Source organism: Crocodylus siamensis, chromosome 1 (genome assembly GCF_052110815.1).
Source record: "Crocodylus siamensis isolate JL-2025a chromosome 1, ASM5211081v1, whole genome shotgun sequence".
Taxonomy (NCBI): Eukaryota; Metazoa; Chordata; order Crocodylia; family Crocodylidae; genus Crocodylus; species Crocodylus siamensis.
Window position 1 is genome coordinate 297,907,440 of NC_143395.1, and position 144,179 is coordinate 298,051,618.

The 144,179-nt window shown below is 44.7% G+C and overlaps 5 protein-coding genes across 6 annotated transcripts; 3 read left to right on the top strand and 2 right to left on the bottom strand.

Annotated features, from left to right (window-relative positions):
* Window positions 1-753: 753 nt before the first annotated feature.
* On the top strand, window positions 754-11,810 carry NMS (neuromedin S). The gene is made up of 10 exons (XM_090031674.1): window positions 754-833; window positions 906-961; window positions 2,586-2,633; window positions 5,312-5,371; window positions 5,477-5,503; window positions 5,593-5,646; window positions 8,195-8,227; window positions 8,624-8,665; window positions 9,827-9,877; window positions 11,441-11,810. Exons 1-9 carry the CDS (start codon window positions 755-757, stop codon window positions 9,863-9,865), a joined length of 438 nt encoding a protein of 145 aa, XP_089887800.1. The 5' UTR covers window position 754; the 3' UTR covers window positions 9,866-9,877; window positions 11,441-11,810.
* Window positions 11,811-26,456: 14,646 nt separating this feature from the next.
* Window positions 26,457-26,870, bottom strand: LOC149874666 (histone H2A-like). The gene has a single exon (XM_090031675.1). It carries the CDS (start codon window positions 26,868-26,870, stop codon window positions 26,457-26,459), a length of 414 nt encoding a protein of 137 aa, XP_089887801.1.
* Window positions 26,871-31,261: 4,391 nt separating this feature from the next.
* On the bottom strand, window positions 31,262-31,683 carry LOC149874667 (histone H2A-like). The gene has a single exon (XM_090031677.1). It carries the CDS (start codon window positions 31,681-31,683, stop codon window positions 31,276-31,278), a length of 408 nt encoding a protein of 135 aa, XP_089887803.1. The 3' UTR covers window positions 31,262-31,275.
* Window positions 31,684-37,817: 6,134 nt separating this feature from the next.
* On the top strand, window positions 37,818-38,243 carry LOC149874668 (histone H2A-like). The gene has a single exon (XM_090046520.1). The coding sequence runs from the start codon at window positions 37,818-37,820 to the stop codon at window positions 38,241-38,243; it is 426 nt and encodes a 141-aa protein (XP_089902646.1).
* A 5,424-nt stretch (window positions 38,244-43,667) lies between these two features.
* PDCL3 (phosducin like 3) lies at window positions 43,668-59,388 on the top strand. 2 transcript variants are annotated; one of them, XM_090020503.1, is made up of 6 exons: window positions 43,668-43,826; window positions 47,310-47,442; window positions 48,939-49,029; window positions 50,131-50,274; window positions 52,513-52,721; window positions 58,506-59,388. In XM_090020503.1, the coding sequence occupies exons 1-6, from the start codon at window positions 43,821-43,823 to the stop codon at window positions 58,646-58,648; spliced, it is 726 nt and encodes a 241-aa protein (XP_089876629.1). In that variant the 5' UTR covers window positions 43,668-43,820; the 3' UTR covers window positions 58,649-59,388. The 2 variants fall into 2 exon arrangements, with proteins under 2 accessions (XP_089876629.1, XP_089876635.1); XM_090020509.1 differs by lacking the exon at window positions 43,668-43,826 and adding an exon at window positions 47,018-47,167.
* The last annotated feature ends 84,791 nt before the right edge of the window (window positions 59,389-144,179 follow it).

Genomic DNA, 144,179 nt, shown 5'->3' on the forward strand with positions numbered 1-144,179 from the left:
ATAAATCCCCTCCATGGTGAGGTACTAGAAAAATGCAATTAGCCTGCCTTAATGCACAATCACTAAAGAGCATTGTTGGCCCTCGAGCAGCAGCGCATGGCAGAGGCAGTGAGGAAGCGCGTGACCAGGCAAATGAGGACCTGTTGCTCTCCTGCCCCTGCTGCAGCAGATTGTTCAGGGCAAAGACTGGGCTTATAAATCATCTATGTACCCAGTAACCTAGCCCTGCTCTTCACTTTTTCCTCTCTCTTCTTTCTCCTTTTCTCTTTTCTCCCTCCCCTTTTTCCTGCTTCCCTTCCCTCTTTCCCCCTTGCGAAGGATGAACAACATAGTATGCATTAACCTATTTTAATGCTCATTAACTAAATAGCATGCTTTTTCAGTGACACTTTAACATGCATTAAACTAGGCTAATGGATATTCAAGCAATATGCATCTTTAAATGTATATTAAAAGTGCATTTCAAGATGTAAACACACGTCTGCACCTGCCCAAGCACACCTGGGCATACTGGGCAGGGTTAGATGTGCCCAATAAGCCCAGTTCCCTCAGCTTCTCCACGTAGGTCATGTAAGAGACTCCGTCGGTCCAAGGGGCAGGGGCAGGGACTTGGAGCGGGCAGGGCCATGGTGTCCCTCCCGCCGGGCAGAGGGTGGGCTCGGCGCTGCCCCCGCCCCGCGGCACATAAAGATGCCTTGCCCGGCGCCGGCTCGGCACACACGCGTGCTGCCCTGCTGCCTGCGCCGGCCGGGACATGCCCCCGCCCCGCCGCTCACCCGCGCTGCGCTGGCTCCTCACCGCTTGCTGCCTGTGCGCCGCGCCGCGCGCCTCAGGTAAGCGCGCCCGCCCCGCCCCGCCCCGCCCCGCCCCGCGGCCGCCGCGCTCAGCGCTTCTCTCTCTCCTAGGCTTGCCGCAGCCCGGCGCCCGCCACCGCCACGCCTCGGACCCGCCCGGCAGCCAGGTAGGAAGGAGCCCGCCCGGCCCCCTTCCCACTGCATCTCCGCTCCCCTCTAGCCGTGTCTGTGTCTCTAGCCATGCAACAAAGGGGCTGGAGACAGGTGCATAGATAGGTCTATAGATCAGAAGTCTAGAAGGACAGTTAGGTCTGTATATTTTTATGTGGATATAAACGGTCTATAGATATTTTAATAAATAGGTAGGTCTGTATAGATCTATATGTATAAGTTCTATACATAAGGTCTAGATAGATTTCTATAGATCTATATGTATAACCTCTATGTAGATAGCTTTATATATAGTCTATATGGATTGATCTAGATCTGTCTCTCTATATAAGGTCTATATGGATGGCTAGATCTAGATCTATCTGTCTATCTATCTAAGGACTATATAGATATATCTGAAGATGGTTCAAGGCAAAGATTGGGTTTATAAGTCACCTGTGTACGCACACAACTTAGCCTCTACCCCGCTCTTCTCTCTTTCCTCTCTCATTTTTCTCCCTTTTCCTCTCTTTCTCTCTCTTTTCTCCCTCCCTTTTTCTTTCCCACTTCCTTTCTCTCTTCTCTCCCACTGGATGCAGTGATGTTCATTTGCAAAAGATGAACAACATATCTATCTATCTATCTATCCATCTATCTAAAGTCTATATGGATCTATCTAGATCTATCTGTCTATCTATAAATAAGGTCTGTGCATCTATAGACCTGCCTGCTTGGAGCCCTGTTTGGAAATGCCAGCTCTGGGCTTCCACTCCTTTTTTTGACTATAGACAAAACCACTAGAGCCCTCCTCCTGTTGCACTGAGCTCCAGGCAAAATCATTTCAGCGCTGTGGATTATCCTAGGGAAGACTCTTGAGTTTCCCTTGGGGACTTGTGCATTAGGGGCTGGCACCTCCAGCCATCCTACTGTTGCATTCCCCTTTCCCGTCTTGCCCCGCTCTCTGAAGGGTTCATCTGGTCCAGAGCCTGCAGGCAAGGTGAGAAGGGGAACAATTTGATTCAGAGCTGCAGCCCCCTTGACTTTAGTGTGAAAGTGAACTTGTGAGATTGACTGCTCTGGCCCTTCCCAGGAGAAGCAGTCTAATGGCATTAAGATTGCTAATTAGGATTTATTAGGAGAGCAGTAAAGCACTGAACAGGCTACCCAGAGAGGTTATGGAATCTCTGTCTTTAGAGGTTTTTAAGTCCTGGATAGCTAAAGTCTTGGTGGGGATGAGATTCTAGGCATGGTCCTGCTTTGAGCAGGAGGTTGGGCCAGATAACATGAATGACTGGTGCCTCCTGAATCTGGGGGGCACCCACAGCAGCTGCTGATGGCAGTGGCCCTGTTGGGGCAGGGGGAGGCACCAGCCCTACCAACAGCATCAGTGTTGGCCATCAGGGGGGCACTAGCCCCACTGGGGGGGCATGTGCACCCCCATGCACCCCCTACCAGTCACCTATGTCAGATGATCTCCTGAGGTCCCTTCCAACCCTCATATTCTGCAATTCTATTGTCTCGCGGCACCCCATGGGGCTGGGGCACTCTGCTTGAGAACCGCTGGGCTGGGAGTAACACCTCCACGTGAAACACAATGGCAAACGTGTAAGCACATGCTAACTTATTTGATTTATTTTTAAGCAACTGGCACTGTGTTTCAGTCAATGGACAGAGCTCAACCAACGCCAGGTAAATGGGCTTTCTAATACACTGGCCCACATTCTTCTATGTACTTTAGATATTATGCATTTTAACAGTCCCAGCAGTGGTGGGGTACAGATAGCTTCCCCTCCCCCCTCCCTTCTGCTTTACCTGTGGCAGGATAAAGTGCTTTGGGGTCTTTGGACAATGTGACTTAGAGTTGTCTGACAGGGTGGATTGTGTAGGTTTGAGGAGTAGATTAGTCAAGAACATGTATGGGATAGTGTGGGTAGGGATGATCCTGCCATGAGCAGGGGGTTACACAAGATGACCCCTAGATGCCCCTTCCAGTCCTAATTTTCTGTGATTCTATGAGAGTATAAATGCCTCTTTAAGTCTCCTCTGAGGTGTTGCTCAATGCTTCTGCTGCCTTATGGTCTATTTTCCTTGCCTATATAACTTCATCCTCTTATTCTCACTGTTGCTATACTGATAACAATAGATTTGTTAAGCAACCTACTGCCCGGTCCTTTTCCCTGGGCTGCCTGCATTGTTCAGTAAAACTGCTGTCTCCTCCTCTCTAAATGGTTCATCTGGTCCAGAGCATGCAGGCAACTAAGAAGGTGAACAACTTGATTCAGATGTATAGCCCCCCTGAAATTCAATGTGAAATCAAACTCATGAGATTTCTTCTCCTGACAAGGGCAGAAAAAATCTCTACTTATTATAGCAGCTGGTATAATGAAAGTCCAGCCATTTGTACTGAATTCTTCACCTTGGGGTCCTTACTGGAAAATGCATACTAAATCTGTTGTCCAGGTGCAATGTAGTAGAGGAAAGACCCTCCTCACCCCCCAACACTTCCACTGGAGATTGCCATGTTTCTTATTTAGTGGGAATAATACATACAAATCCAAGCCCTGTCAACATCAGAATTCCTGTTGACTTCACATGGTGTCAGGTTTTCACTCTCATCTTTGCTGTGTTGTTTTATTGAATCTTGACCATTGAAGTCATTGCAAATTTATCTACTGGCTTCAATAGACTTCATATTGGACTCCAAAATAGTTGTCGTCTCTGTACATGACCGAGCTAGAGTTTTCTAACTTGTTCTACAGGCAAATTGTTCCTGATCAGATATAGTATAAACAGGGCACAGGGGGGAGCCCAATTCAGAATAACCTGAGATTAATTAAATGACTCCCATCCACTTTAGTGGAGCTTAGGTCTGCACCACTGTGAACAACCTCTGACAACATGGAAGAGCAATGATAGGTGAAATGGAGTATAGATTGAAATCTTCTTGTCAATGGCTTTCTAAGCCTCTTTCCATTTTAAATACCTCCTATGTGATTCTGCTTGCTTTGTGGGCAATATGTGGCTTGGTTGATAATATTAACAACATTCTATCACTTTTTACCTGATAAAATACATTAGTTATATCTGATAACAGCTCCAGTATTCATAATCCCACTGTCTGACCTTAGTTGTAATGCTATGGGCTTCAACAGAATCATTTATTAAAATGAAAGACAAATCAGGTGTTACCTCTAGAGTCATATGCAAAAACATACCATAAATCAGGATGGATAAAAATCAACAATTTTTTTTAAATTAAAAAAAATCAGATTTTTTTTATTTAATTGTATTTTTTTATTTTTTGTTAATCTTTTAAAAAAAATAAACCTATATAAAATAGTTTTAATTTAAGATATATTAAAGCTCAAAGATATCATCATGGAATAGGGATTATACCTTCTAATTATATACTATTTGAGACAATATAGTCATGTAATTTTTTAGAAAAGTTCTATAAATGGGTCACAACAGGCCATGGAATATATTAGGGACCCAATTTTATGGGGTTCCTAGAGGCTTCTCTATAAATTAGTAAAGATTAAATAAAACCACTCTACCCAATGGGACTTAGTGCTTAGTCTAGAAGATCCCATTAAGCATCCCATTAAACTAAGCATCTCTGTGATGCTGTTTCAGTTCTCAAACTGTGGATTTGTGGCTCAAGATGACATCCTTGTTAACAGAAGTATATGGAGATAAGAGATAACAGACCTGAGATTACACACCCATCCCTCTATTGTCTCTCTGCAAGTTATGTGTATACAGAGTCAAGACCTTACCTGTCTCTAAAAGTGCAACATTTCAAGAATTTAAATGAATAAAGGATTGTTGGGGGTGGTGTAGATCTGGGCTAAAAGGAACAGTCTGGAGATAAATGCAAGGAGGGAGAGGCAGTAGAAACAAAAGAGAAACATTTTGAGCAGAATTTTGTTGAAATTGCAAAATACTTCCGTAATAACCACCTTGCAGCAGCTGCTCTGAAGAAAGTAGGAGGAACCAAATTAACTCTCCCACAAGGTGTGCAATGGAACTCAGTAGCTGACTGTTTTGAATGATATATTGAGAACTTAATCTAGTGACAATTTGTGAACAAAATCATGACAAAATAGATGGAATTGTCATAGCCAAAGTTCCCAACATTGAGCTAAAGAGAAATGTAGAACATATGCTGGCTATCCTGAAGCCTATTTCTGTAGCCTTGAACAAAAGTTACATCAAACAACAAGAATGCAATTTTTGTAGAAAATAATGATTAAATTGAGGCTTCCTGACTACTGATTTAAATCATGATTTAAATCTATTTGATTTAAGTCAAATCCACCCAGCCACAAATATAAATGTGTGTTAAAATATTATTTGTCTTTTAGATCTCCAGTTCTTTTATGGATCTTTGTAACTCCATATTTAATAGCATGCAGATAGCTGAGGTAAGATCTAATGACTTTTTTTTTTTTTACTTTAAAAAAATTTCTCAGCACTTCTCTCCAGCCAAATAGAGTTAAACACTCTATCATCATCATTATCTTTACTAGGAAAATAGCGAGGAAATATATAAAAGAGTAAGTATTGCTTCCTGGTAGTAATTTGTACATAACATTCACTCTTGGATTCCATAAAGCTATTTACTAAATTTGCTCTTTTTATGCAGTTTTTATTTCACTACTCAAGAGCTCAAGATTCAGCATATCCACTTAAAAATGGGGTCAGTATTTTAACATCATCATCACTTTTGTGTAGCACAGGCTTAAATGTGTTAACAACATACTCACTAGGCTGTGGGACAGCAAGATACATTATTTCCATGCCCAAGTTAAACATTTATGAACTGCTCCACTGATTTTTAGTGGGGCTGTTTCTGTGCTTAAGGTTCATGGCTATGACATAGTGACTTCCCTTAATTCATACCATCTGCTACCAATGTCAGTAGCAGGCTTAGAGCTACTTCTCACCTGATATAACTGTATAATTCTTGCTATTCAAGAAACATACCTACAGAAGTCCCAGAATCTTTTGGACCTTGTTTATATATGATTGACTTTGGCTAGAAAAGAGAAAGATGTTGCCATGAAGTCTGTTTTGGACAGTATGTCTCAGATCATGAGTAATGTCTTTAATTACAGGGAGTGCTCTGAGATCCTCTAGCCACCTTCTTGCTAATTCCTTGATTTTATTATAATTTTAATCCTATTATTTAATTACTAAAAAGCATAATACTTACATTGTTTTCTACTGAAAATAAGAAAGAAGGGAAAAAAACAACCCTTGGGTTCTGCTTATCTAGTAAATATATTTAAAGTAACATTAGCGTAACCTGCAGATCGCTCGTTAGAAGCCTTCCAAAATCATCTGGATAGCGCTGGTAAGACTATTGTCCTGCAATAGTCCTGAAGTGGTTCATGCTAGGTAATCATAATCATTGTTCCAGGCTGAAAGATAATTTCATATAGTATTTTTTCATGTAGCAGTTTGTGTCAGGGTCTCTAGTATTTCAGGCCTATATTGGATGCTTTAAGAATGGTTAGGATACAAGATTAGGTTCAAAGGTGGAAGAAGCCTTGTACACACCTATTTATGATATGAATATCCCTTTCTTCAGCTGTCCCGAAAGCTTAGGATTTTTTCTGAACACCATGGACACAATATGCTAAATTAGCTATAGTAGAAACTGGCACACATCCTTTTGATTTCAGGTGGAGCTGGATATCCTTACATAGTCCTAGGGCTTTATTTTTTGGGAAATTGAGGGGCTTAATCTAATTTAGATCAAAATTAGATTAAAACATTAAGAGTGTGTTTTAATGAAAGGGATAGAATCCAGACCCCACTAAAGGCAATGACGCACTCCCACTGAAGTCACAGGGCTAAAATTCCACCTGAATTGTGGAATATTTCTTAAAGAACTAAGTAGAACTGTTTTGCATATGTCTTACAGCTGGCATATTCAAAGGATCGTAATGGAGTTATACACCCAAACCTCACTGAGGATCAGCTGAACTTAGTTCCATAACCACAATAGACTTCTTTGAAAATTCCACCTAATAAAATGACAAAGTGCTGCTAAAATGCTCATATTTTGCCTTGGTTCCTCTCCAGAATAAATTCACATATATAAAAAAATATTAGTCGAGCTCTTGGGACCCCTAGGCTCTCTAGACCACTGAGCCAGAGTGTTTGAATGTTTCATGTTCAGTGATCATTTTATTACAAACCTAGTGTTCACAATATTTTTTTATTGTAGTCTTCCCTTCTGCATCCTTTAATGCGCCTTGCTCCAAAGCTCTCAGAGGGAAGAACGAAAAGATTCCTTGATCCAGTATGCACTTGTTCTTCCATAGTATTGTATGGTACCAACAGTGCATGTCAATTGTAAATCATTGTCTTAATGCTCGAATTGAGAACAGTTAACAAGGGGAAGTCCCTTTGCCTTATGCCCTGTGCTCCAATTTGCCTTTCCTTCTCCTCAGGTTTTACATAAATGTCAGTTCCTCTCCTTTACTCTTTCTCTTTCTGTCTTTTCCCTGTGCCATGTCCTCTCTTTTACTCTCATCTACATTTTACTTACCCATCTTTAAAACCTCCCCATGATAACTGCACCCATTCAGCAGTGTAGTTGCTGCTTCCATTCACCTCTGCTGATGAGAATGCACTGGCTCTTCCCATTCCAGCCCCAGTCTTACAATCTGATCAGCCCTCCCACCCCCAACAGATTACAGGTTCTAGCCCTGACTGACAGGGTTTTTTCTTGCTCCCCCTGAAGTCAGTGGTGCAACTTCCAGTGACTTCGGTGATGCAGAATTCAGCCCAAAATGAATAATCTCCTAAAGAACAAGTGCAGCATGAGCAGAGAGCAGGTGAAGCAGCTGTAATCAGATTAAAAACTGATGAAAATATGAAAGGTGGGGAGTACCCATATTTTAACAAATCATTGCTTTGCAACTGGGTGAATGGTGTTCCCACTGTTTTCCTCAATTCGAGTACTGCGTTGTCCTCAAGAGCATGATGGTGTAGTTTTGAACCAAAGTGAAAGCAGCATGCAGTTTGCATAACAGTTGGTTATAGCAATACTTAAATGCATCAGCTTTGATATGCTGTTACAATTCCTATCTGTGTTTGTATTTAATACTCTCTCTCCCAATAAACTGAATTGGAGCAGCCTGATTAATCCTCCAGTGCTGATGATTATGAGAAATCAAAATAAATCTCATGAATGGAAGGATTCATTAAAACTAATATGCACTATCACCTTGCAGGAACAAATTGCTACTGCAGAGTTTACAAAGAAGGTACACTAACATAAGAAACAAGTGGGGGATTTTTTTAAATGGTCAAGACTATAGTTGTACTAAAGTAGCTCACTTTGCTTCTAGAATATTATCTATCACTTCTAAAGCTACCTTCACTTTTTCTAAACCCTTGCAGGACCATATTAAAATACCAGAACTGAATATATTTACATCACAGAAAATGGATGGTTCTTGACAATGCCCTGTGGGTATTAATATTTAATCAGTACCTCAGCAGAATGGGCATCAAAGACTATTGGCATGCAGCTATTTGCATGCTGTTGAAAAGGTTCCTGAATTACTGATACATTGACAAAACGATGCTGAGACTTATTGGTATATCCATGAAATTATCATTTCCAATATTGTGTTAATGGTCTGTGTTTTAATTTACAGGATAGTCCTGGTACCATGGGACGACCCTTTTTTCTTTTTAGGGTAACTTATTTTTCACTTTCTTTTCCCATCTCTTATTCAGTTCTGTACTATCTGTATGAAAGAATATAGAGCTATTTTCATTAGAAATTCTTGTGGCCCTCATTCTATAGCCACATAGTCATCTCTTAGAAAGTGCAGGGTACGGACACACGTACATACGGAGCTGTTTCAAAAGGGCAGTAGCTGTTACATGTGAACAAGCCACGCATACAGATTTATCAAAGTTTTATGGAAGTTGAAATGGTTTTGCTATATTAGTATAATGCCTGGCTTGTCCACACATAATTAGAGGTGCCAGCTGCTGCCCTTTTGAAAGGTTCCCCTTTTAAAAATGATTCCAAATGGCATGCATGTCCATACTGTCATACATCCTTGTGATTAGACCAAAGAACCAGGAAGGACAGTGAGATTCTGGACAGTAATGGACATTCTGGTACATTGGCTGATTCTTCAAATGGTACCCCCAGAGCTGTTCTACCTAGAGGTTTCCACCCTCAACTCTGTTTAAAGTGCTAACACTAATTTATTAGACAAATATAAGAACACCATTCAAACAGTTCAGACAGCATGCCCAGTGGGTGATAGTATATAATGCACAAGAAAATGAAATACCAGAAGCAAAATTGGAAATGATGAAAATAATCTCTAGCTCATTTCTTTCTCATTGGACTGTTGCTTCTTCGTCCAAGGTGAATATATTGCTGATGCTGTTGTTACCTAGACTGAATTAATGCAACTGGTTTTCACAAGCCTCCATCAAGACAGCAAGAAAATTTAGTTAACAAGGGAACCTGATTCAGCAGGGTACTTAAACACATGCTTTAAAAATATACCAGCATCCCGAGTAATTTCAGTCGAACTACTCATATGTGTAGAGCTAGGCCTGTTTATCTGGTGAAACTAGGGCCAAGATGCTGAATGAGAATTCAGTCAGCCAGGCTTTTATCTCTAGGTGCAGAAGCTCAGCAAACATATCCAACACTGTGGCAAATCACCTCATTCACACTATTTAAAAACACCATCTTCATTCAACACATTATCCATTTGAGACAAAATTGTAAGATTTCTCAACCATCTTAAATGTACTAGGAGAGACACATTTCAATGTATTTTATATGACATCTGTGCTTCAATATGATTATTTAAATATTACATTTTCAGCCTCGAAATGGAAGGACTATTGAAGATGGTGGAATGTAGGCCATCCAGAAGGTGATGTTTACAATGTTTAATCAACAAATAGAAGAGTCTTTGAGACAGAAGGACTTATTTATATCTTGTTGCAAACCTAGGCCTGGGCATTACTAGTTGCTCTATACAGGTACTGGGCATCTTACAGGGACCCAGCTTGCAGTCCACATTGTGGATATAGACAACTAATGAGGTTTGATCTGTTTCTTTAAAGGGTTCATCATGAATGAGTTGTCGTGCTCTTTAAAGAGAGGTTAGCAATGTAAAACAAAAATCCTTTTGTTTTCCTATTCCACACTTGGAAATATTTGCACAGAACCCAAAAAGCATGTTAGGTGCTTCACCCTATGTAACTACATTTCTGTCTCATGTAATCTGGCACTCAATGGATTTATTCAAGGAAGAACAAAATTATGAATTAAACACTAATAAAACAAAATTTTGCCCTAATATATTTACAATCTAAAGCTGCTCAAACATATTAGAATGAGCTGGTGTGGATCTCTGCATTCCTTTGACATCAGGATTAGAACCTAATTTTAGATGAACTACAGTAACAAACAGTAGGTGTGGATGCGTGAACAACGACAAAGGTTTTAAAATAGCTTTGCATGACTGGCTCAGTGTTGGGGTATATACATCATGATAATGATAATTGCATGGTACTGGTGAAAAACATAGTAGATATTCATCTTGAAAGGAAGGCATGTATCTGCGATGTCTCCCCCATTTTTCTAAATGCAGACATTGTTACTTTTCTCCTTGCAATATCAGAATAATTTACTCTGCGTCTAGTGATGGTTGTGGATACAAAAATGAGTCTTCAGTGTTAATCTGTTTAAGGAGGAAAAGAGGCTTGTGCAAAAGAGAACCTGATTCATACAGTGTGGTGCATAATAAGGTGCTGAATAAAAGCAAGACCACTCCTGTTTGTATGTGAACCCCTGATCTGTGGATTCCTAATGTTTCCAAAATCTGTCCCAGGACTATTAATTTTTATAGAAGTTTGCAAGCTGATCTTCCAAAACAAAAACTAACCAGCTGAACAACAGAAACAAGGGGAATGGACTGCACCTAGACAAGGTTTAACTATAGTCAGCTTATGAGCATAATTTAAATATTTTGGGTGAATTTCACCCTGTGCATAGAGCCAACCAGGTCTTTTTTGTAATCCAAGCTAAGTGCTAGGACTGAACTATAATTTATAAAGTACGATGGCCTCCTGCCACTGAAGAGTGCATCCTGAAAGGCGTTAACTGAGTGGGGTATAAGGTAAACACTCTACACCTCAACACTTGAGAAGGAAGGCTATGAAATGGAGGTAGATCATGGTGATGAAAGAAAGAATTACGTAGGGAAGAAGGATTTGTATACGAGTGCTGACTTCGCCGGTTCGGATCAGCATACTACACTTAAGATATTTATCCTAAACTTTCTGGTTTCCATTATTATTTGAATGGCTAGAAGTTTGTGCCAGTTCATTTCTAGTTTGGTGATCCAAATAACATAACTGAATTTCTTTTAACATTACAGCTCAAGAGCACAACACAGACTATAATGCTAACATGAGCTAATTTCTTTCAGATTTCCATGGAGCATGAAGTTAACAGGGTGACTGCTCAGCCCATAATCAGACCTGATTTATACAAGGAAAAGAAACCTCCTCTTGGACTATTTGGGCTGAATCCTATTCCACTTATTAAGTGATAAATTCACTAAGACACCCAAATGTGATCCTATTCCACCCTGCTTGACCTTTTGAAAAACCGTTAATACATCTACTTTTAAAATATGGCATCATCTTAGCTATCACACTAATAAATAACAAAAAGCAGCAAGGAAGAAAAAGAAACCCTACCTTACGTTAATAGCTTTTCAAAGACAAAATAGGATGGAATAGGATTGTACTTAGGTGCCTAAAACCACTTAGGCACCTAATAGGTAGAATAGGATCTGGCCCCTTGTCTATTGTAAGCGACTCACTTGTCTAGAGTATACTGTTCCATCAAATAAATTTGCAATTGTTAATCACTTTTCTACTCCTGTGTATTTTTTCCTTGTGCTGTGGTAGACACCTGTATACACATCACTCAGTGGTACATGGGCTTAGCAATGATGTTGTTTCACTGTTTGTTTTCTTTGGCTCCAATCATCTGAAAAGAAAAAATCAGGACAATTATGACCATTTGGTGAAAAGCCACCTTCAGATATTTCTCATAGGGCACATCTACACATGACGCTATGGCACCGTAGCAATGCACTACAGCGATGTAGTGTCCATTGGCAAGAACTGTGATGCAGCAGCGACTTCACCATAGCAACACACTCCCCTGGTATAGCACACCGCTACAGCAAAGTAGCTTCTAAAAATAACCATGTGTTGCACGTACAGCACAGTACAGGCTCTTACTCCTCCATGATTTAGTATTTCCTTTTGGAAGTATTAAATCACAGTTCAGTAACAATATCACCATAGTGACATGTGTAGATGCACCCATAATCCATTTTCTGTTTACAATAGCTTCTTTAATAGATTAATGATAAACATTCCCTTTCTAGGAATAGAGTAACTTTTCCTTAGGATTTCTGGGAATACATGCTCTATCCCAAAAAGCAAAGGGGAATATATTAACATATATTGCATCATAAGCATATTCTTGAATAAATAATCTTCAAAAGAGAACAAAATGCTGACCACAGTAACTACTGGGTTCAAATAATCTATTCTTAGTATCAGTGACCAATAACAGTTGCTATTTACAGACCCCGTTTGCCTAAACAAATTACACAAATGTGAGATCTAATCTGTCTTGTCCACACTTTTTAAATTAAAGAACAAATAAAGAGCCAAATTCTGAGTACATGTACCATCCATTGACCTCACATGGTTAGGTTTGTCCAGCAGTCAGTCAAAGTTGAACACTAAGATATAGGGGAAATAAATTGCCAATGAATGTAGCAAATTCTCTATTCCTTGTAATGTTCACATGCCTTTCTGGAAGGTGTGCTTAAGCCAAACAAATAAGCTTTTAGAAGGTACTATGGAACCACAAATAATTACATAAAATATATAGGAGTGAATGAATAAAGTTTCTGGCCTTTGAGACATACAACATCAGATTAGACCAGGGGTTCTCAAACTTTTCTTTTTCAAGTGGTCTGCAAAATTGCTAGAGGTCTTGGCAGACTGCTTAAACTTTTTTTTTGTTCTACAAATCAAAGCACACAACTCATATTTTAATATCAGTAGTCTTACCTTACAAGTACAGATATTCTTGATTGTTCCACAACTTTTCTGGGAACCACCTGATTGGAGCTCACGGATCAGTGGTGGTTTGCAGACCACAGTTTGAGAACATCTGGACTAGACAATCTAGTGGCTCTTTCTGGCTTTAAAAATCTAAATGTATTAGATTAAACTGTTGACAAGTACCCAGCAATACATAGTTGAAATAATAATCTAAACTAATTTCTAAATTAACTATCCAGTTTGGAAAAAAATTGTGGGCAATGTTGACTGCTATATGTACAGGTTTCTAATGGACGCCATTGGAAATATTCTTTTTCCCCAACAGATAAGATATGGTCAGTGGGAAATAGGCAAACAAAGGTGGAGAAACAATCTCTGTTTATTTGGTTATGACTTAAGAAAATTGAGAGATCAAAATTAGGGTTAGGAGTTCCCAAATTTTGTTCATGGAAGGCTATATAGGTGTCATGACATCATGCTGGGGGTCATAAAACAAAATGAATCTATGATGCAATACGTCAATAGATTTAACAGAATATGCCTTACACATGCAAGGTTAAAATTAAGGTAAATACAAAGCTGTTACAAAGGTTTGTCGATCTTTTACTAATGAACAGCCAATTACTACAGCCTCAATCAGTTGAATCTGTCAAGGACCTATGCCATTGAAAAAGTTTCTTTCCAGGCTGCATGCAAATACTTCGCTGGCCATAAGTTACCCATGGACCTCACTTTGGGAGATCCTATAGCATTTATAATGGTATAAGAGGATCTATGGCCAAGTGGTAGCTCATCTTGACTGCCAGAACAATATGTTGGAAACAATTATACTATTCAAACATTTTACCAGGAACGAAGTGTTGCATCAGGATAAACATGCTTTCCAGCAGTAGCAATAAGGGAACACTCGGTGGAGGTGTACACTGCAATTTTTCATAGGTTTGCTTATGAGGAAGTCATATGCCAATAAGACCATAGGTGGCAAGAACCTCACTGATATCTTTAGCAGGGGGATAAGGGAGAGTTTATGCATATGGAAGCCTGTGAGCCAACTAATGGCAAAAAAATTCCTCCCCAAACTGTAGAGGAATAAGATAGCCTGTTAGTTAGTTCACAGCACTTCAGACCTCCTGTTGTCTATTTCTGTCCCTCTATCTGTGACCTTCAGTTCAGCAAAGAAATTAAGCATGTGCTTACAAAATACTCATGTGCTTAACTTCTGTTGATGGGAACAGGACTAATATTTGCTTACATGCTGAACTGAGGATCATTGTGCTTAGCGTTAAGCGGGTGTTTTACTGAAAGGGACCTGTGTGTATTAATTTCTACCTTTGTTTATCCATTTTTAAGAGGAGACTCCATACCTGTCTCCAGGAGTATTGTGAGGTTTAATTAATTAGTGTTCAAAAATTTCTTTGAGAAGCTCAGTAAAAGCAAAGAATAAATGCGAATGAAGTTGGTTAACGCCCAATGCTTGTGAGAAAACATTGACAGTTTGAGGATTTGTCTGAAATTGAACTAAATTCAGGGTCTGGGATAGAAGTAATTATAAAATGAGGGCCAGAGCAAGACACCCTGAGTACAATAAATAGTATCTTACTCCAGGAGAATGCCACTGAGGGCACATCTACACGAGACGCTTAACACAAAGTAGTCTAATAACACTGCACAGTAATGTGCCAGGCTAAAACTACGCTAATATGCTACTGCATAGTAAGTGTCATTAAAAAACCATGTGCTGGTGCTACTGCACAGTAACTGTATTTACTGCGCACTTAGCACTTCATTAAGCAAGTACTAAACTAAATGTGCAGTAATTACCCCACATTAATGAACATTACTGAATATCAATGACACTGAGATCATTAGGCCACTAGTGAAGTAGTGGTATTCAACATGAGTAATAGTATAAGAGTTTAGCTTTAAAAATAAGTCACTGGTGTTTTGTTTTTTGGGTTCTTTTATGATTGGCCCTGGTCCAGCATGTACATAAGCACTCTGCTGGATTACAGTCCATACTTCTCAGGTCTACATTATTCATGTTTATCTGCATGATACTTGTAAATGAAGCAGAGTTTTGCTTACTGTTTTTTCCACTGACTTCAGAGCTGCCGTCATTCCTCTGCTGCAAGAATCAGATTAATTCTGCAACAGTCAGGAGAAGCATCATTGCATTTAGTTCCTCTACAGTACCATGCAGGTACTGGTGGTCTCTGAAAGGGCTGGCACTAAAGCTAATGAGAAACAGATATGCTTGTAATGTAGAAATTTGTAAATAATAGACCTAGTGCTGTGCTTATGATGATAGCTGCTGGTGTGGAGGTACCTATGGTGGTCAGTTGATTTCCAGTATTATGGTGGTGATACAGCCATTGCCAACTGTCACAGTGATGTTCAAGAAATGACTTTTCAGAGCAGAGTATTCCAGAGTCAGTTAGATGAAGGAGTGGAAGTTGTTAAAGTCCTGGTAGAATTTCTCCAGAGAATCCTTCTAGGGATGTGCAAAGCAGGCCCTATTTGATTTGGATTCGGCCTGAATCAGGGACAGTGATTCGATTAGCTGATTCTGATCATTGTCCCTGATTCGATTTGGCCAAATCCGAATCTGAAGATTTGATGCCGATTCAGGGAATCGGCAATTCAGACAGACACAGCTTTAAAAGATTTTTCTACATACCTTGAGGTAGCAGGCATGGCTCGTGGTTGGATAGTCACTGATAAAAACAAACTGGGATTGTATTGCACCATGGGTAGAGCAGCATATTCCAGAGAGCTAAGGATCTCCCACTAAAAAAAATGGCCATCAACCCCCACCTCCTAATTCACAGGAGCTGATCCCAAGTGTCCCACTTTTGTCAAAAGTTGTGGTAAAACATGAAGACGGCATTATTATGATGACACACACACAGATACAACCAACGTTAAAAAAATTCAGAGTCATACATTCTAAAAGTATAAAAACAGAATTAAAATTGCCTGTCCAATTTTAATTTCCCTCCATTGAATGTATTCATTATGAAACCAACTTTAATTACATGATCATTCTACTTTTTTCCCCCGCAGAATCCCTGCTTCTGAAGTCCATAGGCCATATAGTACTAACTCAATGAGAAAGTGTCTAATATGTCATTATCACCTCACTACTTAATTTACTGCACACTTGTCAAGCCCTACTTTGATAGCAGATTTATTAATTTCCTCCTGAAGTTTTCTTGGGTGCACACTAGTATCCACATTTTTAAAAACATTAAGAAAGAGGGGCACCACTGCTTCTATTTTTATAGAAAGAGCATTGGTTCTATCCCCACATGATATTCTGTGTTTTGTGGCAAACAAGGCACAACAAACATGACAGTCAAAAAAATAAATACGTTAAATTTAATCATCAGAAAGGGAGGGAAGAAGAGAGAAAAGCCCCATGTTTCAGTTTATCTTCCAGCCTCAGCAGGGGTCACTAACCAGATCATTTTAAAAGTAGAAGTCATTCCTGCTGTGCAGTTTCACTCCAGAAGTAGCATTTCAATTGCTAAGATCATAGAATCATAGACAACTAGGCTGAAAGGGACCTCATGGTCATCTGGTCCAAGCCCCTGTTGTTCCAGTCTAAATCATCCTTGATAAATGTTTGACTAACCTGCCTTTAAAACTTTTCAATGATAGATTCGACAACCCTCCCAAGACAGTCTGTTCAAGTGTTTAAAAGGTGAGGACATGCAAGCTATTCATTTCTTTGCAAAGACCTTCTGTAAACACCATAAAGGAAGGAGAAATTCGTGAACATTCTTCTCGATGGAAATTTAGGCTTAGCAGGGGAAAGTCTTGCTTTGGATGTAACAGTAATGGACCTCATAGATATTCTCAGAAAGAAGCAGGCATAACATTCATCTTACATGGGTTTGCACTGGTATAACTCTATTGGTGCTGGGAGACTTGCTCCTGGTTTATAGCAGCTTTGCACGCCATTCCACATGGTTCTCTGAACTTAAGATTTCTAAGCGAGTGAAATAAAGATTTTACCACTTCAAGCCAGGAGACTAGGGGTCAATGAATTAGTAAATGAGTCATGCTTATGCAACTCAAGGAAATCTGCAGGGGAAAGCAAAATATGAAACAAGGAGATAACAAAATTTGGAGTTGGAGGGGTGGGGGCAGTAAAGAACAGCAGATGCTTAATTTTTCCCCAACAGATACATAAATGATCTGTGCTTGATTTCTCCAAGAGCAATATGTACCATCCTCAGTGCACTTGGCCAGCAAAGAATAAATTTAAGCCTCATCAAGTAACTGCATGATGTTTAAAGGAACAAACAGTGCAGCATATTAAAATCATTCTGCTAGTTCCTCCGAGCGATCTTGTCCCAGCCATGCCTGAAAGAATTTTCAATAACAGAGGCTCAATCCTGGGCAAAATTACTTTGTAACTTGATGTACTTCATCATGACCCTCATTCTTGCATGTCCAGGGATCCTGGATTTGGGGTTCTCTGAAATGGACTTGATGCAAAAAACTAGATGTTTCTTTTTTCTTAAGATTTGGAGAAAGGGAGCTGTTTTCAGTTTATTAGCTAGTATTTCTCATGTTAACATTCCACTTTGTGACAATCAGTCAAGCCTTTTGATTTACTAGGACTTTACCACCATGATTTGTAATGCCTAGAAGCCATAGCCATGAACTAGGATTTCATTGTATTGTACACTGGACAAACACAGAGCAAGAAGATGCCTGCCCAAAAAGCCTGCAAATACAGACAAAAGGAAGAGAACAAAGAAACAATGAAATACTTGGTCAATATGATCTCAGAACCCCATTTGTAACTGGCATCAAGGGAAAGGAGAGGTTTAAAGGGATTTTGAAAGAAGATAATAAAACCCCTTGTGGTTGCTTATGGGGAGCTCCTTTTTGTTGTTAGGAAAGCATGAATGAAAACACAAAGTGTCTGTATTAGAATATAACAAATGGGTGCTGGAGTTCAGAAGCTGATCAGAGCCAGGGGTTGACATATTTATGGTAAACGAGAATTGACAGGTAGGTCAGATAGGGCCATAGGAAAGTAGGGCTGGAAGGGCCTCACAAGACCATCAAATTTCATCCCTGCTCAAGGCAGGATCCTCCCTGAGTAAACAATCCCTGCCTAGTGTCCATGTAATCTACTCTTGAAAACTCCCAAGGACAGAGAGTCCACAATTTCTCTACATAACCTATCCTAATTCTTTACTACCCTTATAGTCAAAAAGTTCCTCATCTCCAACCTAAATTCCCCCTGCTGCAACTTAAAGCTATTGCTCCTAGTCCTATTCCCTACAACCATAAAAACAAGACCATCTCCATCTTCTCTATAATTGCCTTTCAGGTATTTGAAGACTGTTATTAAATCTCCCCCTCCCCTGTCAGTCTTCTCTTTTTCAGGTTAAATAACCCTCTTTCAGCCTTGCCTCTCAGACCCCTTATTTTTGCTTACCTGTGCTAGACTCTTTCCAAACTGTCCACGTCCTTGAAGTGTGAGGCTCAAAACACAGTACTCCAAGTTATGAAAGGCTGTGAAAATAAAAGATGCAATATCAGAAAAGGGAGCTAACAAACAGACACCTGTGGATGTCCCAGTGACAGGCTAGGAAAACAATCTTTGTAACAAGTCTGAATGGATAGCAGTGGACCAAGGTTGCGCTTTGTCAAGGCCAAAATGAAGGAAGCTGCAGTAACAGGGGTGAGAGATGATCAGAGCCTGGATGAGAGTTGCAGCTGTGCAGTTAACCAGGAAAGGCTTATGCTTACTCATGCAATGCATTTGAATCCATTCTTGTCTAGGGAAGCATGAAAACCCATTTCAGCAGGATATCTAAGTGCCTGGTTGAATCATGGCTTCAAACATACGCTTGATTCCCATTGAAGATGATGGGAGTTAGTATGTGCTTAAGTACCTGGCTGTACTAAGGTCTCAGCAAGAACAGCATTATAGTTTAGCTGCAGCTGAGACCTGAGAAAGTGATTTATTATGTTGGAGGTCCCTTGCCAGTATGGACCAAAGGAACAGATTTCATTGGTGAATATCAGATAGCAAGAATATGGAAGAGAAGAGGTTTACAACTTTGGTGTTGGGAATGGTAAAACATCCATGATGTCCATTTTGTGTACCTTCACATATTTTGAGGGTATCATGAAGAGAAGGCAGCACAGGGGACACTACCACAACACTGCTGGAAACCAACAACTCTCTAATATAAAAAACAAAAGCATTCCAGAAACCTGGGACTGAGTATCAACCATCCCAGGTGACAGCTGTAATCAGTAGAACATGGGATGATCTTGTACACCCTCTCTCTGGCCAACAGAAACTTGAATGTTAGCTGTACAGCAGCAGAGCTTCAGCAGGTGGTATAAAAAAGTGCCCCAACCTGAACTGTTCCATAGTCTGGTGGTTACCTCATTCTCTTGGCAGCTGCAATCCTGGATGCTGCCCCCAACCGCACTGCTGCAGGCAGAGGCAGGGGCAGGACAGCATGGTGCAGCTCTGGTATTACTCTTTAGGCAGCTGAGGGAGTTAATGACCCACTGTTTTTTACTTCACAAGTGTTAACAATCATTTCCCCTTTTTAATGGTCATTTCTACTAACCAAACTAGCCAATTTTAGGGTCATTTGCTACCTGCAGCTAGGGCTTCTTATTTCACAGCTCATGCCAGTCTGCCTCCCTGCCCCACGTCCTGCACCCAGAATACTCATTTTAATTTTCACCTGCTGGCTTGGACCAGCCTCTAAAATCCAGGATTGTCCCAGCCAAACTCAGGGTAAAGTGAGCCTGGAACTTAGTTCTCCCACTTCTTGGGTGACTGTTTCAACCATTACAGTGTTAAAGAGTAGGGACATTACTTCCTTTCTCCTTCCTCATGCTTAAAATAAAAAATAAATAAATCATGAATTAGTCTTTCACCACTAAAGCAACCATTTAGGACATGCCCACACTACAAACTTGCCACAGGAGGCAGTAGCATGCTCAAACATGCCACATTTCTCTAATTGTACTGTTGCCCACCTTGGCCATTTTCAGGGATTCTCAGCCAAGCTGCAGGAGTGGGCCTAAAGCAGAGGGTCCCAACATTATTTCAGAACATCCATTTTGCAATTATTTTATAGTGGCAGGTTTAGCAGAATATACAAAGTAGCAAATGTACCCAGCTAAGCAAGTCATGGAATCTGCAGTTTAGGGTCGGTGAAAAGACCTGGCAGGAAACTGCCTGAAAGAAGGCCCTAAGATAAATAATGCAAACCCAACATATAGGTATGATTTGATCAAAGAGAAGTTAGGAAGGAACCAGAAAACCACAGAAAGAGCCTGCTACTGGCACAGCCACCGCCTCAGTTCTCCTACAGTGGACTTGGGGACAGCATTCCTCTAAAAGAATCAGCCAGACACACGCTTATCCTGGTGCTTACCTTGTATTTTGGGGGGAAAACAATAAAAGACCAGGCTATAGACTGGTCTCCTGCCCATTTTTTCAGTGGCCAAGCTACCAATAAATTTGTAACCCACGTGACAGCAATACCACTTGTACCAGGAGTAGCGTATCAGTGTTTAGGTAGTGCTGCAGTGGTGGTGCACACAGCTACATGGCTTCTAGTTCAGGAACTAGCACTTGAAGCAGCATGTTTGAATTCACTGCTGCCTGGTGCTGTAAGCATATGTTTACATCAGATCTTTATGTGCCAACCTGTACAAGAGATTCCCAGGCTATGAACTGTGGTCTGACAGAGGCATTTTCTAATAGCCTCGAGAGGCATACCATTTCAGACACCATCTTTTCTTCAGCGTCCTCAATGCCTAGCAGAAGCAACCCCCTACTCAGTGTGCTACCTGCAGTGAATTCTGTTCTGAGGTGCTGGCTATAGGGTCCACTCAAGGGACCAGGCACCTAAAAATGAATGGTGAGGTTGCCATTTTTAAGTTCTTTGGCAGATGTGATGGTAAGCAAATAACTCACTTTTTAGTTGTTCAAAGGGCACAGCCTGGATTCTTGAGCATGATGCTCCAGTGTTATTCCAAAACAAAGGCATGTTGATTCAACATTTGTGGAGCAAACAATCAAATAGTTCTCTGACTTCAATGTAAATACCCAACCCTCCATGCTTAATATTAAGAGCAGTGTGGAAGGTGAAGAAAAAGGAAGATGGGAAAGTCTTTCTATTACTAGCTACACAGAGGTATAAGAACAGAATCAGGTCCCAATCCATTTCCAACTGATGTTGCTTGGAAAAGCTCCAGTTTATTTGTTGGGAGATAAATCAGGCTCCATAGTAAATCTCTACTTTGTGTCCCTGGCACTCTCAGAGACAGTTGTTCAGAGAGTTTAATGACCACAAGCAGGAGGAGGTGGGTGGTATGTGTTTGCAAGTACCCCTTCCCAAGAGGACCAGGGACATGCTGTTCACATACACAAAGGACCCAATCCTGTAGTCCTTGCCTCCTGCAGGAGTTCTGGCTATGTGTGCATGGAGATTTAATGCATATAAAACCTATGACTGATTCCCATTCTTGCATTTGACTTTGCAAATGGCTACCAGCATAATAAGTGTTCGTGGGGTTAATGGCTTACTTTGTTTACTTGTTTTTAATAGATGGACTGGATGTCAGTGATAAAGGAACCCCATCATGATACTGCTGGAGAAAATATTGCCACAGATGCTATTCACAGCATCACTAAGCCACTCACAGTACAGATACTGTGAACAACTGGAGAGAGCATCATTTCCTCTGTTCTTTTGAAGAAAACTGCTCCATTCCTTCCCTTTACTTGGGAATAGTTACTGTCATGAGGGGGGAAAAAATAACAATCCTTCTTATTCCTAGCACTTTATAACTGTAAAGCATTCAATAAACAGCAACTGTTTAAAAAGCAATCTTATGCCCCCTATGAATTTAGGAGGAAAATACAATTTGACAACTGGGGGAAGCCAAAGCAGGACAAAAAACCACACTGATTTGACAAAGGTCAAAACAGCAAGGAAGTACCACAACTAAGATAAAACCAGGAATTCTCATGTTTTGATCCAGATGGTCAAGCTGCCTCTTTAAACTACATATTCCCAAAGAAATGTCCACAAAGATATTTAATCTGCATGCAGGGCTGCACAGTTTTGGGACATGCAGTGTTAAGGACTTGCAAGAAGACCAAAAGCACATTCTGGTGTAAAAATTGATATGAGATTCTAATCTTTGATAAAAGCAGTCTTTAAAACAGAGAGAATGCCATATGTGTACAGCTGTCTGAGAGAAGAGAACAATATAGGTTTATTTTGGGGGAAGGAGGAGGAGGAGTACTGGGACAACTAGTAGGGACTCTCTGAAGTCAGTATCTCAATGTCTGCCTTTATCTTTTTGGTGTCTGCACATACAACAAAATGCAGGCTTGAGTCTCTTTGATCATGGGGATTTTTACTTGTTCAGATTTATTATACAAAAGCTATATTTCTAAATATAAATGGAGTTAAACCCATTATAAAAAGGGTACCAGAAGATGTCAGTGGGGGTAGAGAAGAGGGTATGGCTTAACTTCTAGTCTAAATGGAGCAGAATTATACCTTAAGCTATCTACAAATGATAGTCGGAGTCAAATGTTAAACCTGTCCTCACTCTTACATCTACATAAGCTCTATACATCAACCTCCCCATCCACAATCCAGTCCAACCCTAGAAGCTCTGCTGAACTACGGAAGTTGAGGTGAATCTACCCCCACCTACCTCCTACCTCTTCCCTTCCTGCAGCACATATAAAACCAACCCAGACACAGGTCTTGAGCTTAAGGGAGTCACCTGGGGTGCATCTACATGTGTTGGTATGTTGATGTTGTTACTGCACGTGATTAGTACTACCTTTTGGAACTACAAAATCATGGTGCAGTAACAGCCCATACTGTGCCATATGTGGAGCACAGTTATTTTTAGCAGCTATTTTGCCATATCAGCACGCAATACCAGGAGAGTGGATCACTACGGGGAAGTAGCTGCTGGTCATGTGTAGACACCCACAGATGCTATGTTGCCATAACACATTGCTACAGCAATTTAGCATCATGTGTAGATGCACCCCTGGTGACACCTGGTTGGACGGCAGCACTATAGAAAATGACTTGAGAATCTTGGTAGATCCCAGACTCAGTACGAGTCTGCAGTGTAATGCAGCTACACAAAAGGTGAATACAATTTTGGGATGCATCAACAGAAGCATTAGGTGCAAGATGTGGGAGGTGACAGCGCCTTTCTACTCAGCACTGGTTAGGCCTCATCTGAAGCAGTGTGTGCAGTTCTGGCCTCCACATTTCAAAAAAAATATGGAGAAGAGGGAGAAGGTCCAGAAACAGGCAATAAAGATGGCTTAGAGAGCAAGTCATATGATGAGAGACTGAAGGAGATAGGCATGTTCAACTTGCAGAAAAGGTGCTTAAGAAGGGAAATGATAGCAGTCTGCAAATACCTGAAGAGCTGCCATAAAGAAAGAAAGCACCTTTTCTCTTTAGCTGCAGAGGAAGATGCAGACCAGTGGCTCAAAGTTATAACAATGTAGGTTTAGATCGAATATCAGGAAAACCATCTTCACTGTTAGAACAATAAGGCAGTAGAACAGATTGCCTAGGGACACTGTGGATGCCTAATCATGAGGTGTTCAAAAAGGGGTTGGACAGCCACTGGTCATGGATGATTTAGCATGGGCATGCCTATGTCTTACTATGGGTATTTGCCATGCTTCTGGGCTTTGCTGTTGCTCCTTCCCAGCTCTTTCTGCTTTTTGGTTGAGGATGTTTTTAAGCCTTACTCAGAGGCATTGGCTATTAGCTATAGCCAATGCTCTGGCTGGAACCAAAGCCAGAGGTTCCTGGCTACTGAGTCTTTCCCCTCCACTCAGGGTCAGACTGAGCACCATAGTTGGTGTTGGGAAGGAATTTTACCCCATGGTCAGATTGGTATGGGCTGCGTGGGTTTTTCCTTCCTCTGTATTTGGAGGGTGTGGGGAGGAGGTCATGGCCCGTTACCTGGGATCTCTTGAATATATATTGACAACATTTAATAGAAGCCCTAACTGAAGCCACAATTGACTGCCATGGCTCCACTGCTTTATCTATGGCAGGTTAGGGTACTAGCTCGGTGTCATGTCGTGGCTGATGGTAGTCTGATGTAGAGATTATATTATGGAGTGTACAGGATGGTTTGGACAGGGATGAGCCTGCCTCAGGCAGGGGGGTGGATTAAATCAGTGGTTCTCAACCTTTCATTTTTCCAGGACTCATCTGTAAACATCAAGGGCCAGTCCTGAGGCAGTAAATAGCTTAAGTAGAAAACAGGCCCCTGCCCCTGCTGGTAAGGGCACCAGCACTCCCCACCCACAGCCCTCCACCCTCCTTCTGCCCTGCTTTTGCCCCTCTATCCAGACCTGCTGCTCCCTGCCCCCAGACCTCCAGTGTAGGGGCATATGCCCCCTAGGTTTGGGTGCCCACAACAGCAGGAGCCATAGCCTGACTGGACCAGCATGGGTAGGAGCCACCCCTGTGACCCAGCAGGCAGGAGACAGCGCAGGAAGGTGAAGTGAGGTTATGAGACTTGTTGCTGCCACCACTGTGACTAGCTATGCTGCCAGTAGGGCGAGGAGTAATAGACTGGGGGGGGGGGGCATGTCTTGTACTGCCCATACCTCTTCCCACTGCCAGGCACTCACGCACCAGGCCGTGACTGTAACCTGCTGCCATGGCTAGGCCACCGCTGACTCCTGCTGGCAGCGGAAGCCACAATAACAGGTCTTGCAACTCCACTCTGCCCGCCTGTGCTGTGTCCCACCTGCTGGGAAGCAGAGGCAGCTCCTGCCTGTGCCAGTCTGCAGGCCCGTGCCCACTGTAAGTACATAAATCTGAGGAGGGTAGGAGGAAGCAGCATGCATCCCTCCCATGCATCACCTGTGCTGCCTCTTCCCCTCCCAACACTGTGCCTACACCCGCTACCCCACAGACTTACTTACTGGGAGCTGTGGGTGCTGCTCTCCACACTGCCTGGCTGCCGTGTGTGTGCGTGCACGCACACACACACACACACGGTACCCCTGCCTGATCACCCTCCCCCTGCTCACCCCCAGCCCTAAGCAGCCCCTTGCAGGCTGGAACTCTGCCAACCTGTAAGAGTTTAAAAAGGAGAAAAACCCATTATTTTCTGCATGTTTCTTGTGATTGGGTTGCAAGAATGTATGAAAGGCTTGCGAACAGTTTTGGGTTGAGAAACACTGGACTAGAAGATCTCTGGAGGTCCTTTCCAGCCCTACTTCTCTGATACCAGCAGCCACCCCAAAGTGTTTTGCCCCCCGATTTGAGGGTCTTCTGTACTTCAGTTTCACTCTACTTCCTATAAAGGACAGAATCTGCAGATTCTACCCTCCACTCCTTCATACAAAGGCATACAACGTGCAAGGCTTTAGTAAGGGCAATAGCTCACATAATTTAGACAGTATTATATAAAAAAAAAAAAAACCCAACCTAATAGCGTACCCCCCATCTTGATTGCTGTATGCGTTTCTGATACTCACCTCTCAAAGTAGTGAAAGTAGGCCTAGAAAATATACAAAAAGGGGTAAGATGATCAAGGGTATATTTCCATGTGAAGAAAGACTAGGACTTATCTGCTTGGAAGAGGCTGCTGAAGGAAAAGATTGTAGAGGGCTAAAGACAGGAAAAAAAAAAGTGGTGTAGAAATAATGAAAAATAAATCCAGTTCACTGTATCTCCTACTACAAGAACTGGTGACCAGCTGATTAAGTTATCAGCCAGCATATTTCAAAAGCTCCCTTACAAACTGGAACACAGCACTGGAAGCTGTGGATTAGCACTGTGACCTTTGAAACAATCCAGTACTTCAGAGCAGTAGGGAGGCAAGTGGTTACTGAGAGGGTGTGCTGAGTAGTGAGATCCCCAGTTGGCCAAGCCCCCCACCATTTTCAAACATGCATCATGTACATGCACATGCTCACTGTCAGGCCTAAACACATTTCATTTTATGCATGCAGTAACTAGATTTATACATCTGGGCCCAGGTTACCTTAAATTAGGATACAGATGAATAGCAACTTCTCTCTGGAATAAGAAGTCATGTTTTTCCTTCTTAAAAGCTGCAGCAAATAAGACAAAGAATCCCCCTAACTTTCTGCACAAGTATTTATTTCATAGAGATCAATAAAAGAGGCACACTTAGAAGCAGTTAAAGAACATGAAATTAAAATTTAAAAAAAAAAAAAATCAAAAAAAAAAAAATCAAGCATTTGTAGGCATGATAAATTAACAGTCATGGAGAAAACCCAGAGCAGTAGCAAACTTTTAACAGCTACTAGAATTCCTGTGACTGGCCATCTTTCTGTCCTGGACCAGAAGATTTTGTTTTCTTGGGAAGAAGCTGGGAGAGGATATTGGGCATGACCCCTCCTTCAGCAATGGTCACACCTGCAAACAGACTATTCAGCTCTTCATCGTTCCTTACTGCCAGCTGGATGTGTCGTGGCCCTATCCTGCTTCTCTTGTTTTCACGTGCAGCATTTCCTGCCAGTTCCAATATCTCAGCACTCAGATATTCCAGCACCGCAGCCAGGTACACTGGAGCTCCAGCACCAATTCTCTCAGCATAGTGCCCTCTTCTGAGGAGCCTATGCACACGGCCAACTGGGAACTGCAGTCCAGCTTTTGCAGACTTGGTTTTCTTTGACACAGATGAGGGTTTCACATTTTTCTTTTCACGTCCAGACATTCTGGTATCAATCTAGTCCAGAAGAGGAGAACGAGAGCAGTAGAGACCATTAATAAGGGCACCATTACAATATCCCCATATTTAAGCTATAGAGAAGGAGAAGTAGGTGACAAGATTAAATATGCAGTTTTACTTTTCCCTCACATTCCAGTACAGTACCTTTAGTTCTTCTTTTTAAGATAAAAATTCTGATCTTTAAAAGGAGGTCGTCTCACCAGTAACGGTTTACTGGATTAATTGCTTAGATCCTTCTTCTGAAGAAAGATGTCCAGAGTCAGGTAGTTGCTTAGAAATCTTCTCAAGACCTAACCCCAACCTATCATATAAAACATACTAGAGACTCTTGATGACTTTGCTGTGCAGCAAAGAGAGAACGCAAGTCTGCTACCTAGTAAGCCTCTGAAACTTTTGGTTAAAGTAAAGCTTTGCCTGGGGATAACATTAGCAAGCAATAGATCTACTTCAGAATGAGCAAGACCGTAAAAGGAAAGGCTTGGTCAAGAAAGGCAAGACAAAGCCAGCACCATGGCCTCATGCACTTGGAATACCTGGACAGTTGAGGAGGCTTGGAAGAGTGTTGCCTTAAATATCATGAAGGAGAACAACAGGGACTATTCCAGGCAGGAAACTAAGCAGCTTCCCTCAGTACAAGGTATAAACCCAAAACCAACAAGCCAAGAGAAAACTGGTTAGCAATTCTTAGCTAAGAGCAACAGGAACACAGAATTAGCGCAGTGTGAAAGCCATTTGAGCAAGTTTAAATTTTATTGTAAAAGGACTGTTGTAGTAATGCAACAGACCCCAAAACAGGTCATGGAGAAATAGATGTAGCTAGGAGGAGGGGGCTGGGGGGAAAAGAGAAGTACCAGGGCTGCAAAAAGACACTCAAGAAGCTGGGAAAAGTACTGAAGAGAGCTCAGTACAGTTAGCTACCTGTGTGGCTACACAGCTAGCAAGACAGCCTTTTTATAGCAACCACCTATTTTTAAACAATCTGCAACAGCAGGAACCAACTGTTTCATTATGATGCAGCAAACTGATTAACCTTATTATGGAAGATACCCCCTTTATACATATTAAATTTTGCATGGTCCTTTCAGGGTTAAGTTATAATAAAGTTGTACTGTGTAACAAATAAGGCACATCTCCACAGGCTGTAGTTACTTCATTGCTGACGTTATGTATCTGCTGTCTATACAGGGCAGATTGGGTGATCTCCATATGTAGAAATGAATTAACATAAGTTCCAGAAAGACACACAAGCCTGCAGCAAAATATTGTAACCTTCCTGGATACTCCATCACTGACCTCAGAGTAGCTGTTTTTAGACAAGAAAAGCTTAAAGAAGAACTTAAACATGAAATTGTGGAACAAGAAATCCTCCACAGACCAGATTATGTTAAATACAGGCTAAACAGGGACTACAGACCCTTATCCCATTACCTGAATTGGCTTTTGTGACCCCTTTGTCTCTATGGGTTTATTACTCATATGACAACTCTATTCTTCCTCCATTGTCTTTTGTATTCAAAACACTCCCTGTATTTGATACACTGCTCTGTGCAAGTCTTTCACAATAACTGGTGAAGTGAGCTCGGTTTCATAAAAGCTTATGCTTAGCATACCAGTTGCAAGTCTACCCTGCTTTTTGACAAAGTATGCCATCATTGACTCTTGGAAAGTCAAGAATAACTGTTACAGTCCAATGTTATGTATTGGTGTTGGCTAACTGGGGACCAGGAAATGTTGTTGTTAACAGTTTCAGAGACAAAGGCTAGTTATTAGAAAAATAAAACAGAAAATGAAGTTTTGTTTAGAGTTGGCAATGAGGGAAGCAGGATACAGGTGCAGAACAAAGCAGTCTTAGAGAAGAGATTCAGAAGTAGAATGAAGACCTTCTTTATTTCTTATGGCTATGGAGACAACAAACTCTAGAAAAATGACTCACTTAAAACCAGCTTGGTACCATATATAACAAATGTAATGGCTTAGTTACTGCTTAAATTATGCCACATGAACTACTACAGAAAAGAGAATTAATTTTTTTGACAAAATATATTTTTTTCCCTACAGAGAAGCAAACTGTTACCTTACCCAAGCCTTTTTCTCAGTCCTCCTCCCAGGAACACTACTATCTAAAACTAACAGATTGCTCTTTCTGTAGGGGGCAGCTGTCTCCTTTTAACACTCAGACTAGTAGCTAGCTTATTAGCAACTCTTACTCCATGTCATTTAATATTGCTTGGATTATTGATGATTCAGTCACAGCTTCAAAAAATAAATGACAGAAACATGATATAACCACCTCAGAGATTAAGGATCTCTCTCTCATATTGTTGACAACTTATTTTACTGCTGAGACTCATTTTCCCCATCTGTAAAATGCACATAAAAATATGAAACCATCTCAAAGTTGTGTTATGAGCTCCAATTAGCTCATATTGTACAGAATGTGTTGAGCCCACCAGGTGGAAAGAGCTAAAATATTACAAATTATTTCAAAAGCATCTAAAATGTATACACTGGCTTCAAATTTAAACGCATATATCTAATTTATTTTACTTAACCCAGGGTTTACACAGCATTTCCACAAAGGCAGACTAAATACTTTTTAAAACATCTTAATGGCTGGTGGTAACTGCTGTGGCATCTTCTTCATCTAGTGGAAAGTCAAAGTAATGACCTCACCAATGTTCTTCTGTGTAGTCTGCTATACATTTCTGACAACACAGACCACCTGGACCATTTAGGTCTCTCTGAATTTAAGAGAACTCTTCCCTTAAATATCCTCAGAGCTGTCAGGTGTATAGAATCAGAGGACTGAGAGGGACTTTGAAAGTTGTATATCTACATCTGTGTGCAAATTAATTAGACTATATAAGGCATATATTTCATGATTTTTATTTTAGAACTAGATATTCTCATAGCACATGTCATATTGGATCTTGCCCAGGTGTGTAAGGGCAATAGCAACAGACCATTTTCACTGAATAATACTTGGGAACTCATGCAGGTGTGTAGGCAAAGCTAAATAGAAGAGTCATGTTCAGGCTTCCTGCATTGCTACTACCATGCAGCTGTAAAGGCAGCAACATTAAACAGGTAAACTATTAGTTAGCTAAATATAAAGAGTTTTTATTAAATAAATTGAATAGCCTTATTAAAATAAAGCAACCCTTAACTCTTCCTATGCCCAAAATAACTATGAAGAAAGAGGAAAACTATATTTTAAAATCACAGAGAGTGGCAACCAATAGCCCATGAAGATATTCCCCCCCACCAGGCTCACAAAGACTGGATAGTGATGGCAGCTGATTCACAAGTGGCAAACCACACTGAAGGCAAGGTGCACTAATTCAGTCAGTTATTCCTAGTGGATTGCCAACCCCTGCTCTGTTGATTGTTTTTAAGTGTGGAAGTTGTCAGAGATCAGCCTGTAGAGTAGGGTAACAACGACAGGGCAAAGGGGGCAACCATTACAGGAAACAACTTGGAGGGGAGAGAGAGGCAGCTGCATGATTAGTCTCAGTTGCAACAACTGGAAGTCAGTGCTGTCCCTGTACTGCAGGTGTCCAGTTGTGTCCCTATGCTACTGAGTCTGCATGTCTGTTAGAGTGAGGGTGATACTGATTCTCCACAAACTTAGCATCCTCTAGAGGCAGTAGTGGGGACATTTCTATTTTTCAGTCCCTTCAGCTTGAAGCTAATGCAAGTCAAGCACATGAGCAAGAAGCATTAAAGGATCCCATGTTGCCTGGCTTAGTTACATGAGCAAACTACTCCATAGCAAAGCAGCTTACGCCAGCACAGTTTATCTGCACAAAACAAAACAAAACAAGCACTCCTTTAGCCACTATGACAATATTATTGTTTTTAGTATAGCGAACATCTCTGCTACTGTCTAGCTAAGACTGGTCAAGCAATTTTATAATCTCTTCGTGGCCCCATAGGGGGATCAGCATTTTTAGCTGTGGTCAACTTTTTGTTGGCAGTGGTGATGGTAGTGGTGGTAGCAGCAGCCTTCAGTTATAGGAACTGAATTAGACCCAACAGTCCAGACTCCCAGGGTTTGGAAAGCAAGCATGCCACATTTATTTTGTTTTAAAAAAGTGGCAAGATAAACATTTTCCTGGAAAAATAAAGGAATGATGATTTGATTTACTTATCTTGAGGGGGGGAACAAAGACAAACAATATCCACAGAACATAGATTAGAGCAAGTTGTTGCATTTCAGGAAGTTTATTACAAGTATTACAAAAACACAACCATTAAAATAGTGGGCCTGGGTAATATTCATCATAATCAACATCTCATACATAAATAGTATCTAGAGAGACTCTCATTGTCCTTAAGTGCAAAATTCAAACTAGGAAGAGAGGTGAGGAAAAAAATAAATAAATAAAAATCAAGGGCTAGATTGTTCCCCTGTAGGAAGAACAGCTGTGTGTGTTTTCTTGGGGAGAAGCTGGGAAAGGATGTTGGGCTTGACTCCACCTTCAGCAATGGTCACACCTGCAAACAGCTTGTTCAGTTCTTCATCATTCCTTACTGCCAGCTGGATGTGTCGTGGCCCTATCCTGCTTCTCTTGTTTTCACGTGCAGCATTTCCTGCCAGTTCCAATATCTCAGCACTCAGATATTCCAGCACCGCAGCCAGGTACACTGGAGCTCCAGCACCAATTCTCTCAGCATAGTGCCCTCTTCTGAGGAGCCTCAGGACACGGCCAACTGGGAACTGCAGTCCAGCTTTTGCTGACTTGCTTTTCTTTGATACTGATGGAGGTTTGGCATTTTTCTTTCCACGTCCAGACATTCTAATAAGCAGCCAAGAAAGCAGAGAGATTACAAGTCACTGTAAAAAGCCAAGTGATTGAGCTACAACCAAGCCACAGTCAAAACCAACATGTTAGGAAGGTTAACAACATCCTTCCTCTACAATACCTTCTAATAACCAAGAATAATTTAATTTCAAGAGAAGCAAAGAATGGTTTAAAGCAAGCCAGCTAAGTAGGAAGTGCTTGGTAGGTTTAAAATACTCCTTTCTTTTTTTCGAAAGTTATTTGCCTTGTGAAGTTAGTACATTTGTTTGACTACTTGTTAGAAGGTAGCTCTGGTGTTACAGTAACAGATCTTCCTGTTGGTTCAGATATTGCCTCCTAGAGAGGCAAACTGGTTTTTTTTGTTCTAATGCCTGGGAAGTCTTTAAAGAGAGGTAGGGAATTCTGTCTGTACAGGACCATCATTTTCAGACTTAAGTTATTACCTCAGAAGACCAGATTAAACTATTATAGCCCCTTCTCTTGTGCTTCAGAGCAGCAACTCCCAACTTCAGGTTGTGACCCAAGTGTAATGCCAGCGGCACCACACATAGGAGGCAATCCATACCCCATACAGTGAGCGCCATTCCTGCCACACTGCTTTTAGCAGCAGGTCACAGCAGAAAAAAGGTTGAGAATTACTGGTCTAGAGAAAAATCAAGTAGGTTGGGCCTCATCATCCAGTTGCAAGTGCAAAGAATCTTCATCTTTTAGGAAGTCTTGTAAAGTAAACTGAAGGGGGAACTTGCAGCATAATACCCTGTATGTATATCTATTCATTAAGTATTCCAAAGAAGTTATAGTTTAACTAGAGAGACTAAAGGGAACTTAAGGTTTTATGTTATGAGATATGCTATTTTAGCCATATGGAGAAAGTTTTCATAGATACTACTTTTTGCAACCTACTGCAAGACGTGACAGTTTCTACATCCTTTTCCTCTCAGAAGTTTGCAGGATACAATCAAATCGCTAGTTTTCAGATTATTATAGAATTATGAAAGGCTTGCTGTAGGGCATTAGAATCAGAACACAACATGAAAAACAGAGTCAGCCCAGAATGGAATAAACAGCAACTTAGCAAGACTACATTTATTGAGAGAAGGCAGAAGGAAACAAGCAAAACAATCTGGTTTATTCAGTGTCAAGGAGCTTAGCATTAAAGTAGTATCAGCCAATGATGCAAGATCTATTAGAGACAAGTACCATAGCATTGCTTAAAAAATCATTAATGTCTTCTCTAAAAGCCAATACCCTCAACTTTATTTGTGAGATAACTAAAACTTTAAACTAGCCTCCTATTACCTTCAGTAAACCTGCTTTGTTCTGTCCCACACTTGTCAATGCCTGTGTCCAGGTAAATGCTTTTAGAAGACAGCTGACTCCTTTTTATCCTTCTTAGCTGCCTTTACTCCAGATCAGGTGATCACAGGATTACTTATGGACTCTTCACACCACAAAAGGTAATGTACTTGATTGGGAGGGAGAGGGAAACAGAAACAAATTATAAACACCTGAAAGATAAAGTGTCTTCACAAGGTAGAAAATTAGGACCAGGTATTCCAACCTCTGTACTGATAATTCACTGTGATTTAAAACAAGGCACTTAACCACTCTGACCAAAGTGTCACCAACCATAAAATGGATGGATGGATGGATGAATTAATTAATTAATTAATTAATTCCTGCTTGCTTCATTATGGTTTTGTGAGGGTTAACTAGCTAATAATTATAAAATATTTTAACTTCAAAGGTGAAAAATATTACATAGTTACTAAATGTTGTTTGATTGTGAAAAAACTTTAATTCTGTATATATTGGCTTCAAAATTAAGGGAAAAATGAACTTATATCAGTAAATCCAGGTCTACTGCAGCTGAGCAAATGCCTTCAACTTATTTATAAAGATTCACTGGTATTTTAAAGAAATGTATTTGTTTGTGAACATCCCTCCCCTTTTGTGTTTGCTTTCTGGGATTCAAAAAGATTTCTCATTCCATCAAAATCTGTGATCTATTGGTTTGAATGGCATTTCAGCCATAGATGATGAATCTGGTATTAAAACTGCAGTTCTGTCTGGGTACTTAAGATTTATTTGATGGTTCATGTACAACAAATTGGAACAAACACTTAAAGCAGCAATGCTTACAATCACTTACACACATTAATAGCTTTGGGCTATCCAAAAAAAGAATGTAGGTATATAAAATGGGACTAACATAGAATTTCTGCACATAAGCTCAATGGGTTCCTGGAGACCCTCACTCAGCTGTCACCAAACCCAAGAGGTGACTAACTGCTGAGGGGCCCCTCACTTTTTGATACAAAGGCTCTTAAGTACCTGGAGCTGTATCACTGTGCATACCCAAAACAACAACTGCTTCATTTTTGTCACGGCTGGACAACATGATGCCTGAAGTAAATCCAGGAATTACTTTTCCTCCACCTAACACTCCTGATGGGCTCAATCCAGTATTATTCACACACACCAGCAGGAGCAGGGCCCTTATGGATCAGTGTACTCATGGCCACTAATTTCTTCTAAAACATGGCCAGAGAAAGTGGTAGTGCCCATCTGTTAATTAATAACCTAGGGCAGTAGCCAGATCCAGCACAGACATTTTATCAGGCCCAGAGAATAGGGATCTTCTGAGGCATTTTGGCAGCAAGGGCCTTCAGTACTGTTCAATGGCAAAGGGCTTTGTACCAGCGCCAGGCAGCAAGGAAAAGTGGTGGTAAGAGTTGCAGTGGCAACAGTAGTCTGATTGGAAGTACCACCCTTCCCGGGACCTGAGCTGGACTGGTTTTGCCTGTCACTTGTTAAATGTTACCAATCACTGACCTAGTGATTAAAGTACTTGCTTGGGGAAGGAGACCCAGGTGCAGTTTCTCCTGTCCTTCAGGGAGCATGCACTAACTGTCAGTGCAGAGACTATTCTGGGAAAGCCATTCTGCATCCCTCCTGCTGAAGCTGTTCCACCATTTAGAACAGAATTAAAGAGTCATTAGGCTAGAGAAAGCAAGCAGTCAGAGGAAAGCAATACAATTTCAGACATACCACTGTCCTCAGCATTTCCTCATAAATTTTGTATTGTTTTGACATGTATTAAATAACTATTAGGTACTGTACACAAATTCCTAATTATATATAACCACGCTGTAACTATACTTCAGAATACCTATATTTCAATACTATATGAATGTGTGTGTGTGTGTATGTATGCACATACATATATACATGCACATATATGAATATATGTAGGTCTATTATTGGGATTAGATATTTTATAGAGCACTGACATTGTTTATATTGATTATTTGTTATGTACTGTGATATTGAAAGGACAAGTAACAGACTAGGGAAAGGTGCATGAGCAGACATGCTAGAGGAGAAGTAAAGGGTATGTTATTGTTGTTCTTATTTTTAAAAAGGAACAAAGGGGAAAGGGATGACCAAAGAGGGGAAAAATCAGAAGAATCCAAACATTAATAAATTTATATAGATAACTCCAGGAAAAAGGCTTGTGTCTCCAGAAACATATCTTGAGTATTTATATTGTGATGCACAATGGTGCCAGGATTACCTGGTCATCATCATTTTCAGCTGGCTAGTCCTGCTGATAAACTGAGTGTGCTGGCTTTGGGCAGTTCCCTATTGAACACACTGGCTGCTCTGGATACCACTCAAAAGTGCCTGTTTCTTCCCATGCTATGTATAGGGAGCAGATGCACCTAGCACAGGGTTCTGGAGCCCGTTTTAAAGAGCATAGGCCCCTTGGCAGATCTAGCCCTTTACACATATGAGCCTTGGTCATGCAAACACCTGTTGCTCTTAACTTTGTTGCTTCCAGTTGTCCTACTGAAATCAATGAAATTGTTCAGAGTAGTAAGATTAAGCAGGATCAAAGATGACTTGAAGAATCAAGAGCTGGGCATAGAACTTAGAACGAGGTAGGTAATATTTTCATAATCTTTGAAGTCTTTTCTCTCCTCTCCATAACCTTGTTGTTCTTTTTTGGAGCTGATTAAGGCCAGGTGATATCAGTTTCTCTGAATTAATGCTTTGAAACAACAGTTATTGAGCTAACTATTGCTGAAGAGTTAAAGACAAGGGGAAAGGGAGAGTGCTCTACTACTGTAGAGGTGTATTAGTCTGAAATGTAGATTATGATATGCTGAAAGGGGGAAGCTCTCTAAAAAGGTAAGTTATTACTGGGTTATAGAACTTCCAAGCATACTGCAATTGCTCGTATTCTAGTATGAGGTCTTTTGATATTTTTTGTAAGCTTCTATTTTCTTCTAAGACTAGAACTTCACTTCTATGTGTGTGACTCATGTATCACAAAACATTGCTTTTGTTCAGGTGTAAATGTTATTAAGTGTAACTAATGAATTATAAGAATATAATGAAAATAGAGGAAAATGCTTCTTTACTGCTTTGAAATGCTAAGTATAACTTCCTCTATAAAAAAGATGACTTAAAGGCATTGTGATATTGCTCCCAGATGGCTTTTCTTTTCCTGAGGACTTCTACAAGGTACTGTTGACTAGTAAGCAGAGGAGAAAAAAGGCATGGTAACTCTTGAGGATAATGGTAGTCAAGAAACAAGTGTTAGAACTACAAGGCAATCTGTTCTCAGACCAACTCTATTAGGAGACTTATGAGATGATTGATCAGAGCAGCCCTTCTAACAAGGAAGATAGGGATGATGGAGGAGGCAAATTCTCTTTGAGTAAATGCATGTCCTTCTAGTAACAAAACTACCAATGTGGTAGGATTCTGTCATGTAGGCTGCTCAAAGATTGCAAATAAAGAACCAGTCAATACTATTTTAAAAAGCAAACAAACAAAAAAACCCAGCAATAATGACAATGCCCCACATTCCTCAAAAGCTTACTAATTCACAGTATTACTAATACTGGCATATAACAATATCCAGGACAAAAGGACAGAGAAGGATAGTAGGTGGTTTGTGAATAGCTTCCAGGTTGTGGAATTTAAGGGGTGTGTCTTTTTCCCACTTCTTTCAAAATACAAAAATAGGGTCTTTCAAAAAATAACACCCCCCTTCCGTTCCCCCCCCCCAGTAGTTTGGGTTTACAAACATTGGCTGTACTGTGTAAGATCTAGCTTCAGAGTGTGAACTCCACTCAAATTCCCCTCTGTCCCAAGTTGGAACCATAATCATCAGACTAGTTAGTATAGGGCATCTCTGATTTTTTTTTTTTTTTTTTTTCACTTGAGGAAACTCCCCCTGACTAAAACAATGTCAAAACTGACATAGAGCTGACAGTCCTTTCAAGTACAGTTTTACTATCTGGTTTATCTAGGAGTAGAGGGATTGCTAACGTATCACTCAGCTAGTCTGACCACCTGCTTACCCAAGCAATGACTAGAACTTACCCATGCAAGTAGGAATAGGCTGAAAGTCAGACTGTCCATTTTGTGTGGCCGAGATATTTTTAAAACTCCTCTGGTTTCAAGTCGTAAAGCAAAATGCTATTCAATTCCCCACAACCCTTTTGCAATTTCTCACTTGATGTCAGTCCAGATGCTTTGCTTGAAAAGTAAAATGTGTTGTTCCAAATTCATCCATGTTTTTAGCATCTTATTAAAAAAAACTTTGCAAAAGAAGAATGAAAAAAAAGTCATCACCAAAACCAAGATCCCCACAAAGTGATAGTGTTGATGCCGTTGCCCCACATTAAGGCATGCTCTCAATGTTTCACTGGTGATTTGTAAAGTTTTTTTGTTGTGGGGGAGAGGTAAGTGGTATCAGTTCCTAAGGTTTCTTTTTCCCTGCCTAGCTATCATTAAGATCAAGTCTCACAAGCTCTCTATCCCCACCCAGCACGATGACCATTTATCATGGCTGAACTCTAACGGATGATTCACACAGGCAAAACGTGAAAAAAAACAGCTGTGCCCCAATTGTTCTTCTGGACATAACAGTATGTATTAAATGTTGCCTGGTACTATGTATAACTAGTTGATAAATGAATAGAATATTGTACAAAAGAATGGCTGGTATTTCTTCCCCACTTTTGATTTAGGAATTGGGGAGGGGGGGAGGTTCCTGGGGCTTGATGCTTTAAGTAATTATTTCCATATCCTCTCCCTCAGCTGAGTAAAAATGCCATCAACTGGCAAAAAAACAAAGAAAGCTATGGTTATAAGAACAAGCAAGGCTGCAAGAGCTGATCTGCAGTTTCCAGTGGGGCGTATTCATAGGCTCCTTAGAAGAGGGCACTATGCTCAGAGAATTGGTATTGGAGCTGCTGTGTACCTGGCTGCAGTGCTGGAGTATCTGAGTGCTGAAATACTGGAACTGGCGGGAAACGCTGCCCGTACAAATGGGAGAATCAGGGTTATGCCAAGGCACATTCAGCTGGCGGTAAGGAATGATGAAGAGCTGAACAAGCTGTTTGCGAGTGTGACCATTGCAGGAGGAGGTGTTTTACCAAACATTCTTGCCCAGCTTCTTCCCAAGAGATCTTCTGAAGTCCCTTCAGCAGGAAAGGAGGCTGCCCTGTCTCAGGAAAAATCCAGTAACAACTGACCTACGAAAAAATGTATACTTCCTCCCTGCCTGGAATTCTTTGTTTATGAACATGGTTCTCTTGTTAATTAACATGTACCATATGTAAATTGCAGTCACATATTCAAAAGAATTATTTTAAATCATATTTTGTTTAACTTTTGAAATTAAACTCAGATTAAAGGGTATGTACCATTATCTGTACTTCTGTCCATTAATTCAATAATTTATCTTCCCTCTCCCCTCCTCACCCCCCAGCATGTTTGTCTTGAATTTAAACAATGCAAATTTGAATCTTTTGAAGTAATATTGAAACAGTTATATGAGGAGAAAAGTCTGAATATGGCTTGCATTGCAAGATTTATTCAGTGTCCTACTGAGGTGAGGTGAGAGGTATTTTATAGAACAAAGCATGCAAATAGGAGCACCTTTAGTGGAGCAAATGGTATAAGAAAACCTGCTCAAGAAATGAATAGATATCCTGGCCAAGTCCCTAGGTAAACACGAGTACTTCAGATTACCTGTGAAGTGGATTTTTGGAGGATGGAGGTTCTCTCCATTTGCCATTCATTTGGTCAAGAAACATAATCCTATCAGAAATCTTGATAGTGGTGCTGGCCTACAAAGTTGCCCAGTAAAGTCAGAAAGTTTGTTGCAGTGGGGGATGTTGTGATGCTGAACTAAGTTGAAAACTGAAAAGGGGCCTGGGTTTGCTCTCTCTCTCTCACTGAAATAATTCAGTTGAACAACTCCCAATGTATACCTGTACTGAGCAGCCTTATGCCTTGCAGAGTACAATAGTGGTAGTGAAACAAAAGTGGGGACTTGAGTATAAAAAATGTGTCATGTGAGGAGCATCCTTGATGTGCCCTATCTTCAAATGAGGGATAAAATCAAAATAACATTGCCAACATTATTGAGGTATGTTGTCTTGTCACTTAGACCAGGCCTCCTACAGTTACAAAATATGAAGTTGTACTATTTTTATGTGTGCATTACAATGTGATCTGTGGCAAGCCCCTGTATAAGCATCCACTTTGAGATCACATCAGAATTACTTTAAATGTGTGCATGTAGACTGCGATGTAGGTTATAGCTGTGTTGATCTAAGGACAACATAGGCAGACAAGGTTCTTTGGGTAAATCTGGTATTTTTTATTAGACCAACTCATAGTTGGAAACATTCTTCTTAGTAAGTTTTTTTGGGTATTACCCTTCATCAGGCTGAGGAAGCATCTGCAGTTGGTGTGCGCTCTTCCTGGATAGAATGAATAGTAAAGACTTGCACTTTGTGTAGACTTATGCCAGTTTAGAAGAAACTAGTGTGGCTTCAGCATGTTGCCATGGCATAAGTTAACTTTGCCTAGCCCAGGTAAGCATGTGTGCTTTCTACCTGGTGTGAACTACAACTACTATCACTGACTGACTATTAAATCCAACCACATACTGCAAGAAGATTTTTCCCATGCATCTGCTGCAAGCCTTTAGCTTATCTGGAGGTGACCTGCTGTTGGGGGTAAGGTGTGCACATCACTCGATACGCAGCTCATTAACAGAACAAATGAGTGGGGAAATGAAACCAAGGTAAAGAGCTACATTTTGTTGTTGCTTCCGTTATTTATCTTCTCTCACTTCATAATCTATTTACTTTGTGATTTACCCCTTGACAAAGACTTCTGTTTCCATCTCTCTTTGACAACCCACTAAACTCCAAGTAGAGATAAGAGGATTATGTGGCCTAGCCTTTAGTTTTCTCTCGTCTGCCCCAGAAATTTTGTATGCGGTCTGTCTGCCAGGCTTCCAAGCAGCTTGTTGCACTAGATTGGCTTCAGTAAGATTATCTATTTTGTTTTGTTAATAAATTTCACATCATAGCTCCTATTACTAAGAACTCCTAGACCCAAGGCCAGAAAAGACAGTCAGGGTAGTGATGGCCAATTTATATTGGCCATATTAAAACAACCTTTTGGTCTATATAACTGAGGATTGGAGGAATTTGGCAGCTGCACAGTTCACATGTGGTTGTCACTAGGTGGGTAATTTTAGGTCCAAATGTAAGTGTCAGCTTTTTGAGAGATCCTTATCTCAAGAGCACTGTGCCCCAAACATCTATACAATTTCAAAATCAAATTTCTATCCTAACAGACCTCCTCTTAGCGGGTTGGTGAGAAACAAATCTGCTGTTACTACTTAATTGTCCATGGATCTTAAGTACCAAATTGATAGGAACTGTACAATATCCTGGATGTATATAAAAAGCATAGGCTTTTAATAAGAAGGAAGAATAGTGCTAGGGTGCTTCCTAACAGTTCTGGGAGAAGGCAAAAAAGCTTCAACATGCCCAGAACATAGTTAGTATGTGTTTTCATGAAACTTGATAAAAGAAAAATAATGTCATTTACTGAAATGCAAAATTTTAGTTAGGAACTATTTTTCCAAAAGTAAATGTTGTCAGGTGCTAGTCTTAATGAGTTTCAACACATCAAAGATCTGTTAGCAGTGAACAGATGCAGGATTGTTTGTTTATTCTACTGTGATAGTCTTGGGCTCTAGTCTGTAGTAATATCTCATTTTGTTAAGTACGTCAAATGTGTAACAAAAATAGTCCCTTCCCCTGAGATCTTACAATCTAAGCCTTCAATCTTGTAAACTTTTTACTCAATTTTACTCCTAATGAAGTCAACATAATCAGATGGCCCCATACTCCCTCAACCGGGTGTGTGGAGAATATCTGTACCTATGAATAGTTCTAGAATGGTGCCTATGCAACATTTCTAAAAGTGCTTGCAGAAATGGTACCTTAGCCTGAAACTATCTTAGAGACTCACTTATCTGAGTCTATCTTTGTCTGGCAACCCAAGAAAATAGCTGAGCCCCACCTATGTAAGTAAAGTGCCAGGACTTCTTTCATTCCTTTATATAGCAGTTAAGAGAAGAAACAACAGCAGGGGAAGAAAAAGAATAACTAAAATCTATGCAATTGCAGCCCTTGCTTAAATTAGAACATTCTTGTTTTTATTTTAGACTGGAAAATTTTAGTTAACCATGTATTCTTAGCCTTTCCATAAGATTTTGGTTTTTCCTCTTAAGATAAAAAACAAAACCCACATAAATTCAACATGTTATGAAACACTGAGAATCTTAGCCTTTTTATTTGTTGAGGTTGGATTATGTTGCACCACCTTTTTCATGTAGTAAATATACACAGGCCCCAAGCCTGCCAAGTTTTTATGCCCTACTGAAGCTTATGTATGAAAGAAGTCCTACTGTTGCTAATGGGTTAACCATGTGGCATAGAATTAAGAAGCTATGATATAGCTATGTCTATCTAAAAGTCTACATCTACAGGTACATAAGGTAGTAGTTGAACTTGAGAATCACTCTAGACCAGAGTTTCCCAAACTTTTTCTTATTATGTACCCCCTTCCAGATTTACCAGCTGCCCATGTTCCCCTTCCAGCATATATTTTAACCCCATAAATGCCAATTATAATGAAAATTAAATCTGCCATTACACAATTTCTCCCACGTACCTCCCAGAGATGTCTTACATACTGCCAGGGCTATGTATCCTACAGTTTTGGGAACCCCCTCTAGATGATGGTATTTAGACCTTGACTTCTGGGACATTAAGTGGTTCTTTACCTTTATTGCCGATAGCTCTTCTAAAAAGTCCACAGGGAGGTAGCAGGTGCCTAGAGAAGAGATACCCAGTCTTGGTGGATATTAACTAATGGAGTGTAGCTATTTCCCACCTCCTTCCCTGCCCTCGTTTTGAACAGCACACCCTTGAGGGAGTGTACATGTGACAGTTCCCTTGAGGGGGTGTAGGAGATTCATAGATCCATAGACTGGAAGGGACCTTGGAAGATCATCGGGTCCAGCCCCCTGCTCCAGGCAGGAAAGATAACTGGGGGTCAGGTGGCCCCAGCAAGGTGGCTGCCCAGTCTCCTCTTGAAGATTTCCAGGGTAGGCAATTGCATCACCTCTGGAGGGAGCTTATTCCACAGTCTGGGCACCCTGACTGTGAAGTTTTTCCTAATGTTGAGCCTGAAATGGTCTTCTGGGAATTTGGCCATTACTCTTGGTTGTCCCTAAGGGTGTCTTGGTGAACAGTTGTTCGCTGAGCCCCTGATGTAGCGTTAAACTGCTACCAAATCCTCTCTCAGCCATCTCTTTTTCAGGCTGAAGAGTCCCAGGTCCCTCAGCTTTTCCTGTATGGCTTGCCACGCATGTCTTTGATCATACAGGTGGCTCTTCTCTAGACTCTCTCAAGCTTGTCCATGTCCTTGTGATAGATAGGATGTTTGAGAGCAGGTCCAAAGGCCCACAAGATGGGCTGAGCTCACTGCCTGTGCTAGTAAACCACCATATAGATTTGAAATGGAAAAATACTGCTGAGAGGCCACAAACAAGATAATCATGAGCGGTATGACAATTGGAATGTGAGCTGATAAACAGGGATGGTACAAACTGAACCTACCTTGAACTCACTAGTGTAAGTAACAGTGCTGAAAAGAAAAGTTACGTGCTTGATGATAAGGAAGAGGCTTATGCGTAAGAACTGCTCAAAGCCTATTATTGTGTAGCTAGGCATGCGCACTAGAAGTTTCTAACTAACCATGGGGGTTGAGTCAATGAAGTGGAGAATCTGTGACGCGAAACTGTCTATATAAACTTACTTACTATTAAAGGGGGGGGGGCTGGTTCTTGGAGGAGACGGGCTGCTCTTTGTTGTTGTGTGCAGGCTCCAATAAAGAGCTTTGAGATAAGACCTTGCTGGTGTCACCTGTCTCTTGCTGTCAGACAACAGACCTGGGAAGTCTGGGTTAGAGTCCCCGACACTTGTTAAAGTGTGGTGCCCACAACTGGACACAGTACTCCAGCTGTGGTCTCACCAATGCCAAGTAGAGCAGAAGAATCGCCAACTTGGTTTTGCTGGATGCACGCCAGAGTATTGTTTGCCCTGCTTGCTACAGCATTGTACTGCCAGCTCATGTTCATACTATAGTCTGTTATGACCCCCCCCCCCGGTTTCCTTCATCCGTAGTGCTGGTCAGGGTGGCATTGAAAATTCCTTTGAGGGAGGGTGGTGTGTGTGGGTTTGAGAAACAGTTTCCGGGGGGGGGGAAGGGAGAGACATACACACACTTTCCTTGAGGGTGTATGTGTGTGACAGACATACAGTTCCCTTGAGGGGAGGGGGGTGTGAGTATCGCGCACACATTTCCCTGAGGGTGTGTTTGTGACAGAAGACACAGTTCCCGGGGGGGGAGGGGGGCGGAGGTGTGCCCGCGCGCGAGCCAGTTCCCTTGGGAGCCCAGTGCAACGCGCGGACAGCACCGTGAGCGCAGTGCAGCCGCGCAGTGACCCCGCGCCTGGCAGCCACTCGCAGCCCCCCCGCGCCTGCGCAGTTGCCTCCCTCCTTCCCGCTATGCAACCGGGCAGGGCAGCAGCCCCAGCCCTTATAAGGCGAGGGAGGAAGCCGGCGCGGCGCTGTGACAAGCTATCCGGCTCCGGGAGGCCGCCGCTGTTGCAGTTCTTCACGCGCGTGTCCCAGGCCGCAATCCCTGGCGGCCGGAGCCCGCTGCGGGCGCCATGCAGGTGAGCGCGGGCCCTGCATGCTGCACGTCCCCCAGGGGCCCCGGCTCCCCGCGCTCGGCCGCCTCCCTGACGCGTGCTGGGGCAAGGGGGAGCCAAGCCATGAAGGGAGGAAATCCACCCACCCACGGTCTCTTGATCCTTGTCACCAGGGCCCAGTCTCAGCCCCACCGCTGCAGCCAACCTGGGTTTGTTGCAGTGTCCGACCACTCTCGGATTTGTGCGATCATTTCAACTCTTGCCAGATGCGCGATTTATAAGAGAAGTGTTCAAAATGTAGGATAATATTGGAGGCAGCTCATTGATGCAACCCGGGTTGTTTCCCGGGAGTTTTAACTGACTGGGGCTTGCCGTTAGCACCATCTTGTGCCTGCTTGCCTCGAAATAAAGTAGTGCTTCAACTTTGACTCGCTTCTTCCTCACTCACTAGTGACTTATAATGAGCAATATAAAGTAAACAAGAAGGCTTCATTGCCGACTTAGTTGCTGACTTTTGCAGTGCACGATAGTTTTTCAGCAGATATGATCATTTTGAGCTTCCAACACAATACTTTAATATTTAAGACCTGGTAACGCTACTCTGTTGCCTTTTCTCTGTTGTTTTTCTTTTCCAGGCCTGCCAAGACATAGCTTTTGCTGCCCATGGTTCTCCACCAGGGTTGCCCCCCAGCTCCTTTCCAGGGTCTCAGCTCCCCCTTGGCGTGAGTGGCAGGATAAGCCTGGGGCTTTCCTCATAGGCACCTATAGTGTCACGGCCATTCAACCCTGCTGGGGTCCATTCAGCTGCACTAATGTTGATCAGTGTTATAGTAGCTTGAATTTTGGAGCACCCTCAATCTAGAAACCTTCTCCTGAGTGGCTCCTGCCTGCACAGCTGTGACGGGGAGCACTAGGGGCAGGACTAGGAGCTGTAGCTGTGAGTTGCCACTGGAGGGCTGGTGAACCAAGACAAGCTCCTATCCCCACTTTATAGGCAGGGGTGGGAGAGATCCTGGAGGGCTTCATTTTGGGCAGCACATCTGTGGAGAGCGGGCACACCTAAAAGGAACAGGAACTGGGTAGCGCAGATGAAAGAGAATCCTGTCCTGGAGTGGTATAACTCTGGACCACATAACAAGTGTTTAAAACCACTTTAGGGTGTTAATGTGTGGACAGCCCAGAGGTTAAGAGCTCTAGGAGGCGCCTATAATTACCATGTAACAGGGCCCTTTGATTTTTGTCACCAGGGCCCAATCTCAGCCCCACCTTGACAGCCAGCCTGGCTTTGTTGGCTTGTCCCTGGTTTTCATTCCAGAACTGCTGTACTTAACACTCACTGCTCTTGGTTCTCCGCCAGGGTTCCTTGAGATCCTTTCAAAAGTCTTGTCAGCCCTGGTCAGCATGAGTCCCGAGAAGTCCAGGGCTTTCCTATAGAGACCCATAGCATTGCAGCTGTTCAGTCCTGCTAGGGTCTTTCTGAGTTCTGTGCAGCTGAAGACCATATCTGCTGTTCTCCTAATTTCAAAAGACAGGTGAAAGGAAAGCTGGCATTTTCTAGTGGGGGGCAGGGCTGGAGTCTGAAAGGGTTGAGAGCTGCTCCCATAGGAGGAGAGAAAAGGAAATCAAACTTGCAGACTTCTGCACCTCTGGCAAGGATGGCTGTACTGACACTCAGGTCCATACAGTCCCTACAAATGTTCCGTAAGCACCTGCACCCTGCCCTGTCTTCAGTGTGGTCTGTAAAGAGCCTACCAGCCCTTCCATGATAGCAGGCTGCAACATAACTGGCTGAGGAAGACGGTGGAGTATCTCTAAGATCTAATGAATTTTGCCAAGTTTACAAGAAACTAAAGAACATGGTTCAGTTTTCCCAGTCAGCAGCCTTAGAAATATCCCCAAAGCTTTGCAAGTCTTTTTGGAAAATTTCTGTTTTGTGTTTCATCAATGTAACTTTTGTTGGCCCATTTCTGCCTTTAGTTGTGCACTCACAGAATGTGACCTTGCAATAACAGGAACTTTGCAGTTTTGTTGGTGACATGAGCTGGAGAGATGAAGCTAGCCTTGGCCTTCTGCAGACTTGTTGGCTATGCAGCTATGGCTCCTTTGATTAGTAGAGTTTTATTAAAACATATATTTTGTGAGTTGGACTTCTCTTCAGCTTTCCAATGTTTTACGTGTATCTGAGAGAGAGATTCAGTATTATCCAATGGCACCTTTTTGTTTGAAAACAGTATTTTTTCCCCAAGTTAGTGTGCATTTCCAGTGGGGTATCAAAAGGAGCTGTTGAATCATTTATCCCTCTATTGAAGTCTTAAGTGTTATGTTTTTTTATCGTTTCCTTCCTAGGCATCAGCTGTTTCTATTGCATTGGACAAGAACCTATGGAATTTTAGATTCCTTATATTCAGTCACACCAACTTAGTTAAAGCTATATACTTATAAAACAGTGCAAAATCCAATGTAGATATTCTTGTTTTGGTGTAGAAGTAGCTTATCTGGGATTTTTTTCAAGTTGACCCCATACTGACTTGGGTGAAATCATAATAAAGGTTCTTACCATGTTGTATTGCACTGATTTAAAAAAATGTTTTAAATTGATTTTTTTTTAAATAGGCTGCTGAGAGTTTCTTGAATGGCTATAGGCCCAGATCCTTAGGCGTATTTAGGTGACTCTGGGCCTTTAATTTGTATTAAAAGTTATAATAATTGTATCACAACAATTTTTAACGATAAATGTACCAACTGGTTATAGGTTAGCCTCCTTTTGATTGGCTGACAAGGACTTGCAGGCAGTTTTCCATGCCTAGCTTCAGGTATATGAATAGTTTCACCAACTTGTGTTTGCTATGGAGACAGATGTTTCCTATGGTGAGAGTTAAGTTTGGAGCCTATGTGAAGCAGAAGACAGACTATCAGTTCTACTCTATTGGCACAGAAGGAAAATTCTGTTGCTGAAATTGGCCACAAGTCTTTCAAAGTTATGATGTGGAAAACTGAATTTCTTTAATGTGGCACATCCTGTTTTCTAGCTAGCTCTGGCCATGAGACTAGTCACAGATTGGAAGAAGCTTTTTGTTTTAAAGCAAAAGCAAGTGCTGTCTGCAGGTAGGCATCTGCTCTGCCCTGTTCCATTTTCCCTGATGCTCTTGACCTAGATCACCTTTTTCTCCTTTGGAGGCCCAATTGGGGTAGAATTGCAGAACAACCATTTCTTTTTTTGAGAGGTTGCAGCAGAAGCCTTTCTTTTGTAGATTTCATGAGTTAGGAGAAAAGAGAAAGGAGCATGGCACAAGCTACTTTGCAGGGCATCATTTCAAGCCTGTACAGGAATCCTGCCATCATCAGATTCTCTGCATGTTTTTATGGTGCGTATATGACAGAGTTAGTAGTCTAATAATGATGTATGACTCTTAGAAAAAGCTGATATAAGTAATAGCAAGGTGGCTGGATTAACAGGTTGCAGAAATGTTCCCTTGCAGAAGTGCACCTTCTCCATTTTTGTTCTAGAACCCTAATGAGGATACGGAGTGGAATGACATCTTGCGTAAAAAGGGCATCCTTCCTCCGAAGGAAAAACTTAAGGAACAAGAGCAGGCAAAGGAGGAGGAAGAGCTGCGTATTCTTCAACAGCAGTCCATTGGTGAGTTTGGGGGCGGGGAGGAAACAGGCAGTGGCAAATTAAATCTTTTGAGTTGTTGCTGTACAATTACTTCAACGATTTTGAAAAAGCCTAAAGGTAAAAACAACTTTCCCCCCTCTAGTTAGAGGATGCCAAGATTAAACTTCATGTGGTGTGCTTCACTTGTTACAGGCTCAGCTGAGTAAGCTTATCAAACTTTTTGATGAATTCCACCCCCTCAGAGCTTCATTCTGGATACTGTTGCCACATTTAAATTTATTCAATTTTTAAAAAGCAAAACAAACAAGCAAAAGAAATCCAGAATAAGTACCAGCATGCCTGTGTAACAAGAAACCCGTCTCCTTAAAAGGCAAGAAGTTTTTCAGTTAACCCATGTTGGGGCATGTATATCTCCAGGTATATTTCTGCACTGCACTTGCAGGGTTGAGACACACACTTCAGTTTGCCAGTCCACTGGATCATGGTCGTCACATCTTTATTTATATCTAAATAAATTAAGTGATTTTAGAAAAATCAGCTAATAATGCTGTAAATCGGTTGATAGATTTACAAGGAGAGTTGTCTTTAAAACTGAAACCAAGCAAAATACAAACAAACAAAAAGCTCTGCAAGACTATGTCTTTGACAACAATTCTTATTTCTGGAATGAATATTTTCCTTTAGCATGATTCAGAGAAGTAGGAGAACTCGCTCATGTAATTTTGCAGAGATGAATTAAATATATCCTGAAATGTCATCGGCAGAGATCCTGGCTTTCTCTGATTTAAAAAAAAAATCCCCAATTTTCAGTTTTAAAAAAAGAACCCCAAACCCACATTTTTCCATGATTAAAATGAAACACCACTATATATCTATCTAAAGTAAAAGCACCCGTGATCCCAACCAAACAAGAACTTGATGCTCAGAAGAAAAATTTTTTCCCTGAATAATACTTTATTATCGAGTTTATTTAGAGTTACAACTGTGAGAGTACTTCATCAGGGTTGACTTGCATAGGGGTTCTCAAGAAACTTAAAATGATTGCTTTGAAGGTGTTAAGGCAATGTGTGTTACTTAAAGTGTGTTAATCCCCCATGTGGAGACTTTTTTTTTAGGTGAAAAGTGGGCTTGGATCACAGGGTTTAATACTTCTTATTTTTACATTAACATCACACCATTAGCTGATTCATCTTAATTTTTCTAAGTGTTCCTCAGGTTTTTAATATAGTGACGTTATATAATAGTGAATGTATGCCACAGGGTAACTGGCTGTACCTCTGACGTATCCTTTACCACCTGCTAAATGTAGAAAATGTCCAAACTAGTAAATTGGGGTTTCCAAACATTGTTCTTTTCCCAGTAATCATTTTATGTTGTTTTGTTCAACAATTTAGGAAAAATCAGAATGAAGTATGCATCTTCAGAGGCCAGGAGAGCACAGTGTAATTAGCTTCCAGAAATTTGTAATATATGTATTCTTTTGGACTATTGTTCCTCCTATTTTTCTCTCACTCTAGTGAAAACCTATGAAGACATGACTTTGGAAGAGCTAGAAGATAATGAAGATGAGTTTAACGAGGAGGATGAGAGAGCCATTGAAATGTACAGGTTAGAGCAGCTTGCAGCATTTACTATATTTTAATGGAAATACAATGATTACTTCTTTATAGGCAAATAACATGCAATTTGATTTTCATTTTGCTGGAGAATGGAGGAAGGAAAAAAAAACACAAAGTGACAGATGAAAGGACTGGTGTTCTGGTCCTTGTTCTGACAGATTTCAGAATGACCTTAACTAAGATGTTTAGTCTACATTTAACTATTTATGGCTTCACCTTTCAGATGTACCATAAAGCCATAAGCTGAGTGGAAATCGGTGAATTATGAGAACCTCTGAAAATCAACTCCTTGGTATTCAAGTTAGGCACCTAAATTACTTGAAGAGTAGAGTGCTTGCAATGCTGACACTGTGTAGCCTCAGGCTGCCTCAGTTTGCCTGGTGACAGAATGGCAGCAGTGCACAGGGCAGTCTTTATTTGCTGCCCTGTGCAGCCAGACTACTCAAGAGTCATCCTGTATCTTCCTGCAGCAGAGTGTGGGATTGCGAAGGGGATGTGTTCTGTTCCCTGCTCAGCTGGAGCACCAGAGTCCAGCAAGCGACATACTGTTGGGGGTAGGAAGATGGCAAAGCACCCTCAGATGCTGTTGGACTGTGCTGGGCTTCTCTCAGATGAGAATGTTTACAGACATTGGCTCTCCTAGGAGAAACTTTCCTGGGACTGATTTAACCCAGAAGCAACCAAGTTAAATTTTCTTGTGGAGTGACCATTTTTGCTCTGGAAGAAAAATCCTGAATCTCTGTATTCTTGCAGTTTCATCTAATATGTAGGAGACATCAAGGCCCAGTTCATTGGATCTCCAGTGTTTGGTGGCAGTGACTCTCCCAGGGGAAACGGATACCAGTTTAAGCTCAGTTTACTCCTTCGTGCATCATAGGTCCATAAACTAAGGTTATGTACAGACTTTCAAGTACTCTTCTGTACAAAAGCCCTCTTTTGGTACCCTGGTGCTTGGAGATATTTAAAGCTTATCTTTGTGGGCTGGTCTTCAAAATCTATAACTTTAATTGTTTGTGTTCAGCAAAGCAATAACTACATGTTTTCTCAGGTTTTGATTTCTTTTTTTTTCATTTTTTCTGTGCTTGTACAGACAGCAAAGGCTTGCAGAATGGAAAGCAACTCAAGTGAAGAACAAATTTGGGGAACTTTTGGAGATTTCAGGTCAGGATTATATTCAAGAAGTTACTAAAGCTGGCAAAGATATATGGGTAATCTTGCATCTTTACAAACAAGGGTAAGTAAACTGGAGTGTCTCTGTCAGCTTTGACATTGGTCACTAACTGCATCTGAACATGCTGATATTTTTAGGCAAATGCATAACCATTATGGACACCAAAAAATTCTAATTGAATGTAGTTTTTCTTATTTTCGTCAGTTATGAATAGTGTTGAAATGTACCTACTGAAAATTGCTTCCGTAAAGCAGCAGCATGTTTATGTATACCAAGAGAGAGGTAGTTACTGCATTAGTCTGAAGTCAGTCAGAAGGCAGAATAGATATGCACTTCTATAGACTAACCAAATAAAATATATATGCTGTATTTACTCAAATACAAGATGAGGTTTTCCCCCTCAATCAGCATTAGGAGAAAAGCCGTTTGTCTCATATTTGCATTCAAAGAAACATCATTAAATGCACTGTCTACTGAGCAGCATGTGCTCAGTAATAAAAACTAACTACGAAGTTCATTAAGTGCAGCCAACACTAAACATGATTATAAAACGCACGGTCCATAATGGGCAAACATGCTGATGGGAACCTACCACAAGCATAGGTTAGGACAGCCCAGCTGAATATGATATGTGGTAATGATTATTGCACAAACTCTCCTTCAGTGCCAACTCTTTTACTTGTCATGGTGAGCCATTACCTTGAATACATTACAACTTCTCACAGCAAGCTGAGCCTTTCTTTCCCAATTCCAGTGATTCTTGTTTCTTCACCACCCTCAGATGCCTGGAAAACATCACCAAACGGGGCCCCAAACAGTTCACCCAGAATCCCTCTTTTGCCTCTCCATCTCCTGATCTCTGCCTGTCGCATGTGTTTAGCGTGGTCCCACCCTCCATGACACGGAGCTGGACCAGGTTGCCCTCAGTCATGAGTTTAGGGGGTGTTAATTAGCACATGTATCCTTTGTTGAGAGTATCTGGACTACACACGCATACTGAGAAGTTCTGAGCTGTGGAGTCACCATGGCTTGAGATGATGTTGACTGCTGGGGCCCATTTATATGGTAAATCATGAGCCTTTTGGCTTTGGACTAATTTCATGCATAATTTGTTCTATATATAAATAGGCACAAAAATGCTGCATAAAAGTGTGTTTATGCAGTACCTGTGCTAAAATTTGTAGCAGTTTCCAAAAAGGTAAAATGCATCAATTCTGGATGAGTAATAGTACCCATAGTAATTGCACGAACTGTCTATGGGTATGCATAGTAACTGCATGTTTGTTTCAGAGTCAGTGTTTTTCAAGTTTGCCCTTCACGTCCATGTGCTCAGGGAGATCGGGGTCTGACTGTAAGGAGGAAGGAAAAGGGCTACATTGAATAAGTTGGGGGATGGGCACAGGGCAAAGGGACCACCCAACGTCCCTCTTCCCCCCTGTCCTCTTCCCCCTTCCACCCCCCGATTTATTTTTTCTGCTGTAGCAGTGATAGGGGGACAAATTCAAGGCAAAACTCCAGTAATTATATCCTATGTCTGGAAAGTTATGACAAATTTATAAAGTTTCCATATTTAAAACTTAATTACTTGGGTGTCATCTTATATTCAGGGTTATCTTATATTGGAATAAATGTAGTATGTAGAGAGAGAGCCACAAGCTTTCATGAACCCAGTTCACTTCATCAGATGTTGGAGTCAAAATCTGCCTGCTAATACAAGCATCCTTTTCCAGTGAAAAGTTGAGGAGCAGAGGTTGCCATGTTCTATATTGCTTGAGGCTATGTACTCAAGGTGATTATAGAGTTATATGTGGCTTGTCTTGATTTGCAAAACTCTGTTAAGCAAGGTGTTCCATCCCACTGATGTTAAGAAATAGTTTTTCAATGGAGCCTAACCAGTTTTCACTATACATGGTTCTCGAAAGGTTACTAAAAACTTGACTGTTCTCATTGTCTTTAATCCTGTTTTCATTAATTCCATAACTGCACAGCACAGTTTAAAAGACAAAGAAAATGAGCACATGTTTAATTCTTTTCTTTAATAAGCTGTTTTTTATTTCCATTTTATCTGTTTTTTTAGGATGCATTATTCATAGAAACAGTATCCTGCAAACCAAATAATTATAATAAATAACACCAGTGGCTCTAATAGATACTTATACTGGATTGAAATATGTTGCATTTATGTTGCATTTTTATGTTTGTTACATTTTCATAAATACTTTTTCTAACTTTCCTTGTGGAAGGGATTACTTTTGACATACTATTTCTTAACTCTTCTTTCTGTGTATATTTTCTTAACAGAATTCCACTGTGCGCTTTAATAAATCAACATCTGAGTGGACTTGCAAAGAAATTCCCAGATGTCAAATTTATCAAAGCTATTTCTACAACTTGCATACCCAACTACCCTGATAGGAACCTGCCCACAGTTTTCATCTACCTTGAAGGAGATATCAAGGCCCAGTTCATTGGACCTCTAGTGTTTGGTGGCATGAACCTGACAAGAGATGGTAAGTACCTGCCTCCTGGATCTTGCCCGAGAAGAACAGAACACATATGAAGCAGTTTAATTGGTCTTCCCTACAATAAGGTTAAACAGACCTTTGGAATGGGAGTAGAAGTTATACGATATTATTCATATTAATAATATATATTCTTCTCATTTCTTCCCTCTACAGTTCTTTGTACTTACATTTCTTATTCTCCTGCATTCTTGTTAACAAGTGATGATCCCTGTGTCTCTTCCGTCATGCTTCCCCAACCCACTCCTAAGTCACTGTGCACTGTCTCCTAACAGATAGCCCTTTCCTTGATGCAAATGAGGCTGGGAACATGAAAATGAACTATTCACTCTTTTTTTTACCCCTTTCATCTGGCAGCAGCTGTGATGTCTGTGCTCATGTCCTTGGGGGTTACAGTCTGAGTTCACTCTAGATAGGAGGTACAGCTCTTGCTTTGCTTGATTCGGGAATGGGGCATGTAAGATGGGGTAGGCAACATTTTTTGCCTAGAGTGCTGAAAAAAACACAGTGTCTACCTTGGAAGGTGTCCAAGTGCTGGCATGCCAGAAAAACAAAATAGGTGGGGATGGGGGGAGCGGTACAAGGCAGGAAGCACTGTATATTAGTATATTTAATAATCATAAATGTTGCCTTTGTTGTTGTGTACTTTTTTGTTAAGCATGTTGCAGTGAGAGAGAGAGAGAGAGGAAAAAAATAAGACAAAGAGGAGAGAGAGAAAGGAAAAAGAGGGGAGAGAGAAAGAAGAGCAGAGAGAGAACCACACATGCACATGCTCAGAGAACCACATGTGCACAAACACAGAGAGCCACAACAGACACATGTGCACACACACATACAGAACCAGACACGTGTGCACATGCAGACGTACAGAACCAAATGCATGGGTGCACAGAGCCGGCCTGCTGGGCCACCGGATGAAGTCTGACCCAACAATGCCCTGGGCCTGCTGGAGCCCCTGTGTTTCCCTGGAGAGCCAGCCCCCAGGCTGCAGCATGGCCAGCCGAGGCCCCGGCCCAGAGCCTGCCCAGGTACCCACCCACACCACGCAGCTAAGCCTGTAAAGGTGTGGTACTTCTGGCAAGGGCCAGCACCAGCTTCATCCCAGTAGTGGGGGCTAGGCCAGTGTTGGGCTTGGGGCGGGTGGGAATCAGGCTGGCTCAGCTGCAAGCCTTGCTGCAAGCAGCCCGGGCTCCGTAGTTGGCAGCAGCTACCCAGAGCTGGGGCTGGCAGCAGCCAGGAGGTTGCAAACAGCTGCACATATGCTTTGGAGCAGACAGTGGGGGGGGCCTGAGGCAACACAACCCCAGCCTTTCCCCTCCTGCCAGCACAGAGCTGATGACTGGGCTCTGGGCTGCTGCAGCAGGCAGGCTGGAAACAGCTGTGCTGGGCTTCAGCATCAGCTCTGTACCAGCGCATGCACACATGCCTTGGAGTGGGCAGCGGGAGGGGCCTGAAACAGTGCAGCCCTGCTCTTTCCCCACCTGCCGGCACAGAGCTGATGGTGGGGCTCTGGAGCCCAGCACAGCTGCATGCAGCCAGCCTGGGCTCTGGGCACCTGCAGCAAGCAGTGGGCAGGCTGCAAACAGCAGTGCCGGGCTCCACAGCTCTGGCATCAACTCCATGTTGGCAGTGACTGCATGCGTACCACAGAGCAGACAGCAGGGATAGGGCCTGGCCCTGAGGCAGTGTAGCCCTCCCACTGTCTCCTCTGAGGTTCATGTGCAGTCACCACCAGCATAGAGTTGATGCCAGAGCTGTGGAGCCCGGCACTGCTGTTTGCAGCCTGCTTGCTGCAACTACCTAGAGCCCAGGCTGGCTACAAACATCTGCACTGGGCTCTTGAGCCCTGCCATCACCTCTGTGCCTGGCACAGCTGTTTGCAGCCCTCCTGCTGCACCCAGCCTGGGCTCTGTGGTTGGCAGCAGCTACCCAGAGCCAGAGCTGGTGGTGGCGTGCCAAGCAAAATGGCTTCACATGCCATGCTTGGCACATGTGCCAGGGGTTGCCAACCCCACTGTAGGAAAAGAATCTCACCTGGGTGAAGCTACTACTTCTTGAGGGTCAGGACTGTCAGGGCTCAAAGAACTCCATCTCTTTAAGCTGCAGCTAGTAATCATGGCACAGATTGACCATATTTTTAACTTTGTCATTTTGACATATTCTGTTCACATTGGGATAGAAGTGACTTGTCCTCGAGGACTGTGTACAGTGGGGTGCAACAAAGCATTTCAGCACCAGGAGTTTTGTTCCTTTGAATGATATCCCTTCTCAGCCTCTTAAACAAAAGCTTTTGCTTGGCAGTGATTGGGAAGGGTACAAAATTTAAGTGACACCTTGAGACAAAGATGTCATATTATATGCTCTCTCCATTTTGGAAACTGAATGAATGCAATTATTCAATAGAAATGTACTTTTTTTTAATTACAATTAAATCCTCTATTATCAGCTTTCCTAATGGCTTTCTGTCCAGGGGCCTAGAAGTAAAATTATTTGTTTGTGTCTTTACTTAAATGGCATTTCATGTGCTACACTGGAGTCCATCACTTTGTTTAATTGTAATGGCATACAAGTAGACTTTCACTAATAAGAGCTATGATTGAACTAAAAACCCTAGACTTCAGAATCTTCTGGATGTGTATCAGAATCTTCCTTTACTGTGATTTCCAGGGGAAATATTCACCAATGAAAAATTTGGTTTGGGAACACCTAACACTTAAGAAAGAAGTAGTAACAACCTTATGTTATCAGTTCTCCATTTGTGGCACTTAAAGTAATAGATTTTTCAGGGACCTGGAGATGAGGGTTATGCCAGCTCAGTTTCATCATCACATGAAACTGGAAATTGTACACTCTGCATTCTTTTTCTTTTGATCTGTATGAAGGGGGTAACTTCTCTCTGAGATTGCAGAGAATGTGAAGTTGTAGTCATTTCCTTTTTGTCTAAATGAAATTAGATTTAATGATTGGATTGCCAGCAGGTCTAGGGGAGAGGTATCTGCTGAATGTCTTGTATTGACTCCCTTCCACTTCTGGGAAGAAATCCAATTTGAGCCTCTATAATAATAGGTCTACTAGTGGGTAGAGGAGTGTGGTTTTTCCCCTCTTGTTAAGGAACTAATAATCTGTACAAGGAGTGCTGGGAAGTGGATAAAGTGTATTTCAAAAATCTGTCTGTGACAGTATCTGTAATTCAGATGTGTAAATGGAATTGCTGCAGCTTTTTCCCTTAGCAGATAATCTGTTCTCTGCCTCTTCCAATTGTTCAGCTGCTGTATGATTGAAGCAACTTTTGTCTGTTGGAAGTATTGCTACAATCAATGAAAACCATTGACTAGTCCATTTTAAACATAGTTTAAATTTCCCAAGACACACACAAGACTTATTTGTGGCTTTTCTATACTCTGTCTCATAAAGAAAAGATTTCAGGTAGAAGTTTCTTCACTTTGTGTACCTAAATGGCAGTGTTCCTATGTTGCTGATCTTGCTTCTGCACTGTGGAGGTTCTACAGTGATAAACACCTACACATAGAATGAATGTGTATGACAGCTACACACTGGCTGGGCACATATGTAGCTATATATGCATATACCAGGGTATGAATTTGGAAAAGTTGTGGGGAAGGGATGCCTTCTGTGTTTTAGCCTTAATAGCTGAGTGGTTGGGTCTTGTCCAGAAAGTGGGAGACCTGGATTCTAGATTCCCCTCACTCAGGGTACTTGAACTTGTGTCCCAGACTTCACAGCACTATGTACTAACCATACAAGTCAGACATTACACAGTCACCTCTCCAATGTTTCTTTTGAGGCTGGACCCATGCCCCTTCCATTTAGTAGTCATTGGATGAAATGCATGGCAGGTAGTGCTATGGAAAAGTTTCTGCTCCATTGGGAGTAGGGCTCTGAGCTAGAAACTAGGGCCCCGTCTCTTCCAGGGCAGCAGCCATCCCCCTAAGCTACACATCCTTTAGCTCGGGTGGACAGTTATTTAAACTGAAAGTCCGCTTAATGGTGAGCTGTTGAGGGCAGGTTGGCGGGTAAGTGGGGAGATGCAGTTGACCCTATCCTGCTCACAAGCTGCTGTCGGGAGCCTGAGAAGGGAGGACTGCACTACACTGTGCTGTAGCCAGGGTTAGGCAGACTTCTCTGCACCCCACCCCACCCCACCCCTGCTTCCTGTTGGTGCTGCATAGTCCTGGCACCACTGGCAGCTGGACCCACACAGAACAGAGCATGGTGCAGTGTTATCAACTAGCTATCGCACATATATGCCACGATGAGCCACTGCTGCTGTGCCATACCGGGAAGAACAGGGGCAGTGGCAGGCAAGCAGGTGGGATGACTACTTGGTACACTGCATCATGCCCTGTCTCATGTGTGTCCAGCTGCCAGCAGCCATGGTTCCAGGAGTGTGCAGCCGCAGTGCCAAGAGGAAGCTGAGCTGGCAGAGAGGGGATGGATGCAGGACTAGGGGCAGAGGAGTCTCCGCACTGCCTAGCTCAGTCCTGGCTGTGGCAGAGCAGTGGTATGGCTAGTTCCAAGTTCAGTTCATTTGAGCTGGTGGTAAGGCCATTACTACGTTATGTTAAAAGAATTTCTCACAGTGATAGAAAAGAAAAGATACAATATAGATATCAGCACTTTGAGCTCTGCAAAAACAACTCAAGGCCAGCTGATAAGCAAAATGAAAAGTTCAGATAATGATGAGGCGATACAGAACTTAAGCAATGATTAAATAAGGCTGAATATTTAAAAAAAAAAAAAAAAAAAGTTTAAACAGTACTGTAATCCACTCCTCTATAAACAGGTGCAACTTTAAAGTGTAAAATATGATAAGCTACTCTAAGACCGCAGTGGCTGGCAGGCTGGAAGTGGGCTGGATACAGCCTGCAGGCTGTATTTTGCCCACCCCCGCTCTATCTTGTGCTGTCCCCTGTGACTCCACATGTCTTCCTCTTGGCTATCCAGAAGACTGACTTCAAAAGGAGCATTGGAGAAGGGTCTGAATCGGGGGTGGGTAGAACAGCCGATCTGGCCAGCAGCCGAACTCCATTTCCCAGCAGCCCCTCCAGAGCAGCCCCTGCCCTTCTCTGCCTGTGCCCTGCCGTAGGGCTGAGACTGGTCTCCATGGCAACCCCAGCCTGGAGCTTTCACAACTGCTGGGGTCTCAGCAGAGACCAGCCAAAGCCCTGTGGGCAGGGGCTGCTGGGAAATGGAGTCCACTGCCTACTGGATCCAGCCTGCAGGCCAGACTTTACCCATCCCTGGTCTGGATGGTGTCTGATCTGTGGCCTGGTGGTTCCCAACACTGCTGGAAGGTTTGTTCTGACCCCCTCTGGATGAGAGCAGAGTCCATCTTCCCTCTCCTTGGGCAAATGCCCACACCACTCAATTATTGGGGCTAAAATATGGAAGAACCATCCTGCAGTATCTAACATCTGTTAGTTATGGGTTTATAGTTGTTTATGTTCTTGTAATTTAGATGCATGTACATGCCCAGATTGGACACACATTTGGCTGCATACATAGCAAGCCAGTGCATAGTCAGTGGCGTACGCTTACACTTATGTGCACTATGTGGGGCAATAGAATTAAAACCTCCACAAAAGTGCCCAAAAAACACCACTAAAACAAACTAGAAAGTTGCCATTTAGGTACATCAGGAAGGTAGAATTCCACCCTTTGTGTTAATGGAGAGGTCTAGGCTTGAAAGAGCTTACTTTGAGCCTTCAACCTCATGATGCGCTTTCTCTCCTCCTCTTTGTTTCTGTATAGAACTTGAATGGAAGATTTCAGAATCAGGTGCCATCAAGACAGATCTAGAAGAAAACCCCAGGAAACAGATCCAGGATCAGCTAATGTCCTCAATCAAGAGTTCTTTTTCCACAAAGAAAGACAGTGACTCGGAGGAGGACTGATTTCTGCACTTCCTTGGATGAAGCTCAGCTGTACCATCTTAAACCTTGGTGTGTTCATTTGTAGGGCTACAGGTGTTGCACTACAAAAATGGTGCCAACACTACAAAAATGGCATTGTTTGAAATGGGAACTTCTCTGTAGTGCTACATTTTTGTATCACCACATGTAATGTGCTAGAGGGGGTCTTTATATCTCCAGCATCCCCGAGTGCTCTGCTCTTCTTTTATGCTTCCCTCACCACCACCAACTGAGGGGACATGCATTTATTGCCCTGACTTTTGGACCACTGCAAAGGCAATATAATATCTGTCCAGGGTTTAGTCTTTCTTTTGAAGTCACTGAGCCATAACAGTATGTCATTTTAACGGTTTCCAGCTTTCTCTTTATTACAACTGTTTAAAATCCTAAAGAGCCTGAAAGGCCTCTATACAATAGTGATGATTCAAGTCCTTCTCCAAATTTTAAAATACAGAAAACAGTAGAAACAATTATTCTTTTCATCTTATTGTTTTGATAAATCAATAAGTAACTTTATAGAAAATGTGACTATCATAGGGTTTGGCTACAGGGTTCTGATTTTAACTAATTTATATCATCATGTAAATAAATCATAGCTGTCCAAGATACAGTTAAAGGGTGTAATGTAACACTAGTATGGTAACCTGTGTTTTGACCTAAAGTTGGCCTCCAAAATCAGGCTTGCCTCAAGCATGTGTAGGAAAATAAAAATTTGAGAAGGATATCTGACTTGTCAAGAAATCGTGCAGAATGCTTCATAAGTTTAATGATTAGCACATTAAGGCCCTTGGCAAACATCACATTTTGTCACACATGTGGAAGCGTTGCACAGCAAATAGTAATATGCCACCTGGCTATCTGAGAATTATTTCAGGATACTTCTGCACCACAAAAGTTGCTGCTCAATAAGAAACTTCTTTGTGGCTGATCCACCATTTTTATCAAAGGATAAGCTGGTTTAATGGCTTGGCATATTACAGTCTGTCATGTGATCGTTGGATATAGTGCGCAACAAGTAATGTCTGCCAAGGGCCTCAAACTAAGAAATGGTGTTATCAAATTGGAATGGAAGTAATCTTAAGACCTGGATTTTTGAGAAATTGAAAAAAATACAGTTTCTGCTATAAACTGTGGTAATTTTAAAATGGTGAGCAAGGCACTAAAAAAACATGGAAGGAATGAGGTTGAAATACTAATTACAGATACTTAGAAACTTTTGAGAACTACAAACTTACTTCAGGCTGGGCTCACTATCCACCTACACTTCTCATTTGTCTGCTGGCATGTGCTAATGAGCTCTACATGAATGGGCTAACAAACTTGTCTGAAGGACCTTTTGTTACGTCTCTGGAGCCTGTAGTAGTACAGTACAGAACACAGTCCTTTAATGAGCATCAGTCTTCTGCTTCAGCCTTACTGTGGGGTTAGCTTTTTAGTTTGATTGCTGTTTCTGCATCTGTGCAACTTAAGCAAGGAACTATTACCTTGTATCTCAAAATAAGTTCTAAGATAATAGAATAGGGAACTGTCTCTCTGTGAGGCTGAATGGGTACCAAAATCAATGGGATTCTGATCTTATTTGGTGTAGTACCATCATACATTATTCATATTATAGTACAAAGCTGTTCTTGGTCTTAGTGTTGTTTTGTGATAACTCCCTCTCACTACCCGTGGAGATTGTGCAGTTTGGAGGGCAGTATTTGGTTTTCACTTTTTTTTAAAAGTGTTAAAACTTTTAATCACCTTGTATGCCAGCCTCTGTGTATTATAATAAGGTATGAATTACACCATTATCAAAGTTCACGTGGTCTGATTGAACACATGGACTTGTACATCAAGTTTTTTGATGCCAGCAGGTTTCTATCAATGCTGAAATACTGAGAGTGGCATCAAACTATTTAATTCCAAGTTGAACTTGAGTGCATTTTCTAGTAAATGTGATGGCTCTCTTCTTACTCCACTTAGTCTGGAAATGATCTCTGTATGGGAGAGAACTTAGCAGAGTGTTGATTTGTTGTATTATTACAAATGTGGATTATGCAACACCACTGACAAGTGGACTCGACTTTTATAAAAGTTATTTCTATGAACTACGTATCCTGAGACTGTCCATTAGAAGACAGTGTGATTCAAGGGGTTGAGTGCTGGTTCTTGGGAGACCCAAGTTCTATTTCCAGTTCTGCAACTAGTAAGTTAGCTGACCTTAGAGCACCTACATAAACACTTCAAAATCCACTGATGGGAAGAAGTAGATATTAGTAGATTCATATAATCTAACAGTTATTGTGTTCTTTTTTTTTTCTTCCTTCTTTTTACATCTACAAAAATGCATTGGAATATTCTGAAGTTTGGAACAACATTTTAAAACCTACTTTTGCTTTTAAATTGAATGCAGTTATTTTAACACACTTTTCAGTTTAAAGTTCTCTTCCTGCTTATGTGACTTGGGAGGCAACAGAATGGTGGTTCACAACCTCTTCAGACGCAAGACATTTCTCCATAGCTTTTGTGAATGGAATTACACAAAACAAATTTATTTATTATAGTGCTTACCTCCTTGCAGGCTGGACAGTGATGGTGGAGAGTCAGCCAGGTAGAGACTGCCTGAGCTTATACTTATCTGCTTAGTTTAGCTACTTGGGTTCTTACTTCTTGCTAATCTCCTCACACCTTTCAAAGAATCTCGTGGATGCCCAAGGTGCCCTGGGACCCAGGTTGAGAATCACTGCAGCAGAGAAACAATTTGTTTACTTAAATTCTTGTACACAAAAGCTTAAGAAAGTAGACGTTGGTTGTGGTTTTTTTAAGGAAATAATTATCAACCTTTCTACAATAAATTCTAACTCTTTTTTTTCCTCTTAAACAAGAGGTTCACAATGCTTCTGATAATCTTGCTACAGGCTAGATTCTGATTTCCTTTGCACCCTAAGTTTTAACTGAAGTGGTGGAGGGTAGTGTGGATTTATTACAGGACTTCCAGCAAAAAAAAAATGTATGAAAGTTCTGGTTCTGATAGGAAGTTCTGCCTACTTTTATTTTTCACACAATTATCCTTTGCCTAATGGGCGCTATAATAGTCCTTAACTCTGCATTTATAGCTAGTGCTGAACTTAGCAAGGACCCTCTGTGTGTGCTGTCATAGTAGCACATAGCAATGTTCCCTCTAAGGCTTAGCAGTCCATAAACACACTGCTTTGGTCTGTGAGTGTGCTGCTTTGGTCTGTTCCCCAGTTGGTCTCGCCTCTTCCTTTGGCGCACTGAACAAATTGTTCTCGCAAAGTTATTTGGGAGAAAAGAGTCTTGAAATACCAAACTAACTATATTATATATTTTATTTTTTTTAATTAAAATATAAAACCCTACCAAAGCAGAAAAGTGGAGAATTATACATAAACCTGAGGAGAGCATGCAAAAGAGAGTGGATTTCATGTGACAGACATAAATCACATCCTTTAATATACTTTGTAAAGTTCTCAGGTGTTGAGGGCAGACCAGGCATACCTTCAGTGTGTCTAGCTGGCAGATTACATCACTCTTTCAAAAATGATCAACACTGCCTCTGTGCCTCCACAGCCCTTGAAAGCGGTGTGGAGCCTTATGAGTTCTGCAACTGGGCAGACCAGGCAGCAAGGAGGCACGTTACATTGGGGCTTGGGGTGAAATGCGCCTGAAGGGGCTGGGAAGCAGAACAGTTCCCCAGAGCCAGTAGAGCCTGTGCAGTGCCCGGCTTTGCCCGAGCCCCTGTCCCCACCTCCATCTTGCCTCAGGGAGGAGCCACTGCCTGCCCCACACTGCTCTCTCCCCATGGGGATGCCAGTGTGTTGAGTGGAGCACAGCTGAGCTGTAACTTACTGCCGGCCCCAGTGCCTCTGCTGCGCTCTGGGTTTCTAAGAAGCTGCAGTCCAGCTCCTCTCCAGGCAAGTGTGCAGCATTAAAAGTTAATCTGTAGCAAGATTTCTTTTTTTGTGCACAGCCGCGCGCACACACAGCTTAGGGGAAACCTTGGTAGCCAGAATATAGCAAAGGTATATGATTCATCTGTAACCCAGTGTCTTCTGATCTTTACCCCTTGCAGAGGGAGACCCATAGGGCTCAAGTTCACAAAAAAGTATTAGATACCTATAAGGGTGGATCTAGAATTTTTAAAAGGGGTGCAGATGATGAGGTGCATCATCACATATGAAACATATTTTTGTCTAGTTAAAAATAAAAGCTTTCCTAACGTGCTAAAATCCTAGGGAAATGTTGAAGCAAAAACAAATATAATTTCATTGGAATGAGTTAAAAACAGTCTGCAGGAGTGTGAAGTAGGAGCTTTGTTACCAGGAGCAGCTCTACCAGAGGGCAGAATTACAGAACAAAGGGTAGCTTGATTGGTGGAACATCAAGACCATTTAAAAAAAGAGAGGGTTGTTAGCGTCTGTGGAATAAAGAGATCAGGTAGATTATAATGACCCATGAAGTCAACTGACTCAGCAGTGCCTGCCTAGAAATACTGCTGCTACTGCCAGACATTTGGTTTTAAACCTTGAGTAGAGCAGGAATCAAAGTGGGGTGCAAGTGAACCAGTGCACCACCCCCACCCCTTAGCCTTGTTAATGGAATCTACAACCCTGTGCTGGGGACCTGGATTCCCTGTAAAATGCACAGGGAGAGTTGGGCACTTGAGGATGGGATCCAAAACAGCCAGTACAGTCATCAGGGAGCTACCTAGGGAAATGAAGACAGGGCTGCATCTGTAATCCCTGCCTTCTATGGGGTTTAGATTCCTTAGTAAAGGGAAGTACCTCCTGGTACCCCTTAAAATTGACAGCTGGAAGCTCCCAAGTTACAGACACTTTAGGGTACTTCTCTGTGCGCCAAAGGCAAAAATTTAATGCCAAAAACAGGTACCTATAAAATACAGCTACCTTCTGAGTTGGACAGACATTAACTTAGCAGGATTTTGCAGGATTACAGGCTTTTTTACTTAGGTACCTTAAGTGAGATAGAGGCAAAAATTGGGCACGTCAGGGCCAAAAATAGATTTGAGTAATCGCTGTGAAGTAGGATCATCTGCTGGCTTAGGAACTGGTGAAGGAAAGCATTATTTGGGGTTATTTTCCCCCCACTTTTTCTGTATTGTCTATTCATATTAAAATATAGTTGAAGAGACCTCAGAATGTAGAGTAGTTCAACTCCTACATAAGCCTGGAACATCCCTGTCTAAAGCACTCTAACAAATTGTTTAACCTGTTCTTAAACCTCCAACAATGATGATTCTCTTGGGAATTATTCCAGGACGTACCCACCCTTGTAGTAGAAAGTTCTTCTTAATACTGAACCTGAATTTCCCTTGCTGCAATTAAAGGCTCTTGCTACTTATCTTGTATCCTGTGAGCACAGAATATAGTTAACCACCAGTTTCATTGAAACAACCTATTGTAACTGAAGATTTATCAAATCTTCTCCCCTCAGTCTTGTCTTCTCCAGACTGACTAATGCCAGTTCTTCCAACTATTTCTCTAATGTCATGACCCCAATAATTTTTTGTTGTTCTACCCTGGACTCCTTCCAGTTTGTCCACATCTCTCTTGAATTGTGGCACCCAAAGCTACTCTCTTCCCATGCTCAAAGTCTGTCATCTTACCATGGAATAACATCAAGGTGGTTAAGCATGATTTGTCCTTCATCTGTGTTAGCTATTCTTTATCACTTTGTTATCCTCTAGGAACGCATCCAGACATGCAGCCACGTGTGGTTTGTAGCACTGCAGACCTCTTTGTGGCAACACAAACCACACACCCAGAATATTAAAACATGCCCACACTGCAAATTTGCAGCATGGGGGCAAAATTTGGTCCTGGGATGTACTGATAGCAAAAAAACCCTGCTGCAAGAAAAAAAGTGTTGTCTGTAGCATGTGCCAGAGTACACAAAGGGCTGGCTGCCCAGGGCAATGCTCTGGCTGCTGGCCAGACTTCATGCTACTGGATCTGCACCCCTATTACACCAGGGCAATTGGTAACACTGCTGGAGCTAGCCCCAGCCTCCTGTACCACTACCCATGACAATTTGCAATATGCCAAAGCGCACATGCAGGAGCGTGTGATGGGTCACAAAGCAGCGGCACAAATTTGAGCCGCTGCTGCTTGTGCCACTGCAAGTACATGTCCCTCCATGTGGGACCAAGCCCTAGGTGTTTAGAGATAAATTCCTTGGTGATACATTCCAGGATCTTTCTGGGTGTCAAAAGTTAAACTGACAATATCCCCTCAACACTTGGATTTCAGTGGTGTGTATTAGCTCAAACAAGTGAGTGAAATTATTCTGCAGTGTAGTAGAAGTCATCGCTGGGAAGCAGAACAGTAGAAAATGATTAAAGTAATGGTGATGAAAATTTTAGTTTATACTCCACTCCCCGTCAGCTTAATTCACTGACAGTGGGGAGAACAGCAATTACAGGCTGCCATTCTATCATGGACAAAGGTGCAAATAAAAAAAAAGATTGGCTGCTCTGTTGTGCTGTTGAGTCTTACATAGAGTGAAGTTTAACCATTTTCTGCACTTTTGGCATCTAGGGAAGTGTGAAAACTACTTCTTGTAACTTTGTCTATTTTCACCTTGCCAATCATACTGTCTGCTCAAGGCCTTTAGTGAAGAAGGCCTTAGTGGAAATCAGATCTCTGTAGGATGTGGATAATGAGATCATCTTAATCTCTCAGAGGAAGCTGGGCAGGCATGCAGTTGAAAAGGGTGAACATTTTTTTTTTTAAAAAAAGTTGCAAATGACTAACTAAAACAGCTCATTATATTGCTTCACTCTGCTACATAGATTAATATGAGAAAATAATTTGAGAATCTGCTGCCTTGTTTGTAAAGGCTTAGAACGTTGTTACTAAATGTACTGTCAGTATTTTTGCAGCTTTTCAACAGTCAAGTATTGGTTCAGTAATCACTTCATACCTCTTCTGAAAGGCTTCATTTTCAAGGATACTTGGACCGTTAGATGCAAAAAATGCCAAGATGCTATGTGCTGATGTAAAAATGTATCTCCAAATGTAAAGGCAGTTTTGTGGGGAGTAGGCTCAGTAAGAGGAAGGGAAAGAGGAAGGTTTTAACTCTAATGTACACGTTTACTTAAATTATAATTTTTTGTTGTAAGTCTCCCTTTTTATATTTAAGTGAGTTGCTGGTTTTAAAAGATCCCTCTGTTTACAGTGCAAGTAACTGAATCCCTCTGTTTATCTGTAGGACATATATAGCTCAGTTAGCTGCAGCACCTGATTTTCTCATAGAGTTTTATCAGGGTCATGCCCTATTCTGGATGAACCACATCTAGGGGCCTAAAAGCAAAAGTGTGGGAGGGGTTAGGCCTTCAGTTGCTTAGGGGTGAATAAACAACCCTGTCCCCCCATGCAGAGCACCCATGCCACAGGGCACCTACCCAGGAGAGTCATTGTTAGTCAATCTTTAGGCCCCTGCCAGATGTACAGACAAAGGTGCGATGGTATCCGACACATGGCCCACACCATCGCACTTTCTGCCATGCTACATGTGCATGGCAGGAGGCATGGCTGTGGGGTCAAGCATTAGATCCTATCATGCTTTACTGCTGGCACAGAGGGAGCCCAGGATCACAATTATGGTCTCTTCCCTGCACCAGCAAGTAGCAAGTTCCTGTGACTGGGAACCCTTTCAGTTGAAGGGGTACGCCTGGCCACACAGTCAATTAATGGCATTATAGGAACCAGCCACAAAGTTATTACATGTTTTTTGTAGACTAACTTTGTTGCTTATTACTTGTTTTATGATGCCATTAATTGCTTTAATGTGTGGCTGGGTTACAACTTCAGGCATAATTAACTGGTTAATCACATATTAAGTGTAACGTGGCAGGGGCCTCAGCTTCACAGAAACATAGCTGTGCTAATTCCAAGTTGGTAGTAGCACACAGAGCAGTTTGGTATGGTTGAATATGCTGCTGCCTGGCATGGCGAGTTGTGGGGGGAGGGTGGGGAAGGGAGGTGTATATGTGCCTGCGTTACTAGCACAATTGCATTTTAATTGCTTTTTTTTTGTTAATTTTCTTTTTTTCCCTGATGTTTGGGGTAAAGTTGAAGGATTTGGGAGCAGGTAGGGTTGGCTTTATTTTATTTGCTTGGGTTTTTCCCTTCAAAACTTGTACGCGCAACACAATTGGCCTTTAAAGTGGCTTAGATGTCCTTCCATGGAGGGAAGCACCAGGCCCCACGCAGCTCAGGGGCTGTGTGATCTGGAGGCAGCCTGTGCAGGCAGGCTCCACTGAAAAAGATTTAAAAAGCAGTGAGGAACCTGATCTTTTTTTTATGTAACCCAGGCAGTACTCCAAGAAGTACCCCCTCTCCAACTGAAGGGATCAAAGCAGGTGCACAAGCGCTGTGGGAGGTGTAGGGACTCTCCTCCCCTATAGAGCAGAGCCAGACCACCAATGGGGACTTAACCGTATACCTTTTAATACTGGGAACATAACAAGCATAAATCAGAGGGTATAGTGGACACTACAATGCCCCAAGGGGACAGGATTCAACAAAGTTTAGACACTTACAATCATTGACAAAAAACAGGGTTAACAGAATATAAAACACAAACAGCAGAACAAACAACACAGGTTGGTGAAATATAAAAAGGCACAAAATGCAAAAATGTCAAATGACAAGGAAATATAGGGCCTTGGTACCTGGAGGGGGAGAAAGGGGGGAAAACACAATGGCCACTTTCCACTGCAAGGAGATTTGCTTCTAGTTAGCTCACTCACCCCAAGTCGCCTCTGCTGGGACTCTGCTGAACCCAGATCTCCCACATGGTGGGCAAGAACACTGCCACACAGCCACCACTGGTAGCACTGCTCCAGCCTGCTAGGGGCCTTGACCTTCCCGGAGCCTGGCCTCACGTTGAGCTGCCTGGCCTCTGATCGGAAGAGCTGGAAGCAAAGCTGGCAACCCCTGAGGTCACTGCTCAGATCCTTGCTGAAGCAAAGGGGAGCCTCTCCTGCTGGCTGCAGCCTCTCCTGGGGGATCCTGGAACCCAGTGGGGGCCTTCTCCTGCTGGCCGCATGCCGCACTGCTGAGGGTCCCACTGCTGCCTGCAGGTCCTGCTCTTTCAGGCTCTTCCCGGGCACTGCTCCTGCCCTGCTGGCTCAGTTCTTACCAGCTCTGTTAAGCCCCTTCCTTGTTGTCCCTTGCTGGCTCCCCAAGTCAGCCCATGCTGCCCCTTTTATCCCCCTCCAGGTGACCCAAGGAGCCAATCAGGACACAGGGGAGTGAGTCTCTGGGGCCTGATTGGTAAGGAAAGGGAATCCCAAGTCCTCCAATCATCTTTTGCCCTTTCAAAACCCCTGGGCTAGGTCACTGCCAGCTAGCCCATCACATCCTCCCCCGTGGAACCCTTCACCGTCCCCGGTGAAGTACAGGCCTCAGCCTGGGGGACTACTGGACCCAAGGGGCAGCGATGTGGACCTCCCCTGGCAGCCCCGGGGCATCATAGGTGAAGCCATGGACTGGCTGAAGCTCCTGCCTTGGTTGTGGGGTGCAGTCTGGGTCGGGACTCCATGAGGGCCCCCGTGGCTCAGGTTCCCTCTCACTGGAGGAGTCTGCCCCACTGGCAGGTAAAGGTGTGAGGATGTTTTCTCCTTTGGTCTCGCCAGGTGGGGCCCCACAAGCAGCAGTCCCCGTCTCCCCTTCGCCCTGAGGAGTAGCAGGTCCTAAGCTCGGGTGAAAGTTGGCAGGGTACCACCAGTCGGAGTCAGAGTCCTCCGGGGGAGCTGCAGGTACAACTGCCGGCTGGGTGGCGTGAGGCCTCCTTCTACGGGGAAACCTAGGCCTCTCTTCTCACGGCTCTGTCTTGGGGAGAGGGGGCCCCACCAATTCGCCAATAGGCAGCAGGCAGTTCCGGTGGACTACGTGACTTCGACCTGGTCCAGACTCGGGAGATTTCGTATACTGGGAGGTCTCCCAGTTGTTGCACCACTGTATAGGGTTCAGCCCACCACCAATCATTGATTTTGTGTCTCCCAGTTAGCCCCAGGTTTCACAGCAGCACCCGGTCTCCTTCTTGTAACCCTTGCTCACTCATATGAGCATCATAAAGCTGCTTATGGCGTTGCTGGTTTCTTCCAACAGTTTTGGCTGCCAGTCAGTACGCATGATGGAGACGGTCCCGAAGCTGTTGTGCATATTGACCATGAGTCAAATGTTGTTGGTAGACGCATTCTACCCCAAAGCACAAATCTATGGGTAACCGGGGCTCCCTCCCGAACATGAGTAAATATGGACTGACGCCTGTTGCATCGTTCCTAGTGAAGTTGTAGGCATGCACCAGGTATGCAATATGCTGGCTCCATGCGGCCTTCTGTTCCTGCTGGAGGGTACCCAGCATATTCAAGAGAGTGCAATTGAAGCACTCAGGTTGGGGATCCCCTTGGGGGTGGTAGGGTGTAGTCCTTGATTTCTGTATGCCAGCCACTGTCAGTACCTCACGCAACAACTGGCTCTCAAAATCTCGCCCCTGATCAGAGTGGATTCTTGCGGGCACCCCAAACACAGAGAAGTAGTTTTCCCACAGTACTTTGGCAACTGTTCTTGCTGTTTGATCTTGCATAGGGAAGGCCTGGGCATATCGGGTGAAGTGGTCTGTCACAACCAGCACATTCCGCTTTCGGTGCCCCTCAACTTCTATGGCTAGGAAATCCATGCACACAAGCTCCATGGGTTTTGAGCTCTGGATGGTGTATATATAGGCAGTTCAAGCGGGCAGGGTCTTCCTCCATACACACCGATCACAGTTTGAGCATTTAGTCCTTACGTCTTCAGTCATTTTGGGCCAAAAGAACCACTCATGGGCTAGTGCCAGGGTGCGCTCCACCCCCATGTGCCCAAAGTCATCATGCAAGGCCCGTAACGCAAGGGCCTTATACTTCCAAGGGAGGACCAGCTGCCAATATTTCCGTCCTTCTGGGTCCTGTACCTCCCGATGTAGCACTCCATCAAACAAGCGAAGCCTTTCCCACTCCCTCAACAGGAGGTGGGCTGCTGGGGTAGCATTATTAAGGGTCATGGGGAAGGTATTCCCTGATCTCCGGGCACACAGCACCTCTCGCACATCTGGGTCCTGTTCTTGCGCCGTCCACCATTCTGTGGCCGTGAACTGGGGCAACGAAGAGGGAGTCAGCATGGTGTACTGAACCCAGGCCTGTGGGATCCCCTCAGGGGGCAACCCCAACACCTCAGCCATGCAAATAGTACTTTCCCTCGTCCCCACAGGGTCTTGTATCTGCAGGTCGCAAATGTTCTTCACTGTCTCGGGGCTCCAAACACTCCCAGGGTTGCTGGAGAGTTGTCAAGACAGGGCATCAGCATCCCCATTCTTTCGTCCTGCTGGATAGTGCGGGCTGAAGGTGTAGCAATCCAGCATTGCCGCATCCAACTTAGTGCTGGTGAGCACATGGGTAAGGGGATTATTGTCTGTCCACATCTGAAAGGTAGTCCCATACAGATAGTCCCGGAATTTCTCAGTGACGGCCCACTTGAGGGCCAGGAATTCAAGCTTATGTACCGGGTAGCGCGTCACTCTGGGTGACAATCCCCTGCTGGCAAAAGCCACTGGTCACCGGTGTCCCTCATGTTCCTGGTACAGTACAGCCCCCAGTCCTGACAGGCTACCATCTGTGTGCAAAATAAAAGGGCGGTTGGTATCAGCATATGCCAGCACAGGTGCCTGAGTCAACCAACAGATCACCTCCTGAAAGGCATCTTCACACTGTGAGTCCCACCACGGACCAAAAGGCTCTGTGGGGCTTCATGTCACAGGAAGCCCATTTAAGCCATTGTTTCACCCCTTCTTGCAGGGCGACCTTCCCACCTGGTATCTGCGAGTTAGGGCATTTAAAGGTCCGGTTATTGTAGCATAGTCTTTAACAAATCACCGATAGAAACCTGCAAATCCCAGGAACCTTTTCAATTCCCTAAAGTTCTTGGGTCAAGGCCAGGTGATCACAGCACTTACTTTCTCTGGATCAGTGGTGACCCCTTCCTGTGACACAATATGTCCTATGTACTTCACAGAGGCCTGGCAGAACTTACATTTATCAATGGCCAATTTAAGTCCAGCGGCTTCCAGCCGATTGAGTACCAGGAGTAGCCGTTCTTCGTTTTCCTCCAGGATCATTCCGAAAACAATAATATCATCTAAATCAACCAGTACTTGAGTCATATACATATCCCCAACCACCTTCTCCATTAGTCGCTGGAAGGTGGCAGGAGCCCTGGATATCCTTTGGGGCATTCGTTCAAACTGATAGAATCCCAAGGGGCAAATAAAAGCAGTCTTCTCTTTGTCCTCTTCCCACAGAGTATCTGGTAATAGCAACTGCGGAGGTCTAGTACTGAAAACCATTTGCTCCCTACTAAGCAGTCCAAAGCCTCCTGCACCCGTGGCACAGTGTATTGATCAGTGATGGTCCAGGCATTCAAAGTCCGGTAATCAATACACATACGGAGCTAGCTGTTCTTCTTCCGCACAATCACAACGGGAGACGCTTAAGGGCTCTTAGATTCTGTGATGATGCGGTGGTCCATGAGCTCCTGCAGATGACGTCTTACTTCCCCCATCTCAGTGAGGGGAATGCGCCGAGACCTTTCACAACAGGGTTGTGGGTTGCCCAGACGAATGTGATGCTCTACCCACTTAGCCTCCCCCACATCCCAGTCATGCAGGGAGAAAACACAAACTCAAGCCCCAAGTTTGTCCCTGAGCTGAGCTTTATAGGCTTCAGGCACTGGAGAGTTCCTGAAAAAGAACCTCAAAGGATCAGTTGGAGGGGGGTTCCTTCCTGCTCAAGGTTCACCACTTCAGCTTCCTTTATTAAGGCCACTTCTGTCCCGGGTGGACCACAATATCTTTCAAGGTTGGGTTAACCACTATCACAGTTACCAGGTCTTGGCTGAGCCCTTTTGTCTCAATCACACCATCAGGGACCCTCAGCACACCGGGTCTCTCTCTCCTGGTGGGGGTCTCCACCACAAGCAGCTTATTCTTTTCATCCCTCTCAATCCAATTGCATACAGTAGGCAAAGCCCATTGGCCCCATGCAGGGACTCGCTGGGGCTTTGCTCCAGAGAAGTGCAGGGTCCTCACAACCTCAGGGTGACCCATCTCTCTATGCTTCCATCGGTCATATGCCTCTGAGCACAAGACATGCATCATTAACTGTGGTTGGTAATCTGGACCAGCCTGTTGTTTACAGTACCGAGCAAGAACCTGGAAAAGGCTGGAGTTGGTCCCTACAATGAGAGTGGCCCCTTTCATCCACCCCGGATCAGGGCACACTAGAGTGATGGTTGACACTTCTTCCTCCACCCCAGCTATTTCAGCAGGGAATTTTAGCCTCACGTTCACATAACCCCTGTAAGGATACTGTTCCTGGCTTAAGCCACAAAGTCCCAACCCCGTAAGAGGAAGCAAAGCCAGGTGTCTCAGATATTCCTCATAGAAGGATTCAAATAGGATGGTAATCTGGGACCCGCTGTCTAGAATGGCCTGGCATGGGCGACCGTTCACCATCACGGGGACCTCTGCACGGGGTCCCACTAACCCCTTTGGCAGTGAATTTACTAAGGGTAATGCGCAGGAGTCTGTCTGGGTCTGGAGCAGAGCTGACTCCATTGCTCTGCTCTTTCCCTGTTTCCCACTGCCCAGTGCCTTTTAACCTTTCAAATACCAATTAAGGGTTCTCAGGCTGGGTGCACTCCCGAACCATGTGCCCTGGCTCCCCACATCTATAGCAGAATCCCGGGGCCCTAGAGCGGATATGGGGCCAAGGTCCTCCTGAGGCACGAGGACGGGGCAAGGGCTGACCCCTAGGGGGGGTTCTGGACACGGCAGCTGCTAGTGCTGGAGCCACAGGCTCCTCCTCCACCCCCAACAAGGTGTCCTCATGGGGAGCCACCGTTAGCACCCGACTCATGGGTCCTGTCCAGAGGGAAACATCCTCTGGGACCTACATAGTCTCTCAGAGTCTGGATATCTCTTCTTCTTCACGAATCTCTTCGAGGAGGTGACTGAAGTCAGGCGGGCTGCTCCTGCTCCCCGCTAAGTTAAGGTTCCGGAGTAAGTCTGAGCTATATCATGCCCCAATACGAATTTGCCAGAGCCATATCTGATCAGCATCAGTGACACTAAGTGCTCCTTGGGTCACCAGGCATTGTAGCACGGGCTCTAAGCAAAGCACATATGCTGAAAGAGTCTCGCCCTTGCGCTGGGAAGTTCCCAGCAATTCGTAGTATGCCTCCCCCACCCCACTCCCTGTGGGTTGGCCAAAAGCATCCTGAAGGACCTGCATGCATTGCTGGGTGGTGCTAGCAGGGTTCCGGAGTTTGGCAGTCCTCACAACCCCAAAGGCAGGCTTCCTCAGGACCTCCAGCAGACAGTGTCGCTTATCCTCATCAGGTATTTGCCAAGTCAGTAAAGTCTCTTGAATATGGGGGAGCCAAGAGTCAAATCCTTCCTCCCCTGCAAGGACTGGCAGGGTTCCCGAGAAACTCCGGGGTCTCTTATTGGCTGCCTGGTCACTGGAGGAACAGGTCACCTCCTGCAGAATCTGCTGGAAAACTCCCACACATTCCTGAGTAGCTTCAGTACCAGCAGTTTGCCCCGTTTCCCCCTGCACAGTCCCATCACTCCCAGAAGGTACAGCAGACTGGTCTGCATTGGACACGTCTCCTGGTGGCTCTCTCTCTTTCTCTACAGGGGTACACAGTGCTTGAATAATACTCTAGCACCCACTACGCGGGAATCCCGGACGAGCCCCCAAAATGTAACCCAGGCGGTACTCCAAGAGGTACCAGTTGAAGGGATCAAAGCAGGTGCACAAGCGCTGTGGGAGGTGTAAGGACTCTCCTCCCCTATAGAGCAGAGCCAGACCACCAGTGGGGACTTAACTGTATACCTTTTAATACTGGGAACATAACAAGTATAAAGCAGAGGGTATAGTGGACACTACAATGCCCCAAGGGGGCAGGATTCAACAAAGTTTAGACACTTACAATCATTGACAAAAACAAGGTTAACAGCATATAAAACACAAACAGCAGAACAAACAACACAGGTTGGTGAAATATAAAAGGGCACAAAATGCAAAAATGTCAAATGACAAGGAAATATAGGGCTTTGGTACCTGGAGGAGGGAGAAAACACAATGGCCCCTTTTCATTGTAGGAAGACTGGCTTCTAGTTAGCTCCCTCATCCCAAGTCATCTCTGCTAGGACTTGAACCCACATCGTGGGCAAGAATGCTGCCACACAGCCAGCACTACTCTAGCCTGCTGGGGGTCTTGATCCTTCTGGAGCCCAGCCTCACGTCGAGCTGTGTGGCCTCTGATTGGAGGAGCTGGAAGAGGAGCTGGCAACCCCTCAAGTCACTGCTCAGATCCTTCCTGGAGCTGGGGAGCCTCTCCTGCTGGCTGCAACCTTTCCTGGGAGATCCTGGAGCCCAGTGGGGAGCCTCTCCTGCCAGCCGCATGCTGCACTGCTGAGGGTCCCACTGCTGCCTGCAGGTCCTGCTCTTTCAGGCTCTTCTGGAGCACTGCTCCTGCCCTGCTGGCTCAGTTCTTACCAGCTCTGTGAAGCCCCTTCCTTGTTGTCCCTTACTGGTCTCCCCTGAGTCAGCCCACGCTGCCCCTTTTATCCCCCTCCAGATGACCCAAGGAGCCAATCGGGACACAGGGGAGTGAGTCTCTGCGGCCTGATTGGTGAGGAAAGGGAATCCCAAGTCCTCCAATCATCTTTTGCCCTTTCAAAACCCCTGGGCTAGATCACTGCCCATCACATTTATTTTATTTTTTTCCCTGGAGCCTGCCTGCCTGCCTATGAGGGGGCACCCGGTGCTTCCCTCCGTGGCTGTGGTGCCTCCAGGGACCACAGGCAGGTGCCATCTGGGAATGCCACTGTGGAGGGAGCATTGCCCCCCCCCACCCCACAGTAGCTCAGTGGCAGCTCACCCCCTCGCCCCCTCCCTCCCCACCAGAGGAGAGGCAGGTCAGTATCGGGCCCCCGCCCTTGTGTACACACCATAGGGGTTTAGTTTGGTTAAATTCTCCCTAAATTGAAATGGTGGGTTTTTAACCCACCATTTCAATTTAGGGAGAACTAAACCAACTGAAACCCCCATGGTGTGCACAAGCACCATTATTTATTAAAAACAATATAAATAAATTACGATTCAGTAAACCATAAGAATTTACTCCTACATTCAGTCATGGAAGATACATATATAAAAATGGGTTAACTTATTTTAGAAAGTGTGTGATTAAGGCATGCAGGTATAGTATTAAAATGACCTTGATGTCTGCTCCTTCAATAAGCTTTCACACATGGGATTGTTCTGCAATATTATATTTCAGCAGGCCTTGGGTAAGACATCAAGCAAGCAGGAAAGAAAGTTGCTTAAAGATAAATGGGAGTATAGACTAAGTGGCAGACTAATGGTGTCTGAGAGGACATTTACAGCTACATTAATATGTTTCTTGCAGGAGGTCTGGTTGCCTTAATGCTTATTATGGAATATACAATATCAATTACATCAGTTTATGTTTCTATTCTCAAAGACAGATATATAACGCTAGTGATGAAAGATTAATTTTATTGTGGGGGTGGGGAAGGCAGTTGATACTGTAGAGGGTTGTGCAGGAATTTTCAGTAGGTTGATAATTATATGACACAAGATTGTGAAAACAGCAACAGTTTTATTTCAAATACCTGCATTTAGGATAGATTTGCATTTAATTTAAGATTTACAAAACTATCTGTCAAACATAAATCTCTTTGCTTCCAATCCTTCAAGTAATCTTCTCCTTATGTCTCTACATCACATTTGACCATTTTGTTACTCATGCTTGTGATCGCTTATTGTACTTTGTGAGATCTTTCACTGTACATGTGCCTTCAAGCAGCTGGCATTGCAGCAGGTGTTGCACAGTCTGTCGCTCAAAACAGCAAAACCATTTCGAAGAAATGAAATAGAACTCCTTTCAAAATGAAACGAAACTCAAAATGAAACACTGTTACGTCAAAACAGAAGTCGAAGCAGAATGCTGTAGTTTTGCACAGCCCTAGTAGCCATACTCTTAGTTTGCATTCAGGGCTAGTGCTTGCTTCACCCTAGTTATGCTACTGGATTCAGTCAAGAACAGCTCCATACCATACCATGTGTAGGTCAAGTGCGTGAGAACGAATTTGTGTGTGGTTGCAGAAGTAGGAATGAACCAGCATGGGACGCAGAGTTTATGCATGTGGTCTGGTTCCTGCTCCCTGCTGCAATGTCAGTCACTGCCCTTTCTTAGGGGGTGTTTGTGGTGAAAACATGAAGGAAGTGGGAAACAAGCAGGAGGAACTCACCCTCATGATGGCTGACACCAGCTGGGACATAGTGGGGATCACGGAAACATGGTCAGACTCTACGCATGACTGGGTGGCGAATGTCAAGGGCTATAAGTTGTACAGGAGGGACAGGATAGGAAGGAGAGGTGGGGGCGTGGCACTCTATATCAAGGAGAAATACACATCCTCGTCAATTAGCAAGGAGTCAGAGGAGGGGCACGCTGAGGTGCTTTGGGTTAGAGTACAAGGCAGTCGAGGGGAGAGAGACTTAACGGCGGGGGTCTAATACAGAACTCCCAACCAGGGAGAAGAGCTTGACCAGGAATTCTTAGGTCAGCTCACAAAGGTAGTGAAGGCTAAAGATGTGGTAGTCATGGGGGACCTGAACTTCCCGGACATCTGCTGGGAGGAGCAGTCAGCCAGGTCTGACCGCTCATGTAGGTTCTTAGACAGAGTGCAGGACCTCCATCTAACCCAAGAGGTGCACAGCCCCACCGGGGGGGGACGCCTTGTTGGACCTAGTGCTGGCCACAGGTGATGACCTGGTGAGGGGACTGGGGGTGCTCGACCACCTGGGCGACAGCAATCATCGCCTGCTGGAATTTACCATTCAGCACAAGGTGGCAAAGGCATGCAGTAAGCCAGCAGCCCTAGACTTCAGGAGGGCAGACTTCAACGAGCTAAGGAGGATAGTTGGGGAAGCGCTGAGGTCCCAGAGGGAAGGGGAGCCAGGTGTCCAAGGAGAGTGGTCGCTCCTTAAGAAGGCGATCCTCCAAACCCAAAGGAAGGTAATCCCAACGAGGATCAAAGGGAGCAGGAGAGCACACAAGCCTCCATGGCTCACCAAAAGCATCCGGGAATGTCTCCTTGCTAAAAAGGAGGTGTATACCCAATGGAAAGAAGAGGTCATCACCAGGGAGGACTATTCTGCAGTTGCTCAGGGATATAGGGGGGCAGTTAGGAAGGCCAAGGCAGAGATGGAATTAGGACTAGCTTCTCAGATTAAGGACAATAAGAAGTCCTTTTTTAAATACATAGGGGGCAAAAAGAAGGTCCCGGGTAACATGGGGCCCTTGCAGGATGCATTGGGAAATTTGGTCGTCACACCAGACGGCAAAGCTAACATGTTTAACGATTTCTTTGCCTCTGTCTTCCTAAGTAGGGACCAGAACAGCCACCTCCCTGCTGGGCCCCCCTCGGACCCCAGGGGAGGCACACCTGGGCCAAAGGTTAGTGAGGAACTAGCTAGGGAGCTTCTGGAGGGGCTGGACGTATTCAAGTCAGCTGGCCCGGGCAATGTCCACCCTAGAGTCCTAAAGGAATTGGCTGAGGTCATTGCAGGACCCCTGGCACAGCTTTATGAGCGCATGTGGTGCTCTGGTGTGGTGCCAGAGGACTGGAAGAGGGCCAATGTGGTTCCCATCTTCAAAAAGGGGAGGAAAGAGGACCCAGGAAACTATAGGCCAGTTAGTCTTACCTCGATCCTAGGCAAGCTGTTTGAGAAAATTATGCTGGCACACATCCATGAGGGGCCAGCAGGGGACTGCATGCTTAGGGGCAACCAACACGGGTTCATCAGTGGCAGGTCCTGTCAGACCAACCTGGTGGCCTTCTACGATCAGATTACCAGATCATTAGATGCAGGGGTAGCAGTAGACATAGTCTTCCTGGACTTCCGGAAGGCATTTGACACTGTCTCTCACCCCGTTCTCATTAAGAAACGGGGGGACTGTGGTGTCAGCGCCCACACAGTCAATTGGGTCACCAACTGGCTGGAGGGCTGCACCCAGAGGGTGGTAGTGGATAGGTCCTTCTCAACTTGGAAGGACGTGGGCAGTGGGCTCAGCAGGGCTCAGTCCTCAGTCCTCCCCTCTTGTCAGCACGGAGGCGAAAAAGGATCTGGGGGTCATCATTGACTCCAAGATGAACATGGGCTGGCAGTGTGGGGAGGCAGTCAGGAAGGCCAACCGTACCTTGTCATGCATCCACAGATGCTTCTCGAGCAGGTCCAAAGAGGTGATCCTCCCCCTCTATGCGGCACTGGTCAGGCCGCTGTTGGAGTACTGCGTCCAGTTCTGGGCGCTGCACTTCAAGAGGGATGTGGACAGCATGGAGAGGGTCCAGAGGAGGGCCACTCGTATGATCAGGGGACAGCAGGGCAGGCCGAATGAGGACAGGCTACGGGACCTGAACCTGTTCAGCCTCCACAAGAGAAGGCTGAGGGGGGATCTAGTGGCCTGTTACAAACTAGTCAGGGGGGATCAACAGGCATTGGGGGAGTCACTATTCCCCCCCGCACTGCCAGGAGTGATCAGGAATAATGGTCACAAGCTGGCAGAGGGTAGATTTAGGTTAGATATCAGGAGGCTCTACTTCACGGTCAGGGCGGCTAGGGTCTGGAACCAACTTCCAAAAGAAGTGGTGCTAGCTCCTACCCTGGGGTTTTTAAGAGGAGGTTGGAAGAACATCTTGCTGGGGTCGTTTTACCCCAGTATTCTTTCCTGCCATGGCAGGGGGTCGGACTAGATGATCTACTCAGGTCCCTTCCAACCCTAGAAACTATGAAAGTATGAAATATGAAACTATGAATACTGGCTTAGTGTGAACCTTGAGTAAGGGCAGGCACAATGAAGGTTGGAGGAAAGACAGAGTAGCAAAACTGGAGCCAACACTCCCCTTAAGGCCTAGAGTCCCAAAGCCCTTATCATCATCATCAGTTGTGGCAATCTCTCATGGTCAATGATAATCACTCCCATGGGTCAATTAAGGGGTTGTAGATGAATCAGGTGGTGGCTAAGGCTGATCCTAGAGCTGCAGGCTCTCTGGCAGATGCCACAGGTGGTGGTTAAAGAGAGGGTCAGACCACATGTTTCTTTGTTTCCTTTCCTTCCATTTCTGTCATTTTTTTGGTTTTCCTCAAAATAAGATATATCTTCTCTCACAAGTAGAGTGGCCATCATAAAGGACATTCTGGTTTTCTGCTACTCTGTCTTCTATCCTCTACTGATGCGAAACTGGATGCCTTTATGTCCTCTATTTTTCTCTTCAAGAGAAAATAGAGAACATAAAGGCATCTGAATTTGTATCTATAGAGGACAGAGGACAACCAGACTGTCCTCTATGATTGCCACTCTACTCACAAGGCATCATCACAACGGTGATGACTAGTACTGTCTAACATTATCTTCCCCTTTGCAGCAACTGCTACCTATTTACACCCTCCATTTCTTCCTGTTACACAGTTTCTTCCCTCTACTCCTCCTAGCACAGGCCATAGCAAAATGGCTGATGTAGGGACTAGGTCAGGCTGAGCAAACTGAGTTTTGTTTGGTGAGCTCCCCACTAAAGACCCAGTTGATCAAACCTAGCTTATTTCTGTCCTATCTCACAGTGTTTTTTTCAGGCAAAGAGGGGAAGAAATCCCAAACCTTTTCCATGGTAGTTGTAGGTCCCCCTGGGATCATAGAATCATAGAATCAATGAGTCGGAAGGGACCTGGGCAGGTCATCTAGTCCGACGCCCTGCCATGGGCAGGAAGGAGCACTGGGGGTGGAAGGGGACATAAGACCCCAGCCAGGTGCCTATCCAGTCTCCTCTTGAAGATTTCCAGGGAAGGTGAGAGCACCACCTCTCTGGGGAGCCTATTCCAGGCTCTGGCCACCCTTACAGTGAAATAGTTCTTCCTAATATCTAACCTAAACCTACCCTCCCTCAGCTTGTGGCCATTGTTCCTGGTGACCCCAAGGGGGGCCCTGGTGAACAGGCTTCCCCCAAGTCCCTGCTGCTGGCCCCTGATAAGGTTGTAGGCAGCCACAAGATCCTCCCTCAGTCTCCTCTTGCGGAGACTGAAGAGATTCAAGTCCCTCAGCCTCTTCTCATAGAGAAGGCCCCATGGAGGCCCCCAACCATATGAGTGGCCCTCCTCTGGACCCTCTCCAGGTTCTCCACATCCTTTTTGAAGTGTAGCACCCAGAACTGGACACAGTACTCCAGCTGCAGCCTGACCAGTGCTGCATAGAGAGGGGCAAGACCTCTCTGGACCTGTTAGTGATGCCCCTGTTGATGTATGACAGGGTGCGGTTGGCTCTGCCTATTGCTTCATCGCAATGGCGACTCTTATTCATCCTGGAGTCAATCCTGACTCCAAGATCCCTCTCTGCCTCTGTGCTGCCAAGAGGGTCAGCCCCTAACCTATAACCACAATGCTGGTTCCCTCTCCCCAGGTGCAGCACTCTGCACTTGTCCTTGTTGAACCGCATCCTGTTCAGGTCTGCCCACTTCTCTAACCTATCCAGGTCTGTCTGGATATGGTCCCTGCCTGCTGGTGTATTCACTTTACCCCACAGCTTGGTGTCATCAGCGAACTTGAACAGGGTCCTCTCCACACCCTCATCCAGGTCACTAATGAAGATGTTGAACAGCACCGGCCCAAGGACTGAGCCCTGGGAGACTCCACTGCCCATACGCTCCCAGGTCAACATCGACACGTCCACCACCACCCTCTGGATGGTCAACCTCTGGAGGGTACTCATGGAAAGAAGAGTCTTTTAGAAGGATAGGCCACATGAGTCCCTGGGGTAATAGCCTTCTTAGATGGAGGCTAGCCCGTATCATGACAGCTTTAAACTGAAGAATGAAGGGAGAGGTTGGGAGAGACTAATGTACTCCTCGTATCTGGTTTTAGTGTTCATGAAGAGGGAATAAAAGTAACAAGGATGTGGCAATAGATCAGTGCCTAAAAGAATGGACAACAAGAAAATATGAATATTAACAGAACCAGCAGTTAAGTGATATTGTTAATGAAAGGGCCATCCTTAATGCAGCTAGAGAACTGGGTGTGATCAGTAAGAAGCTACTGAGATGTTTATGCACTAATAGTTAACTTGCATAAATTTTAAAGATTATGAATTCTTTACATCAGAAAATCTGTGTTTTCTTTGATTTGCAAACATAATATGTATTTGTGGCATTGTATCCATGATTGATAGTGATAATATATTTTATAGTAGATGTAAATTATAGTGCTGTATACACAGTGTTTAGCATTTTGACTGCATTATGCTCTAGCCTATACACTGTTCTTTGTTTCTATTTTCTCATTAAGACTAATTTTACTTTTGTTTTAATGGCATTATAGTGATATTTTCAAACTCCTCTACTAAGTCTAGATATTTTATATATTATTTCTTCTTTAAAAAGAGTCTTTAAGGAAATACAAAAAGCAAAAAAATAATTCAGTAGCAATGCCATCGTCTGGTTCTCTGTTGCAAATTCATGTTGATGCAACCAGAAATTAGAAAAGATAAAAGGTGATTGTTTTTTCCTTTTGACCGAGACAGGCATTTGGAATTAATGGTCTTTTGGATTACATATTGTTGAGATAGTCAGGGCAGACTTTGGGTATTTTGGTGAGAGGTTTTTTTTTTAAGAAATTATATCAATTATCACAGTGTCTTTTTCCCATGAATAATGGCAGGAACAACCAGAAAACAGCTATCTTCCTTGGTCAAAAATCCCAAACAAGACATTCTTCACTGTGGAGTTAACTTGGGCTCTTACATGGATGTTATCCCTAATAGAGTGCAAACAGTCTGCAAACAGTCTCTGAGATGTGCCCACTTTGCAGTGGTGATACCAGCTAACCCACTTGAGTACTAGGTAGTCTACTGAACTTTCTTCTTGACTGTCTATTGGGTTCATTCCCATTCATCAGCTGGAAGAGTGGCCTGAACAAAAGTCTGGAGTGTGCCAAGACACAGGCAGTTTATTCCCCGAGTTGATAGACTAAAATACTTCTTAGCAGGGGTGCAGGAAAGACATGTAAGTTCTGTCTGAACACATTGAACATGTGCAAAAGAATTGACAGAGCAGTGCTGCTTCATGCAGCGCTAAGCAGAGTTCTAGTGCCTCATGGGAGTGAGTGTAGGCATAGTAAGTCAAATATGGCTCTACAGCTTGACTACTCACTCCCAAGCTAAGCTAACCTCCATACACAGACTCAAAGACCAAGAATCCAGGGTAATTTTGCAGCGATATCATTCCCTAAGCAGCCATCTTTGAGCCTCTGCTGCCTTATTGGGCCATAGTAAATTGCTTCTTTCTACTTGTGCAGCATGGAATCAAAACCCATTATTTGTGGAGCATCATATTCCTTAGCCAGGCTGGCCATGTGAAGATAGGCCACTAGTCCTAAAATACTCCTTTTCCTCCCCTCTGAGCTTCATTATCATTTGTTTGCTTGCTCCCATCCTTTTAATGGAGATTTTCTTGTATCTAAGGAACCTTACCAGTGGTCCATAACATTGGCATTAAGTACATAGAGCCACTTCCTGTTTTATGTACACGGTGACATGTGTGGAATATTTTATCCTAGGTTACTCATGGAATTTGCCTTTATAAAATGAAACTAAAAATGAAGCCGGGGGGAGGGAGACAATTTGGGTACCAAAGAAGCACAATAGTTAAATTTCAGATCCTATTCTATCTTATTCACTTACCTGAGTTGAGTGTCAGATTTGCAGTCAAGCTATTTTCCTCTATTCATGTGCATGCCTAACCAATGTCTGTTAATAGGGACTTCAGGGTTTTTCCTTCTTTTCGAGTACCATCCCATAGGATCAAAAGAATGTTTCTAAAGGGGTGCACCAATAAAGATTTTCTTGGCCAATACTGGTAGCCAATGATTAACCAACCATGATGCCGATCAATGCTGATGTCGATCCTATAACCAATATTTAGTAATAGTGCAAGGCATTTTAAACTACTGGCATAAATAAACCTTTTAACTTTTTTTGCATTTATAACACATATACATGCCTCCTGCCTTCTCCAGCCCTCAATGAGGAAGGTGGTGACTGCTTTATTCCCACACATGACGCTCCTCAGTCAGGGCTCCTACTCACAGCCCCTCTTCCTGTGTAGCCCATGCTGCCATCCCAGGCAGGCAAGGTGGACCCTCATGTGGACAGCAGTGCCAGGCATATTTGGAGCCCCAGAGCACACCACTGCCTCAGTGCCAGTGGACCCCATGCAGCCAAGCTCCTGTGGCTGCTGGGAAGAAGGCACCTTTTGCAAAGGCACCCAGTGCCCCGCAGAGCAAGATGTCCTTCATGTGGTGCCCTACCCCACCCATGCACAGCCCAGCATTTCTGTGGCAGCACCTGCCAGGCTCAGGCCCCTGCTGTGTGCTTGACATTGCCATAGCAGCAGGAGCCAGTAACAGTCTCTTTTGTTGCTGAAGGTGGTACCCTGTGGCTTCTCCCTGGTGCCCCTTCCCAATGCTTGCTGGGAAGTGTAGTCTGCCATGGGGTTGGGCCAGCAGTGGAGCATGGGGATCGGACTACGCTCATTCGGGTACTCCTGGCACGGCCATGATTTTCAGCTACAACAGCCAAAAAAAGCCAATAGTCGATAATGCCATTTTTCCTTTTATCAGTGCTGATTTGATAGCCATACCTATATGGTGGCTATCGGTGGCATATATTGGTGCACCCCTGGTATTCTACGTATCTGTGATAGCAGAATATTGGTGCAACCCATCATTTCTTGTATTTTTGTTTCATTGGCTACAGTTATTACAAGCTTCTATAAACTAAACATTAACGGCTTACTACTGCTCCCACTGAAACTGGTGTAAAGTGGGACTAATTTCATTTAAGTGAATGGTCTTATTCTGATGTACAACCACACATGTTCAGAATCCAACCCAAAAATTACAAATCTCTCCTCCCGATGCCTCTGTTTCATAAATTCAGTACTAGCTATTCCTAGACCAAGTTGCTAAATCATTTGTTTGATTACTTATCTGAGCCTGTCCAGGTGGTAAGGATAGTTTCATTGTTTATATGTAGGTCTCTGAAAGTCCAGAGTCTGGAAAGTTCAAATATGGTACACAGCAGCTTTCTTGTCTCCCCCATCCTAAAATGAACTCTTGTGCCAAGCTCCTTCAGAAATGCAGAACTAATCAGTACATTTGGATCCATAAATATTCACTCTGGCTTGAAAGAGAGTACATCAACTATAGCAGTGAATGAAAGAAGTAGTTTGTTTTCCCATCTGTGGCTCATCACTATGTAGAGCTGGCACTTTCTGCCAGTGTATCTTAGCATGTTCAAGATATCTAAATTGGAACATGCACAAACCAAAGAGCGCCATGGCTCTGGTGTTGTCATGAAAGCAGACGTGGATTTGTTCCAAAGAGTTGCAGATGTTGGTTAAAAAATACATTTTGGCAATATAATGTGTGAATCCATTGGGGAAAAATCTTTTCTACTAAGCACATGTTGCCAGATCTTCAACATATCTCCACTGGAGGAATTCTGGTGGAGTTATAACTGTGTTCTATTATATGTCATATTCTCCTCCTAGGGAAAGAGGATCTTTGGAGGAAGCTATGAAATTGAGTGATGGAACCTGGGTTCTACTACTCTCTCTTGCAGGTTTTCCACGCCACCTTGGATTAACCATGGAGCCTCACTATGCCCATTGGTAAAATTAGGATTTACATCAAGTGTGTATTCTGAGACTTTTAGCAACCATATCTATAATGTGGCTGGTAGAAATTAGCTACTTCAGTACACAGTAGTAGTATTTCGTCCATTGCCTCTACAGTAGAGTCTCCTGTACTGCATTTCTACATTTTCTCTGTGCTTTGGTGTATCTGCACAGGGCTTGGCATTCTAGGGCCCCCTCTCCCATTACAGGTATTGTGCAATTACTGGTTAATTGTGCTGTTACTTTGACACCACTTCCATGTGCGAAGTAGCTATCACACAGTAAAAGGCTCCCAACAGCTATAAAATTAGACCTCAAAAATGTGTACTAACTTTACAGCTGGTTGCTATTGGACTTTAATTTGCACGTGTAGCAGGTTCCCCCCTGCAGCTGGGAGCCCATCAACTGATGGGGTTCTCAGCCACAGGGGTACAACCCCCAAGCCCTGGGGATTATGGCTGCTATGATCCCCAAGGCTCAAGGGGGAGAGGGGTGGGTGAAACCCTTGGACCCACATGGGGCTCTTGGTCTTGGTAGTGCCTCACCTGAAGCTGGGGCTGAGAGCTCCACACTTGCCAGGGGTCTGCGTTGCAGCTGGACTCAGAGACCCCCCACTCCACCCCCTAGGTCTCTGAGTCCAGGCTGTGCCTCATATGCAGCTGGCGGAGGCGGGGGCAGTCTCTGGATCCTAGCTGCATGTGGGAAGCAGCCTGGACTCAAAGCCCCAGCACCTGTGGGGTAGGGCTCTGTGCCCAAGAAGCAGCCCAGAGACTTGGTAGAGGTGGGGTATTTGGTTCTTGAGTGTATGTGAGGCACAGCCAGGACCTGGAGCCCTATCAGCTGTAGGTCCCTGCTGCATGTGGCTCCCATGGCCTGGAGCCCCTTCAGTAAAGGGGGCTTCTAGCTGTGTTTGCCTGCTTTTTGCCAATGCAGAGGGAGCCCATGATCAAGCTCCCCCTATACCAACAATAAGGTGTGATGAGATCTAATGCACAATCCCGCAATTGTGCCTCCTGCCATGCACGTGTAGTGGGCAGGAGGCATGATTATGTAGACCATGCATTAGATCCTATCACAGCTTTTCCTGCTTGTGTAGAGGAGGCTGATAGAGTACTGTAGGAATAAAAAATAAATAGTTCCATTTCACAAACTAATCCTGTTTAGGTGGACATTTCCACTCACAGCTGTTCTAATTTCGGTCCTTATAAGAATAAATTCTGCTTTAATGATTTTAGACCAGGACTGTCCAGCTGGCAGCCCATGAGGGGTTAAGTTGTGCCTCCTGGCCTCTCACTTGGCCTCTGCTTCCTCACTACACTGCAGCAGAAGCCTGCATCTCCAGGCTGCTTCCCACATGCAGCTGGGATCCAGAGACCTCCCTCCACTGGTTGCCTCTTCCTGCCTCCACCCAAGGGGATAGGGCAGTGTGATGCAGCATGGGGACATGAGGCTGAATCCAGACAGGGGACTGGGGCCCTGCAGAGCAGTGGTGGGTGGGGTGCCTGATCTTGTAGTGGGGGGAAGTGCCCTCGAGTGCCCTCGAGAGGGTGTTGCAGCAGGAAGAGGGGGAATCACACCCTGCACCATACAGCAGTATTGAGGGTAGGAGGGTTCTGTGCTGCAGTGAGAGGGGCATCTGGTGCAGAGATGGAAAAGGTGCCCAGCTGCCCATGTGCCTGTGTAGAGAAGTTGGAGGGAGAGCACCCACAAGGTCTGGTGGCCCATGGCTTGCCTGGTACGGCCTACGTAGTGTGCAGTGCCTGCTGGCGTGGACCCAGGGGCTTAGAAGCTGGACCGCCCTGTTCTAGACAACTGCTTTTCAGTATATAGGTTCTAACTGGGTAAATACAAGTATGCTACACAGTCACGTCTTAGGATGTCAAATACACAGTAAACTACAGCTACACACAAGATGGCGCCATTTTCCATGAGAAAGTACTACTACTCCCTCCTTGTCCATAATCTTGGAAATACTGAATTATAGGCATCCTGCTTTCTTCAATTAAATATAAGTGGCACTAGGTCTTTTCCTGGTTGTGCTCTTTCAGGGTATATACCCTCATGCCAAGGTGGGATTGACGTAGAGTGTTAAAATACATCACTCCACATGTATATATATTTCATAGGGGTTCTTGCTTTACGATTTCTAATATTTGTGGCTGATATAGCAAATATGTGCACATGATACATTAAATTTAACATAGCAAGAGTTTCGCCCACATTCTAGGGGGCGGTAGATTGAGATGTGTATGTTTAGCACTTTTCATGAATATTGCCTTATGGTCTAACCCCAGAAGAAGTGAGTCATAATTTCATTGCAAGACGCATCAAATCGAAGAAAGACAGGGAGTATGTTTACTTTTATTGCAAAAAAACATTATTGTTGCTCGGGGATGTACGGGGGCAGTCAGGAAGGCCAAGGCAGAGATGGAACTGGGACTATCTTCCTGGATTAAGGACAATAAGAAGTCCTTCTTTAAATACATAGGTATTTAAAAGAAGGTTCCGGGGAATGTGGGGCCCCTGCAGGACACGTTAGGAAATTTGGTCATCACACCAGACGACAAAGCCAACATATTTAATGATTTCTTTGCCTCCATTTTCCTAAGCAGGGACCGGAACAGTCACCCCCCGGCTGGGCCCCCCTCAGGCCCCAGGGGAGGCTCACCTAGGCCAAGCGTTAGTGAGGAACTAGTTAGGGAACTCTTGGAGGGACTGGATGTATTCAAGTCAGCTGGTCCGGACGATCTCCACCCCAGAATACTAAGGGAATTGGCTGAGGTCATTGCAGGACCCCGGCACAGCTTTACGAGCACTCGTGGTGCTCTGGTGTGGTGCCAAAGGACTAGAAGAGGGCCAACGTTGTTCCCATCTTCAAAAAGGGGAAGAAGGAGGACCCAGGAAACTATAGGCCAGTTAGTCTTACCTCGATCCTGGACAAACTTTTTGAGAAAATTATTCTGGCGCATATCCACTAAGGGCCAGCAGGGGAGATCATGCTTAGGGGCAACCAGCATGGGTTCATCAGTGGCAGGTCCTGTCAGACCAACCTGGTGGCCTTCTATGATCAGATCACCAAATCATTAGATGCAGGGGTAGCAGTGGACATAGTCTTCCTGGACTTTTGGAAGGCTTTCGACACTGTCTCTCACCCTGTTCTCATTAAGAAACTGGGGTACTGTGGTGTTGACACCCACACAGTCAATTGGGTTGCCAACTGGCTGGAGGGCCGCACCCAAAGAGTGGTGGTGGATGGGTCATTTTCGACCTAGAGGGACGTGGGCAGTGGGGTTCCACAGGGCCCGGTCCTCGGGCCCGCAGTGTTCAACATCTTCATCAGTGACTTGGATGAGGGGGTAAAAAGCACCCTGTTCAAATTTGCTGATGACACTAAGATGTGGGGGGACGTGGGCACGCTAGAAGGGAGGAATAGGCTGCAATCAGACCTAGACAGGTTACAGGGGTGGGCGGATGAGAATAGGATGGGATTCAACACAGACAAGTGCAAGGTGATGCATCTGGGGAAGAACAACCGGCATACCTACAGGTTGGGGAACTCCATTCTTGGAAGTACAGAGGCAAAAAAGGATCTTGGAGTCATAACTGACTCCAAGATGAACATGGGCTGGCAGTATGGGGAGGCAGTCAGGAAGGCCAACCATACCTTGTCATGCATCCACAGATGCATCTCAAGGAGGTCCAAGGAGGTGATCCTCCCCCTCTATGCGGCACTGGTCAGGCCGCAGCTGGAGTACTTCATCTAGTTCTGGGTGCTGCACTTCAAGAGGGATGTGGACAGCATGGAGAGTGTCCAGAGGAGGGCCACTCGCATGATCAGGGGACAGCAGGGCAGGCCCTATGAGGAGAGGCTACGTGACCTGAAACTATTCAGCCTCCACAAGAGAAGGCTGAGGGGGGATCTAGTGGCCTGTTACAAACTAGTCAGGGAGGACCAGCAGGCACTGGGGAAGTCCCTGTTCCCCTGAGCACTGCCAGGAGTGACCAGCAATAACGGTCACAAGCTGGCAGAGGTCAGACTAGATATCAGGAGGCGCTACTTCATGGTCAGGGCAGCTAGGATCTGGAACCAACTTCCAAGAGAACTGGTGCTGGCTCCTACCCTGGGGGTCTTTAAGAGGAGGCTGGATGTACACCTTGCCTGGGTCGTTTGACCCCAGTACTCTTTCCTGCCATGGCAGGGGGTCAGACTAGATGATCTACTCAGGTCCCTTCCAACACTAGAAACTTTGAAACTATGAATTAATCAGACTAACCAAAATAATAAAATAGTAAAATCTCTGAATTCATTCTACTACCCCAATGCATGCTTAAGTATGAATTCCATAAGACACTGGATTTTTGTAAGGAACAGCTGTGTCACCACACAATTTGAGAATAGCAGTCTATATACACTTATGAGACTATCACCATGCTAACTTGGCAGCAAACCTAGCATAGATTTCACACCCAGCACAGTCTTCCAAAAGAATTTAGATGCAGATCCCCTAAGGCCAAGTGTTTAACTTTAACTTTATGTACTATGAGTGCATTGGTTCCTTGACTTATCATGCAAGAAATAAGCATGTGGACATTTGCAGAACTGAGGCTATACATTCTACATATTCCTTGTTATTGTCACTGTCCAAGATGAAGTAACTTCCAAGCCTTTTCTTCAGAGAAGACTTTCTCTGAGCCATTCTATTTATTCATGGAGAAAACACCTATAAAATGAGGTGGATCTTACAGAATGATCAACAAGTGACAAGACTCGAGCCCACCCTGATTTTAGGAGCTAGAAAGTACTATAGATCAGGACAGTGGTATTGAAACTCTGCTTCAAGAAAGACTGTAACAAGCTTTTTCTTGGCTTAACACCATGTCCACAGTGTTGATAAAAAGAAGTAAAGCATAAAAAGATAGATATGTTTTGGCTAGAAATGTAAGAAGCATTTCTCTTAAAATAAAATAATAATGTAAAAGTGCGCAAATACTCAAAAAGTCTAATATTAGTAAATATGAATAATCAAGCACAATTTCATAGTATTTTGTAGTGGGAAATGATTCATTTACTTATTCTCAACTTCCTTCCCTTCCCTGCACTCCATTTTCTTCCACTTTCTCAAGAATTACAGTGTATTGGAAGAGGTTCCCTGCCTCTTCAGAAATTGCATCTTTGGTCTGTGTTTTGTACAAATTATAAGGTACAAGTAGACTTTGTAGGGAGATCTGTGAAGAGTATGTGGGCCTTCAGAAGGTTCTGCAGAAGAATGAAAAATTAACTAGCTGAAAACATGACACAACTGAAAATAATAACACAGGTTTGTGTCCCTCTTTTTTTATTAATAATGTTTTGCCCTTGAGTGATTATCTGTGTGCACATTCTGATGTGAGTGTCCATGCAGCTTTCCTGTCCTGGCTGAGAGACTTTTCATTCAGAAATGTCAATTCTGGCACTGTGCCAGTTGTGACCCTGAGACTCCTCATGCTTCACATTGAGGGGACCAGAGTAGGCCCACGTGCTTCATTTCCTCTCAGTCAACTCTTGGCTTGCAGCAAAGCTGCTTTTTGTCTGCTTTCAGAATTCAGAAAGCTATTACTTTAATAATTTTTACCCATTTTTTGACTTTTTTCCTAGTTATTCATAAATTGTTAGAGGCTAGAAGGGACCTTGCAAATCATTGGGTCCAGCCCCCTGTTCTAGCTGGGGTTCGGTGAACCCAGCGAGGCCACTGTCTGGTCTTCTCTTGAAAACCTCCAAAGTAGGTGACTACACCACCACTGGAGGAAGATTGTTCCACAGTCTGGACACCCTGGCTGTGAAGTTTTTCATGGTATTAAGCCTGAAACAGCATTCCAGGAGTTTGTATCCATTGGTCCTGGTCTTCCCCAGGGGTGCCCTAGTGAACAGTTGTTCACCGAGCTCCTGATGCACTCCTCTGATATAGCGATAAACTGCTATCAAGTCCCCCCTCAACCTTCTCTTCTTTAGGCTAAAGAGGCCCAGGTCCCTCAGCCTTTCCTTGTATGGGTAGCCTTACAAGACCCTGATCATATGGGTGGCTCTTTTCTGGACCCTCTACAAGTTTTTCCATATCCTTATTGAAGTGCGGAGCCCAGAACTGGACACAGTACTCCAACTGCAGTCTCACCAGTGCTGAGTACAGCAGGAGTATCACTTCCTTAGTTTTACACAAGATATATCGATTGATGCATGCCAGCGTGTTGTTTGCCCTGCTGCCCACCGCCTTGCACTGACAGCTCATGTTCATACTATGGTCAGTCATTACCCCTAGGGCTGTTTCAGCTGTGGTGCAAGTCAAGCTGTCAGCACCAAGCCTGTATGTATGCTGAGGGTTGTTTGACCCCAGATGGAGCGCCTTACACTTGGAAGTGTTAAACTTCATCTGGTTCCAGTCTATCCAACTACGGCTGTGTAGTATGTGGTACTGCAGACAAGTCTGTGGCACCACATGTCACACATCAGCTGTTCTCCATGCTGCAAGGGAGCAGCACGGGGTTGGGCTGACCCCTGGATATTCAGGAGGGAAAAAAACCCATGCAAAAATAAAAAAAACCTGGAGCGGTGCACATGGGGGCAGCACACGCTCAAAACTGGAGCCTGACTGGCCGATGCAATGCTCTGGCTGCTGATCAGGTTCCAAGCAGCAGGATTGCTACTGCTGCCACCCCAAGAGACCCCCGGGACTCCAGGCAAGGCTGTTGGGGCCAGTCCATTGCTGGCCCCAGCATCTCCTACCTCACCTGGGGTAACCTGCCACACTCCAGAGGGTGTGTGGCACAGGCGTTCCCTGGGGACAACTAGCAGTGATTTACGGTGTCCCACTGTTAGTTGTCTCTGGGAAACCAAATGCCCACGCTTCTGTGGACATGGCCTCTGAGTTGGTACAGGATGCAGACTGTAATGAAGACTGAAGGTTTATTCTGAGCACAAAAATATAAACTAAAGCCTGAAGTTCACTGCAGCCAGATCACCCTAATTTGGAAAAGCCTGTGTGTCTCACAGCAGCATCAGGTTTCACTTTGTATCATCTTTAGTCTGATCTGTAATGGACTAAACTTTTTTTTCCCTTTTTTTACCATGGCAACCTCACTATGGTGATTTCAGGACTAGGAAGCTTTATATTTATCTTGACCAGCATGAAGGAATCTGAGCCTCATTAACTGAGGTAAGTGGAGGGCTAGCATATGGAATGTACTGTGCATGAGACAGCTCTTCCCTTCCCAGGGCATCTGGGTCACTCACATTATCTACACTTGCTGCAAGTTCCCCTTTGGAAATACTGAGTTGCTAACTGCTCGCTCTGTCCCAGGGGAGGAAAATCCAGACAGATGGCTTCAGAGAAACCTTACATCTTTAAGGCAAGATATCCTCCTGGAACAATAATTAACACTGGTGGAATTTTTTGAAAGGAAGCTTGGAAGGAATTCAGTATCACCAGAGGGCATTAACACAGAAGCCTGGCAGAAGATAGAGAAAGATAAAGAGAGGGGGAAAAATAGACATCACAAAACAATGGCTCTATTAAAATGACACTGAATGATTCTAACAGTGCTCTTTGCCCCCTGCCTCTCCCTACCTGCTAGAGGTTTGCATTGAAATGGTCTATTATGAGTCAGACAGGACCCAATAACAACCTGTGCCAAAGGTAAATCCCTATGTGGTGCCAATGTGATCAGCACAGTGTCCTTCTACAGTACAAGGTTGAACTGAGACTGTGTCAGGAGTCTGTGGGCTGAATAGGGTTTTCATTACACACTGTTCTTACCACAAAAAAGTCCCTCTGTCCTAATTCATTATAAGCTGATGTGGAAGATCAGAGTAGGGGCAGGTTTGGGGATGGGCAACAGACCCATGTTTGTATGGATTCAATTGTCCCAGTCTGCAGTGCACCAGACACACGGTGCAGTGCAGAGCAGTGGCTGCAGCCATGATTCTAGCCCCTCAGCTGGAGCAGTGGCTGTGGCAAGTCAACATGGAGTTGCCCCATATCTTGACCATGTGCAAAAAGGATGGTTTTTACCTTTCCACCCATTCCATGCTCCACTTGCACACACAGTCTGCATACCCATGCTTTGGATGAGGAGAGAAGATGTCTATTCGGTTGTATAACTTCCTGTGGTCATAAGTAAAACCAGCATATACTTGTGTGGCAGACTTACCGATATAGCCTGGAATGCCTGGGCTTGGAAACTCTTCATTGTGATTGGTGGAGCATGTCCACCAATCAGGTGACACTGGGAAGGGACTTGCTCCACCTCTGCCTGGGAGGGGTGGGAGAGAGGAGAAACCCGGACCTGGTTGTAGCCTGCTCTTTGCAGGTCCAATAAGACTCCACAGCAGAGCCTCTGGAGTGAATAAAAGGAGTTGGCCAGCAAATGGAACCAGTGCCCTGAAGAGCCTGAAGACGCCTCTTCGTGAATGAGAGCGGGGAGCGGCTGCGTCCCCAGCTCCACCGCAGGGAATGAGGTGTCAGTGCATGGCTTGGTGCACAGAGCCTAGGCCCTGGGAGCTGTTCGGTGTGGCTTGGGTCTGCAACCCCTGGTGTGAGGTGTTGAGGAAATTGGCCAGCTACTGTGTGTTGCACCTCGTAACCAGTGTACCCTTGACCTGCGAGCCTGGGTCGGCACGACCGGCTTGGCACAGAAGGGATAGATGACCGGACAGGTGGGGAGTAGCAGCGAGTAGGAGTCAGGCAGCTTGAAGCGTATTGGTTGTATGAAAGGTTTATTGTACTTACACTACCGATGGTCACAGCATAGGCAGGATAGCTGACGTTCAGTTACAGTGCATAAAACAGAACGGTTTAAAGGGGTCTGTTGGTTCACGGAGTTCCTGAGCCGAGCCCTTGCTTTCTAGCCCAGAGACTAGGTGCGGGTGCCCAACTCAATAGTCCCAGAATTGGTCAACAGCTCATGCACAGGGAAAAACTATAATGCACTTTCGATCAGTAAACTTCCGAGATCTCTTTGATGAAAAGGACAGACGAACCGGTGAGAAACGAATACGCCAAAATAAAGGTCGGTGGCGGGGAGATGTCTACAGGTGGCCAATCTACTGACTGTGTCTCCTTGTGCTCGGAGTTCTCCACTTAATGGTGGGAATCTGCTCTTATTTATAGTCAGCAATGACCAGTCGCCTCATGCCAATTGTGAATATTTACTGACTGCCAATTACGTTCTTACACAGTGACCTAGATACATATTCATCTGACCTAGATACCTATTCATTTGACCTAGATACATTATTCATCTGGCTGCCCTCAGTGGCTTGAAAAGGTCAACCTTATGATTGGCACCTGCAATACTTATTGCAGACAACAAGCTTCTAAGTGTGGAGAACAACTTTTAACAAACTCCAATTGTAATGCTACCTTCAGCAAAGAAATAAAGGCTATTAGTGCTGAGGGGTCTTTATGGCCTGCATCCTTACTAAGTTATTATGGTCTTTTGCTTTGCTGGCATCGGCACTCTAACTGACAGGTAAAACTCAGACATAACACTGTTTAGCACCCATACACCGAAGGGTGTGCTCATACAGTGAGGAGCACTGGCCACCTCCCGTCTCTGGGCTCGTTCCCAGCCGCGATCAATTAGGCCGAGAACAAGGGGACGTCAGCAAGATGATTTATTGCTCTGCAGAGGGGGCCACCCAGTGTCACAAAGACAGAGAGTTCCCCCAAACTGAGTTTACAGCTTGGTATTTATACATTAAGCATTGTATTGCTACATTGTTGCGCGCGCATTCCGGTTTTCTCTCTTGCAGTTACAAAATTGCAAAACACGGTACAGAGCAAACTTGGGCTAGTTGAGACTGGTTTTGCGGTTACACATAACTGTCAGCGAGAAGTATACGTCACTTACTGTCAGTAAGAGGCGATCTTTTAATTTTAGGGGGAAGAAAAAGATTATCTGCTTTTTCAAGGGTCGTCTGCTTTTTATGATTGTATTGCCGTTTTCTCTTACAATTCCCCCCTTTCAACCTTGAGCTCTAGCTCAGCGGCTGACATCAAAGTTTGCCATTCTTGAGCGTACATGATATACTTGTTCTGCATTGCGCGTGCAAACAGCCTTTCTACCTAAGCGATAATACAAGATGCAAACGTACATCTTACAATGAGCATGGCAAGTAAAGCAAGCATGGGGGTTAAAAGAGAGCTTAGCCAGTTACTAATAGTCCATCCAAACAAACTAGCCAGTCCACTAAACCAGTTTTTGCTGGCAAAGGCTGCTTTGTTAACGTTAGTGGCTACAGCTCTAATTTTATTGCCTTGTTGCTCAAGTGGGACAGAAGCATTGGGGATAGCTATGCAACAATGTTCTTTTGACAAATTGAGGTACTGACATAGTCCTCCTTCGCGCAACAGCAAGCTATCTAAAGCTAATCGGTTTTGCAGGGTCATTTGCAAGGTAGCTTGTAATTGGGTGTTAACTGCACTAAAGCTATCAGCAGTGGCATTGGCAAGGATCGTGACTTGTTCGGCTATCTCAGCGATTGCTATTCTGGCTTTTTGAATTGCTAATCCCCATAAAAACAGACCTTCGAATCCCTATTCCAGTTTCTTTCTTACATGCTCTCCATAGGTAAGTTGGCTCCAAGTTGGGGTATAGCAAACTCTTTTCCATAAAGTAAAAAGGGTTGATAGGCCTGGATACGTTAGTGGAGGGCAGAAGACAACCGTAGCTAGGGTGCATTGGACATTGCTTAAGGTTGCGGGCAGTACTGTTCGGAGTGTTCCGTCACTGCATGCCCATAAAAGCCCTGGCGGGGATGGGGAGCTGATTTTGTTGCAAGGGATTGACACTTTACTACGAGGACGTTTGTCTTGTTCTTTACTCCAGTCAAACAGAAAGTCAGGGAACGTAATGTTAAGAGTGGATCTGTCTGTGATGATCAGACCAAACTCTAAACTACTGTTATGACATGCTTAACCTCTTTAGCCTGGAAAAGCGCAGGCTCAGGGGTGATCTGATGGCCACCTATAAGTTTATCGGGGTGAACACCAGGATCTGGGGGAACGTCTGTTCACCAGAGTGCCCAAGGGATGACGAGGTCGAACGGTCACAAACTCCTGCAAGACTGTTTCAGGCTGGACATAAGGAAGAATTTCTTTACTGTCCGAGCCCCCAAGGTCTGGAACAGTCTGCCAGCGGAGGTGGTTCAAGCACCTACATTGAACACCTTCAAGAGTAAATTGGATGCTTATCTTGCTGGGATCCTATGACCCCAGCTGACTTCCTGCCCCTTGGGCAGGGGGCTGGACTCAATGATCTCCCGAGGTCCCTTCCAGCCCTAATGTCTATGAAATCTATGAAAACCCTGAAGGAAGGCTTGCACAGCTGGAAAGTAAAAATTTAGGGGCTGAGTAGGATTTTTGTTGGTAATAGATTCATAGATTCATAGACATTAGGACTGGAAGGGACCTCGGGAGATCATTGAGTCCAGCCCCCTGCCCAAAGGGCAGGAAGTCAGCTGGGGTCATAGGATCCCAGCAAGATAAGCATCCAATTTACTCTTGAAGGTGTTCAATGTAGGTGCTTGAACCACCTCCGCTGGCAGACTGTTCCAGACCTTGGGGGCTTGGACAGTAAAGAAATTCTTCCTTATGTCCAGCCTGAAACGGTCTTGCAGGAGTTTGTGACCGTTCGACCTCGTCATCCCTTGGGGCGCTCTGGTGAACAGACGTTCCCCCAGATCCTGGTGGTCACCCCTGATAAACTTATAGGTGGCCATCAGATCACCCCTGAGCCTGCACTTTTCCAGGCTAAAGAGTCCCATGGCTCTCAGCCTGTCATTGTAAGATCTGTTTTCCTGACCTCTGATCATGCGCGTGGCTCTCCTCTGGACTCTCTCAAGCTTCTCCACATCCTTTGTGAATTGTGGAGCCCAAACTGGACACAGTACTCCAGCTGTGGCCTCACCAAGGCCGAGTACAAGGGGAGAATGACGTCCTGGGATTTGCTCGAGAAGCATCTATGGATGCACGCCAGCATTTTGGTCACTTTACTAGCCGCAGCATCACATTGCAGGCTCATGTTCATCTTGTGGTCAATGATGACCCCCAAGTCTTTTTCTTCTGTAGTGCTAACCAACGTAGCACTGCTGAGCCTATAAGGGTGCTGCAGGTTATCCTCCCAAGGTGGAGAACCTTGCATTTTTCGGTGTTAAACACCATCAGGTTCTCGTCTGCCCATTTGCTGAGCTTGTCCAGGTCAGCCTGGATCACCCGCCTATCTTCTGGCGTGGATGCTTTGCCCCAAAGTTTGGTGTCATCGGCGAACTTGGCCAGTCCACTCCTAACTCCAATGTCCACATCGTTAATGAAGATGTTGAACAGGATGGGTCCCAGAACAGAGCCTTGAGGGACCCCACTGGTTACAGGGCACCATGATGAGTGACTGCCATCAATCACAACCCTCTGGGTCCGACCACGAAGCCAATTTCCCAGCCAGCGGATCGTGGTGGAGCCAAGGCCACAACTGGCCAGTTTGGCCAAGAGGTGATCGTGGGATACCAGAACAAAAGCTTTTTTGAAGTCAAGATATATGACATCAATCTCTTCTCCCTTGTCCAGGTGATAGGTCACCTGGTCGTAGAAGGAAATGAGATTGGTGTGAGGGAGCGGGTGCTAAGGGCGGCCGTGAAACTCCCTAGCGCCACTCACCGTCAGTTAGGGTGAACGTAGCACCCTCAGAATCTCGCCCGCCACGACTTTGATGTCTAATATATATAGTATGGAGGCTGCCTGTTTCCCTGGTGAACGGTATCGTTGTTCCTGTCTCTGCTCCCCAATGGGGTGTCTATCTGTGCCCTGCCTGAAGGGCTACGCGTGCCTCCAAACCTCCCCTTTAGCACGCCCCAAGCCTCGCAGCTGTTCCGGGGGACGTTTGTCTTGTCCCTTGCCCGTCGGGTGCCTCTCGGCCACCTGGCGCCCCACAGGGTCTATAGCGCCACCGCCGCCCCACTCTCGGCGCCATCGGGCCGGCATTACCGCCGCCCTTGTCTCGGCGCCATTGGGCCGGCGCTATCACTGCGGGTGCCTCTCGGCCACCTGGCGCCCCACGGGGCCTATAGCGCCCCCGCCACCCAACTCTCGGCACCCTTGGGCCGGCCTTACCACCGCCCTAATCTCGGCGCCATTGGGCCGGCGCTATTGCCTCTGTACCTCGCCCCCTCTGGGGCCCCGCCCCCTCTGGGGCCCAATACCGCGCACCTTGCGCCTCGCCCCCTCTGGGGCCTCGCCCCCTCTGGGGCCCAATACCGCGCACCTTGCGCCTCGCCCCCTCTGGGGCCTCGCCCCCTCTGGGGCCCAATACTGCGCACCTTGCGCCTTGCCCCTCTGGGGCCTCGCCCCCTCTGGGGCCTGTGCCTCCCTGGCACAATCTTCCGGAACCCCCCAAGCTGTTGGGGGGGGGCCCTGCTGAGGCCTCCTCGCTCCCCAACAGCCTCGCCCGGTCCTCCGAATCTACCTGCCCTTGAAGGTGATCTTGTTCCCTGCATCATCGCAGCCGGTAAGTTTGGTAAGGCTGCCCCACTTGCCTCGGGCTGCTCAGCTCAGCCACAGAGCTCCTGCTCCTGCGGCAGCCAGAAGGGAACTGTGAGGCAGGCTCTGGCCTAAGCTGTTTATAAAGGCCGGGCCCTGCCCCCTTCTGGCCACGTGACCCAGCTGGTCACCCTGGCAACCGGCACCTGAGCTGCCTGGGTGATTGGCAGCTCTGCCAATCACCCTCACAGTCACGGGGCACCTGCGTGACTCCGTGACAATTGGTCAAACAAGACCTACCCGCAACAAATCCGTGCTGGCTGTCCCTTAGAATGTTAGCCTGGGCCAGTCCCTCAAGGATGGCCTCCTTAATAAACTTTTCTAGGATCTTCCCCAGGATAGAAGTCAGGCTAATGGGCCTGTAGTTAGCCGGATCCACTCTCCTCCCTTTCTTGAAGATCAGCACCACATTGGCCTTCTTCCAGTCTTCGGGCACTACACCAGAGCGCCAGGAGTTTTCAAAGATCCGTGCCAGGGGCTGGGCTATGACGCTCGCCAGCTCCTTGAGTACCCTGGGGTGCAGGTTGTCAGGGCCAGCTGACTTGAAGGTATCCAGCTTCTCAAGGTGTTCCTTCATGAGGTCAGCATTGACGGAGGGTAGAGGATTCCCCTCACCCAGATTTCCCTGTCCCATAGCAGGCATGGGCATTCCATGTGACTGATGAAAGACTGACGCAAAGTACCTATTTAATAGGTTGGCTTTTTCCTGGGCGTCAGTTGTCAGTTGCCCCATCTGGTTTAGCAGGGGTCCAACATTGCCCTTGCTTTTCCTCCGGCTCCCCATATATCTGAAAAAGGACTTTTTGTTGTCCTTGATGCCTGAAGCTAGTTGGAGTTCAGTTGCAGCCTTGGCTTTCCTGGTTTGGTCCCTGCAAGACTGGACCAGCGCGGAGTAATCCTCCTTGGAGGTGAATCCCATCCTCCATCCTTTGTAGGCTTTCCTTTTTAGCCACAGTAGGTCCGCTAGGTCTCTGGAGAGCCAGGGGGGCTGCTGTGCCTTCTTGCTGCCTTTCCTCCGTGTTGGAATAGATTTAGCTTGTGCACTGAGGATCGTTTCCTTGAGAAGCAACCACTTTTCTTGAACTCCCATCTCCCTGGGGTCATGGTCCCTGAGAGCCTGACCGACTACCCTCTTGAGCTTGTCAAAGTTGGCTTTTCTGAAGTCAAGGACTTAGACTTGTTTGCAGGTCCAGGTAGTTAGGGGTTGGATGACAGTTAAGGGGCTGAAGTTGGCGTAAGCTCGGCTGTGCTTGTTTAATGTATTATTGAACTTAGATGCTCGTTCAATGCACCACAGGGGATTAGAGACCGTGCATGGGTCCCAACACAGGGAGTGATCTTCTTGTGACCATACTGTTCCTAATAGGGACATTCCCCAAGGTATAACTGAGCAGTATGTTCTTTCTCCATTTGTTAAGCATTTTCTAGCATCATAGTCAGGATCTATGGAACTATCAAAGCAATGGAGAAAACTGGGGCATGCAGGCCAGGTATAGTTTATTTGAATACTGAAATAATCAACTAGTATGAACCCACTTTGATTGAGAGTGTGAAGCAAGGCTAGGCTCGCATCAAATGGGGTGACATAAACCCTTAAGGGACTGTCAGTTACGGGGGTTGGAACAGGCAGACAGGCTGTGAGGCTGGGGTTATCTAGGGCTTTTGCCCACGTTTGAATGAGCTGTAGGACAATATTACTTGTACTCTGGTTAATTATAGTTAAGAGGCTAATAAAGAAAGAATAAGCTGTTAGTCTCATTCTTTTACCTGTGTTTGTACAGCCAACAACAGGCAAAACAAATTATTATAAGCACAATTGGTATTAGTGAAAAAAAAAAAGGTAAACAAAGACAGCGTATGGGTGTATCATTTGTACCTTAAGAAGCGTCTAGCAGGTTTTTAACATGCCACGTGTCCTTTACAGTCCTTATAAGTTTTAAGGGCGGAACAGCTTGCTTCTCTGGTGGTGCTGGTGATACTGGCTCTTCTCCAGGTTTCAAGTGGCTATGGTGGATCCAGGATTCTTTCTCAGCGACTTTGACCGCAGTGTGAGTCATCAGCAGGACTTGAAAGGGACCTTCCCACCATGGTGCCACAGTTCTGTCATCAATGCTTTTTGATCCACACCCAGTCGCTGGGTTGGTACGGATGGAGGTTGGTGTCAAGGGGTACCGGTTGTACCAACACTGCGGACCTGTGAAGAGAACTGAGAGACTGCTGTAATGACAAGACATAATCAGTTAACTTTTCATCTCCCCCAAACAGGTTTACATGTGAAGTTTGCCAGTCTTTGTACAATGGTGGGGGATGACCAAACAATAATTCATAGGGTGACAGATTTAGAGGTTTGCGTGGCTTAGTTCTAAGAGCAAACAACACAATGGGCAAGGCTTCAGGCCATTTTAATTTAGTTTCGGCACAGATCTTTCCTAAAACGGTTTTCAGGGATAGGTTTAACCTTTCTACCTGACCCAAGGATTGTGGGTGGTAAGGGATATGAAACTGTGCTTGAATTCCTAAGGCTTTATACACCTCTTGCAATATCCTCTCAGTAAAGTGTGAGCCTCGATCTGATTCAATAACTTCGGGGAGTCCAAATCTTGGTAAAATGTCTCTAAGGAGGGCTTTGACTACAGTCGAGGCATCTGCTCAAGAAGCAGGGAAAGCTTCTGGTCATCCAGTGAGCTGGTCGATTACCACTAAACAATGCTTATAGTGGAAGGCCTTTGGTAAGTCTATATAATTGACCTGGAGTCTTTGAAATGGTAGATAGGCCCATGGCCTCCCCCCTTTCTGAATACTTTTTCTTGTTTTGTGATTAAATGCTTGGCATGCAGGGCAGGAATTGACAATCCTGGCAGCTTCCACATAGATGCCAGGCGCAAACCAGTCACGGAGAACACTGCGCGCTAGATTTTCTTTACCAGAGTGGTTTAGACGATGGGCTCCTTGGGCAAGCGTGTGAAGAACAGCTTTGGGGGCAATGAAACACCCGTCAGGCACTTGCCAGATGCCATCTGTCCCTTCAGTGCCTTCATATTTGGTCTTCCAGTCCTGGACTTCTGTCGGTTGAAGGTGCTGGTATATGGAGGTTGGGCTGGATAATGTAATGCATAAAAGGCGAGAGTTAGAGTTGTCAGAAATGGGTTGAATGGCCACTGCTTTTGTGACTGCATCAGCCATACGGTTCCCGGCAGCAATCTCAGTACTGTCCTTGGAGTGACCTGGACAGTGGATAACTGTGATTTCTTTGGGTAACAGGATAGTGTTCAGAAGATTGTTGACTTCTGTGGCATTAGCAATTGAGTGTCCATTCGAGGTGAGAAATCCTCGTTGCTTCCACAGTTGGCCGGTTGCATGACAAATACCAAATGCATATCGAGAGTCAGTATAGATGGTTACTGAACAGTTTGTGGTGAGCTCACATGCTCTCTGTAAGGCAATAAGTTCTGCAGCTTGGGCACTGGTACCTGGCACAAGAGGCTTGGCTTCCCAAACCTGTTGCACTGCGGTTACCGCGTACCCTGCATGTCTTGTGACTTTGATGACTGACGGTGATCTGTCGGTGAAGAGAACATAGTCTGGGTTATGCAAGGGTTGATCTTTAAGGTCACTCCGGGGTTTTTCCACGTACTCAACCAATTTACAGCAATTGTGTGCAATCATGGTGTGGCTGTCCTTCATCTGCCTTTGGCAGAAGGGTGGCTGGGTTGAGTTGTGCACATCGCTGTATGGTGATGTTTTCAGATGTCAGCAAAAGGACTTCGTATCGGTTGAGTCTCTGATTTGAGAAATGCTGAGTGTTATGCTGGAGGAGGAGAGCCTCGACTGAATGTGGCACTCTTATGATAAGTGGGTGGCCCAAGACCAGAACTTGAGCTCGCTGTACCAGTGTTGCGGTGGCAGCGACGGAGCGAAGGGATGAAACAGCTCCTTGGGCAACCGGGTCCAGTTGAACTGACTAGTATGTGACTGGTCGAGGCCGATCTCCCCAGGGTTGCGTCAGTACTCCAGAAGCCACTCCTCTGTTTTCATGAACATATAAGATAAAAGGTTTAGTATAGTCAGGGAGGCCCAGGGCTGGTGCAGTCATGAGGGCATGTTTTATTTGGTGAAATGCTTGTTCTTTATCTTTAGACCAGTGAACAGGATCCTCGGCTTCTTTAGCAGTAGCTTGAACTAAAGGACGGACTATTTCCCCAAAGGCCGGGATCCAGGGTCTGGAAAATCCTGCCATGCCTAAGAGTGCACAGATTTGCCTCTTATTTTGGGGCCGTGGGAGATTTAGCTACCTGTGTCTCAGCATTGCACATGTTGCTCTCTAGGAACAATGAGAATAAGGATTGTTCTCTGTCTGAGGTCACTAGAAAACTGAGAGAACTTTACTCCACTACCAATTAAGCAATTTCGTTTTTAAGCAAAAGCTAAGCTACACTCACAGAACTGGTTCTGTCAGCAAATGCCTATTGGTGGGGGAACATCTGATGTCCATGCCCAGCACTGAGTATGCATTCATTTCTTAGATGCATTAAAAATGAAAAGTTTTGGATTTCATAGATTTTTATGCGTTCTACTTTCCTTAACAAGAAAACCTCTCAGCCCACAATCAAAGGAATATTTTAATGCTTTTCATAGAACAGATTCTCTGTCACCTTTGGAAATCACTAAAAGTATTGCAAAAATAATGCAGACACCTTCTGGAATGAATATTCAGGGAATGATTTAAGCGACTATTATGAACTTTGAGAGTAAAATAATTAATCAAAGGAAGAAAAATCAGCTGTTGCCAATACAAACTGCTGAATATGTGAGCTATACTTATTATTAATGAAGAGGTCCCTTTATTGTCACTTAATCACTCATATCTCTTGAGCCAACATCCTAGAATATTTTAACTATGTGGGTTTAAAAATGACAAATAAAAGTGCTTACATATTTTCAGTACTGGAGCTTACCTGTGGCTTTAAGTCACTGGATCGCCTGTGGGCATTTAGAGCAGTGCTACCCCATGGGAATCTGTGAAAGACTCAGTGCCTTCCAGAGGGTTTTGGCACTTAACAAGGGGCATGCCTGTTCTCTTTCCTTTTTGCAAACAGCTTTTACCCAAGTGGATGATAAAAGGGTGTAACATCTGGGGCTCAAGGCAGTGCAGTGACTACAGTTATAATTGATGGTATTTAATGGGTGCCTAAAAGAGCAAGGATAGGGAAAGAGTAGAGTCCCAGCTCTCTTGCGAGACATGCGAGTGTAAGCCTGCTGTGCCCCCATGAGCCCAGGGACCCCAGCAGCAACCCCAGGACCCCCAATGAGCCCTGGCCTGCCCATGGAGGGAGGGGCCTAGTCAGCTGGAAGTGGACTAAGTGGGCCGAGGAGGGTCACACCCCATCCCTGGCTCCTACTTGGCTCAGCCCCACAGGCAGCCGCATGACCCCCTCGCAGGCGCACGTGCCAGGTTAAGGGGGAGTCACCCACCTGTTCCTTCCCTTGGTGGAGGGGCAGGAACCCCCTTAGCTCCACAAAAAGTACCAAGGCGCCAGCCAGCCCTTCTGCACATGTGCGCAGTTTAAAAAGAGCTCAGCAATGGGATAAGCCTCATAAGAGTCCTGGCTCCGGTGCAAGACATGTGGGTGTAAGCCCGCTGCGCCCCCATGATCCCAGGGACCCCAGAAGCAACCCCAGGAACCCCAGTGAGCCCCAGTCTGCCAGCAGGTAAGCTGGGGCCTGTGGAGGGAGGGACCTAGTCAGCTGTGAGTGGGCTAAGTGGGCTGAGGAGGGTCACACCCCCCCCGCTCCAACTTTGCCCAGCCCCACAGGGAGCCGCGCGAACAGGCCACGCAAACAGGTGCGCTCCTGGGCCTGGCACATGAGTTAGCGCAGGGGTTTGTGCAGGAGGGTGCACGGGAGGGCCTGAGGCTCTGCCTGTGAGCCCCCCAGGGTAGACAGTCCCAGCCGCAGTCAGCGCATCAGCAGCATGACATGGATAGGCACGCGCTACACCCTGAGGGTCCCCTCAAGGTCTGCAGCTTCCCACTCTGGCGCCCCAGACGGAGCCCATGATTCCAAGCTTCACACAGATGGAGCCCCTGGCTCTCGGCTGTGGAGGCTGCCTGTCACTTTTTCGGGCTCTGGGGCCCAGGAGCATGGCCACCTCCCCTTGTGGGGTCTGCTCCCTACTGGGGTCTCTGGCACCCCAGCTGGAGAAGCTCCAGGCCACAGTCCAGAGACTGCGTGCCATCAGGAACTGCAAGCAGGAGATAGACTCCTACTGCCAGGCCCTTCTCCCCAGGGAGGCAGAGGGTAGACCACGGTCTCCCTCCAGGACAAGGGAGGACTCAGGGATCTCCCTTACTGTCCAGCCCAGGGCTTGGACCAAGGTGGCAAGGGGCCCCAAGGCCCACCGCACCAAGGCCCCTGCTCCGCTGGAGCTTTGCAACAGGTATGAACCTCTTGCAGCGTCAACAGAGCCTGCTGAGTTGCCAACTCCCACAGGCAACACAGATGACACTGTAGCTACCACCCCCGCTCTCCCTAAGACCAAACGCAAAATGTTTGTCATGGGAGACTCCACCCTGAGGGGGACTGAGGGGATAATCTGCCGCCCTGACCCCTTAGTCCGGGAAGTTTGCTGCTTCCCGAGAGCCCGCATCTGAGACATTGCAGAGAAGATCCCTAAGATCCTCCAGCCCACTGACCACTATCTCATGCTCCTCATCCATGTGGGCACCAATGACAAAGCTCAGAGTCTCCTAGCTGGGTCATGAGGCGTCATAGAGATTTGAGTGCAAAGCTAAAGGGTTCTGGGGGCACAGGTTGTGTTTTCTTTGATCCTCCCAGTCTCAGGCTATGGGTGAGGAGGGAGAGGAGAATCCAGGTAGTCAACCAAAGACTGCAACGCTGGTGTCATCAGGAAGGCTTTGGCTTCCATGACCACAGTCCGCTCTTTGGAGAGAGAGGCAGCAAGCTACTGGGAAGGGACGGCCTCCTCCTCTCTCCATTGGAGGGGAGGTTCTTCTCAGTCAGACTGGCTGACCTGCTCCACAGGGCTTTAAACTAAGCCCACTGGGGATGGGGGGACTACTGCCACTGCTGGCCCACTAAGCAGCCCTTGCAAAGCCAGCAGGTCAAGGCACATAAGAGATCCCACCCCCAGCCCCAGCCCTGGAACAAAGTGTAGGCAGGGCAAGGGCCCCCAAGGGGACATTTGCATGTCTATACACAAATGCCAGGATCCTGGGGAATAAACAGGAGGAACTTTTTCTCCTGCTAAATGCAAATAACTATGATGTCATTGGGATAACAGAGACCTGGTGGGACTCCACCCATGACTGGACCATGGGTATAGACAGCTATACCCTGTACAGGAGGGATTGAGTGGACAGAAGGGGCAGGGGTGTAGCTCTCTATGTCAAGGAAAGTTACATGTCCCTGCAAGCCAACATTGACACCCATGGTGGACACCTTGAGACCCTCTGGGTTAAAATCCGTGGGGAACATGGCACAGGGGATACTATGGTGGGGGTCTACTACAGACCCCCTACCCAGAGTCAAGACCTTGACCAGCAGTTCACCAGGGAATTGGCTGAGGACACAAGATCCCAGTGTATGGGTGTCATTGGAAACTTTAACTACCCAGACATCTCGTAGGAGGAGCGCTTGGCCAAATCTGAGTGGTTGCAAAGATTTCTCTTGTGTGTGGATGACTTCCATCTGACATAGGAAGTCCACAAGCTGACAAGAGGTAAAGTGCTGCTTCACCTCATACTGGCAACCGGGGGTTGACCTAACGATAGAAGGGAAGCTGGGTGACAGTGACCATGAGCTGATCACCTTCACCATCTGCTGTAAAGTTGGCAAGTCAGTCAGTAATACAGAAGCCCTCAACTTCAGGAAAGCTGACTTTGACAAGCTAAGGAGGCTTGTCAGAGAGGCCCTAAAAGGCCACAACCCAATGGAGAAAGGAGTTCAGGACGAGTGGTTGCTCCTCAAGGGAGCAATCCTGGATGCACAAGCAAAGTCCATCCCATCTAGGAGGAAAGACGGCAAAGGGTACAGCAGCCCCCTTGGCTCTCCAGGGAACTGGCGGACCTCCTGCATCTTAAAGGAAAACCTACAAAGATGGAGGACTGGACCTGCCACCAAGAAGGAATACTCTGCTCTGGTCTGGACCTGCAGAGAGCAAATCAGGAAAGTCAAGGCTGTGATGGAACTCCAGCCAGCTACAAATATCATGGAAAATAAAAAGTCCTTTTTTAGACATGTGGGGAGCCGGAGGAAATCAAGGGCAACGTTGGACCCCTTCTAAACCAGATGGGGCAACTGACAACTGACGCCCAGGAAAAAGCGAACTTGCTAAATGGGTACTTTGTGTCACTTTTTCACAAGTCCCATGGGACGGCCTTGCCCACTATGGGTCAGGGAGGCCCAGGTGAGGGAGATTCCTTGCCCTCCATTGAAGCTGACCTCATGAAGGAACATGTTGAGAGGCTGGATACCTTCAAGTCAACTGGCCCTGATGGGTTACACCCAAGGGTACTCAGGGAGCTGGCGAGCATCATAGCTCAGCCCCTGGCACAGATCTTTAAGAGTTCTTGGCACTCTGGTGAAGTGCCTGATGATTGGAAGAGGGCCAATGTCGTGCCTATCTTCAAGAAAGGGAGGAAAGTAGATCCGGCAAACTATGGGCCCATCATCCTGACCTCTATCCTGGGGAAGGTCTTGGAAAAGATTATCAAAGAGGCCATCCTTAACAGAGTAGCTGAAGACAGTATCCTGAGGGATACCCATCATGGGTTTGTTGCGGGTAGGTCTTGCTTGACCAATCTCATTTCCTTTTATGACCAGGTGACTTATTGCCCGGACAAGGGGGAAGAGATTGACGTTATATATCTTGACTTTAAAAAAGCCATCGATGTGATATCCCACAATCACCTCTTGACTAAACTGGCTAACTGCGGCTCAACCTCACCATGATCTGCTGGCTGGGGAACTGGCTCCACACTAGGACCCAGAGGGTGGTGGTTGATGGGAGCCAATCGTCTTGGTAAGCTGTGACCAGTGGGGTCCCTCAAGGCTCTGTCCTAGGGCCTATACTATTTAACATCTTCATCAATGATGTGGACATTGGTGTCAGAAGCAGAGTGGCCAAGTTTGCTGATGACACCAAACTCTGGGGTAAATCATCCACACCTGAGGACAGTAGGGTGATCCTGGTGGATCTTGACAGGCTCATGAAATGGGCAGACGGGAACCTGATGGTATTCAACACCGAAAAATACAAGGTTCTCCACCTTCAGAGGAAAAACCTGTAGTATGCTTATAGGCTCAGTAGTGCTACACTGGTTAACACTACAGATGAAAAGCACTTGGGGGTCATGGTTGACCACAAGATGAACATGAGCCTTCAGTGTGATGCTGCGGCTAATAAAGTGAGCAAAATGCTGGCTTGCATCCATAGATGCTTCTCAAGAAAATCCCAGGACGTTATTCTTCTGTTGTACTCTGCCTTGGTGAGGCCGCAGCTGGAGTGCTGTGTCCAGTTCCACAATTCAAAAAGGATGTGGAGAATCTTGAGAGGGTGCAGAGGAGAACCACGTGCATGATCAGAGGTCAGGAAAACAGACCTTATGATGAGAGGCTGAGAGCCATGGGGCTCTTCAGCCTGGAAAAGCACAGGCTCAGGGGTGATTTGGTGGCCCACTGGAAGCCCACTGTGTGCTGCCCCCTGGGCAGGCTCAGGGAAGAGTTGGATTGGTCTAGGTGCTGCCTCTGAGCTGGGACAGCACCCAGTCCACTAGCAGCCCACCTGGGCAGCGATGGGTGGTACAGCTGCCTTGGAAGGAAGGACTGGGGTCCCTCATGGCTCAGGGGCTGCTCAGCCCACTGGCAGCTCACCCTTCACCCATGGGCAGGCTCTGCACCCCCCCCAAAAAAAAAAACGGAAAAAAGGATGGGGCCCTTTGCCATAACATGACAGAAAAAAATCACATACTTTCCATTTTAAAAAGTCAATTAAATTAAAAACCCACTGTTTCATTTTAGGGGGCATAAAATAAAGCTCTGAGGACTATACCCCTGTCAGGTATACAAGCACTCATAATCATTGATTTTAAGCCCATGCGATATGTGCCGGCACACAGAGAGCTGCATCAGAGGTGGTGCAAGCACCTACTCTGGATTCCTTAAAGAGTAAATTGGACATTTATCTTGCTGGGATCCTTTGACCACAGCTGACTTCCTGCCCCTGGGGCAGGAGGCTGGATTCCATGATCTTCTGAGGTCCCTTCCAGCCCTCATATCTATGAAATCTATGAAATTCTTCTTTCAACTTTTAATAATTATAGCCTTCCACCTATGGCCTGTGTTACACAGAAGGTCAAACTAGGTGATCACAATAGTTTCTTCTGGCCTTACAATATATTAGTTTCATTTAAGTATGTTTTTAATACATAGAGGACACAACAATTCAATACCAGGTCCCTAACTATAGGCTTTGTTGTCTACTCAGGGAAAGTGGAAGTTTCAGTATTTGGAGCTTCCATCTAATTCTTCAGCTTTCTAGGACTCCTGTGGAAGTGGCATAAGGTTCAGCTTCTGTTCACTGCCGCACTCTGGGGAATCTGTTGTAAACAAGGTACGTTCATGTAAAGGCCCCCTCTGTCTATGCTACTGCAAGCTCCAAACTTCTGAAAAGATCCATAGATTCATAGACATTTGGGCTAGAAGGGACCTCGGAAGATCACCGAGTCCAGCCCCCCACCCCAGGGGCAAGAAGTCAGCTGGGGTCATAGGATCCCAGCAAGATAAGCATCCAGATGGCTTCCTAGTAATCACTGAATTCCATAGGATGGAGAGGTAGGCTGCATCAGCTCACACAATAAATAATGTTGCTTTCTTTGGTGTAGTTAAAGGGATGGAAGGAAAGGAGTGTAGTCTTGCTACCCCATATATATCCCCTAGGACATGAGCACATGCAATTTGCTTACAAAAAGTTAGGGCAAGAATTCAGAACCACACACCCCCTTCTACACATACAGTATATTCCCTGACGGATTTACGGGTGAGGATCATTCACTTGCCAGCCTTCACTGAGGTGTAGTAACTGCCTTTAGTTAACCCAGTAGACTGCCAAGTTCTTAACCAATGTGTCCATCAGCCATTTTGCATAAAAAATTATGTTTGTTTCACAATTGATGTAAGTAGTAGTAAGGAAAAAATGTTATTTAATAATCAGTCATGGACTAAATTAATTTTGATCTTTGGCTGCCTCTGGACATGCTGGCTCATGTTCTAATTAGAATGCTCGAGTGTGGCCTCATCGTCACGTGTATAAATAGTTTTAAAATGACTGCTGTGGCACTTTAATTAAACCTTGTTGAATGAGGTTTAAATAAAGCATCCTGTGGCTATTTTTAAACCTGTGGGGGCTTAATACACATGACAGTGAGGCGTTTTAATTAGAGCAGCTCTCCAGAAACCACAATCATTAACACCCCTCCCTCCCCCAGTCCAGCCCCACAAGCATGTGTTTAGGCAGCCTTTGAGATCTCTTTCCTTTTCCTTCAAAATATTTAGTAGAATAAATACCATATAATGCTCTTTCAGTGACTACAATCAAGCACTTGCATTTATTACCTTTAGTGAGAGTTAATATTGCTGCAATTAAGGTGTACAGTAATTCACTTTTAAGTGAATTCCTTCTGAATTCTTCACAAAGAAAATATGAACTTCTGTTTTCTGATGTTTTCTCCTCTGAAGGAGAAAACCTTTCACAGAACACCAATTATGCTTGCACATTACTTGAACAAGAGCTATTTCTCACTGCAGACACAGCCTTGTCTAAGAAACGTAAGGTCACTGCTCAGCAGCAAAAAGTCAGAATTTCACAAATCGCTAACCATGAAGCTGCAAAGTATGATTCATGAGATTAGTGTTCCTACTGGACACCTGCTTAGCTCAGCCCGCTCGTGTGTCATGCTCATGGAAGTTCAGCATTTATTTTTAGATATAGAATTTTGCCACTTTAACTGTTGTGAATGATACCCTTTAATATGCACCAGAATGACTAATGTAGACAGACAAGCTCTGACCTTAGCTAAGAACAGTCATCTGCCATTTCTTCTCTTGTCCTGTCACCATATTCAAATTTAAGTCCAAAAACAGGCACATACTATTATTTGATCTGCAGCCTTAACAAGCTCCTCATTAGTGCTTGGTTCCTCCATATGTGGGCAGACCTATAGGTGTCCTATAGTCTGAAAGTTTCCTCTATACTCACACATGGTATCTGCGTCATTAGAGTATCCCCACAGTTGCATGCTGACTTTAGTCTTGATGACCTCTGTTCAGAGGTGGTTCATGTTAGTCAATCAAGCTCTGTGTTTGCAGGGAAATGTTTAGCAGTTTTGATATTCATTAGGGGTGTGCAAAATGGGCCATATTTGATTCAGATTTGGCCCGAATTGGGGACAGTGATTTGATTAGTTGATTCGGATCACTGTACCCAATTCGATTCAGCCAAATCTGAATCTGAAGATTTGATACTGATTCAGAGAATCAGCAATTCAGCCATAGACATGCTTTAAATGTTTTTTCTACATACCTCGAAGTACCAGGCATGGCTCATGAACACTGCAATGCTGGGGCGAATCGAGTGTCCCACAGGAGTGTGTGCTCAGCAGCAAATACAGAAGTGGACCAACAGTACTTCCGGTCCACTTCCAGATCCACCGCTGAGCACGCTGGGAGCCTCCCCTGCATTCTCCCAGCTTGGCAATGAGCTGCGGGGGACCCTGGGTGCCCTCCCCAGACCCAGAAGGCACTGGTTGCTGAACTGGGGGGGTGCAGGAGGGCCCCCCCAGCGCACTCCCTGGCAGACCCAGATGTGGACCATAAGTACTTCTGGTCCACTTCCAGGTCTGCTGCAGAGTGCGCTCCTGTGAGATGCTCCATCTGCCCCAGCATTGCAGCACCCACGAGCCGCCTGGTACCTTGAGGTATGTAGAAAAAACATTTAAAGCTGTGTCTATATCTGCATTGCTGAATCTTTCCAAATCTCTCTGAATTGATTCAGAGGGTTCTGATTAAATTCAGAGAGATTAAAGGGTCTCTTGATTCAATTTGGATTCGGAGATTTGGCCACCTAATTGGGCTGAATCTCCACTGAATTGAATCAAGGACTGAAGCTTCGCACAGCCCTAATATTCATCCTAACTCCTTCCTAGTCATCTGTAGTCATGACTGGCACATTTCCATTTGTGTGGCTATCAGTATTTCACCCAGTGGCTGCATTGTAGAGAGGAAACTTTCATGGGATTTTAGTTTACTGGAGACTGCAATGTGGCCATGTAGAAGGTGCCTCTTACCTTTGTTCTTTTTTTACTTGTTACTGCTGTCCTGATGTCTGGTGAGGTGATTTTGGAAAAGAGGGGGAGTCAACAGACATTAAATGATTTAAGGCAACCAGTAACGCATGTGCAACTTTTGTTTAGCACAATGTCTAACTTCTTTGAATGTGCCTATCCTTCCCAAACTGGACATGTGTATTCAACTGCAGAAGAACAAAGTGAAAACGTGGTCATTCATAACAGTTAGCCCCCCATTTGGAGTTGATGAACTTCTTGAATATGTTGTCCTGGGAACTACCTTTGCATTTTGTCTTATCTACATGTGCTTCATACAAAAGCATGTGGTCTAGTGTCACCCCCAAGTAAGGAGGATTCAGGCTGTGGGTGAAGGCTATTCCATTTCAGGCTTAATAGTGCCTTGGTTCTGAAGGTGGAAGAAACTAATCTGTGTTTTATTTGGATTGGCACATAGTCAATTTGTAATCATTTATTTATAATATTCTGACAACCCATTAAACACTGCTGTCAACGTGGTCTCGACCTGCGCAAAGTTCTTTGCTTGGATGATGATATGCAAATCTCCCACTGAGAACAGGGAGGAAGTGGATGAGACTAGTTCTGTGTTTGTTGTTTGGTGAAGTATAGTACTCCTGTGTCTTGATGGGATGATGGCACATGTCCCTGCACCAAACACATACCTTACTGCCAACCCTGAGCTGGGAACATTATCTCCCATGTTCAATGCAGGAGCAGAGTGCTTCTTCAGGTCCCCTTTAAATACTCCCTCTCCCACCTATAGCTAGCTCCATAAGAGGCAACCTATAGACAGTCATCTAGTTAAGTAGCATTTGTTCCTGGCCAATGATCAGGCCAACTGCAAAGAAGAGAGGAAGGAACCACTATGGCCAGCCACTACCATAGGGAGTGATGAGTCACTTTGGCTGCTCTGAAAGCACAGCTGGAGCTCATTCATGTCCAAGGAAATATGCACTGCATGTATGTTGGCCCTGCTTTTAGACTGTACCTGGAAACAACTGTGTGGTGAAATGAGGTTATGAGGTATTTCACCACCAGCAGGAAGCATGACAAATTCCTCATTTAATATGCCACTAATGTGTGACGGCCTGAAAAAGAAAAAATAACCGTTTCTTCTCAGTTGTACTCTCAAATCAGCAGGCTCCTGATCCTGTAACCTTTCTCATCTGAGAGCAGGCAAAAGGCAGGGTAGAGTTGCCCCTTATAGACTAACCAAATCAGATGCATAAACTTTCATAAACAGCAGTTTACTTTACCAGATGCGAAGTAGTAATCTGCTTCCTATGAACATTTATTCATACCCTGCCTTCTGCCTGACTTCAGACTAACAAGGCTAACTATCTCTCTCTGCTCATGTCAGCGCAGCCATCTAATTGTATTTGCTTACTGTTTAATATTTACATTGCATTGGCAACTAAAGGCCACAAACAGATTGGACTCCATTGTCCTAGGCACAGTACAAACATATAATCCTAACTCCAAAGAGCTTTCTGTTAACTATTTGCATAAACTTCAGGGTTACGTCTTTGTACTTCCCCACTTTCCCTGTCTCCCCAGCTCTCAGGCTAAGTAAATTGTTTCAAGGAATACTTACCAAACTTGGGAGCCAGTATGAAGCACAGATTGCAGATTTAGGCTTATAGCATTGAATGGCTCAATGAACTCAATATAAAAAAAAATTTAAAAAATCCAAATGATAGAAACAGAAACACAGTTCATGACCGTGTTGTCCTGAAACCAAATTATGAGACTGTATATATACCACACATGTGTATGGGCCTTGCCTGATTTATGACCAGCTCTTTCTGAAGTTCTTAATCCATTTTATGCTAAGCAAGCTCCCTATTTCTTTAAATAACTCAATTCCTCCTTTTTTCAATGAACTTGCTCATGCTCTTTGAACTTCAAGGTAGAAAAATCAAAAGCAGTCAATATGTCTCTCAGGAGTTCTTGACCTACTTTGTAGCAATCAGTTCTCCTTTCCTAAAGAAATGTGGAAACTGTGTCAGAAGGATTTATACAATAAGCTGTCAAGAACGTTTCTTCTTTTAAGTTTGTGCATTTCAAGAAAAAGAATCTGAAAGGAATATGCACAAACTTCAGGTACAATTGTAGGAGGAATGTCTTTGCCAGTGGATAACGTGAAAGATACCTGTGTGGGCTGAACAGACTACTTGAATGAGTTGTCAAATGTAATTTAGAAAAGCAGCTCTAAACTCTGTCATGTAGGCAATGAAATTAGAACGGTTGCAGAAAGAAGTCTGTTAGCAAAGAGAGAGACCATTTTAAAACTTTGGCATAAAGAAAAACACAGATGTTTCTTCCCACGTTAAGGGAAAATCCAGTAACTGGAATTATTTTGTAAAATAACATAAAAAATAATAATAAATGTTAATTAGCATAGCATTCATATTTAGAACTTTTCATACATCCCCTAATTAAGGGCCAATCTTATGACCACTGATCACAAAGCAGTCTCACTAGCCACACCCAGATGAGAGCAGCCGTACAATATGTGACACTACAGACACATTTGTGACACCACACACCTCACGTTCAGCTGTTCTCTGTGCAAAAAAAAAGCAGAGTGGTGCATGCGAGGGCAGCATGCACCACTCAAGACTGGGGCCTGGCTGGCCAGAGTCATACTGCAGCTGCCAACCAGGCTCCAAGCAGTAGTATCGCCACTACTGCAGCCCTGGAAAGCCCCTAGGACCCCAGGTAAGGCTACTGGTGCCAGGCCAGTGCTGGCCCCAGCATCCCCTACCCTACCCAAGATAACCTGCCATGTGCCAGAGCGCGTGTGGCACGGGTGTTCCCTGGGGACAAGTAACAGTGGCACAAGATGTGTTGCTGCTAGTTGTCCTTGGGGAACCAAATGTCCTCACTCATCTGGATGTGGCCACTGAGTCAAAACCTGTAGTTTTTACCAAGGCCCTGCTCTTCCAAGGGGCTCTAGGAAGTAAGCCTCTGCATTAGTATAAATCTTAATTGAACTTGATGGGGCTCTGCACAGGAAGCGGGGTCCTATACAGGGACAATTGCGTGATCAAAGGCTGACATTAGCCAGGCAAAATGCCCACTCAGTCAGACAAATCCAGTCCAAGTAACCCTCTTATGATTTGGTCTTTCCTTTTTTTAAAAGGAATCCACTTCTGGGGTGGAGGCAAGCTGCAACAATGAGAGAAAATATTGGACAGTAATAGCATAGGAATATGCTTGTTAGAAGTGACATGAAATCAAACCACACAATGCCCATGCAAGTCATAAGTTCAAATCCAGAAGACCAGCAAATATGGTGAAGAGAGTTATAACATGCACTCGCTTCATCCCCTGGAAATTTAGAAACACCATTGTTTTCTGGAAAACAGTGAATGTGACTGAGAAAAAGGCTATTTTAATACATTTCCTAAGTGGATTCATTGTGTGTGTGCCTGTCGCCCATCTAAAGTAAAAAGCATAGTAGAAATGGCTCTGCTTTCAGTAGTCAGAAACAGTAAGAAATAAATCCTGTAGTCCTTCTCTGGCACTCTAGATTTAGGCCTACATGGGCAGAAAGATAGCTCTGCAAAGGCAACAAATGCATGAATTGTCCATTGGCCTCAGAGAAATCGTTATGCTTTTGTTGAATTCATATGTATCGCATTTAATTTGGACTGGTTCATTATAAAGTTCAGTATCTTAGAAAAGATTTAATAAAATATTTCCATCTGGTTCTCTTCAAAGTCGGTATAAACTTTGTATGCAGAAACCGGACATTTTAAAAATCTTTTTTAATAAAGCTAGCCTCTGGTAGCAGCTTTGTGGGGACAAAAAGAAGCCAAACCTGTATCATTAGTGTAATTTATACAGCACTTTTCCACTGAGCACTGTCAGGAAAATGTCTCAAGTTCAAGAGCAGAGCTTTGCTCATAATATATAAGAGAAAACCTGACTGTAAGGGAAAACCTGATTTAAGGGATGTTGGATGCTTCAATTACAATTGACTTAAAAACTCCAGCAGAAGCTTCTGTACAAGATGAATAAGCAGCACTGAATGTTACACTGTTTTCAGGTTGATCCCTTAAAAGAAGCATGACCTCAATTTGGCACTGATGTATTTAACTGTTCTGCATTTCCTGTGCTGCATGACAATATGGTTAGTGGGTTTTCAGAGAAGTTCATTTTCTTGCTAACACCATCAGAAGTGATTGCCTCATAATGTAGACCACAGCCAAAAGGCTGCACTAGAAAAAGACAAAATAAGAGATTTGTCCAATGAACAGGGGATACTTTGAGGAAAGCTTTCAAGGAGCTCTGTTGTATTAACTCAACAACAGAATAAAACCAGAAATGAACAGGAAGAGCATAGCAAAGAAAAGAGTGATTACAAATTTCCAAACAAAACCTGTATTAAGTTGGAGTTAAGGCCATGGATATTTATCAATAAATTAATGGGGGAATTTGACTAAACATATTGTTGTCATTTAAAAAAATGAGAATGAATTTTTTTACCTGAATGCCACAAAAAAGCCAGAGTTAAAGTTACAATTTATGGGAAATCAGCCAGTGGAAAGGCTGGACATACATAGTAGGACTGTAGTAGGATAGATAGGACTGTGCAAAGCTGGGAAATGTTCTGCAATTCCACTCATTTTTACAATCCATATGTCTAAAAACATGGTAATTTTACTGACAAAAATGAAAATGAGAGTGAGTGCCATGTGAAAATTCTTGTTTTTGCAACATGTAGCATGCTGCTTCTTAGGCAATTAAAACCAAAGATAACACCAGCACTACATTTTTTCCTTTTTTTTGAAGTTTCATTTTAAGGGCCAAAACAATTCTGAATTTTATTGGGCAAAGCCCAATAGTCAAGTTCAAAATTTTGGCTGAGCAGAGCTCAGTCGTTCAAGTCTGTGTGGGTCTACAACCAGTCAAGTATGCTACTTCCTATACTCATCAGTCTAGGGATTCAGATACTCCCCAAATCTGTGGCAAGAGTCCTATGTGCAAGCCAGGGCTCAGCAACCCTGGGGCTAGGATGCCTCCTAGTCTTGTTTGCTCCTAGCCAAAAGGCTGGGGAGCAATACAGGGGGAATGCAAGAAAGCAGCCCCCCATGGCCACAAAATTATGCAGTTAAGTCTTCCACATTTAGGAAAGCTTGCAAAGGTCAGCCTGGTGTGACAAGGGTTAGCTTGTGCCTGTCACTCAGAGGGGTGTGGGCAAGCAGCAGAGCACTTTGCAGGTGACTGCACTCCCAATCAGGAGTCACATGGCTAGCAGGAGGCCGCCTGATTGGGAAGAGGGCATAGCTGTTTGTCATAAGAACAGGCCCTGAGCAGTGGAGCCAGCAGTTTGCTGCAAGCAGCCTAGGATAGAAAGAACGTCACCCGGCTGGAGCTGCTGCTCACATAACATGTTGGAGATACAGGGCAGGAACTATGGGGATGGCAGGAGGCTCCTGGTCCTGGGGCATAACCTAAAACTACACCCTGCTGAGGTAGGATAGTGTGATGGGGCTGCTTCTGGCAGGGCTGCTTCCAGGAAATGCCATACCTGTGCCTCCCTGGTGAAGGGTGGGTATGGGGTGCCAGAAAACCTCAGCCCCCATCACCTTGTGAGTTACCCCATACGGGGGAAAGGGTAGGGGAGCACACCCCAAAGACAAAAGCACAGGGCCCAGGCTCATGAAATGGGGCCTGAGGCTGGACTCAGGCTGTAGAAGGGGGCCTGAGGCAGGGCCAAGGTCCACAGTAAGACCTGAGGCTCCAAAAGGGGCTTAGGATAGAGAGCCCCAGTGTGGGGGCACAAGTATGGTGAGGCCAAGTGACAGTCCAGCTATGGGACCAGGGTTAGGCTGGGCGAGGCCAAGTGATGGTCCAATTAAGGGACCAGGGTGCTGATAGATATGGATGCCAGCTGCGAGGCATGGGACATGGTATAAGGGAAGTTTCAGAGCCTTATATAGGTCCTTGGTATATGGGCAATTATATGGGAAGCCTTCTGCCTCGGAACATCATAATGATCCATCAAAGACGAGGCAGGCGGGCAGTTAGCCATACACAAGTAGGCGGGCCAATGATTGGACCAGCCCCAGTACACCCACTTGTTACACCTGGCCAGAGTGCAATTGACAGGTCTCACTCTAGCAGAACCACCTTAAGGGAAATCACAGGGGTCAGCTGGCTCAGAGTGCAAGGGGAAGGCCTCACCCTGGGAGAACCACCTTATTGATCATGGTATCTCCCCTGCCAGGTACATATGGTCTGCCAGCCTTTATTTAATTGCACATCCAATGTAAGTTTCTTATCTTAATGTTCAAAGCTCATACAATCTGAATCTGCATCCAATGAAGCAAAAGGCAAAGGCACCAGCCAGACACTTCAGCCAGTCAAAGCAGCTCTGGTAGTCACCACCATCAGGCCTGTTGGAAACAGCGAGGACCGTCTGTGGTTCAGGGTTTTCTCTGCACGGTGTTGACAAGCTGTTTGCCGCATCCTGATCTTACCCCTTCCCTCTCAGTTTCTTCACTTCAGCTTTGCTACACACCTGCTCCTCTCACTTCTTCTCCCCTTCTCTCACATCCTTTCACTTTTCTTTCCACTTAGCTATTTCTCCTATTCTCCACCAGAAATAAACCCCAAACTTCCTTACAGAGTTAATATGGAATTTGTCCACACCATACTGCTCAATCTCCTTATACCCTGTATCTGCCTTCTCTATTTAGGTTGGAAATAGTTTGGGGTAGGGACAATCTGCTGCTGTGTGCTAATAAAGTGCCTAGAACAATAGGGCTGTATTGCTGGTTCACTACTGGAGTTGTCAGTCTTGGTGTTATCATCCCCATTGTTCTTATTTATTATTGTAATCCCTAAGGATACACCAGAATGAGGCCAGATACTGCATAGTCATAGAGAGGACAACAGTACCCGTCTTGTAGTGTTCATAAGCTAAATAGACAAGATGGATAAGGGGCAGGAGAAGAGGTATAACACAAACATAGTGAGCATGGTGAAAGTAGGAAAAGTCATCCCAGTTCAGCAGGGGGTTGTCTGAGAGTGGATCAGCTCAATGGAAAGAAGATGGGACTCTGAAAGGGGAAGTGAGGGACAAGGCCAGGCCAGGGGAGAAGAGGGTAAAAGATCTGGTGTGTTGAGACAGATAGACTCTGTGGGTAGGGTACTGAGAGGTTTGGATCAAGCATCGGAACAACACAGAGGAGAGAGAGTCCAGTCAGCACTGCAGAAATTTCTCTGACTGTCCATAGGTTCCTGTATCACCTGCATCTGCAGCAGCTCCCAACTGCAAATCTCAAGCTGGTTCCTTTCCCCGTGGCAGGGCTGGGAGGACGTTCTGTCTGGGTCCTACTTTCCCCAGAGCATATAGAGGCCATCTGCACAGTTCTGGGTTCATAGGGAGTGCTGAGGCATGGATGATGCCAGCTGAACGTCATTTCTCATCTCTCTTTACTGAGATGAGAGTCCCAGCCATCAAAGTTTGTCTTGTATGTCAAACCTATCACACTAGGCTGCAAGTACCTTCTCTGTGAGAAAGAATAAGCATGACAGAAAAATTCCATTTAAACTCTTGTTCTGGAAACATTTCTTGTCTCTGTGACACTGTCCCTATGACTTGACATACTCCCCTGCAAACACCCAAATACAACAAAACATGCATACTTTCTCTATAAGCAGTTCTGAGCACATGTACTAAAACACAAGGTGTTTGATACATTTATCACTGCATATTAAAGCCCCCGTGCCTCAAATTTGTCTTCTCTTCCCGTTATACATGTAACAACAGTAACCAGGTAACAGTTAACTAATTTACATTCCAGAGCAATTATCTGCAGTGATGCACTCCATTAAATGGGCAGAAGGTGGCTTATTCTTCATAATCCATGTTGACACACTGGAAATGAAAGTGAGACAAATTATAAATAGCTGTTTGGTTGAACAAACACACAGGAAGACATGGAAAAAAGACAGAGTCCAGGTTTTAGTCATCCATGATGCCAAGGACCTTCTGAGGTGCCTAACTGCCTCCAGCTGCATTTGAAGGGGATGCTTAGTACCTAGCAGAAGGGCAAGCTAGAGCCCCAGTTCAGAATACAGATGAATGACTGATTATTTTACAATGTATTTGCAAAGCACATACAGTATAAACATGATCTCTAAAGTTACTTATAGATTCATAGATTGTAAGGCCAGAAGGGACCTTGAAAGTTCATTGGGTCCAGCCCCCTGCACTAAGCAGGTGACCCCAGCAAGATGACTGTCCAGTCTTCTCTTGAAAATTTTCCAGGGTAGACAATTGCACCATCTCTGGAGGGAGCTTATTCCACAGCCTGCACACCCTAGCTGTGAAGAAGTTTTTCCTAATGTTGAGCCTGAAACGGTTTTCCAGGAGTTTGTGGCCATTATTTCTGGTTTTACCCAAGGGTGCCCTGGTGAACAGTTGTTCACCAAGCCCTTGATGTAAGTACTTGATGTAGTAGTAAGCTGCTACCAAGTCCCCTCTCAGCCTTCTCTTTTTCAGGTTGAAGAGTCCCAGGTCACTCAGCCTTTTCTCATACGGCTTGCCAGGCAAGCCTCTGATCATACAGATGGCTCTTCTCTGAACTCTCTCAAGCTTTTCCGCGCCTTTGTTGCAGTGCATCACCCAGAACTGGATGCAGGACTCCAGCTGTGGTCTCACCAATGCCAAGCAGAGTGGAAGAATCACTTCCTTGGTTTTGCTGGAGATGCATTTGTTGATGCATACCAGAGTATTATTTGCCCTGCTGGCTACAGCGTCGCACTGATGGTTCATGTTATTTCCTTTCCTGTTTTAACTCAAATTTTCAATCTATGAAGGGAGGGAGGGAAGAGTCAAGCCAATAAACCTACTACAGAAAAAAGCATTACTGATCCAAAGAAAGTGATCATGTGACAGGTGAAAAAAAACCTAATAGTGGAATGCATAAAAACTGCTCCGGAGGTTAGATGCCTGGAAGTTGGTATGAACTGAGTCCTTTGTAAGCAACAGGATGCTTCTCATACACAATAACAAGGACTTAAACTGGGCCAGCTCAAAATGTCTCATCAGTTCAGTGTCTTTCCACAGAATTCTGTGCCACAAAATCTAATTTTTCATTTAAAAAAAGGTAAAAATTATGCTCAATAATTCACAGGGCCTCCATTTAGCACACTCTGAGCCTCTAGGCTTTTCAGTGTTGCTAAATAAACACAGATCTTTTTGAACCCACTGAGACCCAAAAAATCAAGGCACTGAAAACAAACGCACTTTTAAAAAATATTAATTGAATAACGTGAAGCTAATTTTCAAAATGGGAATCAGGAGAAGTAAACCTAGCTAAGCATTACCTCAAGAGACATTGCTGGGTTTCGACTCCGAACTTGAAGCCTAAAATGCAAGCATTGGTTGATCAAAGCATGCAAGAAAAGAAAGTGATTATCACATTTAGAAGACCTGTGCTATCTGAACTCACAGGCTTATATGGCCATTCAATCTATTAAGTGACTCATTTTAGTTTTGAAAATGAGTATAGCAAGGGTGGGGAGGCAAAGCATGGTTGGAAGACAGAATTTCACAGCAAACCTTCACTTATTTCCTGCCATTCTGAAGCCTGGCGACAACAACTGCTTTTTAGCACTTCAATAACATATCAAAATATTTCTTTCACACAATGAAACCTGCTAATTCATAACGATCTAAAACAGAGATCATGATCTCCCTAAAACACCAGACAGCTATTCCTTAGGCCAGTTCAATTTTTTAGCATCAATCAGTGTTCTAGCTGCACACAAGATTTGCCATCTCCTGTCCATACACTTATTTATTCAGTAACATTTATAATTAATGTTTCAAAAGAAGTTATCTCTGTCTCTAGGCAACATTGCCATTTGTTAAATATACAGATACAGGTGAGGAAAAAACCTATTGGCAGCTTCTGCTTACCCCAAACCAGAGATGATCCGAGGAGAGGTTAAATCAGAACCAAACTATACTCATTTTGCACACAAATACCAGCCCTTTTTATGCCCCTCTCTTTCACAATGGCTCAGTAAAAGGGTGAGTTCCCTGGTGTGTCCTGAAAATGAGTATATTGAGGTCTAAAAGAATTTAAAAAACCCTCCCTGATTTTAGTGGAGGATATGCGCACCTCTTGAAAGGTTGAATTTAGCCTCTTGTGCTGTGTCATTGGTTTAAAGGGTGGATTTGTGTGGCTGTGTGGGGTGGAGATGAAATATGATTTTGTGGCGAAAGCATTGCACTGAGACTCAGACGATCTGGATTCAATCCCTTGCTCTTCCTGTGTATCCTTGGACAGGTCACTGAATCTGTCTTTGTCTCCGTTCCTCCTCTGAAAGAGAGGGGTAAATATTTCCCTGCCTCATAGATGTTGTCAAGCGCTTGCATTTCTGTTGATGAGAGGTTAAATAAATACCTAGATACACCGAGAGAGAGAAGGGCTGGGACGTACGATAGTGTGTTGAAACTGCGGTGATGTTGTTTTAAATAGAGAAATATACGAAAGGGTAGTAGGACTTGGCAGTCAGCCAATTGCATGACAACCCATCACACCCCTTGTTCCCTCTTGTGCTGTCACTGTGCACCAGCTGAAATGAATAGGCAAAAACAACCTCATTTCAGCTCCATGCACAGGCTGTCAGTCACTCCTGACAACAGGCATTGGGTGCACATTTTTAGCAGAGTTTTAACTGATCAATCTTTCAGGAGTAATTCAAACGCACAGATCCATCTGCCGATGACATGCCACTCTGTATTTACACACACTGCACCTGATCTTTAAACGTATTGTTGCTCTGAGTCACCGACTGGTGCAGTTTCTGCACAGGTGATCTGATTCACCCCAGTCAGTTAATAATGTAGCTGGTGGAAATTAAGTTCCTATTTCTATGAAAGTATAAATGTTATCTGAGAGGGTGACATTTAAAATTCACTGAAAAAATATGATTTGTTTTATACATGGTTGTTGAGCTGCCAAGGAGCTTTTTTATTTCTAGCAATTTAAGCTTCTCTGTAAAGCAGATGATTTAAGACAGGCAGAACATGCCTTTCTTCACTGATCCATTATATCTCCCTTTTCCCTTACTCTCAGTCTGTAACTGGCAGAGAGGCAGCACTGGTTAGAGTCTCTGGGTAAATGTACACAACTCATTTTTCATTTTAATCTGAGGGAGAGAGAAGGAAACCTAATAAAACATACACAGGGCCATAAAAAAGGAAACAGGCAAATCTATCATGATGGATAACACTTACACAATTAAATAAAAATACGCTTGCAGCACTCAGCAACCCAGCACATTTCATTTTTATCTGCAGTGTCATTACCCTAATGTTTTCTGTCACAAAATCTAAACATAACAAATCTGTGAAGGGAATGAAGTCTCAGGTTTCAGGAATACCAAGCTATGCCAGGCAGATCAGAAAAGTAGGTCAGTGGGTCATTAAGGAAAACCTAAACTGAAAGAAACTCTCTGACCTGCTGTAAAAAAAAAAGCACATATTTGCACAGAGGCAGGATGTGCATATAATTTCACCTATATAGACAGCAAAGTTAACAAATAGGAGCTAAAAGAGGATCTAAGAGGATGTTAGAGACTGGTATATCTCTCCTCCTGTATTGTGTGCAACCCACAGATCAGATCTAATTTCACATACAGTGTTTTTCAGTAGAATTGCACTTCTGCTTTACCTAAATGTAGTGTAGATCAATCACAGTAACCTACACATTGTGGAGCAGAATCTTAAGAAGTCATTTTGCCATTACAGTGTATTTCAGTTTTCATTTTCATCCTAAAGAGTCCTAAGTACTTTACACACTTCATTTGCTCAAGAATGAAGCAGGATAAATTCAGCATTACAGACTCCCATCTCAAATTCTCACCAGTGGAGAGCTTAGGTATTTCATGACTTTCATCTTACAAATGAGAGCAGGATACATTCTGGAGAGCAGCTGGACTTGTAGTTGTCAGGTATTATGCGTCAGAGATGCGGGACACCTGCCGGGGTCACACACACTCCGTGGGCAGTGTAAACTGTTGCACCCCTTCAAATGTAACAGCATAATGCTCTCTTTGTCACCAGCCAATTCTGAGAACTAATGCATGGAGAGTAAAATCATAGCTTTGCCTGTAATCCACCCTGACTGGATCCTTAGGAGAGTAATGAGGGAAACGGCTGTACCCCACCAAGTGCAGGACTCTAATTCTGCCAAGCTCTGCATGAACTTCCTTACTTCACCTCTCTCAAACCCCCACCTCCATACAGGCTAGGTAGAATCAAACCCCAACCAAAAGGAAATAGCACAGACATGCAGATACATCGAAACAATTTGCAACATGAAAACTAACAGTGAGGAAATTCAGTCTGTACCTTTTGGAAGATGAGGCTTTGTTTTATGCTAACCTAGTTTGCCGGATTTGGTACAGACTCTTACATTTCTTTGTTAGATGAATCTCAGCTTCTGTTTGCTGTGCTTACTCTTTTGTTACCATGAGGCCATTTCATACAGAAGTGGGGGGGGTGTTATTCATGTTGTTTTTTTCCCTTTGATTGACAGCCAATCTTTTCCTTTGTTTAGCCCAGTCAGCATTTTTTGTTTTGTACTTTTCTGATTTGGTACCCAGTTATTCTAGCTCTTTGTGCTTTTTTCCACAGCCTTACATTTTCTAAGCTCCTTCATGACTAACAAAACATTGCCATTCAAAACCCGCCTTCAGGAAATCTGAAGTCAGCACTACACATTCTGTTTCCAGCTTGGAAATCTTTGAGGAATTCGACAAAACAATTTAACAAATATAAAAATCCTCTTGTGGTAGTGGGGTAAAAGAAAATATATTTTGAAACATCTAGCTATTCCTAAAAAATATTCTGGGTAAGATTTCTCATTTCCTTCCACTTCTATACAAACAATACTTTGTTTTTGAGCATTTAACTCTTGCTTTTGCATCTTTTGTGGATTGTTTGGAAGATCTGGATACTAAAATACTACCATGAGAAACCTAGACAGATGCTATTTACTATGGTATCTAATTTGGCTCAAACCTTTCTGAAATGAGCCATCAGGTAAACAAGTGAATTATGTGTGTAGCCAATATAGATACCAGCTTCAAGAAAAAAGGAATAAATATAAGATTATAATTATTTGTCCTACAAGACTCCCTAAAATCCCCAACAAAGGTCATAGGATCATTGTACCAGTTCCTGCTTAAAAAAAAAAAAAGAAGCAAAACCTAAACGGGCATGGGAAAGGTAACGGGGGTGAGGTGACTTAATAGCATGCAAAAGTAATGGCCAGTGACAGAACCAGGAAGATATCCCGGATATACTGGTCCCAGTCACTGAACCAGATAATGACCTTTTTATCGTCTATATTAGGAAGAATTAGTTCAATATGTAGCATAGTAAAATAGTGGAGAACTACAGGATGTAACAAATTAAATAGTGGATTTTAATGATGACTTAAAACACCACTCAGGAAACTTTGGTTTAAATCATTGTTTTTAATCTTGTTCTGCATTTATCCTTTCCTGAAGAAAACTGGTTTTAATTTAATTGGGGTTTTTTATTTTTGTTAATCTAGAGGCTATATCTATGTATTTAAGTAATTGGTTGCTTGACATTAATTTCTTCAGCTGCTTAGTTTTTACATTCTTTATGATAGAAAATGCTGAACAACTTATTATGTACTAGCCAATGATTATGTTTTTCTTCTGCTTTGTGCCAAGCTAGTTTTAAATACAATTGAATTAATGAAAAATATATAAGAAAGCATTTTATATTTGTATTATATCAGTTAAATGTAACCATGCCAGAGGTACTGCATACATGAAAAAATGTCCAAGCATGTGTTGCATTTAGAACAAACTGATTTATTAAATGAAGCAAATATTATGTGTAATTAAGGAATTCAGTAGATCATTTCTTGTCACCAGGCCTCTCAAGGCTTTAGAACCACTACATCTTATCTCACACATTGGTTTCATTCACAGACTGGATGATGAAAACAAGCTTTCTTGCTTTTTCAGTGTCCAGTCCGCTTCTGAGTTTTGAATAAGCTGGCCTTTAAACAGAACACATAGACTGAAATGAGGAAAATACTCACCTTATACCTATAAAAGGAATTACTGCTATCACAAGCAAGTTTACCAGTTCAGCAAGCTCTGCTTCTGGGAGCTCAGTCACTGTCTCCCATGTGTTTAATGGTTTGATTTTCATTACTACTTTGACAGCAAACCTATGTTTATTGAATATTTTTATTTAATTATATTATTTTAAGAGATTATAGTAACTTCAACCTAATCATAAGTGGTCACATTTTCAAATATAATTGCAATAGGTTTATTTTTCAAAAAGAAAAATGGATTACATTTACATTTGACCAATTTTAATTTTATTTTTAAAAATTATCATTATTTTTTATCCAACCAGATTTACTATTACAGGGAAATTAATGTGTGTATCCCAAAAGTTACTGTATAAATCCATTTATCATACCTTGATAATATAACACTATAATTAAATGAGCAGTTTCTTTAGTAATCAAATATATGTCCATTATATTATGTATATACATTAAGTAATAACTTATAGCCACGTTTTATATTTTATTGGAATCAGGCATTTAAATCCCCCTAAAGGCAAGCATATGTTTTCAAATTTGCATTAGCAAATTTATATTAACTGTTTTGCTAAGTCAAGGCCCAGAAGAGGTATGACCACCAATCTAGAAAGATTCACTATTACTCGAGAAGTACCTAAACTGTAATCACTACATCTAAAAATGACATGATTAGCATGTGTTAAAATCTGATTATTAACTAGCCAAAGAGAAACTGAAGCTTCATGTTACCATCACTGAAAGAAACAGACATAAGGTACTGCTTTTAGAGGTACCATACATGTGGTTGAGCCCATTCTGGACAACCAATGCTTATTCCCCTTTTTGATGTTACACATGGATAGCCCGAGGCTTTAAGGTGTTTTTATAGTAGTCAGACTCCAGTTTCTCCCAGCCTGTGCAACTGATTGCCAAGCACCCTTTCTGAAGCATTTTCCTTTTCCTTCCTTTGTAGGGACACTTGGGCACAGATCCTCAGCTAGTGTCTTAGGCTCATTGAAATCAATGACAATTGATACCAGCTGGGGATGTGCCCCTTGCTTTGGTACTGCCTATGTTATGAGAAGGAGTCAGATAGTATGCATTATACACACAGAATTATCTTTTGAAATAGAATTCTAAAACAATGTATTTAACATATGAAAGCCTGGGAATCTGAAATGAAAGTTTTTACATTCTTGGCATTCATTTGTAAGTCGGCAGTGACAGCTTTCATCCTAGAGAAAACATTTTTTATCTCATGAAAGTTGAAAATAGCTTTGTGCAATACTTGTGCCTCTCACTAAGAAGGGCCTTTTCATCCTTGACCTACTTCTGCTTTCTGCACAATATACCTAATGAGTAATAATGACTTCAGAAAGGGCAGCTCTAGAGAAAAAGTTGAAGTAATGCCTTAAGATGATGTCTATGAAAACATCAAACAGAATATTTTTCAGTGAACTGAATAAAAAGTATCTGGTTAAAATACACATAGGTTTAAGAATTAAACTGTTCTTTACCAATGGGCAAACACTGTTAATATAAAGTGATAATTATGAATTTTGTGGTATTGTTGTGGCAGGAATAGCAAGAGTGTTACCACATTCTAGAGGGTTGTGTGCTGTGTTGCGTCTATAGGCCAAGCTGTACATACAAGGAGAGAGCTGCATATGAAACAGCTGCCTCTGACATAGGCATGTGGCAGTTAGGGGCACCAGAGAGACTCTTTCACCCACAGCAACTGAGGGGGAAAACGGTCCATAGATAATGGGGACCTGGATGGAGAAATGGGAATGGAAGTCTTTGGGGATCACCAACACACTCCCCTATTCTCTGCACTTCGATTTCTTTTAGCCTTTACATTTCACATAGTGAGAGTTTGCATGTGCAGGACTTTCAAGATTAGGCTCATTATGTCAGCTAGATGTGAATGGATAGGAGGGGTAATTGGTGGATGGGACAGTTTGCACTGCTCTTGCCTGTGCTTTATGTGTTTCTCACACTTGGGTGAAAACTGGGGTCTGATGAAGCTAATAGCAAGACCCAGTGAGTTTAATGGCATCAGGATTTCATCCACTCATTTCGAGGACGGTCAATCCAACAACTTCAACTATCCCAGCCAACCAAAACATTTAATTAAAGTTCATTGAAATTTTACATTCCTGCATGTCTCTGAACCAGTCTTGGAAATGATGGTTGTCACAGGGCGGGGCCCCAGGAGTGGCCGTGCTCTCTTCTGCACCCCTACTGTGCCAAGTTGCCCTTCCAGCACCCTCGTCTCACCCACCACATCTTTGTTGTTTATATAATATTAATGGGAGGCTGCCTTTCCTGGGCTTCTTGGACCCGGTGCTCTTGCCCTACATGGATATCTCTTGGTGCACCCCCCCAGGGCGTTGCGTGGCTCCTTCTGCCCCCAATACCACACCCAAGCCTCGCCGGTGTTCCAGACGTTCTTGTGTCTCTATGTACGTGTCCTCCCCGGGGCCTCTCCGGTATACACTCCCTCTCCAGGGCCTCCCTGATATGCGTGCCCTCTCCGGGCCTTTACCCGCGTACCTGGCCCCCTCCAGGCTCTTTAGACTTGCCCTCGCCCCTTTCAGGGTCTTCCCAATCGACTCGCCCTCGTCTGGGGCTTCTCCCATATCCTTGTCCTCACCGGACACTCTAATCTTATGCTTGCCCTTTCCAGGGCCTCTTTGGTATACACGCCCTCTCCGGGACCTCTCTGATATGTGCCCCCTCTCCGGGGCCTCCCCAATATACGTGCCTCCCCTCCGGGCTTCTATTCACGCGCCCGCCCTTCTCCGGGGCCTCTCCAATGTACACACCCCCTCTGGGCTTCTATTTGTGCGCCTGTCCCTCTCTGGGCTTCTAACCACGCACCCGCCCTTCTGAGGACTTTGAACCTAGTCTGCCCTACCTGGGCTCCCTAGTCCCATATTCACAGCCGCTCTATGGCCCAGCCCTCACTGGGGCCTATGCCTCGCGCTCCCCAGCCCTCACTGGGGCCTATGCCTCGCGCACCTTTTCACGCTCTCACCCGCTCTGGGCCTCGCTCACGCGCTTCCTGCACTTGGGGCTCAGGTGGCCCATAGCTGTGCCTGGCCCCCTGACCCTTCTTCTGGGTCATATACCCCACTAGGCTTTATTCCCAATAGCACACCCACTGGGCTGGGGTCAGGACACCCCCTAATTCCTCCCAAGGTCACCCCACTGGGACCAGGATCAGGACACCCCAAAACACCATGCCTCATCCACAGTGCCAACTCTAGCACCAATCACTGTGCCGTCCCTGGGCACACCCCAAAACACAGCACCCTCTGCACTGCCAGGAACCCCCCCCCATTCTGCTGGGGTGCCCCCCCTGAGGCCTCCTCCTTCCTCTACAGCCTCACCCAGTCCTCCGGTATTACACAATCACCATCAAAACCAAACTCAAAGCCATGCCCTATTACCAATGCCAGTAGCAGGCACCCTAGTGCCCTGCTACACATCTCTCCCTCCCAGGGTTGAGCCTCCTTAGGAGCGGGGCGCGGGAGTGCCCCGCGACAATGGTCAAACAGCATTTATTTATGTAATTATTCTATTTTTTATTCTGTGCTTAGAAACCATGATGTTGATCAGTCTAAGGAACAGGAGTAAGAGACAGGAGTCCCTGAGGTCAATGGTAATTCTAGATCTGTCACTGATTTCCTCTCTGAACTTGTGTAAGACAATCAACCATCAATAAACTGGGAGAATGTTATTAGGATAGTGTTATCTATTAATATTTGTAAAACATTTTTAAACATAACATATTAACAAGTGTTTGATTATGTTAAATGCTTACAATCTGAGTGAAACAATAATGTGGAGAAGGCCAAATAATGTTATTAATGCCTTGTTTGCTTACCCTTCTCCCTGTCTTTTAGGGAAAAGTCATGGTATCACTGAGCAGCTCAAATCACTGCACTATATGCTAAGATTCTCATACTTCCTCACGCACAGATGCATATGATTGTGTATACACATAGAGAGAAACTAAAGGAGAAAATGAGCCAATTACTAGAAACAGAATTCTGATCTGTGTGCACTGCTACATCCCCCCTTCCCCCACCCCCACCCCCCAGCCTGTCCCTCACCCCCTGACACCTCCATTTCCATTTTCACTGACTGGCTTTCTTGCCTGCATTGTGTGCCAGGCCAGCCTCTGACTTCTTTACTATTCCTTCCATCCAGGATCAGGAGACACACCAACTGCAGGTGCTTCCTCAGCCTGACAAAGGGTTTTTCAACCTGAAAGCTTCCTACGATATATTTTTTAAGTATTCCCTTTTTTTCATAATAAACATATAGACATACAAACACAAGGCCATAACACACCATGAGTAACATCATATATCCAGCACAACACAACATCTTTACTTCTTGCTGTCAATTCCTTTATAAAAAGAAAGGCTCTGTGACAGTTCCATTTAGGTACCTTTGATGCTGCTGCTGATGCTACTGGTGTTGAACCAGCTAAGTTATTTTGACTTGCCTTAATTTACAGTGGTGGACCAGACTGAGGCTGTAGAGGAGGAGGAGGCCTCACTGGGGCACATTGCTGCGTTGTGCAGAGGCCCCAGCACCAGGAAGGGTGCACCTGAACACAAGTACACATGCACACACCTATAGAGTCACACAGTGAGAGCACACCTTAACAGACACACTAGAGAAGAAGCAGCTCCTACTTGAGAGGAAAGAAGGCTCTGACAGTTTGGATACCTAAGATGCCACTGGTGCTACTGCTAGTGCTCAGTCAGTCACTAAGTTATTTTATCTGTTGTCATGTAAAGTGGTGGACTGGACTGAGGCTGTAGGGGAGGAGGAGACCTCACTGGAGCACACTACCGTGTTGTGTAGAAGCCCCAGCGCCAGTGAGGGTACACCTTAACACACCATGGCAGGGCACTGTGGGTGCCTGCCACTTTAAAACCAGAGCCAAGCAGCCAGCAGGTGCTTGATTGAGGCAGCCATTTTAGATCCCTGGCTGCCTATATAAACAGTTCCATTCCCTGCTGGCTGGCCAGGCAGTAGCATTGTTTGGCTGTGAGGCTCTGTGGGTCATCCTGGAGGTAAGGGCAGGAGCTGTAGGGGATGGATTGGAGGCTCCTGATCCTGGGCAAGACCTAAAACTGTACCTTGCCAAGAGTGGATGGCCTGGTGGGGCTCTCAGTGGCATGGGAACCCCCATGAAATGCCAGGCCAGTTATCACCCCAGTGAAAGGTGGGTCAGGGCACCTTAACTGTAGCCCTCACCTTCAGGTGGGTTAAAGTACCAGAGGTAGTTGGAGGCCAGGCACAGCTGAGGCCACCTAAGCCCTGTGGGGTATAAGACCCCAAGAGACCCTGAGGAGGGAGAGTGGGGCCAGGCATGGCAATGGCCACCTGAGCCCACCAGGGGGCAAAGCCCTGTGGCCCCAAGTGAGAGGGTGGTGTGGAGCCCCAAGTGAAGGGGGTAGAGATGAATAGCCCCAAGTGAAAGGAGTGGTGTAGAGCCCCAAGTGAAGGGGGAGAGATGGGGAGCCCTAGTGTGGGGGAGAATCACATGGCTGAGGCCCCAGTACATTGATATAGAAAGAGTTGCCCCCGGAAGGGGCCAGAGTAAACTTAGACCTAGTCAGGTAATTGGCTGGCCACTACCCCAGAGAGGGTCGCAGGAGAGGCCCAGAAAACAGTACAGCTGCCACCCAAGGGATGGACTAGCTAAGCCTATGGCCTAAGGGGCCTGCTCCAAGAGGGAGCAAAGTAGGATAAGTAGTGGAGGTATGAAAGAGACCCTGTGAGAGAGGGTAGAGTGTGTGAGGCCCGAGTGAGAGGTGGGTGGTATGAATGGGTGTGTGACTGAGGCCTGATGGCAAGGCCTAAGCTTGCTCCGGCTGTAGGACAGGAGCATGTTGTCATCTGGATGCCATCTGCAAGGCATGGACTGCAGTGTAAGGGAGGTACAGAGCCACAGATAGTGTCCCCTGGCTTTGGGGCATAAAATGGGCAGCCTCCCGCCTTAATTAACATCATATTAATTACCAACAAAGCATGGCAGGTGAGTTAGGTGGGTGGTGTGCCCATAGGCAAGTAAGGAACCTAGCACTGTGTCTAGGCGGGGAGTCCCACTTTGCTACGTACACATACAGTGTCACCCACCCATGTCACAAGTTTTGCCTGTTAGTGGCCAGAGGTGCAGGGCCCCAGAACTCAGACTCCTACTGCGCCTATCTTTTTGACAGCTGGCAGGCATTGTGACCACAGCAGGGCCTAGCAGGCCTGCAGTAGTGTTTTTCATGCCCCTGTGCCCTAAGAGAGAGACAGTCGCACAATCACCCATGTCACAAGTTTTTCCTGTTAGCAGCCAAAGGTGCAGGGCCACAGAACCCCACCCTGCACCTATCTCTTTGACAGCTGGCAGGATTGTAGCTGCAGCAGGGCCTAGAAAGCCTGCAGTTTTCACCCCACCATGCCTTAACACACACACAGTGTCACCTATGTCAAGTTTTGCTGGTCAGCAGCTTGAGGTGCAGTTTCTCAGAATCCCCTGCACCTATCACCTTGAAGCTTGGCAGGCTTTGTGGCCTCAGCAGGGGCTACCAAGACTGCACTTTTTACTCCACTGTGGCTTAATACACACACGATATGAGTTTTGCTTTCAGGACTTTTAAGGTGCAGTTTCCCAGAAACCCCTGCACGTATCTTCTTGAAACTTGGCAAGCTTCATGCTCTGAGCAGAAGCTACCACCTCTTCAAGTTTTAGCCAAATCAGACAAAAAAGAATACAGTTATAGCTATTTCATTGATTCCCCATTATACCCTCTGGCCAAATCTCCAAATCGGCTCCGAATTGGCTCCAAAGCTTAGGAGCTGATTCAGCCGAATCAAAGCAGAAAACTGATTCAGAACTCCAAATTTTATTTCTGGCATCTAAATCGGCTGAATCTGAACCCCGATCACATAGTTCCCTAGTCGCACAGGCCTACAAAACTGATGTGTTTGTGTGGCTCATTGTGTGTGGCTGTTTCTCTGCAAAAATGCAGCCCCTGAGTTCTAGCCTATACTCTCACTCTGAAACTTCCCCACTCACTTCCATCCCATGCCTATTAAATGCAAAGGGCAGTATCTCAGCTTCAAAAGCAACACTGGAGAGTAGACTGTAATGTGCTCAGCCTGTTACATGGTGGCTAGAGCACAGTGCTGTGAAGTCAAGGAGATGCAAGTTCAAACTGCCCCTGAGCAAGGAGAGCCTAGAACATTGGGCTCCCTCTTCCTGGGTAAGTAACCATGCATGTACTGGGGCTAAAACATGGGAGGGCTGCTCTTACCTGGTTTTTCCTGTACTAATATGGCCAGCCAGTGGGTACCCTCCTGTGCATGCTCAGGCTTTGTGGGCATCCCTACATGCCCACAGGACATGGGTAATAGAATTACAGCCTGTGCATAAGGACCAATAATGCCACCTACCAGCACATGCAGTGTAACCAAATTGGCTAGCATATAATAATTCTTGGTCAATAATATGTATGATTTTGAGATATTGCTAAGGCAAACAATGCCAAGAGACATCAACAGCATATGCAATGTATGGTTTCAATATTTCATTTATAAGAGTCATTTGAAAATGACTGTGCTTTCCTACACAGATGCTTGCTAAGGAACCATTATTTTGTTCAATTTAAATATGCTAAATCCAGGCCATGGAGAACACTGTTCAGGTGAGAAGGAGTAATGAGCAACATTATAAGCATATACAGGAAATAGAATGCAGTATTCCAGTAACCATTCTGCCCCCTACATAGTACTAAGAAGAGAAGGAACCATAGGGATTAACATCTGTACACTTACTCTGACTCATGTAGCCAATATTAAGAGGAACTTTCATATGGATGGCTACCTATAATTGATAAGCAAAGATTATATTGCAATTTTAACTTCACTCCATTGTTTATTTAGTGAGAAGGAAAGGTATTAGCTCCTGTGGGCAGCTAGATAACAATATATAAGTTGTTTCTCTATTGTGCATGGAGAATGTTTTAGACTTATTGCCTACATCTACAACATTGCAACATACATGTTTTTTGTTGTCTCTTTCTTTCGCATGACATTTTAGGATTACAACATTCATAAATTAATATCTACATTTGATAACTATTCAACTTCTTCAGGGGTAGCTGCATGGATTGATTTTAGATTGCCATTAAATGATCTAACTGGGCAATCGTTCGCAATGTGTTGCACCATCTGAAAAATCACACCACAATCTCAGCCCAGACTCTCTTTGATTCTTCATTTATGGAGTAGGTGTCCACATTTTCCATGAAGTATCCAGGTGTGATTCAGGGAGGACCAAATCTTTATCAGCAAGTCAAATCCTAGCTGGAGGATTGTAGGACCACTGATGATGATTTCTGTGGCAGGTGGGTATTTGCCCGGGCTTCTCTCCATTGTTCTTTGGTGCTCTTGTTATCATCATAGAGCTTCTTGGTATATTTCCAGAAGGGTTTTCTAGATCCAAGCCTATCTAGAAGGTGGTGTGGTGGTGGTGTGGTGATGTCCTTGTTGATTGGAAGGTTTGGGTTACCAGTGGCCTTATGGTATTCCCTTATGCATGCAGCATCGTGGCACAGCTGTGGGGGAGCAAGGTTCACTAGGACTGGAAGCCAGGGCAATGATATACTTTTTAGCTTTCCACATATAACCTGCATAGCTGCATTAACTGTGTATCAACAATATTTGTCTGCATGCTTTTGTCCCAGACTGGGAAACAATATTCTGCTGCCGAGAAACAAGTGCTAGAGCTGCTGTTTGAAGTGGGGTTGCATTTGCTCCCCGTGTCGTTCCGGCCAATCTATGCACAAGGTTGTGTTTCAGAATTATGGCGTATAACTACTTGCAACATTATCACCTCTGTCCAACCTCCGTGTGTGTATTGATTATGACCCAGTCTAGAAGACCTTTGGGCAAGAGTTCTCTGGACATTTATTATCTGTTCAAACTGCCAAGCTTTTAGCAAGCACTGAATTAGTAGTATTGCTCCTGAATATGCCATGATTGGGACCTCCGGTAATGCTGCAGAGACAGCTGGGTCTGGGCCATTGTAATTCTAAAAGTCACAAGTAAATACAAATATCCAGCCTACATTAGCTATAAGATTTTCTGGGATTTGCAAAATCTTCCTGTGAACTAGGTCTGACTTTTAAGGTCATGTGGAAATCATGCAAAATTTAAAATCTCATATTAATTTGACTAAAGAAGGAGCTAAAGAAACATCTGAGATCCCACTACCCTAAGCTTTGAGCAAGGAGAGGAGCATTTAAAATATGGAACATTCCAAATGATCTAAATTTAAACCCATATGTAAGGTTGAAACAAAACCAGTCCAAATATGTTTGTTGCTCTAAGGCTTCTCAACTCAGATCTTAAAGCACAACTTAGATGAGGGGAGGGAAAAAAATCTACATGTGTCAAAACTGCTTGGAATATTCACATGAGAACTGAATTTGGTGTTTTGATTTAACACATGTTTTTTGTGCAATTCTACTTATAGCCAGTTTGAGAAACAGTGTACCGGTGCAGAACTAACACTGTCAGAGCTGACTACGTGTACTACAGTGTACAATAAAGTAAGGCATTGCTGTGGGAAAGTTTGCCTCTAGGCTGCATCTCCAACAGACATTAAGGCACTAAGATGGAAATAAAACCCTTGAACCAAGCATTAAAGAGACATACTCACACTAGGGAAATGTTTAAATTGAAGGCAGTGGAGGCTCTTCAGAACAGGCAGGCAAAATACTGACTACCCTGTATTCAGTGAGCTACATTATGATCTTTAGCTTCTACTATAAATTGTTGCTGAGACTTTCGTATGCTAATTTTGCAGACCATTTTCAAGTATCACTAGCCTCCACTGATTGGAGTCATTGCCAATGGTTTTGTTGGGTGGAAGGCTAGCTTACTTCTGTATATCTACATGTAGCCCTTTGACATTCCTCTATATTTGTGTGTCGGGTCCTTTACCTGCAGTTAGCTCTTCCTGTACAGCTTTTGAAATTGTAGTTTTTATACTTTCAAAGCAACGTATAATCATGGATTTTATTCTTATAATTATGTGGCTATTGTATTCTACAATAATGCACATGGACACCAGGCCCCAAGGAGCTAGCAGTCTAAGTAGAAACAGGCTTCGTAAGGGATATGGATAGACACTGGAGAGGTGATAAAGAGTATGTACAAAGAGAATCACTGCTTTCTTGGTAGAAATCATGAGTATATAGATGTTTCGGGTTATTCTCCTGGAGCAAAAATTATGGTTCTGGAAAAAATATAGCCTGACTTCAGCCACTTAGAAGTTACTCCTGGGAGAATTTGTCCCAGGAGATGGAACATTTGTACATTTTCCCACAGCTTAACTTCCTGGTGACAAGGAAGGGTGGATGAATGGGCAAGGTTTCCCATGTCCTCCAGAGACTGGGGTCACACCAGGCTGGAGAAAGCATGGGGAACAGCTGTTCCCACCCTCCACTGTAGAGTAGGAAGGGATGGGAAGAGTAGATACCACCTGCTCCCCACTAGCTCTTCACAAACCAGGGACTTCAGTGTGAGAAGTGGGCAGGAGGCTTTGCCCTGCTGCACTATCTGCTCAGCTCCCAGGCAGCAGAAGTCACTCAGAGGGAGCAGCAGCGCAAACCACCTGCCTGCTTGTCATTCCAAAGTCTCCAGTGAGCAACCCAAACTTTCCCCAGATTGGGATCACTCCAGTCTTGCGGAGATGCGAGGAGCAGGACAGATGGGTAGTTGCAGGCTAAACACTTGTACTGCGCCCTCTCCCAGAATGATTTCTAGCAGTGGAACTGTGGCTGAAAGAGATGAACAGATGAGCTCTCCAAGGACATGATAACAGGGGTTCTGAAAACAGTGTTGGTTATGGCTTATATTTTTTTCCTTAATGTACTTTCTTTCAGTTTTCTTTCTCACACACATTTAATTACTGCAAACAAACCCAATCTTAGTCTTCCTTGTGGGATCAAGTAGAAGGAGGAACTGAATTATGTGGGCAATATCACTTAGTCACAACAAACATATTGCAGTAATAGCAAAGGGTACACTGAAAGCTGCTGGCAAAATAAATTGCTTCTTGAATATTAGTTCCTTTTTAGCAAGTGTGTCCCACTGTGAGAATCCTTCTTTGAAAAGAAAGCAGAAGGATGGAGGTTGGAATTCATTCTAGTACACTGCAAAGAACTAAGACGTTTCAGACATACCTGACTTCTTAAATATTAGATCTTGATTTGTTTTAACTCTTCTTACCTCGACAAGAACTTATGACAGAAAGATATCTATAATATGCTGTACATTTGAAAGTAAATACCTGTAATACTAATATACAATGTAGGTACTTTTCCCTGCTCCCTCATCACTGGGAAATTCAGTGAATAAATCATTTCTTCAGACATTATGATATCCAGCAGCAGCAAGATCAGACCCTATGTACATAATCTTGAGGCTGTAGTTAATGAGCAGAATTAATTGCATTAGTCTTGTAAAGGCCTCATCTTTCCCAACTTGAGTTCACACTTTAATGATACTGTATGACGTGAATTCTTCTGATCTTGAATAGCACTAGAATTTAAAAAAAACTATCCTATTATCACTCTAGCTGTCAGAGAATATCTAAATGCTAGAAACAGTTTAACAGGAAAAAGGAAAGGAAGAAGGGATAGTGGAAATAAATTGTATTGCTATGTCTTCTCAGTTAGGTCCATGTAATAAAAGGGATTTTTGTCTCAGGGAGTTTATTTCTCCAGTATACTAAAGACTTTGAAGTGAACTGTTTTTGCACTGGTAGGAATTCAAGCAACTGAATACTTTCTTAATGACAAGAACTGAACATGCATAGCTGGATGACCTGGACAGGTTAAAGCTAAAGTTGGAACCAGTGAAGAAGCATTCAGATTTCACCTGTACCAGCCAGCCACGACAGAGCAGTAGACTGGCCTAGACTGTACATGATGCTGTCATTTAGTGCAACATTTAAGTACATTGTTAAAGTTCAGCACATTCTCTAGTTCCACTGACCACAGTGAGATTTAAGCATATATTTAAACATGTGGTGAAGTGCTTTGCTGAATCAGCATCTATAAGCACAAGCTTACACTCAGGACGAGATAGAGCAGCAGGTAGAGGAGCACCAGAAGGCACAGAGTCTAGGTGTTCCTAGCCTGAGCCAGGCACAGGCACAGGCGGCACAGAGCAAGAGAGACTAGTTAGTATTCTACATCTGTCTAAGGGATACAGAACTTCTTCTTTTCACCCCATGTAGTTGCACTGTTCTGCTGCCAGTGTTGAAGAGCCAATCGTACAGGACCAGTAAACAAGGGAGCTTCCATGGGAGTCTTGCTTGGGAGAAGAGCAGGAGGCCACAGTTGCCTAGGAAGAGGGTTTGTGAGTGCTAGTGAGTATGAAGGTCTGCCTAGTTCAGGCTTCATGGTGTAGGTTGAGTTTAGGAGCCATTTTGCATGCTTAGTTGGAGGAGTCGGTTGATTGTTGTCTCAGGAAGTCTGTTGCCTGCCAGGAGCCTGAATACAAAGTGTTGCCAGGACTCATCATAGAGGTCTACCTAACCCAAGGAGGTGGCCACTGATCCCCAGGTCAGCCGCCAGTTTCGCAGGAAGAGCATGGCGCCTCCCCCCCATGCCTCTGATTGACCCTGGGGCCCTGGTGGTCCCACCCTTCACTGCTGATTGGTGATGAGGGTGAAATGGGCTTGGAGCTTCTGAGTTGCTTCAGAAAAGGTTTGGAGCCAATTCAGCGATTCCGCCATAGAGTATAATGGGGAATCAATGAAATATCTATAACTTTGTTGTCTTTTGGCCAATTTCAATGGACCTTGTAGGGATAGTAGCTCCTGCTGAGAGCATGATTTGTGCTAAGTTTCAAGGTGATATGTATAGGGGTTTCTGGGAAACTGCACCTCAAATCCTGAAAACAAAACACATGTCATGTGTATGTGTTAAGCCACAGCATGGTCAAAACTGCAGGCCTGCTATCCCCTGGTGAGACCACAAAGTCTGCCAAGTTTCAAGGAGATAGGTGCAATGGTTTGAGGAAAACTGCATCTCAAGCTGTGGACAAGCAAAATTCATGACATGGGTGCTTGTGCAACTGTCTGTCTTGGGGTGGGGGAGGGGAGGGACTACTCTAGGTCTGGCTGCTAAGCTACTGTGTTACCAGCTACCAATCAGTCATGATTCACTCAGGGACCAGCTCAATACACAGTAGCTAGCTAATGTAATGAGTTAACAAGCAAGGATTAACACCTACAAAACCACAGACTGGGAGGAAAGAATCAATACAGACAATCAACTGCCCCAGGACAGACACAATCAGTTGCACAAGCACCCATGTCACGAGTTTTGTCTGTCAGCAGCTAGGGATACAGGGCCCCAGAACCCCCCTGCACCTATCCCCTTAACAGCTGGCAGGCTTTGTGGCTTCATCAGGGGCTATCAGGCTTGCAGTTTTCACCCTGCTGCACCTTAACACACACAGGGTCATCTATGTCACAAGTTTTGCCTATTAGCAGTCAGAGATGCAGGGCCCCAGAAGCCAGACTCCCCCTATGCCTATCACCTTGAAACCTGGCAGACTTTGTGGCCTCAGCAGGGGTGACCATCCCTGCAGTTTTGACCCCACTGTGGCTTAACACATACACATGACATGAGTTTTGCTTTCAAGAATTTGGGGTGCAGTTTCCCCAAACACCCCACACCTATCTCCTTCAAATTTGGCAGACTTTGTGGCCTCAGCAGGAGCTACCACCCCTGCAGTTTTCACCCTGCTGCACCTTAACACACATAGGGTAATCTATGTCATGAGTTTTGCCTGGCAGCAGCTTGAGGTGCAGTTTCCCACAAACCCCTGAATCTATCTCCTTGAAACATGGCAGGCTTTGTGGCCTTATCAGGGTCTACCATCCCTGCAGTTTTGACCCCACTGTGGCTTAACACATACATGTGACATGAGTTTTGCTGTCAATAATTTGGGGTGCAGGTTCCCCCAAGCCCCTATACCTATCTCCTTGGAACTTGGTAGGCTTCATGCTCTCAGCAGAGGCTACTACCCCTGCAAGTTTCATCCAAATCAGACAAAAAATAACAAATTAATAGATATATCATTGATTCCCCATTATACCCTATGACCAGATCTCCAAAGCAGCTCCAAAGCTTCAGCAGAGCCGATTCAGCCGAATTGAAGCGGGAAACTGATCTGCAGCTCTGAATCAGATCAGTGGCATCTAAATCGGCTGGATCCAAAGCCGAATTGAATAGCTGCCTATTCGCAAAGGCCTAGCAGCAACCATCTTGCTAGCAGCTTTTTGTGCTGGCAGCCCCACACCCCTGTTCCTCCCCAGCAGGCTGTGTGATTGGGCCACAGCACCATGAAGACTGCTAGCTCTTTTGGGGAGCCAGAACTTTATTTTCAGTATTGTTTTGGGGGGTTTTTTGTTTGTTTGGTTGGTTTTTTTGGGGGGGGGTTGCAGCAAGTCCACCAAAGTTGCAGAGACCACTATTTTTCTCAGAGCCCACCTGATTTCACATTTTCCATGAAAATTGCACAATCCCAAATTCAGTAAGTCCCTACTTATCCAGCCCTCTGACTACTAGCCCATGCTGTTCATCCATGTGGGCACTAACAACATTGCCGGAAATGACACTGTACAGATCAAAAGTGACTACATGGCTCTGAATGCAAGGGGATTGGGCCTAGGTGGTGTTCTCATCAACCCTTCTAGTCAAGCATAAGGCCTGGCTAGGAGTAGATGCATACTGGAAATCAACACGTGGCTGCATAAATTATGTCACCATCAGGGCTTTGGCTTCTTTGACCATGGGGTGGTGTTCCAAAAAGACAGACTAAGGTAAAAAGGATAAAAAGTCCGTCCAGTTCCATGGCTCCTCATGCTGGTCCCATGTGTCCTTGTGGGCAACATCTTCCACCTGACACCTGTCCTGCTGGGCAATGTCCTCTGCCCACTACATCTGTGCATCCACCTGCTGGTCCTCCATGGTTGTCACCAGCCAGTCCAGGAGGAGGGGCTGACCCTGGGTCCTCCTCCTGTGAAGCTGGTGTATCCGCAGGGCCCTGACTGTGGGCAGTGGTGATCCTGAGGCCACACCCCAGCTTCCAACTGCAGCCTCTCCCCTGGGTGCAGCTGCAGAGCCATAAGAAGCCGTTTGTGAGAGTTTGCAACATTTCTTAGGAAAGATTCTCTGTATCAGGGGCTGTGCACTGCCCAGCCTCAGATCAGGGGTTAGATGTGCATGGGTGCCCAGGGACCATGGTAAATCAAGCAGGTGGGCCCAGACCCAGGCAGCCATCAGCTGAGGCCTCTGTCCCTGCTTACTCTCTAGGGACTGATAGGCCACCGGGTGCTGGCCACAGGCATCCTGCCTTCCCTGCCTCATTCCCAGGCTCAGACAGGACAGACTCCTGAAAGCACTTGCTGCCATGGCTCCAGACTCCACTGTTCCCACTTCTCCTTCTGCAGGTCTGCTGGTCTCCTGTCCTTCCACCAAGCTCATGGTGCCTGGGCTCAGGAAGCATGGGGCTCCTTGATAACTGAGAAGAGGAGCTGCTCATATCCCTGCCCTCCCCACAGGGGCCCTCTCTTAGGAGGCTCCCCAGGATCAGCTTGCTTCCCCACTGTACTAGCACTGCTGTGCCCTGAGAGTGTCCCTGCTGTACGTGTCCCAGGAACTGTGTGAGGAGCTGTTTGCATGGACCAAGAGGTACCTGATTCACTATGCCCTGCTGCTGCTGATCACCATGGTGCCTCAGGCACACCTGGCATGGGACTCTGAGCTTTGACAGTGCAGGGGGAGAACCCAGGGGCCATGGGAGTGCGGCCAGGCCAGATGAAGATCACGGGCTAAGGCTGGGGCTGGAGCCAAGGGCAGGGGCTCCCCTCCCCTCAGCGCAGGGCTTACCATGTAGGTGTGGCTGGTATGCCTGGTGACTCCAGTTGGTCCCAGCTGGCAGTGATGGTGTGTGGCTCCCAGGGGATTTATTGGGTGGTGGGGCATGGCATGCAGGTGACCAGCCAAGGCCCCCCCATGGAGAAGCTTGTACTGCTGGTGCCTGGTGGTGACATGGCCAGCCATGTCTTATGGCTGGAGCTGAGGCTGTGGAGCTGTCTAGGCAGGTGATAGCTCAGGCTCCCTGAGCTGCTAGGGGAGGCTAGGGGAAGGGAGCTCAGCAGGATAGACTGCTGGATGCCCAAAGGGCCCTCCCCAGGAGACACGTCACCGTGGGTGCCAGGCTAAAATGGCAGCTCTGGCAAGCCACCGGCACTGCTGTACACAGCACAGATGCACCCTGAGTTCCTGGACACAATGATGACATCAGGGTGTTGCGTAAAGGGTATGGATTTGTGGGAACTCCCCAACCGATGATTGTGGTTGCTGATGGTGAACCACTGTGCCCGCAAGGCCTTGACCTTTATGCAGCACTGACTGGTCATGCTCATGCTCCTACATCCAGCCTTACAGCCCCCCATAGACATGGGCGTTGGAGCACCCACCCCACGCAAACTGTCACAGTACCTCCACCTCACCCCACAGCACCTTGCACCACAGCATAGTCTCCACCTGTGACCAGTTGGGGCCCCGAGCGGCGGCTTGCAGCATCGGTGATGACGCCATCAGAGTTCCCATGCTAGCTTTCTGGGCTTCCACATAGCTGTCCCTGTGCTCATGGGCCTGGGTAGCTACCTGCGGCACCCAGTGCAGGGGCATAGCATGGGACTAGGAGCTGCATGGCAAGGTGATGTTCCACAGCACCTGCAGGGTCCAGGCAAGCTTCTGGGAGTTGGCTACAGGCAGCTGGTGCTGGCACCAGTGGCCAGAAGCCAGCTGCAGCTGGACCCAGGTGCTGGCAGGAGCCTACAGCAGCCTGCAGAGCTGGACAGCATGGGCCTAGCAGCCGCATGGCAGTACCACTTCCTGACAGCTACACAGTGCAGGCAGGCTGGCAGAGGTAGCCTGCAGCCTGTGCATGGTCAGCAAAGGCCAAGAGTCCCCCCAGGCTCCCTGCTGTTGTGCCCCAGGGCTCAAAATGCCTGCAGGCTTTCTAAAGGGCCCGGGTATGGGGCTGCCATAGAGGCAGTCCAGCCCTGGGGCAAGATAGGCTGCCAGCCCCAGGGGACCTGGGCTGAGCTGAAATTGTCCCCCTAGTGGCAGGGCTGACCAGGAGTAAATCTGCTCCTGGTTGGCATCTACACATGCATTACTGTTTAATAAGTACTCATGAGTAAATTTGCTACTTGCAGTCACAGGTAACAAATATACTTGAGTAACAGAGTTTACTACACAGTAAGTCTATGCATGTGTAGATGTGTATGCTTACTGCATGATAAACTATGCTACTGCACAGTAAAACATCTTCTAAGGAGGAATGAGCACCATCTCCTCCATCTCCTAGGAGGAAGCAAGTAAAGGAGTAGTGAGTGTAGTTTTGCCTAGTGGCAAACATCTGAAACAGACAACCAGTCTGGTGGTCATGTCAAGCTAAAATAGACAGGTCCTGGGACATGCCACTGCTACCTTAAGGTCCAGGGGTCAGCACAAGGTACCCCAGAGGCTAATCCAATATTATTGGAAACTTCAGTTAGTAGATTGGTTATAAGGACTTGGCATTAAGTGATACACAAATTTGTAATTTTTATCTGTTTTTTAAACTGGAAACTACAACTTTGAGTAGTTTAGGTTTAGAGTCAAAACATTAGGTGAGGGGCTAAGAGGTAGAGGCAGTTGGAACTGAGACACTGAATGAGGAGGCTGCGCTCTGTCACATCTTCAGCTTCGAGTGAGTCCTTATCACCACTCCCAACCTAAGGCCTGAGTCTGGGAGCTTAGGCTCTCTAACACCTAAGTATTGCCCCCCTTGCATAAAAAGCAATTAAATTTTAGCAGGTTTGAGATATATATATAAGATAATTCAATTTTTGCGGTTTTCTCCATGAGAAAAAATACCAAGGACAAGTCAAACAGCATAGCCTGAACTATATTTCCCCCCACATTGTATTACTAAAAGAGCATGAGAAACACTTTAGGGCAGTTTCTTGAGTGCGTATACCATTGCATTTGACAAGTAGGTTAATTGGAAAGAAGGAAAATGTGACCCTCCACTACAACTGCCCCTTAAGGGCATTGAATTTAATGTTGTTATTATTGTGTTCTTTAACATTATGAGGAAAAGCATAGCGCTGGACTCTTCTTAGCATAGGAGCTGTTCTTAACAAATTGAGCTGCATACAATGATTTGGATTAAATTTGACTAAAGCTTGCCCCAAGAAATCTCTCCCTGGAAAATTCTGTTGCACTCACAAATATTTTAGGAGTAACAATGCTGGTTGTCCAGCTCAGTAGTAAAAAATAAGCATCATAAGAGAGAGCTGTAGTACACATGTCAAAGTTATGAGTTCTTTAACTTACTTTACTGGGCATGCCTGGGAATGGCAGGAAAAGGATTGGGAGCTCTGCATATGTGCTGAAGAAGGGACAAACTT

Coding starts and splice junctions, on each gene's coding strand:
- NMS (XM_090031674.1), top strand. CDS start 755: ATGCCCCCGCCCCGCCGCTCACCCGCGCTGCGCTGGCTCCTCACCGCT. Junction 962..2,585: donor CGGACCCGCCCGGCAGCCAG/GTAGGAAGGAGC, acceptor TTTATTTTTAAG/CAACTGGCACTGTGTTTCAG. Junction 2,634..5,311: donor CAGAGCTCAACCAACGCCAG/GTAAATGGGCTT, acceptor TTTGTCTTTTAG/ATCTCCAGTTCTTTTATGGA.
- LOC149874666 (XM_090031675.1), bottom strand. CDS start 26,870: ATGTCTGGACGTGAAAAGAAAAATGTGAAACCCTCATCTGTGTCAAAG.
- LOC149874667 (XM_090031677.1), bottom strand. CDS start 31,683: ATGTCTGGACGTGGAAAGAAAAATGCCAAACCTCCATCAGTATCAAAG.
- LOC149874668 (XM_090046520.1), top strand. CDS start 37,818: ATGCCATCAACTGGCAAAAAAACAAAGAAAGCTATGGTTATAAGAACA.
- PDCL3 (XM_090020503.1), top strand. Junction 49,030..50,130: donor AGAGCCATTGAAATGTACAG/GTTAGAGCAGCT, acceptor GTGCTTGTACAG/ACAGCAAAGGCTTGCAGAAT. Junction 50,275..52,512: donor TTGCATCTTTACAAACAAGG/GTAAGTAAACTG, acceptor TTTTCTTAACAG/AATTCCACTGTGCGCTTTAA.